The sequence below is a fragment of the Loxodonta africana genome, chromosome 20, assembly GCF_030014295.1.
Source record: "Loxodonta africana isolate mLoxAfr1 chromosome 20, mLoxAfr1.hap2, whole genome shotgun sequence".
NCBI lineage: Eukaryota > Metazoa > Chordata > Mammalia > Proboscidea > Elephantidae > Loxodonta > Loxodonta africana.
In genome coordinates this window covers 66,931,137-67,075,315 of record NC_087361.1, presented here as the reverse complement: position 1 = coordinate 67,075,315, position 144,179 = coordinate 66,931,137, and the positions used below count along the sequence as shown (strand labels likewise).

General features: G+C 42.2%; 3 protein-coding genes across 9 annotated transcripts; 1 reads left to right on the top strand and 2 right to left on the bottom strand.

Moving 5' to 3' along the window:
• Positions 1–43,253: 43,253 nt before the first annotated feature.
• Positions 43,254–49,698, bottom strand: C20H1orf116 (chromosome 20 C1orf116 homolog). Its single transcript, XM_064273275.1, has 3 exons — positions 49,493–49,698; positions 46,907–47,090; positions 43,254–46,093 (listed from the first exon to the last, which is right to left on the bottom strand). The coding sequence occupies exons 1-3, from the start codon at positions 49,595–49,597 to the stop codon at positions 44,553–44,555; spliced, it is 1,830 nt and encodes a 609-aa protein (XP_064129345.1). The 5' UTR covers positions 49,598–49,698; the 3' UTR covers positions 43,254–44,552.
• Positions 49,699–76,445: 26,747 nt separating this feature from the next.
• On the bottom strand, positions 76,446–83,766 carry YOD1 (YOD1 deubiquitinase). The gene is made up of 2 exons (XM_003410279.4): positions 83,267–83,766; positions 76,446–82,275 (listed from the first exon to the last, which is right to left on the bottom strand). Exons 1-2 carry the CDS (start codon positions 83,607–83,609, stop codon positions 81,572–81,574), a joined length of 1,047 nt encoding a protein of 348 aa, XP_003410327.1. The 5' UTR covers positions 83,610–83,766; the 3' UTR covers positions 76,446–81,571.
• Positions 83,767–84,939: 1,173 nt separating this feature from the next.
• On the top strand, positions 84,940–122,536 carry PFKFB2 (6-phosphofructo-2-kinase/fructose-2,6-biphosphatase 2). Of its 7 annotated transcripts, XM_023548375.2 has the most exons (16): positions 85,469–85,607; positions 86,920–87,027; positions 97,691–97,816; positions 98,334–98,430; positions 98,840–98,906; positions 99,042–99,116; positions 99,481–99,537; positions 100,665–100,789; positions 105,115–105,322; positions 105,755–105,901; positions 106,684–106,788; positions 110,568–110,697; positions 111,422–111,484; positions 111,758–111,822; positions 120,220–120,284; positions 120,915–122,174. In XM_023548375.2, the coding sequence occupies exons 2-15, from the start codon at positions 86,940–86,942 to the stop codon at positions 120,280–120,282; spliced, it is 1,416 nt and encodes a 471-aa protein (XP_023404143.1). In that variant the 5' UTR covers positions 85,469–85,607; positions 86,920–86,939; the 3' UTR covers positions 120,283–120,284; positions 120,915–122,174. The 7 variants fall into 7 exon arrangements, with proteins under 7 accessions (XP_064129344.1, XP_010588573.1, XP_023404143.1 ...); XM_064273274.1 differs by lacking the exons at positions 85,469–85,607; positions 120,220–120,284; positions 120,915–122,174 and adding exons at positions 84,940–85,045; positions 112,458–120,170; XM_010590271.3 differs by lacking the exons at positions 85,469–85,607; positions 120,220–120,284; positions 120,915–122,174 and adding exons at positions 84,981–85,450; positions 112,458–120,170.
• Positions 122,537–144,179: the final 21,643 nt, after the last annotated feature.

The window sequence follows — 144,179 nt, the reverse complement described above, 5'->3', positions numbered from 1 at the left end:
AACTCTAACCAAAAGCTTAATATAGTTTTCCATGGGATGCAGTATACTTACTCTAAGAGTCTATTTGGAAGAATGAAAAGAATTAAAATTTAATTTTTTTTTAAATTCTTTTCTTTTTGGAAGAATGAAGGGCCAAGAATATCCAAACCCTCCTGAAGAAGAACCAGATTGGCAGCGGGAATGGGGAAGATGCTCTCTGTGATACCAGGATTGATTGTAAAGTTCTAGTAATAAAAAAAAAAGACAGTGTCATATTAGAAGAAGGTAGACAAATAGGTCAGTACAACAGAATAAGAGAGCCAAAAACAGCCTGTGGCATTGCACGATTACATACAAAATAAATTCCAAATGGATTATGAATTTAAATGTAAAAGACAAAAATGTTGAACATTTTGAAGAAAATAAGAACTTCATGACTTCAAGGCAAAGAATAAAAAAGGCACAAGTCATAAACTGATGGATATATTAGAATGCATTAATACATTGGATACACTTGAATACATTGAATACTTTGATATTGTTTATCAAAATATACCTTAAAAAGAAAGGGAAGAAGGAGGAAACCGAAGTCTTAGAGAAGAAACTAGTCTACAGAGCTAATAGCCTACAAAAACCATGGCCTCATCTACCCTGAGGCCAAAAGAACTAGACAATGCCTGGCTACTGTTACTGACTGTCCCGATCAGGGCCACAACAGATGGACTCAGACAGAATGGGAGGAAAATGCGGAACTGAACTCAACTTCTGAAAAAGTCCAGACTTACTAGATCAGTTGAGATTAGAGGACTCTTTGAGATTATGGCCCTGAGATACTCTTTAAACCTTGACCCAAAATTATTCCCTAAAGTCACTTTTTAGCAAAATAACAGATTGGCACACACACAAAAGGATATTACCCATGAGTACAGTGCTCCATTACAAAACCATCTATACGAGACCAAAAGGCCAACGATTACTCTAAAGCAAAGGTGAGAAGATAAGGGGGCAGGGAAACTAGAGCCCTGGAAATGGAACAACCAGAACACAATTAAGAGAAAGCTGACACACTGTGAAAAATATAACTAATGTCACTGAACAATTTGTATAGACATTGTCAAATGGGAACCTAATTTGCTGTGTAAACTTTCACTGACAACACAATAAAATATTTAAAAAAAAAAAAAAAAGAAAGGGAAGAAAGGGGAAAAAAACTGGGAGAATATATTGGCAACACATAAACGACAAATGATGTATGTCTAGAATATAGAAAAAAACACCTACAAATCAATAATAAAAATAAAAATAAACCAAGAGGAAGATTGGCAAAAGACATGATCTCTTTTTTCACAGGGGAAGAACCTTAAATGGCTCAGAAACATATGAAAAGATGCTCAGTGAGATGAGTAATCAGGAAAACGCCAGTTTAAAAACCACAAGTAGAGAACACGGCACACTCATCAGATTAGCCAAGGTTTTAAAATTCTGATAATGTCAAGAGTTGGACAGGATGCAGAGAGACGGGAAATCTTAAACACTGCAGGTAGAAGTGATTACTAGAACAAGGCTTTGGAAAAAAAAACAGCATTCTAGAGTAAAACTGAGAATGTGCGTGCCTTAGCCTGTTGCCATGGAGCCAGCTTTGACTGCCAGCAACCTTATAGGACAGAGTAGAACTGCCCCGTTGGGTTTCCAAGGCTGTAATCTTTACGGAAACAGATTGCCACACCTTTCTCCCATGGAGTGGCTGTTGAGTTCAAACTGCCAACCTTTTGGTTAGTAGCCGAGCATTTAACCACTGCGCCACCAGGGCTCCTTTGTGCACACCTTATGACCCAGCAATTTCACTTCTGGGCATATACTCTGAAGAAGCTCTTGTGGACCAGAAGACCTGTGGCAGAATGTTCCTAGAAGCATCGTGCACAACAGCAAAGACCTGGAAATAACCCAAATGCCCACTGACTGTAAAAAAAGACTTAACTGTGATAAAAGAAAAAAAAAAATTTTTTTTTCTTTTATGGACATAAAATGGACTAACTGTTGTCAAGACATCGACACAAATAGATCTCAAAACATAATGTTAACTCTGCCAGCTCAGATCTGAAACCACTCCCAAAGCCCGCTTTCTCAGACAAGCCTATGAAACAAACAATAACACACAGTTCAAACAAATGTATGAGACCAAATGGGCAACTCCTGCCCAAAAGCAGGTGAGAAGGCAGGGAGGGACAGGAAAGCTGGACGAATGGACACAGGGAACCTGGGTGGAAAGGGGGAGAGAGCTGCCATAAAGTGGGCATTGCAACCAATGTTACAGAACAGTATGTGTATAAATTTTTGAATAAGAAACTAACATGAGCTGTAAACTTTCACTTAAAGCACAATAAAATTAAAATTAAAAAGAAAAAAACCCTTAATGTTAACCCGCATGCATTGTTCGTGGGAATGCAAAATGGTGCAGCTGCTTTGAAAGACAGTCTGGCAGTTTCTCAAAAAGTTAAACCTAAGAATTACCATGTGGATTAGCAATTCCACTCCTAGGTATATACCCAAAAGAATAGAAATATATGTTCATGCAAAAATACATACATGAATATTCATAGCAGCATTATTTATAATAACCAAAAAGTGGAAATAATCCAAATGTCCATAAACCGATAAATGGACAAACAAAATGTAGCATGCTCATATAATGGAATATAGAAAGAATGAACTGCTGATACATGCTATAAGAGGGATGAACCTTGAAACATTATACCAAGTGAAAGAAGCCAGACACAAAAGGCCACACGTTGTAAAATCGCATTTCTATGACAGGCCAAGATTAGGTAAATCTTTTTTTTTTTTTTTATAGAGGCAGAGAATAGATGAGTGGTTGTCCTGGGCCAGGGGGAGGGGAGAATGGGTGTGCCTGCTAATGAGTATGGGGTTCCTTTCCGGGGTGCTGAAAATGTTCTGGAATTAGATAGTGGTGCTGGCTGCACAAATATTGGTCCCTCCTGGTAACAGGTCTGTGAATACACTAAAAACTACTGAACTCAACACTTTAAAAGGGTAAGTTTTATGGTACATGAATTACCTCTCAACAAAACTGTTACCAAAAAAACAAAAATAATGTCGAGTGAAAAAAGCACGCCACAGAAGAGTGCATAAAGTATGATTTCATTTATAGAAAGACAAAAATAGGAAAAACTAAACAATGCATTGCTTGGGGATAGATACATACATGAATAACTCTAAAAAGCAAGGGATGGAACCCTGGTGGCACAGTAGTTAATCGCTCGGCTGCTAACCAAGGGATCGCGGTTCAAACCGACCCAGGGGCTGCATGTGAGAAAGGCCTAGCAGTTTTCTTCCATAAAGATTGCAGCCTAGGAAACCCTATGGGGCAGTTCTACTCTATCCTAAAAATAAATAAGTAAATTTTTAAAAAGCAAGGGAATGATAAACCCAAAATTTGGGATCTTGGTTACCTGTGGAGATAGGGGAGGGGACGATGTGATCAAGGAGGGGTGTAGGAAGGAGGCAAAGGAACTGGTGATAGTCTCTTTCTCAAGCTTGATGGTGGATATACGGGTGTTCGTTGTATTATTTTACAGTACATATTATTCTTTAAAGAGTGTTTACATGTATAGTGAGCTTCTCTCTGTCCATCTGTACACATACTCATTTATGTGTATGCTATAGTTTCTGGTTTCCTACCTTTACACTCCATGTTTAGTTTGTGCCCTGTTCTTGTTTTGTAGATGTAATAAATCTCTCAGAATATTAATTTGATTTTTTTTTAAGCCTCTTCTTTTCTCTAAATTTTTTTTTTTTTTTTTTTCTGTTTGTTTATACTTCTTTCTCTCTTATTGTGAACTCCCATCTAAGATATCTGGTGATTCCAGATACTGGGTTGTCTGTTCCTATTTTAAAACACCAGACTGGAAGCTCTGCATATATGTATATGTATGCGCTTTGCCTGAGGCTGGCAGGGTGGGGAGCCAACGGTTATACTGAGGGATTTCTGCCATTTGGGGAGTACCTTTTCTCTGAAACCATTCAGCTTCTCAAGTGAAAAAAATCCTTGATTATTTTTTGTTTGGGTTTTTACTAAAATATTTTTTTACTTTTGTTTTATTGGCCTTGGGAAGTTGGTGCATGGCTGCTTATATATTTTGACACAGGCTTTGGTGGCATTCTACATCTCTGTGTACAAGGTTTCAGTACAGGTTCTGCTGAACGTGGTGTCCCCTCCTCTGCTCTCTCTGCCCCCAGACACCTCACTCTAGGCTTTGGGTTCTGGTTCTTGGGTGTATCAGTTGTCATTCCTCCTGTTTCATTTCCTCCAACTATTGCTGACATCTTGTATCTGCTGGTAGCCAACTCTGCTGGTCTCCTCAGTGCCCTGAGTTCATACCTTTTTATTCCTTATGTAAAGAGGTCTTTGGAAGGAGAAGAGAAAATGTGTATATTAAATCAGTCATTTTTTTTTTTTATCAGAAGTTAGATTACCTTAGAAATAAAATAAGAACGATAAGAAAAAGAGCCAATGTCCACTGAACCCTTACTAAAGACCAGGCACTGGTGTAAGAGCTTCGCATGCATTATCCTGTTAATTTTCACAATATCCCTATGAGTCAAGTGCTCTTTTTTTTTCCTGTTTTACAGATGAAGAAAGACAGATGGTAAGTAACTTGCCTGTGGTCTCAGAGATAAGCAAGCATGTGGAGCCAGGATATGAATACGGGCAGTCTAACTCCTGAACCTCTATTTCTAACCATCAAGTGGCTCGTACACATATAGATATAGATAGAGATATGTTGTTGTTAGTTGTCTCCAACTCATGACGACCCCGTGTATAATAGAATGAAATGTTGCCGAGTCTTTAACCATCTTCGCTGTCTTAGGCTGGGTTCTCTAAAGAAGCAAAATCAGCAAAGCATGTAAATATACATAAAGAGATATTTATATCAAGGAAATAGCTCACGCAGTTGTAGAGGCTGTAACATCCCAAGTCCGTGAGTTAGGATCGAGGTTTCTACTGATTCAGGTAGCCACAGGGGCTGGTGAATCCAAGATCGGTAGGTCAGAGAGCAGCTCTTGCTCACAGGCTGTGAAGATCGACAAATCCGAAGATCAGCAGGCAAGACCACAGGTAAGCTGCTAGCTCAAGTCCCAAGAATCGGAGGTCAGACTAACAGGAGCCAGCTGCAGGATCCAGAACTAGAAAAAAGCCCCTAAGCCCTGCTGCCCACATTTGATGCAGTCCACACACCCAAGGAAACTCCCCTTCAACCGATTGGCTACTCACAGCAGATTCCTCCATGGGTGTGATCACATATCAAATCTCAACAGGGAAGTGACCACAACATCACATGACTGCCAAAACATGGAGAATCGTGGCCCAGCTAAGTTGACTGAAGGTGAGAAACATCAGTTTGCTTGTTGGAGCACTGTTTTCTGAGCTCCAGTTAAAGGGTTCTCAGGACATTGGAAGCCATAGGTAAGTTCCTGTGAACAAGACAATAAATAAACCAGTTGCTGGGGAACTGACTCTGACTCATAGTGATCCCGTGTGTATCAGGGCAGAATTGTGCGAAGGGTTTTCAAGGGCTGATTTCGTAGAAGCAGATCATCAAAGCCTCTCTTCTGAGGCACATCTGGGTGGACTCCAACCTTCAACATTTTGGTTAGCAGCTGAGCATATTAGCTGTTTACATGTTGTTTTTGTTCGGTGTCGTAGAGTTGGTTCCGACTCATAGCAACCCTGTGTACAACAGAACAAAACACTGCATCATTCTCACAATCATTGTTATGTTTGAGCCCATTGTTGTAGCCACTGTGTCAATCCAACTCATCAAGGATCTTCCTTTTTTTCACTGACTCTCTACCAGCCATGTTGTCCTCCTCCAGGGACTGGCCCTTCCTGAGAGCATGTACAAAGTACGTGAGATGAAGTCTTGCCAACCTTGCTTCTAAGGAGCATTCTGGCTGTACTTCCAAGACAGATCTGTTGGTTCTTCTGGCAGTCCATGGTATATTCAGTGTTCTTCACTAACACCATAATTCAAAGGCATCAATTCTTCTTTGGTCTTTCTTATTGTCCAGCTTTTGCATGCATATGAGGTGATGGAAAATACCATGGCTTGGGTCAGGCACACCTTAGTCCTCAAAGAGATGTCTCTGGTTTTCAACACTTTAAAGAGGTCATTTGCAGCAGTTTTGCCCAACACATTGCGTCATCTGATTTCTTGACTGCTACTTCCATGGGCATTGATTGTGAATCCAAGTGAAATGAAATCTTTGACAGCTTCAGTCTTTTCTCATGATGTTTACTGGTCTAGTTGTGAGAATTTTTGTTTTGTTTATGTTGAGATGCAATTCATACTGAAGGCTGTAGTTTTTGATTTCCATCAGTGAGTGCTTCAAGTCCTCTTCACTTTCAGCAAGCAAGGTTCTGTCGTCTGCATATCCCAGGTTATTAATGAATCTTCCTCCAATCTTGATGCCTCATTCTACTTCATAAAGTCCAGCTTCTCAGATTATTTGCTCAGCATACAGATTGAACAAGTATAGTGAAAGAATACAAACCTGATGCACACCTTTCTTGATTTTAAACCACACAGCACCACTTGTTCTGTTCTAACAACTGCCTCTTGAACTATGCACAGGTTCCTCATGAGCACAATTTTCTGGAATTCCCATTCTTTGCAATATTATCCATAATTTGTTATGATCCACAGAGTCAAATGCCTTTGCATAGTCAATAAAACACAGGTAAATATATTTATGGTATTCTCTGCTTTCAGCCAAGATCCATCAGACATCAGCAATGATATCGCTTGTTCCACATCCTCTCCTGAATCTGGCTTGAATTTCTGGCAGTTCTCTGTTGATGGACTGCTTCAACAGCTTTTGAATGATCTTCAGCAAAATTTTACTTGCATGTGACATTAATCGTATTGTTCGATAATGTCCACATCTCGTTGGATTACCTTTCTTTTGAATGAGCATGAAAATAGGTCTCTTCCAGTTGGTTGGCCTGATAGCTGTCTTCCAGATTTCTTGGCACAGACAAATGAGCTCCTCTAGCATTGCTTCTGTTTGCTGAAACATCTCAGTTGGTATACCATCAGTCCCTGGAGCCTTGTTTTTTGCCAATACCTTCTATGCAGCTTGGACTTCTTCCTTCATTACCATCAGTTCTTGGTTATATGCTACCTCCGGAAATAGTTGAACATTGACAATTCTTTTTGATATAGTGACTCTATGTATTCTTTTCATCTTCTTTTGATGCTTTCTGCTTCATTCAATTTTTTGCCCATAAGATTCTTTAATATTGCAACTCGAGGCTTGAATTTTTTCTTCAGTTCCTTCAGCTTGAGAAATGCTGAGCGTGTTCTTCCCTTTTGGTTTTCTAATTCCAGGGTTTTGCACATTTCATTATAATATTTTACTTTGTCTTCTTGAGCCACCCTTTGAAATCTTTTGTTCAGCTCTTTTACTTCATTATTTCTTACTTTTGCTTTATCTACTCTACGTACAAGAGCAAGTTTTAGAGTCTCTTCTAACACCCATTTTGGTCTTTTTTTTTTTTTTTTCTGTCTTTCTAATGACCTTTTGCTTTCTTTATGTATGATGTTTTTGTTATCATCTCACAGCTCATCTGGTCTTGGGTCACTAATGTTCAATGTGTCAAATCTATTCTTGAAATGGTCCACAAAATCAGGTGGGATATACTCAAGGTTGTACTTTGGCTTTTCTGGACTTGTTTTAATTTCCTTCAGCTTCATCCTGAACTTGTATATAAGCAAGTGATGATCTGTTCCATGGCTGGCCCCTGACCTTGTTTTGACTGATTATATTGAGCTTCTCCATTGTCTCTTTCTATAGATGTAGTCGATTTGATTCCTGTGCATTCTATCCAGCAAGGAACAGTGTTGCACTCATCTTTAAAAAGAACATTTCAGATGTTCACGATCATTAGCCATTAGAGAAATGCAGACCAAAACTACAATGAGATTTCATCTCACTCCAACAAGGCTGGCATTAATCCAAAAAACACAAAATAATAAATGTTGGAGAGGCTGTGGAGAGATTGGAACACTTCTACACTGCTGGTGGGAATGTCAAATGGTACAACCACTTTGGAAATTGATTTGGTGCTTTCTTAAAAAGCTAGAAATAGAACTACCATATGATCCAGCAATCCCACTCCTTGGAATATATCCTAGAGAAATAAGAGCCTTCACAGGAACAGATATATGCACATCCATGTTTATTGCAGCAGTGTTTACAATAGCAAAAAGCTGGAAGCAACCAAGGTGTCCATCAAAGGGTGAATGGATAAATAAATTATGGTATATTCACACAATGGAATACTAGGCATCGATAAAGAACAGTGATGAATCTGTGAAACATTTCATAACATGGAGGAACCTGGAAGGCATTATGCTGAGTGAAATTAGTTGCAAAAGGACAAATATTGTATAAGACCACTGTTATAAGATCTTGAGAAATAGTATAAACTGAGAAGAACACATTCTTTTGTGGTTACGAGAGGGGGGAGGGAGGGAGGGTGGGAGAGGGGAATTCACTAATTAGGTAGTAGATAAGAACTACTTTAGGTGAAGGGAAAGACAGCACACAATACAGGGGAGGTCAGCACAATTGGACTAAACCAAAAGCAAAGAAGTTTCCTGAATAAACTGAATGCTTCGAAGGCCAGCGTAGCAGGGGCAGGGTTCTGGGGACCATGGTTTCAGGGGACATCTAAGTCAATTGGCATAATAAAATCTATAAAGAAAACATTCTGTATCCCACTTTGAAGAGTGGCGTCTGGGGTCTTAAATGCTAGCAAGCAGCCATCTGACTAAGTTGCTTCAATTTGTCTCAACCCATCTGGATCAAAGGAGAATGAAGAACACCAAGGACACAAGGCGATTAAGAGTCCAAGAGACAGGGCCACATGAACCAGCGACTACATCATCCTGAGACCAGAACTAGATGGTGCCTGCTTACAACCGATGACTGCCCTGACAGGGAACACAACAGAGAACCCCTGAGGGAGCGGGAGAGCAGTGGGATGCAGACCCCAAATTCTCATAAGACCAGGCTTAATGGTCTGACTGAGACTGGAAGGACCCCGGTGGTCATGGCCCCCAGACCTTCTGTTACCCCAGGACAGGAACCATTCCCGAAGCCAAGTCTTCAGACATGGATTGGACTGGACAATGGGTTGGAGAGGGATGCTGGTGAGGAGTGAGCTTCTTGGATCAGGTGGACACTTGAGACTGTGTTGGCATCTCCTGCCTGGAGGGGGGATGAGAGAGTGGAGGGGGTTTGAAGCTGGCGAAAAGGACACGAAAAAAGAGAGTGGAGGGAGAGAGCAGGCTGTCTCTTTAGGGGAAGAGTAATTGGGAGTATGTAGCAAGGTGTATATGGGTTTTTGTGTGAGAGACTGACTTGATTTGTAAACTTTCACTTAAAGCACAATAAAAATTATTAAAAAAAAAAAGAGAGAGAACATTTCAAGATCTATCCTGAATTACAATGCTGTCAGTGGTAATATCCATATGCCTACAAGGAAGAGTAGTTAATACGACTATTATTCAAATTTACACACCAACAACTAATGCCAAAGATGAAGAAATTGAAGACATTTACCAATATCTGCAGTCTGAAATTGATCAAATGTGCAATCAGAATGCATTGATAATTACTGGTGATTGGAACGCAAAAGTTGGAAACAAAAAATTTGGCATATTAGGTTATTATTGTTATCATTATTAGCATTTATGTTGTTAGGAATACTATTTTCAATTGGTATCATATTTTTAACTCTTCTAAATACCTTCACATTTGTCTTCTTTCTCCCCTGTGAGAAAAAAACAAAAACAAAAACCCATTGCAGTCGAGTAGAGTTCCCAGGGAGCGCCTAGCAGATTTGAACTGCTGACCTGTTGGTTAGCAGCCATAGCACTTAACTACTATGCCATCAGGGTTTCCATGCCCTGTGAGGGATACACAAAAGGAGTAATTATTCCCACTTTTCACAGTTTGGGAAACTAAAGCCCTGAGAAATTGGTGGCTTGCCTACACTGGTGACAAAGCAGGGGTGGAAAACCCAAAGTCTCCTGATCCAGTCAATGCTCCTTTCAATTTCTTATACCAGAACAGAAGGCTGAACACAGAGTGTTGAGGTGTTTGAGCTATGGATAGTCCCAAAGTTTATACCCTTTGGTCTTGGTGGGTAGCTAGAGGAACCAGAAACTGGTTCTTATTTCTACGTATTCAACCTGGAACCTGCCTGTTAATCACACCTCCAGAAGACACCAAACCCCAAACAAGAGGACGGAGTAGTGCCTGGGGCTCAGGTTGTGTAAGTGGAGCTGGGCTGCTGCCAGCCATTTGGGCCCTGCCACTGCCCGGCCCTCCCCAGGGTGATTGTGGGCTCAGGAATGCAGAGAGGCCACTCTGAGCCAGGCCACGTGGGTCTTTGCCTTAGAGGCAGTTCTGAACCAACAGGTTCAAACCAGCTTGTGGCTTAGGCTCCCCTACAGAATGGGCTGGTGGTTGGAGTAGTTTTCTCCCATCTCCACCCCAAACCAGGCTGTCCCACTGAGAAAGAAGGTAGTGGGCAAGGCAGGAGGTGGCGGGGCAGGCCAAGTTTGCTTCAGGAGTGGGGGTCACTCAGGACTAGAGGCTGCTTCTGCTTTTCTGAGCACAGGCCCCTGAAGGCAGCTTTCAAGCCAGCAGGCATTTTGGCGTCCTTGTAGGGAGTATTCCAGGCATCAGTGTTTCTTTAACTCAAGTCTGTTCTCCTGAATCCACCCTTGTCATTTAGTCCATTCTTCACACAGCAGCCAGAGTGAGCTTCCAAAAACACAGATCTGGGCATGTTGCTCCCCTGGCTTAAAACCCTCAGTGGCTTCCCATTATGCATCAAGTCCAAACTCCTTAGCAGACCAGCAAGGCCCTGCTTTTACTGGAGCAGCCCACCTTTAGCCTCACCTTGCCCCACTCTCCCCACTGCTTACCAGTCTAAGCTCCAGTTTCTGTACTTTTCTGCCTCACAACCTTTGCATCTGCTGTTTCTTCTGCTTAGAATGTCACTGTACTCACTTTCAAGCCTTTTCTTCTCCCTGTTGCTGTTGTGTGCCATCGAGTCAATTCCGACTCATTGCAACCCTGTAGGACAGAGTAGAACTACCCTATAGGGTTTCTTAGGCTGTAATCGTTATGGGAGCATATCACCAGGTCTTTTTTCCCACAGAGCAGCTGATGGGTTCAAACTACCAACCTTTCGGTTAGCAGTCCAGTGCTTAATCATTGTACCACCAGGACTCTTTTTCTTCTCTCTACTTCCATTTACATTCTTCAGATCTGTTAAATCTGAGCTCAAAGTCTCTTCTTCCAGAAGCTGATCTCTGCACTGTCCCTGCCCCCCCATATGCTTTCATAATGCTCCATGCTTTCCCTTTGTTGTAATGACCCTGAGCGAAATTTAAAGCAATTGCAGTTATTTATTAATGTCCGTGAGGACAGGGAACCCACCTGTTTTGCTCACAACAATTTCTTCAGTGCTTTATGTGATTGAGCCCATTAAATTCAGTACTGTATGTATTTACGGAGGAACTAGTACTCAGATTCAGCATACTTTCTGAGCAACTATTATGTGGCAAGCACAGTGCACCTTGGTATATACCCTTAATAAATTTATGGAATCTTCATGAACTTTATGGTAGGGTTTGGGGTTCCAGAGCTCAGATTACCATATTGAGATTCTGAGGGTTAGATGACGTTATATGCACAGGAAAGTATAGGCGTGGTGCACAGTAGATCCTCAATAATGTTTAGTCAAAGGAAAAATACATTTTTTTAAACCCTTCTGATGAAGATGTTAGCTTATTCATTTTACGGCTGAGGAAAAACAAGATTCTCCAGATCATATAGCTAATAAATGCTAGAACTGGGCTTAGGACCCCAGTCTGGAAATGTGAGTCCAGATCTCATCCATATTCCCACTCAGCTCTGCTAGGCCATTGGGGCAACTAAGATGTAAAAGAACTCAGTCTGTCCTTGAGGATCACTCAGTATAATTAAGAATACACAGACACACAAGAAACAACCTGAAGACAGAGGTGGACTCTGATTTTGTGCCAACGAAAGTGATAGGGACAGAAGTGAAATTGGACATCAGAAAAGGAAGAGATCCATGGAGTAGTGGGCGAAGCTCCCAGGGATGAAGATGCAGAAGTGCACTGCAGGACGGTAAGACACAGAAGCAGGGGCAGAGAGGAGTGACTCAGCATGAATGGGAATACCACAACCTGACCATGCTTGCTTGAGTTCTGAAAATGAAGATTAGAGAGGGAAGATGGTGCTTGTAGTGAGAATCCTGCATGGCAGACAGAGAAATGATTGCACTTGGCAATGGGATTTATAATCTAAGGAGTGGCCTGATGCAGTTGGGGTCAAGAGAAGGTCAGCCTGGGAGTGTTGTGCTGGATAAACTGTAGGAAAGTGGAAAGAAGAAAGGAAGACAGGCGAGGAGAGAGAGAGGAAGGAAGAATAAAAAGATGGGGGAGGGAGAGAGAGGTAGCATTTGTTGAACACCTGTTGTTGTAGTCAAGTCAGCTCTGGCTTACTGCGATACCATATATAACAAAACAAAATGTTGCCTGGTCCTGCACCATCCTCACAATCTTTGGTGTGTTTGAGCCCATTGCTGCAGCTGTTGTGTGAATTCATCTCTTTGAGGGTTTCCCTCATTTTTGCTGACCCTCTACTTTGCCAAACATGAAGTCCTTTTCTAGTGATCTGTCTTTCCTGATAACATGTCCAAAGTAAGCAAGATAAAGTCTCAACATCTTTGCTTCTAAGGAGCATTCTGGCTGTCCTTCCTCCTAGACTGATTTGTTCATTGTTCTGACGGTCCACAGTATATTCAGTATTCTTCACCAACACAATTCGAATTCTTCTTTTGTCTTCCTTTTTCATTGTCCAGTTTTTGTATGCATATGAGGTGATTGAAATGCCATGGTTTGGGTCACAGGCACCTTAGACATCAAAGTGACATCATTGTTAATAGGCCCTTTATAAAATATATATCTTTGAATCATTTCAATAACACTGAACTGTGTCTATTAGTACCCCCATTTTTCAGATAAAGAAGTTGGAGTTTAAACTAAATACCATCATCATTCTAAAGAGAGAGAAACTGGAAGTTTTCTCCTTGAGAATGGGGACCAGACGAGGATGCTTTTTATCACACATCTTATTCAACATCTTGCTAAAAGTCCTAGCTAGAGCAATAAGGCAAGAAAAAGAAATAAAGGGCGTCCAGATTGGTAAGGAAGAAGTAAAACTATCCCTATTCACAGCTGATATGATCTTATATACAAAGAATCCACAGGAAAGCTACTGGAACTGATAGAAAATTTCAGCAAAGTAGCAGAATACACGATTAACAAAAAAAACTGTTGGATTCCTATATACCAACAAAGAAAGCTTCAAAAAGCAAATCAGAAAATCAATACAATTTACAATAGCCCCCAAGAAGATAAAAAACTTAGGAATAAATCTAACTAGGGACATAAAAGACCTATACAAAGAAAACTACAAAACACTACTGCAAGAAACGAAATGATACCTACATAAGTGGAAAAACATACCTTGCTCATGGGTAGGAAAATTCAACATTGTGGAAAAGTCCATACTACCCAAAGCAATCTAAGGATACAATGCAATCCCAATCCAACAGCATTCTTTAATGAGATGGAGAAACAAATCACCAACTTTATATGAAGAGGAAGAAGCCCTGGATGAGTAAAGTATTACTGATGAAAAAGAACAAAATGTGAGGCCCCATACTACCTGATCTTAGAAGGTACTATACTGCCACAGTAGTAAAAAAAAAAAAATCCTGGTCCTTGTACAAAAGACACATAGACCAATGGAACAGAATTGAGAACCCAAACATAAATCCATCCTCCTTACGAGCAGCTGATATTTGTCAAAGGGTCAAAGTCCATTAAATGGAGAAAAGACAGTCTCTTTAACAAATGGTGCTGGCAAAACTGGATGTCCATCTGTGAAAAAATGAAACGGGACCCATACCTCTAAGCGTACACAAAAACTAACAAAAAATGGATCAAAGACCTAAATATGAAATCTAAAATGATAAAGATCATGGAAGAAAAAATAGGGTCAATGCTAGGTGCCCTAACATGTGGCATAAATAGTGTACAAGCCATAACTAACCATGCACAAATACCAGAAGAGAAACTAGATAACTGGGAGCTCCTAAACATTAAACACTTACATTCATCAAAAGACTTCACCAAAAGAGTAAAAAGACAACCTACAGACTGGAAAAAAATTTTGGCTATAATATATTCTGACAAAGGTCTAATCTCTAAAATCTATAGGAAAATCCAATACCTCTACAATAAAAAGACAAATAATCCAATTAAAAAATGGGCAAAGGGTATGAACAGACATTTCACCAAAGAAGACATTCAGACAGGGATCACAACAGAGGGTCCCAGACAGAGTAGGAGAAAAATGTAGAACGAAATTCAAATTCACAAAAAAGATGAGACTTGCTGGTCTAACAGAGACTGGAGGGATCCCCAAAACTATGGCCCCTGGACACCCTGATAACTCAAAACTGAAGCCACTCCTGAAGTCCACCTTTTAGCCAAAGATTAGACAGGCCTATAAAACAAACAATAACACATGTGAGAACATGCTTCTTAGTTCAATCAAGTATAGGAGACCTAATGGGCAACACCTTCCCAAAAGCAAAGACAAGAAGGCAGGAAAGGACAGGAAACTGGACAAATGGGTGTGAAAAGGGAAAGGAGGAGACTGCTGTCACATTGTGAGGATTGCAACCAATGTCACAAAACAATATGTGTATAAATTTTTGAATGAGAAGCTAACTTGAGCCATAAACTTTCACCTAAAGCACAATAAAATTTAAAGAAGTGAAGCAACTTGCCAGGGGTTGCTTGGCCATGTAGGAGCCAGAACTGAAGCATGGGACTTTGGCTCCAAGTACAGCAACCTTTCCACTATATCACAAGCTTCACCAGACAGGTGCCCAGTCTGGAGATTGTTGCAGCAGCAAGGAGGTGCTAGGGTGATTGGGGCTATAGAAAGAAAATGAGCAGGCCTAGCTGTGGAGTCCAGCTCTAAAAGCATCATGGTGTGGGTTCTGAGATGGGTTCACCCTAACAAGCCTAGCAATGAGGTCAGGAGCAGTGAGAGGTCAGTCCTAGGGGAAAAGCCTAGCGAGGAGTCACGTGGAGAGTTGAATCCAAAACAAAATCTCAGAAGGTACAGTTAGAGCCAGGGAAGCAGCCTAGACTGGGAATCAAGAGAACTGGGTTATGGTTCTGAAAGCAAGTCCCAGGGTGGTGCAAATTGATAACACACTCAGCTGCTAACCAAAAAGATGGTTGATCGAGTTCACCCAGAGGCACCTCAGAAGAAAGGTCTGGTGATCTACTTCTGAAAATTAAGCCATTGAAAACCCTATGGAGCACAGTTCTACTCTGACACACATGAAGTCTCCATGAGTCGGAGTCGACTCAATGGCAACTGCTAGTCCTGGATAAACCACTGCAGGATCTAGGTCAGTTGCATAACTTCTTTGATCCTCAGCTTTCTCATCTGTAAAATAAAACTGAAAGTCTCCATTTCCTCATCTTCTGGGTTTTGAGATCCAAATGAGAATGTGACTGTGGACATATTTTGTTCACGGAGAATCCTGGGCTGGTGAAAGAGATGGTTGCTGGTTTCGGAAAGCAGGATGGTGGTGAGTCAGGCTAGCCCAGAGCCTGAGGGAGGGCCAGGGGCCACCCAGGGCTTGATGGACCCTCCTGCTGAGCTGTTACCATGTACTAGATGTTTGTCATCAATTGCTTCTCCTTCCAACCTTATCGGTTCCAATGCATTCATGGCACCTTCATTAAGTACCCATTCTTTTTACATTGAGGAGCCCTGGTGGCACAAGGGTTAAGCGCTCAGCTGCTAACCAAAAGAAAGATCGGTGGTTTGAACTGAGATATGGCAGTCTGCTTCTGTAAAGATTACAGTCTTGGAAACCTTATGGGCATTACTACTCTGTCCTATAGGGACACTATGAGTTTGAATGGACTCAACTGCAGTGGGTTTGGTTTTTGGTTTTTGGCTATTTACATCACTATGCTGAGCAATTCTTGTCTCAGTCCTCTTAAACTCTTTCTTTCCTTTTCCTTTTCACTTTCTATTAAGAGAGGTAGTCAGATAAATTTATTGTGTTTTGGTAAAAAGTGACTTGACTACCAAAGTTCATTAAATGGAGAAATGACAGTCTTTTTAACAAAAACAAACAAAAAGCCCAAACCCATTGCCATTAAGTTGATTTCAACTCATAGCAACCTTATAGGACAGAGTAAAACTACCCCATAAGGTTTCCAAGGAGCAGCTGGTGGATTTGAACTGCTGAACTTTTAGTTAGCAGCCAAGGTCTTAACCAAATGGTGCTAGTAAAACTGGATGTCCACCTGTAAAAAAATGAAACAGGACCCATGCTTCACACCATACACAAAAACTAATTCAAAATGGATCAAAGACCTAAATGTAAAACCAAAAACTATAAATGTCATAGAAGAAAAAATAGGGTCAACAATAAACCAAAAAAACCCAGTGCCATTGAGTCGATTCTGACTCATATCGACCCTACAGGACAGAGTAGAACAGAGTAGGGTCAACAATAGGGACCCTAATATATGGCATAAACAGGATACAAACCATTTAACACACAACCACCAGAAGCCAGATAAATGGGATCTTCTAAAAATTAAACACTTATGCTCATCAAAAGACTTCACCAAAAGATTAGAAAGAGAACCCACGGACTGGGAAACAATTTTTGGCTATGAAATATTCCAAAAAAGTTCGAATCTCTGAAATCTATAGGAAAATCCAACACCTCTACAATAAAAAAGACAAATACTCCAGTTAAAAAATGGGCAAAGGATATGAACAGACACTTCACCAAAGAAGACTTTCAGGCAGCTAACAGACACATGAGGAAATGCTTGCGATCACTAGCCATTAGAGACATGCAAATCAAAACCACAATGAGATACCACCTCATCCTGACATCGTTGCCAGGAATCAAAAAAAAACCAAAATAACAAATGTTGGAAAGGCTGCAGGGAGGTGGGAACTCTTATGCGCTGTTGGTGGGAATACAAAATAATACAACCATTTTGGAAAATGATATGGCGCTTCCTTAAAAAGCTAGAAATAGAAATACCATATGATCCAGCAATCCCACTCCTAGGAATATATCCTAGAGAAATAAGAGCCATCACAAAAATAGACCTATGCACACCCACGTTCTTTGCAGCATTATTCACAATAGCAAAAAGATGGAAATAACCTAAGTGCCCATCAACAGACTAATGGATAGACAAACTATGGTACATACACAATGGAATACTATGCAATGATAAAGAACAGTGATGAATTTTCGAAACATCTCACAACATGGATGAATCTGGAGGGCATTATGTTGAGTGAAATAAGTCCATCACAAGAGAACAAATATTATATGAGATCACTATTGTAAGAACCCAAGAAAAGGTTTACATACAAAAAGAAGCAATCTTTGATGGTTATAAGAGAGGAGGAGCAGTGGGGAGGCAAAAACACCAATTAGATAATAGAGAAGTGGTAACTTTGGTGAAGAGTAAGATAATACACAATACTGTCAGCACAACTTGACCAGGGCAAAGTCATAGAAGCTTCACAGACACATCCAAACTCCCTGAGAGACCAGGCTACCTGGCTGAGGGCTGGAGTCCATGACTCTGGAGACATCTAGCTCAATCGGCATAACATAGTCTATAGAGAAAATGTTCTACATGATACTTTGGGTATCATCCAGGGTCTTAAAAGCTTGTAAGTGGCCATCTAAGATACATATACTGGTCCCATCTCTGCTGGAGCAAAGGAAAATGAAGAAGACCAAAAACACAGGGAAAGACTAGTCCAAAGTATTTGTGCACCACAGCTACCGCTTTCACCAGACTGAGGCCAGAACAAGTAGATGGTGCCTGGTTACCACCAACAACTACTCTGTTAGGGGTCACAATAGAGGATCCCGGACAGAGCAGAAGAAAAATGTAGAACAAAATTCAAATACACACAAAGACCAGGCTTGGTGGTCTGACAGAGGCTGGAGAAACTTTGAGAGTATGGGTCCCGGACACGCTTTTAACTCAGTACTGAAGTCACTTCTGAGGTTCACCCTTCAGCCAAAGATTAGAGAGGTCTATAGGGCCAACAATAACACACGTGAGAACATGCTTCATAGTTCAATTATGTGTATGAGACTAATGGATGTATCAGCCCAAAAGAGAAGACGGGAAGGCAGGAAGGGACAGGAAAACTGGACGAATGGAAACAGGGAAACTGGGATGGAGAACCGGAAAGTGTTGACACATCGCGGGGTCAGCATCCAATGTCACAAAACAATTTGCGTGTTAACTGTTTAATGAGAAACTAATTTGCTCTCTAAACTTTCATCTAAAACCCGAAAACCCATTGCTGTCGAGTCGGACTCATAGCAACCCTATAGGACAAAGTAGAACTGCCGCACAGGGTTTCCAAGGAGCAGTTGGTGGATTTGAACTGCTGACTTTTGGTTAGCAGCCAAGCTCTTAGCCACTGTGCCACTAGGGCTTCTGGGGATTTTTTTTTTTTTTTTAATTCTCTTCACCTATAGCACACACACACACACACAAAGTGAATTGTCCATAGACTAACATCAGGACATATTAAAATGCCTCTTTCACATATTCCTCAGGAGACATATTCTGTCTCCTTTTTCCATTGAACTCACAATTTGCAGCACATTTGTGTTATAAATTATGGACATAGCTCATCAGATTCAGCCGTAGAAAAAAAGGGAAAAAATTCTTGTGGATTATCAATACTCATTGGCCGGCACGAAGGCTTGTGAATTTACTTTTTCCAGAAACTGCATTAGTGGGGATAGGTACTTTCATGTATTTGTGCCAAACCCTCTAAGGAAAAAGTACAACTGCCAGAATACTGCTGAAGTGTGCAACTTTCTTAAAAACAGAACAACCATAAAAATGTCTGGATGTGCGCCACCCATTCCTGTAGCCTCAGAAAACAATGCTCAAGGCTTTCTTGGGGACACATTTCCCTACAGACAGCTCACTGGTGATGTTCATACCGCTTGGCCCTGAATATCCTGAAGGGGCTGTGACACCTCTGGAGATGACAGCCAGAGAGGGCCAGTCTGAGGAGGGTACTAGTTACAGGAACAGACCCCTGGGATAGAGAATGGAGAGGCTGGTGAGCAGCAGCGCCCACAGACAGACAGCTCTCAAGGGACATCAAGGGGCATGGCCACTCGGCCCAGAGAGGAGAGTTTTTCCTCTTTACTGAAAATGAAACTGACTTTAGGGGAGCCTTCTAAACACTCTTGGCCTTTTCCATCACTTAGCCCAGGTCTGGGTAATCAGTTGGCTTGGGTCTTCTTTGCTCCCTGAGGGAAGCAGTTTGGAAGGGTTGGGAGAAAAGCTGTGTTCTCCCAAGGGCAACCAGGCCTTTGGACAAGTGGCCTATAAGGAAAGCGACCCCTTCCTCTTGTATACTAGGAATTCATTCAACACGCATTTACCATTAAGCTCCTGTAAGATGCCAGGCACCAAGCTAGAAGCTGGGGATGCACAAACAGAAACCAGTCCTCCACTTAACAGGTTGGCAAAGCCATAGATGTGATAGCAAGGACTCCTTCCCGTCAAGTCAATGGGTAGCTGGGCTCAAATACGGAGTCAGAGCTCCGAAGAGCCTTCTGTGTCACAACTCCTGCATTTTCGTGGTTTGAGGCTTTGCCTTTCCTGTAATTTTCTATAAAATCCTTTGGAAATAATTTCAGGCTTGTCTCAACTAAACCAAGGAGAAATAGGAATAGTCTATGCCCAGCTGGGGCCCCTAGAGGGCAGAATGAGCAGAGACCCACAACAAGGGTGACCCGAGCCATCCCAGCTGACCAGTAGAGTGGTCAGGGGAGGATTTGGGACTGCTGTCCCTCTTTGACCTGGGATCTTTCTGGACCCTCCTCGGTTTTGCACCTCTGAGCTTCTGGATACTTTGTCTGGTGGCTGGCAGCAGCCCAGAGGCAGGAAGTGGGCATAATGGAATGCTGAGTGATCAGCAAGGATCCTCAGGCTCCCCCTGCCTTCACGGGCAGGACCAGGTATGCCTTCTATGTCATCTTTCATCTGGGACTGGCATGTCCATGCATGGTGCTCAGCTGATCAGCCTATCCCCCGTTCTCTTCTCTTCATCAAATTCCATCCTCCTACAAGCAACTCACCATACACCCCCCTCCTTACACACACACACACACCCCTAAGAATGTTGTTTACTTGCTGTCGAGTCAGCTCCAACTCATAATGACCCCATGTACAACAGAAGAAAATGTTGCCTGGTCCTGCTCCATCTTCATGATCATTGCTATGATATAGTCAATTGTGCAGCACCTTCCAACCTATGGGCTCGTCTTTCAGCACTATATTGGACAATATTCTGTTGTGATCCATTTCACTGGCTAATTTTTGGAAGTAGACTGCCAGCCCTTTCTTCCTAGTCTGTTTTAGTCTGGAAGCTCTGCTGAAACCTGTCTCCCAGTGTGTGACCCTGCTGATATTTGAAGTAACAGTGGCATACCTACCAGGATCATAGCAACACGCAAGCCACCACAGTACAACAAACTGGCAGAGGGTGGTGGTCCCTAGGAAGAAGGTGTCAGTAAGTAGCCTGACTTCTTTAAATCCTGCTAAAACATGGAGAGGACAAAACGGCACTCACTTCTGGCTCATGAGGGGACAATGCCCAGCCTTCTGGGGCCTCTCCTTGTCCACCCCCACAGCTCACCTCATTTACTCTCCTACGCTCTGACCTGCTCAACCACAGAAAGAATGACAAGAATCTTCCTCCTAGTTCAACCGGTTCCTCCACTTTCTTTTCTCTTCCCTGGAGCCCAAGTCTTACAGGCCGTCCAATGCCCAGCCCAAATCAGGCCCAGCTGCATCCAGATTCCTCGGTACCCACTGGAAGGCTTGGTTCAGGGCAGTGCTGGAGGAAAGGAAGGGGCTGGAGCAGATACTAAAGGAGAAAGAAAAAAACCAAACCCCTTGCCGGCGAGTAGATTCCAATTCATAGAGACCCTAAGAGCACACTTACCTGTTCGTATATGTCTTCACTTGTAATGGTGTGAAAGACATGGAAGGACTGAGCATTTTCACTGCAGCCCAAACTGTTCTTATCCCCCAGAACTGTTCTCCTGCACCCTCTCTCGGACATGACTTTATCCACTGTTGTAGGGGGAAAAAATCACGAAGTTTAGTAAAGCAAAATGAAAGTTTTATTCGGCATATATTCAAAAAAAACAAAAGTTGAGAAGTGAACAAGCATGCTGCCAGAGCTAATTTCTGCCCAAGTCCAAGGAAATATTACAGAATAAACAAGAATGGGAAAATGGACAAGCATGCTGCCACAGCCACGTCTGCCCAAGTCCAGAGAATATTACAGAATAGACACAAGTGGGAAAACGGGCACGCACGCTGCTATAGCCATGTCTGCCGGAGCCCAAGGAAGGTTACAGAGCCGTCAGTATTTATTAACGTTACAAATGGGCGAAACCATTGAAAGCTTCACCTTTTCACAAATTGGCTAGCAATTGTGATCCTACGTTTTGAATTGTCTTTCTTAACAATCATTAGTACAGGTTTCAGTAACGACAGTATGGAGGGCCTTCATTGATCCAACAAATTTTCTATTCACTAGCTGCTAATAGAAAAAGATGAGAGTGGGAAATCTTTTGTGTTCTGGCTTAAGTGAAAGGTTCCTTAAAAAATATTTTCCAAGATTATTTTAGCTATGGTCTTTATACCTCAGGGCCCAGTTGATGTGTCCTTGTGAGTCCAGCTCCAGCTGGGTCACATTCTCCATGGTCAAGGATAGGGAGTAATGACTCTAATATTATTTCCTAAATCACCCCTAAATGTCCCTCTCCACCATCCTGATAAAATCCAAATTCCCCCAACCTGATCTTCCAGCACAGTTCCTCTGTCTTCTGAGAATCACTCTTGACCAACTATTCCTGAAACCCGCTGAACTCTGGCTGACCCCTGCTGGCCCTGTTAAACATTCTGCCCTCCTTCGCCTGCCCTGCATTTCTGAATAAAGGCTTATGCTAGTGGAGGATTTTCTTCCACAATGGACTCTGCCAACACTTAGGTGTAGCAATGGTGTAAAAACTAGTTGCACCGATAAGAATCTAATAACCAAAATATATACAAAACTTCAACAATTTAACAACAAAAAGACAAATAACCCAATTATAAAATGGGCAAAGGACTTGAATAAACATTTTACCAAAGAGGACATTCAAATGGCCACCAAATACATGAAAAGATGCTCAACATCTTTAGCCATCACAGGAATGCAAATCAAAACCACAATGAGATATCATTTCATCCCACTAGGATGACTAAGATTCAAAAAACAAAATAACAAATGTTCGTGAGAATGTGAGGAAACTGGAAACTGTCTTAGGCATCAAGTGCTGCTATATAATAGAAATACCACCAGTGGATGACTAACAAACAGAAATTTATTTTCTCACAGTTCAAGAGGCTAGAAGTCTGAATTTAGAAAGCTGGCTCAAGGGGAAGTCTATCTCTCTGTTAGCTCTGGAGGAAGATCCTTGTCTCTTCAGCTTCTGCTTCCTGGTTCCTTGGCGATATTCATGTGGCTTGGCATCAGTTTTCCCCCGTCTCTGCTCTGCTCACTTGTCTAATCACTTTCACACACACAAAAAAAACAACAAAAACCCATTGCCGTCGAGTCAAGTTTGACTCATAATGACCCTATAGGACAGAGTAGAACTCCCTCATAGGGTTTCCAAGGAGCACCTGGTGGATTTGAACTGCCGACCTTTTGGTTAGCAGCCACAGCTCTTAACCACTATGCCACCAGGGTTTCCTTAATCGCTTTTATATCTCAAAAAAGATTGACTCAAGATATACCCCACACTAATCCTGCCTCATTAACATAACAAAGACAACCCATTCCCAAATGGGATATAACCACAGGCATAGAGGTTAGGATTCACGAAATATAGTTTTGGGGTACACATTTCAGTCCATAACAAAATCCTTATCCATTGATGGTGGGAATGCAAAATGGTACAACTATTGTGGAAAACAGTAGGGTAGTTCCTCAAAAAACTAAAAATAGAGCTACCGTATGACCCAGAAATTCCCCTCCTAAGTATATACTCAAAAGACTTGAGAGCAGAGACTCAGATACTTGTACGCCAGTGTTCATTGCAGCACTATTCACAATGGCTCCAAGGTGGAAACAACTTAAATGCCCATCGGTGGATGAATGGATAAACAAAATGTGGTGCATACATACAATGGAATACTACTCAGCCAGAAAGAGAAATGTAATCTTGATATATGCTACAGTATGGATGAACCTTGAAGATATTATGCTGAATGAAATAAGTCAAACACGAAAGGACAAATATTGTATAACTTTACTTTTGTAAAAGAGAAAAACAGGCAAATGTATAAAGACCAAAGTTTGTTAGTGGTTACCAGGGGCGGGGGGAAGGGAAAAGGGGGGGTTATTGCTTATGGAATACTGAGTTTCAGTTTATAGTGATGGAAAAAATAGCACAGCTTTATTATTGTAATTGTTGTCAATAAGTCGCACACCTATAAAAAGTTGAATTGGCAAAAACTATGCGATAGATATATTTACAACAAACACAAAAAACAGTAGCTGCTGAGGCTGCGTATGTATAACCAAATGCCTCATGGGATTTGGTTCCTTGGTTTGGACCTTTAGGTTCATGGTTTTATGGAACATCCCAGTTAATTGGCCTAATACTGGGTTTACTGCTTCTGTTCTACCTCCTAGTTCATTGCAGAGTGCCTGGAGTCTTAAAAGCTTGCAAGCAGCCATCCAAGGCCCAACAATTGGTCTCTACTCACCTGGAGCAACAGAGAAGAAGGAAAGTCAGGATTAGGAGAAGGAAATGGAACGTGTATCTAATTGCCTCCATGAAGAACTGCCTTCTTGGCCATGAGACCAGAACTGGATGGTGCCCAGCTACCACTACCGAACATTTTGATCAAAGATTCTATAGAAGAATCCTGATCAAAAGAGGGAAAATGAAGAATAGAATTTCAAATTCTCATGATATCCAGGCTTTCTGAAGCCATGGAGGCTGGATGAACCCCTGAAACTCTTGCCCTGAGATAATCTTTAAATCTTAAACCAAAAATATCCCCTAAATTCGTCTTAAAACCAAACAACAGTTTAGCTTAACTAGTAAAGAATGTTTGCCTTGAGCGTTGTGCTTTTTTAAGGTCTATCTATATGGGATCAAATGGACAACAGCAATTTGAGAGATCAGATAGGAAATTTAGGGGACAGTGAGTTTGTATCAATGGGGGAGGAACAACTTGGAAAAGGAGGGTGAGAATGATTGCACAACTTGAAGAATGTAATCGGTATCACTGAATTGTACATATAGAAACTGTTGAGTTGGTATATATTCTGCTGTGTGTATTCTCAACAACAAAAATAAATCACGTATGTCCAAAAGCTGACTGAAAAACCAGTTGCAGTCTAGTTTACTCTGACTCATGGCAGCCCATGTGTGTCACGGTAGAACTGTTCTCCACAGAGTTATCAATGGCTGATTTTTTGGAAGTAGATCTCCAGGCTTTTCCTCTGAGGCACCTTTGGGTGGACTTCAACCAGCGAAGCACATTACCTGTTTGCAGCACCCAGGGCCTCCAGCAGCGATATGTTGTTGTTAGCTGCTTTCGAGTCACCCCCTACTCTTGGCCACCCCATGCACAACATTGCTGTCATCTGCAGGTTTTCATTGGCTGATTTTCAAAAGGAGATCTCCAGGCCCTTCTTCCTAGTCCACCTTAGCCTGGAAGCGCTGCTGAAATCTGTTCAGCATCACAGCAACACACAAGCCTCTGCACACAGATGGGTGGTGGCTGTGCTTGAGGTGCATTGACCGGGAGTTGAACCTGGGTCTCTCACATGGAAGGTAAGGATTCTACCACTAAACCACCACTGTCCCTCCTAGCAGCTATATACGGGCTTAGACTTGGTTCTGCTGGCTTCCTCATGATGAAATAGCCCAACCAGGGAGAGAGTGTTCTATCTATTCTAAGAAAACTGTCCTCAGGAAATGGGGAACAAAGGGAGAGAGGAAGGAAAGATCATTCTGAAGCATGTGGACAACTTGCGACAGCATGTCGGGAGGATGATTCTAGAAGATTATGAGGTGGATGTGGCAGGCACCCCAGGGCTGAGCCTGGAGCCCTCTCTCAGCTTCCCTCATTGCCATGTTCTCCTCCCAAGCCCCTAAGCCCCCTGGATGGATGTCTCCTTCCCTCATGCCAGCACACCATGCTGGCCTCTCAAGCTGCTTCCTTGCAGAGCTGCAAAACCATCTGTTTAGCCTTCTCTTCTACCTCCTGTCTTGGAAAAAGGATTAGTTTAGATAGCTGAGAGTCACCCAGGAACTGGGGATTCACAGAGGCAGCTGGGCCTCTGGAACCTTAAACCAGGGGAAGTCCTGTTCCAGGCAGCCTTGCTTTGGGATCTGCAATGTCAAGGCATGTTCTTATTCTCATGGTTGCCAGAACTCCTGGGTGTGAAGAGGACCTTATCAGAGGGGATTCACAGAAGCCTGATAGCCAGACCAGGGTTCAAACTACTCTTATTCTACAGCCACATGCGTCCGAAAGGACAAGGGGTCCCTATCTAACCCTGCTTCCTGCTCCTGCTTCCCCTGAGGGGGATCCAACCTTATTTGCAGAGAGGAAGTCTGCCAAGCCAGGATCCTATCAAAGGGCCTCTGTCTCCTGAGCTAAACACTGGCCCATTGTTACTCCCTGCCTGGGCCCCTCCGGAGGGAGGAAGCCTCCTGGAGCCTCTGGTTTTGGTTTCTGGCCTCTGAAAGCAATGGGGCAGGAAGGAGAGAAAGGCCCAGCTTAAGGAGGAGGAAACCCTAGGACAGGCCGAGGTGACACATTTGCTCAGGGCTTCCTGTCTGGGGAAGACTGGGGTTCAACTGGACAACTGGTTATACAGGTGTCTTACTTCTGGAAGAGGGATTTCTATATATTTTCCTTCCTCTCTTCTAACTCAAGCCTGTTAAAGAATGTTTTTCCACTTGCTTAAAAAAAAAAAAAAAATTTTTTTTTTTTTTTACTCTCAGGTTAAGGCCTCATCCTTCAAAGCAGACTCAACACCCTTGGCTTTCAGTCAGCTTCCATCAGCACTCTGCCCCACGCCCCTCAGTGGTTTGTACGCCGACCGTGTTACATTCATCTGCCTCATGGTCCTGTGCTCTTGTCCTCTCTGTGCCCCATCTCCCATGTCAGAATGCTTCCTGCGGGCAGGTCCTCCATTACACCAAGAGCTCCCTTTCTTTCCAAAGCAAAGCCTGAATACAACACATCCTGTTGTTTACATGTCTGTTAAATATTGATCCTAGCCATTCCTCTCCTAAGGACAATGTTTGATAGGTCTGTGTGGTTGTCTGTGTGGTTGTTGTTGGGTGCTGTTGAGTTGATTCCAATTCACAGTGACTCCATGTGACAAAGTAGAACTGCCCTATAGGGTATTCTAGGCTGTAATCTTTACAGGAGCAGATTGTCCGGTCTTCCTCCCACGCAGCTGCTGGGTGGATTCTAATCTTTTGGTTAGCAGCTAAGCACTTAACCGTTGTGCCACCAGGACTTGGAGGAGATATTAAATCTGGAAAAGGAAGAAAAGTTTGAAGACAAGGTGGAGAGAGGCAGCTCCCAGTGTCTGGGAAACTGTCTCCCCTCCCTTCCCCCTTCTGTCTCAGGAATGGACATAAGCAGTATGTTATTTCACATAGATCTACCAAAATTTACTGCTTTGTCAATAGTTGTTAGGTGCCATAGAGTCAATTCAGGCTCATGATGACTCCATGCAACAGAGCAGAACTGCCTCACAGGGTTTTCTAGGCTGTAATCTTTACAGGAGCAGATCTCCAGGTCTTTCTCCTGTGGAGCCCATGTATGAGTTCTAACTGCCAACCTTTCCATTAGCAGCCAAGCACTGAACTGCTTGCACTATCCGTGCTCCATCAGGGGTCTTTTTTCACGAGAGTAAATGATACAAAATGAGTTTAGCTGGATTTCTGCAGGCCTTGAAGGCTATTTCAGCAAGTAAGCACTGACGGTCTTTGAACCTAATTCATCACCTTCTCTCCCCTCTGATCCCCTCCCCCACCTCCCATGACATGGAAGTGAAAACTCTGGAGGGTACAATTTATTCCCTATCTGTGTACTGCTGTCTAGGCACCAGGCTTGTCTAACACTGGCTCCACCTAGGGAGGGCCTCAGCTTTGCCCAAGTGGAGGCCTCTACACAAGCATTCTGTCCAACTCATTCTCCATGTTCCACGCTCCTGTCAACCCCATCAAGGCTTCAGATGCTGGTTTCTCTGGTTATTCCACTGCTCTGGCTCCAAGTGCGTTTCCTCAGCTCAGCCTCTCACTGTTGACTTCCCTCAGCACCCTTTCCATTATGCCCTCAGAAGCCTGTTTTCTACAAGATACTAAACCCTAACACCTTCTTAGTATTTCACAGAACCCCCCTTCTATCTCATGCCCAAATTAAAACATGCTTCTCCAGCCCCCAGGAGTCACTGGAAGGTAGGGTCAGCATTCTCTTCATACCCCAGACCATTTCCGGAGCATGCCTTTTCTGCTGTCATACCTGCAGCACCACTCTTCAGTGCCTTGGGAGTGTATGCTCAGTTTCTTTTGACCAGCCTTTAGTCCTGGTAATCTCAGGATGCTGGGTGTCTTTCAGAGGTTCTGGGAATTAGAAAGAATGGCAGCAAGATTCATGTACGAGATTTGGCTTAATCAAGTAAAAAACAGGGGCGATTACTGAGAACAATCATATTCTCCTTGGGATGATTCATATATGGTAGCTGTGTAATGGTGAATGAGCGGGTGTGTCACAGGCAAAGGACCAGGGATGGATATGACCCTGCACTCCCTCAAACCTGAATTGACTTGGCCACCATCTTCCTTTCTCTGTACTTACACTTTCTGAAGATTGGGGCTACAACACCAAGGTGGTCTGTCCTGATTTAGACCTCTAGTGTCACCACGCCTTCTTTTCTGTCACTGTTACAAATTATCTTTATTTCTCATCCCCACCCCCAAAGTCTATGCTATACCTTCTCTCTTACCAAGTACCTTACCCTACCATACCTCCCTCACTCTCAGCAGTTTCCATTGCCTCCAAATGGAGAGGGAAAATACAGTCCATTAAGTGGGAACTCCCTGTTTTTCAAGATCCACCCACAAAGGTTATTTATTTTTGCATCTTTGCATCCTTTCTCTGCGTCCTTTCCTTTTTCTCTCCTGACCTGGGGGAGAAAGTGCCCACCTTCTTTCCCTCTTCCCTAGATCCTGTCTTCTCCACTTTAAGAATCTACACTATAATATCACCTTTCCTATATAATTGGGAGTCCCTCAGTGGTACAAACAGTTAACTTGCTTGGCTGCTAACCAAAAGATTGGAGGTTTGAGGCCCCCCTGAGGCACATGGAAAGAAAAGCCTGATGATCTACTTCTGAAAACCCAGCCATTGAAAACCCTATGGAGCACAATTCTACTCTGACACACATGGGGCCGCCATGAGTTGGAATCAACTTGAAGGCCACTGGTTTTTTCCTATGTATTTAATTTTTACCTCAGTTTACTCTTTCCCCCTAGGAGATAATATGCTTAAATCTATTCCATCTCAAAGCAAGAAGAAGAAGAAAAGAAAAAGAAAACCCTCCTTGACCCACGACTACCTTCTGGCAATTTTCCTAGCTTTCTTCCTCCATTTATATCCAAGCTTGAACGTATACTCACTTTTTCCACTCTATTCATGTCACACCCTGCTGAAGTCAGGCTTGCACAACCATTTCTTTCTCAAAATTGCTTTTGCTGAGATAGTGGTCTTGTAATTTTCACATCCAGTAGAAATGTTTTAGTTTTTGTCATAGTTGATGTGCTTGGGGTATTTGATACTGTTGATCATGTCTCCTTCTAGAAGCATTTTTTCTGGACTTCTCAAAACATCTCTCTCTCACCCCTCTGTTTCAGAGTATTCCTTTCATCTATTCATTAAACAAATACTTGTTGAGTGTTTACTATGTGCCAAGAATTCTTCTGCAAGATGAAAAAGGTCTTCGCTTTCATGGGATTTACATTTTGGTTGAGGGAAAGAAAAAATAAACAAAATCGGCAAACAAATAAACAAGAATATGTTAAAAAAGATAGTGGTAAATACTCTGCAGAGAATTAAAGTGGGATATTATGAAAAAGAAGATCAGGTGTCCTGTTTGGATTGAGCATTCAGGAAAGGCCCCTCTGAGCATCTGAAATTTATTCTGAGCCTGGAAGGATGAGAAGGAACCAGTTATATAAAGACAAGGGAAAGAGAATTTCAGCAAAAGGAATATTCAGGGCAGAGCCGTGGAGTTGGTACAAACTTGGTGTGTTTAACAGAAAACCTGTAGATGGATCTAAGAAGGCGGTCCAGAAGGACAAGCTGGCAAAGAAGACTGAGAAGAAAACAGCATCTGGAAGACAAGAATAGGAAGTGTTACAAAAAGAAGAAGAAAGTTGTTAATTGTGTCAGACATTGCTTAGAGATAAAATAAAAGGAGAGCAAAAGGTACAATTGGATCTGCCAACATCGGCGTCGTTGGTGACCTTGACAAGCACCATCTCAGGGGCATAGAGAGGACGGATGCTTGTGTGAAGGGGGTGGAGGAGTGACTGTGATGTGAGAAAGGAGAGGCAGTGACATTTCAAGGAGTATTTCTGGCAGGGGAACAGAGAAATGGAGCTAGAACTCTAGAATTGTGTTGTCCAATATGGTAGCCACTAGTCACATGTGGCTATTTAAATTTAAATTAATTCGAATTAAATAACATTGAAAATTCAATTCCTCAGTCACACTAGCCAGATTTTAAGTACTCAATAGCCACAATAGGACAGAGCAGATACAGAACATTTTCATCATTGCAGAATATGAAGTTAAGGAATGCTATAAAATCTTTCATTTTGTTGGTTTTTTGTTAAATTTTTAATATGAAAGATACTACAGCATAGCAATGTTCAAGTAGAAATTGGAGGGGTAGCTTTCTTTACTTCCCTTCAGACATCAATGTGCCTCTGAGACCCATCCATGATACCTTCTGTTCTTAGTTTTCCCATCCTCCCTTGGCTATCTCATCCATACTGTTGATTAACTGTCTTACCATGTCTCCCTCATGAGCTTCAGTCCCACAAATCTACCTACCCAGGGGCCATGCCAGCTTACAGTTCCCCCAGCAACTTCAAACTCAGCATGTTCAAAATGGAATTTCCTCTTCCTCTTGGTTCTACTCCATGAATTCCACTCAATTTTTCAGGTCAGTAATGTGGGAGTCATTCTGAACTCCTCTTACTCCTTCACTCTCTATATGTGGTCAGTCACTAAGATGCTGGTTAGACTTGTGAATATATTTAGCATCGATTTCCCCTCTCTATCTTCACTGACTTATTTTAACTCTCACTTGGACAATTGTGTAAATTGTGGATTCGCTAACAGGATACTCATATCCACCCCTTCTCCAAGGCTGGCTTTTATCAGCAAGGACAAGGAAGCCTCCTTTACACCTAGAGATTGGTGAGCGGCACAGTTCTGGCCAAAGATACATTAAAAAAAAAAAAAAAGTCTGCTGAGCAGTCTGTAGAAAATATTTTGCTTTCCTGAATAAAAAATAAAGGACAGATATAGCTGCTTCCACTGTTTGCATCCCTTCTTTCTTCTTTGAAAGCTGACAAGATGGAGTAACTATCTTGCAATCACTGAAAAAAAGATTAATAAAATCACAATGCCTCTAGCCCTGACCAATGTCAATAACCACCTTCCTCAAGATTTCTCATTATAGGAGGGGATCCCCTCTTATTTAAGCCATAGAGAGTGTGTTACTTGCAGCCAAAAGCATGCTTTACTGATGGAATGTCCTAACTGATTTCCTTGCTGTAGACTCACTGCAATGTGTTCCATTCTCCACAGCCTTTGCCAGAGTCACCTTTATAAAATGCAGATTTTATCTTGCTATTTCCCTGTTGAGATCCTATGCTGGCACTCCACTGCCTACAGTTCAGACTCCTTTACATGGCACACACACCCTCTACAATCTCCCCTGCCTGCTTCTCCAGGGTTGCTATTTAGCACTGGAAATCAACACAGTGCTCCAAATACACCATGTTCTTTTATGTTATCTTTGCATACACTGTTATCCATGTCTGGGATGCCTTCTTCTATGTAAGTCGCTCTGCACCCTCCCACTTTAGGCAGGGTTCCATCCTCTATGGTTATATATCTTTATTGTCTTTATCATAACCACATTTTGTTATCTCTTCCTTTCACTAGATTATGAGCTCCTCAAGGATTTGGACTTGTCTTATTCGTCTTTATTTCCCCAATATTGGGTAGAGGACTAGGGCTCTGGAAATTATTGTGAAATGAATGAATGCATGAATGAGTGCCCTGAACCAGGGACCTGGATTCTATCCCTAGTTTTATTTCATATAATTCCATGAGCTCTCTGAAACTCATTTTCATCATAGGCAAATTAAGGGTAATAGTTTTACCTTTGTCTAGATCAGGAGGGTGTTTGATGTTCAAATGAAATCATTTGTGTGTGGCAGCTTTGTAATAGCAGAAACAGCACTGGGCTTGGTCTCAGGTCAATCCAGGTTCAAATTCATAGTTCTATTAATTCCTAGACAATGAAAAGGGAAGTCAGAAGAATTGATGTGTTCAAATTGTGGAGTTGGCAAAATATATTGAATATACATGGACTGCCAGAATCACAAACAAATAAGCCTTAGAAGAAATACAGTGTGCTTAAGGACAGCTGATCTTCGACAAAGGGTTGAAGTCCATTCAATGGGTAAGAGACAGTCTCTTTAAGAAATGGTGCTGGCAAAACTGGATATCCATTTGCAAAAAAATGAAACAGGATCCATACCTCACACCATACACAAAAACGAACTCAAAATGGATCAAAGATATAAATGTTAAATCTAAAACTATAAAGTTCCTGGAAGATAGCATATGGACAAAGCTAGGGGTCCTAATTTATGGCATAAATACACTATCAAACATAACTAAAAAGGCAGAAACAACAGAAGAGAAACTAGATAACTGGGACCTCCTAAAAAGTAAATACTTATGCTCATCAAAATCTTTACCAAAAGGGTAAAAAGAGAACATACAGACTGGGAAAAAAAAAAATTGGCAATGACATATCTGACAAAAGTCTAATTTCTACAATACATAGAAAATTTCAACATCTCAACAACGAAAGGACAAACGATCCAATCAAAAAATGGGCAAAGGACATGAACAGACACTCCACCAAAGAAGATATTCAGGTGGCTAACAAACACATGAAGTGATGCCCACAATCATTAGCTGCTAAAAAGAGATGGAAATCAAAACTGCAATGAGATAGCAACTCACCCTGCAAAAATGACACCGATCAAAAAAAAAAAAAAACAGAAAACAAATGCTGCTAAGGTTGTAGGGAGATTGGAACTCTTATACACTGCTAGTGGGATTGTAAAATGGTGCAACCACTATGGAAACCACATGACACTTCCTCAAAAAGCTAGAAATACCGTATGATCCAACAATCCCACTCCGAGGTATATATCCTAGAGAAATAAGAGCAGTGACACAAATAGACATGTACACTCATGTTCATTGCAGCATTATTTACAATGGCAAAAAGATGGAAACAACCTAAGTGTCCATCAATGGATAAATGGATAAATAAAATGTGGTACATACATATGATAGAATACTATACATCAATAAAGAACAGTAATTAGTTCATGAAACATCTTATAACATGGATAAACCTGGATGACATGTTGAGTGAAATAATTCAGTCCCAAAAGGACAAATATTGTATGACACCAGTTTTATAAAAAGTCAGGAATAGTTTTACACACAGAAAGCAATGTTCCTTGATGGTTACCAGGGATGGGAGCGGAAGGGAGAATCACTTACTTAATAGTAGACACTGTGTTAATTTGGGTGAAGGGAAAGTCAATACATGATATGGAGGAAGTCAGCAAAATGTGACCAAGGTAGACGAAGACACTGCGATGTACATAGGAAAAAAGAACAGTACAATACTATAACATGTACAATTCTGCAACAACAGTAATAATAAAAAATTGTGAGTGGTTACATACCCAGTGCTGTCGAGTACATAGATAGATCTATATGCTGCATAGGCGTGGTAGGGCATATGGGAGTACCTGTGTGCGCATATATAGGTAGTTGTGGGCATTTGTATACACATATTTGTATGTGCTGCATATATATTCACACATATAATAGAGCACATAGAGGGCACAGTTATGAAAACTTCTTAGACATATCCAACTGAGTTACTGGGCTTGAAGGCTAAGGACCATAGTCTCAGTGGACATCGAGGTCAATTGGCATAACATAGTTCATAAAGATAACGTTTTACATCCTAGTTTGGTGAGTGGCATCTGGGGCCTTAAAAGCTTGCACGCAGCTATCTAAGACACAACTATTGGTCGCCTCCCATCTGGAGCAAAGAAAAGTGAAGGAAACTAAAGATTCAAGGAAGCAATTAGTCCACAGGACTAATGGCCCACATAAACCACAACCAAAAGAACTACGTGGTGCCTGGCTACCACTATCTACCGCTCTGACCGGGGCCACTATAGAAGGTCCTGGTTAGAATGGGAAGAAAATGTATAACAAAACTTAAATTCATGAAAAAAAGACCAGACTTACTGGACTGATGGAAACTGGAGGAGCCCCTGAGACAATCATTTTAAGGCCCTCTTTTAATCTGGAACCAAAGCCACTCCCCAAAGTCGCCTTTCAGCCAAATAATAGATTAGCCTATAAAATTAACAATAACACCTGTGAAGAACATGATCCTTAGAACAATCAACTGTACGAGACCAAACAGGCAACATTTGCCCAAAAGCAAAGATGAGAAGGCAAGGAGGGGCAGTGAAACTGGAAGGATGGAAACAGGGAAGGCAGGGTGGAAATGGGGAGAGTGCTGACATATTGCAGGGATAGCAAGCAGTGTTGTGAAACAATTTGTGTATGAATTGTTGAATGAGAAACTAATTTGCTGTGTAAACTTTCACCTAAAACACAATAAAATGTTCAAAAAGAAACACAATCAGAATGCTCATTAGAACGTAGAATGGCAAGACTTTGGCTCACTTATTTTGGACGTGTCATCAGGAAAGACCAATAGCTAGAAAAAAAAAAAATCATGGATGGCGAAGTAGAGGGTCAGCGAAAATAGAGGAAACCCTCAATAAGATGGATTGATGCTATAGCCACAAGAGTAGATTCATGCCATAGCCACAACAATGGACTCAAACGTACCAATGATCATGAAGATATCACAGGACCTGGCAACATTTCATTCTGTTATACATAAGGTTACCATGAGTCACAACTGACTCAACTGCACTAATAACAACAACAGCACAGCTAATTACTATCTTATTAACTTGGGCAAGTTAAGTAAACTCTCTGAGCCTGAGTTTTCTATTTGACAGGAGGTTGTATATAAATTTGTGAGGTTGTTGGAAACCCTGGTGGTGTAGAGGTTAAGTGCTATGGCTGCTAATCAAAAGGTCTGCAGTTCAAATCCACCAGGCACTCCTTGGAAACTCTATGGGGCAGTTCTACTCTGTCCTATAGGGTCACTATGAGTTGGAATCAACGGCAACGGGTTTGGTTTTTGGTTTTGGTTTGAGTTTTAAATAAGATATTGTATGCAAGATCTTTTAGCTCATAACAGAGACTGCATAAATGTTCATTGAAGTGGAGATGGAGGAGAGGTCTTCAGTCTCTGGTGGAATCACACCTGGGATGGCCAGTTCCTGGAGAAGTGTTGTGGTTCAAATCTACTAGGCACCCAAAACCAAAGATTTCCACCTGCCTCCTTTGACTGTGGGGACAGAGGCAACCACACCACCAAGCCAGTGACAGTGGGTCCATGCAGAGCTGCTCGGGGTCTCTGCCCCTAGGCTGGGGGGAGTAAGAAGAGTTACCAATATCTGCACAATGCCGAAAAGGTCTCCCAGAGCTTCTGCAAATGTTAGCTCACTTGAGTGTTAAAAAAAAAGAAAAGCAAGAAAAGCACTGGAGATGTCAAGTGACTTGCCCAAGGGCACACAGCTGTCACAAGGTAGAAGAAGAACAAAGTCTTCAATTCCGAGCCCCATAATCTTTCCTTGATTCGCCTCTGCCAGGACATGAGGGGGATGTAGAGGCTGAAGAAGGAGGATTGGAAGGTTCAAGCTCCTGAGAAGTGAGGAGGCCCCGCCCAAAGTGGAGCCTACCTCAGCTTTCTATTTTGGGGGGAAAAAAAAAAAAGCTTCTGAAAATTTTTTATTTTGAAATACTTGCAAATTTACAAAAAAATTTGCAAAAATAGTACCAAGGGTTCCTACATACCCTTTACCTAGCTCTCCCCATATCTCACATAGTACATGTATCAAAACCCAATTGGAATGCCCTTTTCCTGGTACAAGGTCCAACCCAGGATCCCACATTGCATTTGTTGGTCTGTCACCTGCAATGTGTGATGGTTCCCCAGTTCTCTTTATCTTCCAAGACTGTATGCTTTTGAAGAGTACTGGCCATTTATTTTGTAGAATGTCTCTTGATTTGCATTTTTCTCATGTTTCCTCGGGTTGTGCATTTTTGGCAAGAACACCACAGAAGGGGTGTTGTGTCCTTCTAAGTACATTGCAGTAGGAGATAGCTGATGTTAATGTGTGTCACCACTGGTTAATGTTAACTTTAATCACTTGATTAAAGTTGTGTCTGCCAGGTTTTTTCACTGCAAAATTACTATTTCTTCCTTTGTAATGAATAAGGATTTTGTAATTTTTTTTTTTTTTTTAGGTAGGTACTTTGAGGCCATGCAAATATGCTATTTCTTCTCCTGCTTTCTTCAATTAATTTTAGCATTCATTATGGATACTTGCCTGCAACAAGATTACTGTGGTCCTTGCCAAATCATGATTTTTTTTTATTTCCTTCATTCCTTCTACATTTATCAATTGGAACTAATTACTGTAAGAAAGAACTGTTCCTTCTCCCCCATTTTAATTATTTATTCAATTGCTTATATCGGTATGGGCTTATGGATATTTATTTTATTCTGTGGGTTATAATCCATGACTATCATTTACTTTGTTGTGCAGTTTATTCCGTGTTTGACTACTGAGAGCCCTTTACATTGGCCTTTATGTCCTTTTGACACACCCCATCATTTTCTAAGTATCTCTTTACTTTCTGACATCCAAAGATATTTCACGCCCATCTTATCCTTTCTCTGCCCTTGCCCTGGAATTACCTGAGGAGTGCTGGTTCTTTTTTTTTTTTTTTTTGGAAATGGCACTAGAAACCAAGATGTTGGTACTAGATGTGCTCATTGCTATAGGGTGTTGTTTCTTGTGAGCCCCCTTGTAGCAGACAGAGCTAGAAAATACATGTATGTACACAACACCTGTATCTATCTTTTTCTTTATACATCTATCTGGTATATATATTAAAAACCACAAGTTCATACTATACCTCCAATTCCAATCCAACATCACAGGGTTCATTCTTGTCTTCCCCGTCTTATTTATAACTCCCTTCTCAAAAAGTAAGAAACTTGGGTCTCTTCATCTATAATATAGTTACTTGTTTGTTTAATCTTATAATACGTAAAGCAGTTTCAGAATAGCTGACCATACATGTGAAAAACACATTTACCCTTCATTTTTTACTGTTTGTATTCCATTTTGAACCCCACTGCCACTACCACCACACACACCGTGGTTGTCATGTATGTATGTATGTAGGTATGTCCCTCGGTGGTGTAAATGACTAATGCTCTCAGTAGTACATTAATGGTGAACTGAAAGGTTGGAGGTTTGAGTCCATCCAGAGGCACCTTAGAAGAAAGGCCTGTCAGTCTACTTCTGAAAAATCAGCCACTAAAAGCTTTACAGAGCACAGTTCTACTCTGACACAATGGGGTCTCTATGAGTTAGAATTGGCTTGATGGCAACTGGTGTATACACATATGTACGTACATATTTTCTGGGTATGTGAAACATTGCCATGGCCCTAGAATCTGTCGTTCTCCCCTGCCTCTTCTACTCTTTTCCCATCCCCATTTCTTTCCACTTTCTCACCCACCCTCTGTAGGATCAATCACATTGGTTTTTGGCTTATCCCTCCTGTGTTTCTGTTTGCACATGTGTATTTTCTATGTCCTCTTGTTTCTTACATGAAAAATCATGCTCTACAGATGATCTTGTCCTGGTTGCCGGGTGGAGAGGGGGCTGGGGAGATGCTGGAGCAGATATGAAGAGAACAATTGAAAACCTACTGCTGTCGTTCAGAGGAGAAAGGAGGGGGCACTGGTCTATCTGTCATGGAAGCAGAAAAGAAGAAAGAAGGACAAGCTTGAAAGATGCTTGAGGTGACATTGACATGATTTGGTGAATTGATTATTGAGGGAAAGAGGGAGGGCAGTTTTGGTGACGTTTTGGCTTCTGGCTTTTGAGAGCGGATGGATGCTAGTGCTGCTCACTGAGGTACGAAAAACTGTAAGAGATCGTATTTGTGAAGTGTTCCCCCCACATGGGTCCTTTTTTGGACACACTGAGTTTGAGAGATGTGGTAGGCAGTGGAACATAGAGCTCAGAGAAGGCTGAAGAGAAATTTCTCAAGAGGAATATCCTGCCCTGGTCTTCTGGTCCCCTGGGTCTAGAAATGACAACTCACCTAGCTTGGGAAGATATTCTATCTCCTGAGGAAAAATGAAAACAAAATCAAACCTTGGTAGTCATCCCAACCTCTTCTTGCGGGTGGCCGGGAGCCTGAAGAGAGTGGCTTTTCAGGGCAAGGTGCCCACCAGATGATGCTCCTTCCCAGTGGGTAGGGTTGGAGGTTGAGGGTGGTCCTTGACTCTCAAGGTGGAGGAGGGATGACAGAGATTGGGGCTAGAATTGTGCCTGTTTTCAAGTTACCCTAAAATCCTAATGGTGCCAAATTTGAACTAACTGCAACTAAGTGGTACCTTCCCACACACAGCTCACCAAGGCCTGCCAGAGATCTTTGCTGATGCAGGGGAGCCCCTGTCTGATGGACTGAGGTAGGGGAGTCACTCCGAGAGAGGAGATGACAAAACCTCTCCCCATATCAATCAAAGAAAGCAGGGAATCAATCCAAAGAAGGCCCTGTAGAGTCCTGCTAAGCCCTGGAAGAGAGCAGTAGGGATCAGGGTGAGTGGGAGGAGGTGCAGATGACACAAGTGATCTTGTTTTGTACCCCCTCCCCATTTCAGGTATGGCTGTGAGAAGGTAGAGAACACCAGATTCTCCAGAGCTCATTTCAAAGAGATAAAAGTCCCTTAGGGTAGACACTCATTAGGGGCCCTAAGGGTGGGTGGAGATGAAACTGTCATAGTTGTGCTGTAAGTTGGGAGGGGAAAAGTGAAGAAAGCCAGGTGGCATGGGAGGTGGGGGCAGACAGTGTGTGTTGTGAGAGGCCCCTTAGCATCTCCCTGTCCCACAGCCTTCAATAAAACCTGAAAAAGCAACAATATGGTTAAAGTAACTTGAGTTCTCATAGGAACAAATTAGAGAAGTGGGCTTTGGGTCTGGATTGATAGTGAGTGGGGGCAGTGCGGGGGAGTGCCAGGGCAGTGTGGGGGCTGTTAGGGCTGAGGACAGATATGTGGGTGGGGAGGGTGGAGGACAGATATGTGGGTGGGGAGGATGTGGTGGGGACAGCAGTAGCGTGAGGATGCTGGGAGGCAGCACACAGATGTAGAACCCAGGAGAATTGTGAGGAGGCTGGCTGTAGGAAATTGTGGAAATTGGAGGATGATTTTTGACTATCTCAGGCTGAGGAATTTAGGTGCAGGCTAAAACAAATCCTGTTCTCAAGGGAGATGAGATGGCATCTGAATTACATAAGTACATGATAATATTCACAGCTAATATTTATAGAGCAAAGTGCTAAGGGTTTTTTTTTTTTAATATGTATTACCTCAGTTGAGCCTATTTTCATAACAACTGTGAGAAGTGTTATTAATGCCCCTACTTTACAGGGTTCCCTTCTATTATAATCTAAGTTCATTTTCCCCTCCATTTTAAAAGTAAACAATAACTGTAGGATAGTAGATAGTTTCCTGAACCACACAGCAAAGAAAGTTAAAGGAACAACAAGAAGTAAAATGATAAGGAAACTGAGGCACAGGGAGTCTGGAAGCCTGATAGTGACAGTGCTCTTGACCATTACATGTTCTCAATCTCTCCCCTGCCCTCCTTTCCCCTTTTCTACCTTCCTCTCCTTCCTCTCTTCTTTTCATCCATCCATCCATCCATCCATCCATCCATCCATCCATCCATCCATCCATCCATCCACCCACCCACCCACCCATCCATCCATCCACCCATCCACCCATCTACCCACCCACCCATCCATCCATCCATAGAATTCTCTATTTGATAAGTGACAGAGGTTGAATTTGAACTCAGATCTATATAGCTCCATTGTCACATTCATGAGGAAAAATCATGTGGGCATTGTGTCTATATCCTCCCTTAAATTCTGATTGAAATGGACAGGATTCCTCCTGTCTGTCCTTTTATCCACCCAACCATCTTTCTGACTATATCGATATCCACTTGTAGACAAAATTCCTCTTTTGGTGGTTGGATTAGATAACCTAAAATTTCCTTTCAACTCATAGGTTCTATGAGTTATATTTTACCTTAAAATATATTTAGATTATTTTTGACAGGGTGTTGATTTTCCCAATTAAATGGACTTGAACTTATTGAAACTTGCATTTCAGGACTGGTGTGGATTTCTGAGACAGTCTAGTCCAAGCACCTCATTTTATGAATGAGATGAAGTAACCCCCTAAAGCTCACCTGACCCAGAACTTTTCCAGGGTAACATCTTGCTTCAGTGTTATTTTGAACTCTGTGTACATGGCAAGGGGTAATAAGGACAATGATTCAGCTAGGTAATGAATAAGCAAGAGGAAATGATGGCCTGGAATTAGAAGGTCATCTGTTTTTACCTCACTTATATATGCTAAGGGTTGATGATGATGATGCTAATGACGGTGACGATGATGATTGGTGATGACTCCTGCAATTCATAGGGTCTTCTATATCAAGGCGCTCCTTGGAAACTCTATGGGGCAGTTCTAGGGACTTGGAGAGGTCATCCAATATACTTTCTTGCCTTCTGATAGCTCATGCCTGGTTCTTTCTGGCTAGATTCCTACTCTATGTTTTAAAAAATGTCTGATAAATCTTGAGATCTATTCTCAATATCTTCCTGATTTTAGCTAGAATTCCCTCATTTTATAATCTAAGCTCATTTTTCCTCTGTTTAAAAAATAAATTAAATAATAATATAGGACAGCATATACTTCCCTGAACCACACGGCAAAAGAAAGTTAAAGAGAGCAAAAAGAAGTAAATTATATGGTCATTGGCAGCTAGAGATTGATAATAAAAAGGAAGCTGGGTTTGGAAATGCAGAAGGTGGAAACAGCTGGTTCAGCCTTCACCAAGACACAAACACCATATTCCCATTGATCTTTCTTTTCAAATTCCAGGAAACATGGTGTGGGTGAAGCTGAGTCACCTAGAGGGTGTGCCAAAGCCTAGGTGTTACTTTGGACTTTTATTTGCAGCAAGAATCTCATTTCCTCCCAGAGCTGATTTGGGTAAACACTTGGCTTGCAACCCTTTCTACATTCTCCCTCGAGAAAAGACAATACTATCATTTATTCAGTATCTACGTTGTGTCAAGCGCTGAGCTTCATATAGTTTATATCACTTATTCATCCCAACAATCTTGAAAGGGTGGTATTATTATTCCTGTTTTACAAATAATAAAACTGAAGTCCAGGAAGTGGCATTCCCAGGGTTTCCTGGTTGGTAAGTGATGGAGATTGAATTTGAACCCAGGTCTATATGGCTCTGTAGTCACTCACATTTGTGAGGAAAAATCATGGGGGCATTACATCTGAATCCCCTGAGATTCTGACTGAAATGGATATGGTTTTCCCTGCCCATCCCATTGGTCCCCACCTCCTCTAGTCTAGCAGCCTACAGCTTCATGTTCTGACAGTATGATCCTTCTCTGCCTTCACGTATGGTTATGGATCAGTGGATGGGATTGTTCATATCGCACACTTACCTATACTGTAGACTCTTAAATCTTCACTTCCAACTCTAACCACAACATCACATATGGTCTGCTCACCAGTCCTTCATTTGTCCTTCCTTCCATGAAACAACCACCAACTTCTGCATACTTGCCCACCTGCCAGATTACATGGTAGCCCCTGCCACACCATATTTCCCACTGTTGAAGAAGGCACCTAAGAGAGGGTTGGGCCTGTGCCAGCCTCTGTGTAGGAAAGCACATAGGCCTATCTGAATGCAGAACTGCCAGGGGAGTACATGAGTAGCGATTCAGAGGAGCAGCTGGCAACACATCCGAGGGCAGAGGCCCCACTGGGCCAGGCTGGGGAGAGGCCAGCTCCTGAATTTGGCAGATGGTTTGCGCCCAGTGGCAGCAAGACTAAGGCAGGATATCACAGAGACCTGAGGATAAGTGGAAGTAGAGTTGTTTCTTTGGTTTTTAAAATTAAATGAGTGCCCTTCACATACTTCCACCCAAAGTCCTTCCAGAAGGGATAATATCAGCCCTGACACCACTCTCTCCTCCCACCAATTAGTTCAAGCTGAATGAACAGCACTCCTATGTGGATTCCAGAGGATAGATAAAATTACCTCAGGTGAGTCTAGCCTCACCTTCAGTTAGTTGGATGTCCTCCTGGGTCTCCCTTGCCCCTCTTCCAAATGAGGACAAATAGATTTGGTTTTATTATTCTATTCTTGAATTTCAAAGAGCATCCTTAGGGAAGAACATGCTCTTTGTCTGAAAGATGAAGACAGGAGAAACACGGTGTCTTTAAATAACAAGGAAAGAGAGTCCCTGAGTTCAGGAGAACTGGGGAAACGGGCACTTCACAGTGATGAGGATGCAGAGTAGAAAGCTGCAGGCTGGGTGTAGCTGTGTTTTGTCTGGGAAAGAAACTATCTTTACCAGGGGGTGAGGATTTAACTGGAGGTACTCCTGGCCAAGAGTCCTTGAGTGGTGCAAATGGCTAACACTTGACTGCTAACCAAAAGTTTCAAGGTTCAAGTCCACCCAGAGGCACCTCAGAAGAAAGCCCTAGTGATCTACTTCTGAAAAATCAGCCACTGAAAGCCCTGTGGAGTTCTACTCTGACACACCTTGGGTCACTGGGCTGGTTAGTCCTGAGCGGCTGGGCCTTGTGCATCGCCAGGGCCCCAGATTCCTCCCAAGTCTTACTTCATACTAGTCTTAGGTTTCCCTATTAGTTAGGAAATTAATGAGTAAGGAATAAAGCGATTGCACCTCAGGTAGTGTCATGAAATACAAACATGAAACAACTCAACCAAATACAGCGTGTTGAATCAGTCGTCCAGAAGGGTGCCTTCTCTCTTTGGGGAGTCTAAAAAGATGTATTTTGGTCATTTGTGGAGATCCCTGTCAGCTGTGACAGACCAGGCCCTTCCCCAAGGGCCAGGAATAAGGCACTAGGCTTTTGGGTGTGGGTGTGTGTGAAAGAGTGTACATAGAAACTGTCACACCATACCATAACAAGGTGGAGCCATGTATTGTCTTTCTCTTAACCTCCTCATCATTTCCAGAAGTATACAGCTTTGACGGTGCTGGGTCCCTAAGGCCATGGCAAGGGAATTCTCAGCAGACCTAAAGGGCATCTTTCCAACAACTGTTCCCTTTATCTGACCCTCGTATCTGGAAATCCTGAACTCCAACCAGGTCACAACCATACATAAGAGTTATTTCCTCAGGGGAAGCCGGGGTCGTGCTTAACCATGTGGATCCCCAGGCCAGCTTTCACAAGGCATATTACCCGTTTGTGCCATTTTCTCAAGTTGCACATCTTACAGAATTGCAGGGGAGGGGTGTTCTGGTTAATGATATTACTATATTGTTGTTTTCCAAAGATTGAACAGAAAAACATAACACTAAATATTATCCTGAACAACATTTAATTTCTGATTCTTCACAAAACACGTTAGGACTCTGGTGGGGCCTTAGGATTGAGTCTTTGATAACGACTGAAGATTCTTAGGGCTGTCTGCGGACCTACAAAAGCACTGATTGAGAGGAGGCAGCAGGTGAAGCATGCCATGGGCATCAGGAGCCCAGGTTCCAGCCTCAGCTCTGTCACTAAACCACTGAGTCACTTGGGATGAGTCACTTCCCTTCTCTAACACGGTTGGAGAGGAGCATCTCTAAGGTCCCTCCCAGCTCCAAGAGTCAATGAACAACCAGCAGAGAATGTGTTGTGTTGATTTTCCACCAGAGGGTGTGGGGACGTTTAAAAAAACCACCTGCAATAGGGTGAGCAAGGTCTGAGACAGTGTTTTAGTGTTTATAAAGCCTCTGGGTTGGGGCTCCCATCTCACTGTTGGCTCAGCCCAGGGGTCAGTCACGTGCAGGCTGAGACAGAGAATAAGAGAGCAGGCACGCCACAGTATATTTTATTAGTGAATTTCTCCAGCCAATGGACAAAGAGTGTCTGAGTGGAGGCGGAGACATGCGTATGGGGTCACTTTCCTACCTTCTCAGACCAACAAGCGTTCCTGTGCTATCAGTCAGCCAAGAGGTTTAGTTACATGGACATGGCTTGTCCTTGGTACTAGAGACGGTGAGAGGGTCCCAGGCCCCTGTCCAGAAGGTGAGAAGCCCATTGCAGGGATTCTGGGAGACCCTCATTTCATTGCTTAACTACTTTTTTTTGCATCACTGACACATCGATTGCCTCATTTTGATTTTTCTTCTCAGGCTTAGCTATCCCTCCCTACTCAATTCTGGCTAGAACGAAGTCCAACCAATGTAAGAAAATCTCCAATAAGAGCAGAATTCTGAGCAAGAACTCCCTGTGTTACAAAAATAGGTTCAGGAAAATATATAGCTGCAGTATACACACACATCCACACGCGCACGCACACACACACACACACACACCTCTCTTGTGGAAATCATCTTCAGGATGAGTTAAAGAGGGCACTCACTGGGACTACCTCTCTGAATATAAACACATGCCTGACTTGAATCTCTGTCCTTCACCTCACAGAGAAGAGAGTTGGGAGTTGGGAGAGGCTAAGTGGAGCCCGGAGTCTCTTCCTGTGCAGTGGTAGGGGTGCCTGGAGTGCTGGTGGCCAGGGCCTACTCCTTCAGCAGTCCCAGCTTCTTCAGAGCCTCCCTTCTGTGTTCATCAGGGATGCCCTTTGGGGAGATCTTGACACTGACACAGGGGGGTCGAGGCAGCTTGTCACGGCTCTGTCCTGAGTAGAAGAGGTGTTTAGAGTTCTGTTCCTGCTCCAGGTCAGCCAGCTTGCCCACCTGGATACCTGCAAAATCCTTCCCTGTGCCCAGTGAGGCAGGGCGTGGCCGGGAATTACGCAAGACACTAGGCGAGATCTTGTCCATGAAGGAGCCCTTTTCCAGAGATGAGCTGGTTTGGGGGCTAGAGTCTTTCTCAGCTGAGAGGTAGCTGCTCAGCCCTATACCTGAACGTTCCAGAGTTTTGGACTTGAAGTTCATCTGTCTCAGGCCAGGAATGTTGCTTTCTTGGAGGGTCAGCCCTGAGTCAGGCTTTGCCCTCGTGGCCTTAGGGATAGGAATTGGCATGGATTTGGCAGCTGGAGCCTTCCCTGGAGAGGGGTCCTGGGCAGGAATTGAAACCTTCCCTAGGGAGGGCCCTTGAGCTGCAGCCAGAGCTGGAGCTGGAGCTGGAGCTGGAGCTTTCACTGGAGAAGGTCCCTGAGCTGGAGCTGGAGCCGGAGTTGGAGCTGGAGCTGGAGCTGGAGCCGGAGCTGGAGCTGGAGCCAGGGCAGTGGCCAGGGCAGGAGGATCTTTGAGTCTAAGGGAGCTGGTGGGCTTACTTAACTGGAAGCTTGGTTCGTCTTGGTCCTGGGGTAGCCCCAGCTTCTCCAGTGCTTCTTTACGTGCTTTCTTCTGCTCCTGTAGCAAAGAGGAGACCAGACCAGAATCTCCAGGGGCCACCTCAGAGTGACGGGACCTCCAGTTCTGGGGATGATTGTGGAAACTGCTTCGGCTGCTCTTCAGAACAATATTGGGGGGCAGCTTCCGGGGCTTAGGGGCTGTGAGGGGTGCCAGATGGGCATGTGGATCCCCCCCAGATGGGAAGGGAGCATCTTCAGCTCTAGCATTCTGAGATGACAATGCAGGAGGAGGCCGGGTTTGCCCTGGGTCACCCACTGAGCCTTTCTCATTGACTTTTTGGGACATGGCCTCTGAGGAAGCCTCCTCTTTCTTCTGGGGACTAAAGGACTTGTGGAGCTGGGGTGTGCTGCTCAGCTCCCCTGGCCTCTTGGGCAAGCTGTCTTCTCCACACCGCTCTGGCTGGGAGTCCCGGAAGGCCTCTGGTGGGGGGATGAGCACCACGTCCAACTCGAGGGCAGCCTTCTGGGGGCTGGTGGGTGCCAGAATGGGCTCACTGCTCTGGCTGTCCCTCTTGCTCTGAGGTTCTGGTACAAACTCCTCAGATTCTCCAGGGATATGGTTGTTAGCCTGGGTGGTGCTTTTCCTGGGCTTCTGGTTTCTGCCAATGTGGATATTTCTGGGGAGGCTTTGGGAGCCAGACCTGAAGTCCAGGACTTGGGGCTCAGAGGTGTGGGATGAGCTGAACTGAGTCTCTCTCCTTGGCTCTGATGCTTGCCAAATGATTGTCTCCTCCGGATGTGCTATGAGAATCGGGAGGACAAAGAATAGCAAAGGTGAGAGCCCTTCTGCCAAGGGAAAAGCAAATACCCCCTGAGCTCTGGTCTCCAACTAGCAAAGGATGGTTTTTTCTTTGCTCTTAAAGGGGTAGCACTGTCTCAAGCCCACTGGGCCAGTGAATCAGCCTCAAGGGGCAGAAAAGCCCCAAGTCCCACTCACTGCTCTATCTCCAGGGAGGTTCTGACACATTGTCAATACATACCTGCTGAATGAAGGACTAAATATTGTAGCCCTGATACCAGAGGGACTGCCCTCAGGGGTAAAGTGGCCCATCCCTGGGATGCAGGGTCTTGTGATCACTTGCATGTTCTTGAACCCTACTGGGTTTACACTCTCACAAGGGCCTCAAGGCACCGCCCACTGCAGTTAAGGGAGCCCTTCTCGCTTTATCTCCTGCAGCCTCCTCCTCTGGATCTCTCAGATTAGCTCCCCAGACTGACTCAGTCTCTCCAGAGCCAAACACCCACCCTCTTTGCTTCCCTCCCTGATCTCTGTGGTCATCTCTCTTTAGAGAGAAGATGGGAGCTGGTCAAACCCCTTCCCCACTCGTGCCTCTAATACTTCATGGAAAGACATAGGAAGCTGGTGTGTCAGCAGCCCCTCCATGCCTCCCAGAACAAGGCTTCACTCTAGCTAGAAGAGTGGTGGGGAGTGAGTTGTTTCTTACTCTGCCCATGACCCCTGGAGTGGAGGGCAGGCAAGGTACAGAGCGGCAGGAAGTGTGCACGAATTTTCTGGGTTTGACCAGAGGTGCTAGCCCAGACAGTCTCTCTTACCCTGCGGAGCAGGCTGGGTTAGATGCAGTGCCCACGAAGCTTGGGGAGTTGGGGCTGGCTCAGACTGGTCAGGGGCAGTGGACAGTCCACTGTCAGCCTCAGTGTCCAATGAGCCAATGGTCTCTTCCAGGAAAAGCAGACACTCCTTCTCTTCAGCAGACAGGAAGTCGTAGCTGCTGTCACTCTGCAACCAATGGGGAGGAGAGGAAGGGCGAGAGAGAGAGAGAGAGAGAGAGAGAGAGAGAGAGAGAGAGAGAGAGAGAGAGAGAGAGAGAGAGAGAGCTGTGAGAGGGAGCTGTGACAGGGAGCCTGTGGCTCTGCAGAAACTGGTGGGGCCTGAGAACCACCCTGCTGTGGGGAAGGAATGCTGAAGAGCTGGAAACCTCTCCACGGTGCTACTCTGCAAACCTGCTAGAGTTGCTTCCTGAAACCGCAGGCACCTGGGGAGGGTAGTAGAGACTGCTGGGCTGCCCCACTAGCACCCAGCTCTGGTAGCTGGGCAGGAAGACGGCAAACAACCTTTCTTTTGTCCCATTCTGGGTGAAGGGATGGGGGTATAGATCAGAAGCAGTCCCAAATTCTAGTCCCAATTTTTCCATATAACCATTGTCAAGTATTTCACTTTGCGTGTCTCCATTTTAGCTCCAAAATATACGGGCAACACACATGGAGTTGATATGAGTAGGAAATCAACTTGATGACAATGGGCTTATAATGATTTGAGCTTAAACTTGAATGGTGTTGCTTTTAATTTTTCAAAGTACTTTTGCATACTTGATCTGGTGTGTCAAGGACAGTATTAGGACAAACAAGAAATGTGGTCAAGGACTGGCTACCAGGCCAAAGGGAACAGATAAATTTACTAAATAATTTATACTTAACTTTGAAATGCATTCCATACTGGATTTTTTGTTCCCTTTGAATATTTACTTTCTTGATGGCATTTGACTCTGGCTAACATTCAAATAAGTGCAAATTTCTTAAGCAAATATTAACTTAAAGAGGTAGATGGAGAAACCAGATGGACATAGGAGAAGGAGAAAATGGCCATCTCAGATGGTTACTGCCTGTACTCCACCAGTCCAGGAAAAACCAGGGGATAGCTGCTCTCCAAAGGAGGAGGGTGAAGAGAACTCAAAAAGGAAAATGGCGATGAAAGAAATTTGGCCTGTGTCCCTTGCTGCCATCTCCATCCCTCTTCTTAACATTTGGGACACCTCAGAGTTATATATCTCCAGACCCACTTAGATGGCCAGGAAAGATTTTGAGACAGCTCTAAAAAACATCCCGGGAGTTGGGGAGGTAGATGTGGGAATAGTATCTTCGGAGCCCTTAGAGAGATATCTGTCAGTTGACTGACTGAAGCCTATACCTCAAACACAAATCTAGGAAGCTCCAAGGCAATTCCAGGAGCTCCCTGAACAAAGGTAGTCTTTGGACTGCCCTCTTTTCCCTCAAATATCCATGCCATAGATAAGCCAACTCCAAATTTCTCCTTTGTAATGGTTCATTTTGAAAACCTTTAATCCCTGCCACATTCTGTGTCAATGGTATGTGACCATTCAGGTTGACTTTAGCCTAATAGAAACAGGAAGATGTCTCTGTGCCCCATCATATAGGATCAAGAGAAATGATCTACAGATTGTCTGCTCTTTGAATTTTTTCGTGATGCTTTTCCCACTCCATTTTTACAGATTACAACCCATTGACCATATTAAACATCCTTGACATTCAGCAGAGACCTTCATAATCCTTAAATCTTCAGATACCTCTATAGAATATAAAGCAACGAAGTGGAAATTCTTAAAGGCTACTACGTACGAACAGCAAAAGAAAGTTTAGATGTGGGTTTGGGTAGATTCGCTCTTTTATAGTCTTACAACATCTGAAATTCAAATTCATGTCCAGGAAAAGTACAACTTATTCAATATCGCTCACAAATAGAGAAACACAGGGACTTGGGGAGAATCTAAATTTGTGTACATGGATTATTTCTTTTCTACATAGAGGTATGTGCCAAGTACTTTACTTAAGGACTCCTCCAAGAGCCCCAGGCATGAGGCATTAATATTATCCCTATTTTAACGCTAAAGAGACTGAAGCTTAGAGACATTAAGTAATGTACCCCAAGTCATATAGCATATGTAGACAGCCCAGATCTGTTTGACTCTTGAACCCAGGCTCTTAATTACTTTACTCTTTTTGATCTTTGTATAAGACTGAAGTAATGTTGCTCACAGCAGAAAACTTAAGGAATCCCCTTGCTACAAGGACCTACATCCAGTTTCCACCAAGACCTCAGATCTCTGCCCTGCCCTCTCACCTCCACTCAACTTCCCCCAACCTAAGGAAAATTGGGGAAGCAAAGCCTCATTTGTGCCATTGCTCTCTGAGGTGGTGCCACTGACTTTATTCTCTATAGAACAAGGGGTGACTCAGGGGAAGAAAGCCCCAGTTGAGGTTGTGATTCACTCTCTGACAAGGAAGACGAAAGAGAAGGTGTAGTGAGCAAGATGGGGTGGTAGAGCAGGGCGGGGCCGGGCAGGCATGCAGAGATCAGGCGAGGCTGGAGGAAGGAGTACGTACAGATCCCGAGTGGGTGGAGGTGCTGCTCGTCATGCTGTCACAGCTGCCAATTCGGGTCACGGGTTCCAAGCCAGGCCCCGCTGGCCACAGCTCTCTCTCGGGCATCGCCTGAAGCAAGGTGCAGGAAGGGGCTCCCAGAGGGGAAGCGAAGAGAAGTGAAGAATGTCCCAGGCCGGGCCTGAAAAGAGAAGAATCAAAGCCACGTATGAGCCGAGGCTCTGGCAAGGCTCTGCCCAGGCCCTGGAGCAGCATGGCAGCAGGGACACCAAGCAAGCAGAGAGCTGGAAGGGGGTGGTGAACAGCCATTGCCTGAGCCCGGGCCTGCATGCAAGGACACGTGAGCTGGCTCAGACACATGCGGAAAGAAAGACTCAGGTATGGAGAGGAGTCTAGTGCGAAAGGAGATCCCATCACTTCTCTTAAGTCACTTTTTTCTCTGAACCAGGGAGCTTAACCTACATTTTCATTACTATAAACAATAAATATGATAGGAGTTAATAGCTTGGGTTCTGGAGGTCGTTGGATTTGGGTTCAAATCCCAATTCAGTCATTTAGAGTTATGCAACTTGAGGCAAATTACTAAGTCTGTCTTTCTTCCCTCATTAAATAGGGTTATTGTAAGGATTGAATAAGAGAACACTTAGCCCAGTTTAGTTGGTAGTAAATACTCAAATATTTAACAAATAAATGAATAACTACTACTGTTCTTGTAATAAGAAAGAGACAAGATCCACCAAGGATCCCACTAAATTGAAGCAAAGGAAACAACAGTGTAGAAAGGGATGTTTCTGGTTAAATGGGAAGCTATAGGCTTGAAAGAAGGAACAGGGCCTTAACAGTACCCACCTCATGTGGCTGTCACGTGAGTATAAGGAAATACTCCATGCAAACCTTTGCACGGTACACAGGCCAGTGGTTGTTAGTTGCTATCAGAGTCAACATCATCAACACCATCACAACAAACCACCACCACAACCACCATCACCTCCCTAGCCTGGGAGACATGTTCGTGGCACCTGGAATGGTTAACATAAACTCAATCTCCTTCTTGCGTATCACCCCCTCTGTTATTGCACTTACTCCCAGTGAGGTTCCCCAGCCTGTTTCAAACAAGAGAAACACGCTATGTAGCTTCCCCTCCCCCCCCAACTCCAACTCCAAAGGGAAAAAACTTTCAAGTTGACTGTGACAGAAGTAGTAGCAGCTGATAAGGCAGTGCTATCTTTCCTCTGAAAGTCCCAAGCATTTTCATATGCCTGTTTGTGGGAAACACTCCACTAGAGTTGGGCAGGCCAGGGATGATTCTCTTAGGCACAGCTGGTATTTGAACATAGTTTGCCTGATTGTGAATCCATATTCTCCCCATACCAAAAAAAAAACCAAACCTGTTGCCGTCGAGTTGATTCCAACTCATAGCGACCCTGTAGGACAGAGTAGTACTGCCCCATAGAGTTTCTAAGGAGTGCCTGGTGGATTCAAATTGCTGACCTTTTGGTTAGCAGTCGTAGCTCTAACCACTACACAACCAGGGTTTCCATCTTCCCCGTAACACCATGTTATATTTTCCGACACCTCTCCCCCATCTCCATACTGGGTAAAATGTCCTAGAAAATGTGCTCTATTTGAGATCTGGGTGCTTGGATACATGGGCAGGTATCTCTTTGGATTCTGCAAGAATTTCTTCTAGTGCCACAGTCAGGTTTGGGCCAGGTTGGGTGAGTCAGCCTGCCAATCATACAGAGCTGGCAAGCACAAGTCCACATGGCGCTCCTCTCGTGCTTGGGAGGAGTCCCTCAAGAGGGGCAGGTAGGGAGGGGCAGGGTACCGGGGAAGGAAGAGGGAAGATTCCTGGTGAACCAGACATCTGTGGGAGGGGCCAGAGGAGGCAGAGACATCAAAAAAATCCAACGATAAATCAACTTTGGGTGAGATATCTCTTAGGGCTCCTTCGTGAAGTTAGTCCCCCTTCACCCTCCACCCCACAAAAAAACCAAACCTACTAATTTGGGTCTGGGACTACCGTCAAGTTAATTTTGACTCATAGCGGCCCCATAGGGTTTCCAAGGCTGTAAATCTCTACAGAAGCAGACTGCCACATCTTTCTCCCACGGAGGTGCTGGGGGTTTAGAACTGCCAACCTTTTGGTTAGCAGTCAATTGCTTTAACCACTGTGCATATCCAAACATTGAGAGGAATTTGAGAGGTCACGTGGATAAAGGTCAGTCATTCCAGCTATTCACTTCATTTACAACTGCCCATTCTAAACATTTTATAGGGCTGAGGCCACGACAGCAAAGAAGATCCATCTCATAGGCCAGACGTACAGAAGGCCTTCACACAATGCTGGGTGATTAACTTCTCATCCATTTTAGTGCCTATTGGGTTGAGCTGTTGGAAGGCTTTTTCTTGGCTTCTAACTTACCACTGCAATTCTTCCTTAAATGTTTTATTTCTCAGATAATATGTGACTCAAGAAACTTGGGCAATGTTTTCAGTTAGACTAACATTTATGAACACGTAAGAGACACTGAGGGTGAAAAACTGTACGAGACAAACGCCTTGTTTTCAAGAAGCCAGTGTAGATCCAAGGGTCTAGTTTTCAGACCTAGTTTTCTTATCTATAAAATTGGGGCAGTAGGTATTTAAAGTGACTCACTGTAACTAATGTAATACTCTCTCTGCATGGGTGAGAAGATGCTGCCTCTTCTTTTCACAGAAAATCACTACCCTTGCTCTTCTGAGTACGCTTCAGACTTCATAGTGCTTTGCTAGCCTCTCCTTCCTTCCAGGGAAGCCTGTCTTACTCTCACTTCAGGAAACCCTCTAGCAGAGCCCAAAACAGCAAGAAGAGATAAAAACAACAGGAATAGCACTGCTTCCAAAGAGCATAGCATGCTATGGCTCACAGATACGCTAATCAGGTCTTCGTAATAACCTGCAGCATAGGCAGGATGTGACATTTCCTTCATTTTACAGTTGAGAAAGCTGGGGGTCTTTCCACTACCTCTTCCTAAAGGAAGTAGGAATGACCTTTAACAGCATGCAAAAGGCAACCTGTGGATCCGGGACCTCCAGAGGGCATCTCAAGGACTGTCCAGATGCAAGAGTGGCATGTACCCAAAGAAGTGTCATTGGCTACCCCGATGAAATTCTGAAAGCCCTGAGATCATCCTCTCCTTCCCCTTCATACCTTAACTTCTGTGAGTTATCCAGCTTAGTCGTATGCTTCCAGGCCAATTTATTGCCCAGTAACAGACAGATATTTCCAAAGACTAAAGAAATGACACCCAATGCCACTGAAGATCATGTCACCAGGCACTACATAATCACCGCAGAGATGAATCTGAATCTGAAATCAAAGACGAGTGAGCCCTGGGGCGCTCGCACTTCATCTCCACACCAAATTTTCTGACCCAAAGAGTTTGGAATATTAAAGAGAAAAAAAAAAATTCTCTTCTTCCCACCCTTCTACCCAGCTTGGCTTCATTTCTTTCCAACAACTTTACAACTTTGAAACTTGGGAGCTTTTTCAGGGTAGTCATTGAAACCTGAGATATTTCTATCTGATAAGAAGCCCGAGAAACAAGCAAAACACTCAAGGTGAGAGCTTGGTATCTTTTAACCCTCGACCTCTTTTGGAGGCTTGAAGGGTGGAGGGAATTGGTTAAGAAACATGCACAGCCTATCATCAGGACCACCCGTTCAAAGCTGCGTTAAATATTAACTACTCCACTGAAACCAGCCAAGCCTTGGAGGTGAGTAAATAATGTGGAGTTCTGGCATCTAGAGGGGGCGGGGTGAGGAGTGGACTCCAGTCCCATTCCAGTTCAGCTTCTTGGTACCTTCTAAACAGACCCGGAGCCCACTGTCACTCTCCTCCCAGTAGCCCACACCTAAGTCCCCCAAGAACACAGTCTCTCTCCCAGTAGTCAAAGAGGTTTCCTGATTCTCTCTGACCAGGATCTGCTTTCTGCTGACTACCCAGAAATGCACCTAGGCTAGGGCTGGAGAGCATTCTAAGAAAAACACCAGGGGACGGCTGCCTATGTGTCCCTTGCCACGTGCACACGGACAAGTTTCTGTGTGTGTTTAGACAACATTATAATCTCCTGTTTTACCAGTGAGTTTGAGGGAAGGGGTGAGTAGAAATACCCTCTGCACAGAAAAGCTTTGGTAGGCACTACAGATGATCTTCATTGTGACAAGGTCACCATCTACCACAGGTCTCACAGTGAGTGAGAGGGCTGGCCCTGTGGTGGGGGGGGTGGGTAGGCTAAAGCCTAGATCTCCAGTGTTGGCATGTGCCAGGCTCTGGGAGCCTGGCACTGGGTCCTCCCTCTTCTCTCTGCCCTGTGGCAGGAGGAAAAGTGGCGAAGTTAGGGACCAGAGTGTTAATTCCAAGGTAGATAACAGGGAAAGCTGACTTGCTGCTCTGACTTTTACATCCAGCTTCCTTGTGCAGATAAACCTGCCAATACATATTGCCAATTGGGACAACTGAGGGGAAACCAAATAAAACCCTTACATTGGTCTGTTCTCCTCTCTGTGGACTGTGCCACCCACTTTGGACTGAGCCCCACTCAGAACTCTGACCAGACTCGACATGCTACCGCGAAACATTAATGTGGGTGAGGCTCCAGCCAGCCAGCTAACTTTCTGTTTGCCAGTCTCTGTATCTATTAACAGGCAAAGTTGGAAAATTGAGTTGAACCCAAATAAACTTGATTTTACAACTAGATTACCCATGGTGTTTCCAGTAGGAGCTGGTGGCCTGAGTGGGGGTTCTCCTAATGTGCCTAAAACTCACATCCCTCACAAACAATCTAGCCCAGGGCACACCTTACACACTTGCCCACAAAGCTCCATTATCAAGCTACCATGATTGAACATACACACACTGCACCCTTTATTTAAATAAAGATAGACATCTAGTTGATAAAGCCATGGAAGAATTTCCTGTTATAAATGCAATGGAGGACCAAGGAGGGAACATTCTACTTATTTGGACCATCTCCCACTTTGACTCCCTCCACTCCAACTATTTTCTTTCAAAGTCACAGCCCCACTTCAGTTGCTCAGAGAGGGACATTTCCCAAACACACTTTTATTTCCTGTCCATGTTGTCCGCACAGTATGCATATCCAATGTAAAGAGGCAAATGAAAAAGATGTGTCTTGGCCCTAGTCTCCAGAAAAATACTGCAACCTCATGAAGCTACCAGCCTACCCCAATCCCACACTAAACACAAAGAGTTGAGGAACAGAGAGGAAAGCCCCCTTGCTGGGATAAAGAGTAGGGGGACCCTCGCAATCCTGGAGCTCTGACTTTCCACAGACCCCTCCTCTTGCTGCAGAATAAGCAATAGTTAGTGACTGACTCACCTGTACTTGGTGGGCAGCTGACGAGAGGAAAGGAATAGCCCTTTATTTCAAAGGGCAGAGACCGGACAGAGCCTGCTTCCCCTGCCTCCTACTGTTTTCTTCCTTTGACCTCCTCCTGACTTACCTAGACAGGTAAATGCTTCATTTGGACTGCCTCACTCCACCCTGCCACTGCCTCTCATCCAATCCCAGCCTCCCCTCCCTACTTCTCATTCCAGCTGTTTCTCCAGGTAGGGCGTGGGAGGGGAATGGGCAAGGCAGTACTGCTCTCACCTAACCAATCCTCTCTTGCCCTACCCTTCTTCTTCCTTAGAGCCAATAATGAGCCCGTAAAAAAAGGAGGGCTGGAGCACTGAGGGACAGGTTTGAACTGGTACTGGAAGACGGCAGAGTTGGCAGGAAGGGGCTAGGCAAAAACATAGTTATTTGTTGTTACTTAAAGGAGCACATCCATTGGGCAGCATGCGTTTCTGTGGGCCTGTTCCACTAGGAACTAAGTAACCCAAACCGAACTCTCTTTCGTCAAGTTGATTCCGACTCATGGTGACCCTATAGAATAGAGTAGAACTGCCCCATATGGCTTCCAAGGAGCGGCTGGTGGATTCAAACTGCCGACCTTTTGGTTAGCAGCTAAATGCTTAACAACTGTGCCACCAGGGCTCCAGGAATTAAGCATTCTCCTGAATTCCCCAAGTTAAAATCCTTTGTGGCCAGTTTCTGCTTTTCTAGCTAAGCAGAATCACTTTCATCTCCAAGGCTTCTGCTGTCTTGAGGAGGGTGTCTTACAGCTAGGAATGTGTTAGCTGAGATACTCGCACCCCACTGCTGGCCAACGACCTTCTTGGTCTCATTTACTTCTGGGGAAAATGAAACTATTTTTCCCCCAAGTGGTCCCTGCCCTGATAATAAAGTGACCAGCAGCCGCAAGGGAGGGAACATATACCCTGTCATTTGGGTCTCCCGTCTCTTTTAGCTGTTCTAGGAAGGGGCAATGAGCATTAAGAAATAAAAACAAAATAGCAACCAACTAGTTGAGCAACTCTTGTCTCCTTCCATGGGCAGATTTTTGGCAGCTGTAGTTAAAACAACCTGAAGAGAGCAGGGCGAATCTCAGTCAGCTTGAGGTAGAATAACTCAGTGCTTTCAGGAAACAATCTCCCGCCAGATATTGGCTACTCTTCCTAGATATGATTTTTGCCTGGAAGTTGGTTTCTCCTCAAGGTAGGCTATACTTGATACCTACCAACTTTTTTTTTTTTTTTATTGTTTTTTAGGTGAAAGTTTACATCACAATTAGTTTTTCATTAAAAAGGTACACACGAATTGTTTTATGACATTGGTTGCAATCCCCGCAGTGTGTCAGCACTCTCCCCCTTTCCCTTTCCACCCTGGGTTCTCCATGTCCATTCATCCAGTTTTCCTGTCCCTTTCTGCCTTCTCATCTTTACTTTTGGGCAGGTATTGCACATTTACTCTCGTATACTTGATTGAACTAAGAAGAACATCCCTAGCGTGTGTTATTGTTTGTTTTATAGACTTGTCTAATCTTTGGTTGAAAGGTGGACCTCAGGAGGGGCTTCAGTTCTGAGTTAGCAGGGTGCCCAGGGGCCATAATCTTAGGGGTTCCTCCAGTCTCTGTCAGACCAGGTCGTCTGGTCTTTTTTGTGAATTTGAATTTTGTTCTACATTTTTCTACCTCTCTGTCCAGGACCTTCTACTGCAATCCCTGTCAGAGAGGTTGGTGGTCATAGCCAGGATACCACCTGGTTCATCTGGACTCAGGTTGGTGGGGGCTGTGGTTATATAGTCCATTAGTCCTTTGGACTAATATTTTCCTTCTGTCTTTTGTTTTCTTCGTTCTCCTTTGCTCTGAATGTGATGGGACCAATAGATGTATCTTAGATGGCCACTCACATTCTTTTAAGACCCCAGACACTACTCACCAAATAGGATGTAGAACATTTTCTTTATGAACTATATTTTGCCTGTTGACCTAGATGTTCCCTGGGACCATGTCGTCTAGCCCTCAGTCCCAGTAACTTGGTCCCTCAAGGTGTTTGGGTATGTTTAGGTGGCCTCTATGACTTTGCCTTGTTCAAGTAGTACTGACTTCCCCTATATTGTGTGTTGTCTTCCCCTTCATCAAAGCTAACACTTGTCTACTATCTAGTTAGTGATGTCCCCTCCAACCCTCCCCTCCCTCATAATTGCCAAAATTCTTTTTTCGTTTATAAGCTTTTTCTTGAGTTTTTATAATAGTGGTCTCATACCATAGTTGTCCTTTTGTAATTGACTTATTTCATTCAGCATAACGGCCTCCAGATTCATCCATGTTGTAAGATGTTTCATGGATTCATCATTGTCCTTCATTGTTGTGTAGTATTGCATTGTGTGTATGCACCATAATTTGTTTATCCATTCATCTGTTGATGAGCACTTAGGTTGTTTCCATCTTTTTGCTACTGTGTATGGTGCTGCAATGAACATGGCTGGTGTGCATATGTCTCTTCGTGAGATGACTCTTATTTCTCTAGGATATATTCCTAAGAGTGAGATTGCTGGATCATATGGTGTTTCTATTTCTAGCTTTTTAAGGAGGCACCATATCGTTTTCCATAGTGGTTATACCATTTTACATTACCACCAGCAGTGATTAAGAGTCCCAATCTCCCCACAACCTCTCCAACGTTTGTTATTTTCTGTTTTTTTAATTAGTGCCAGTAATGTTGGGGTGCCATGGCATCTGATTATTGTTTTAATTTGCATTTCTCTAATAGCTTTTTTTAATAGCTAGTGATCACGAGCATTTCCTCAGGTGTCTGTTACCTGCTGCCTGAATGTCTTATTTGGTGAAGTTGTCTGATCATATCTTTTGCCCATTTTTTAATTGGATCATTTGCCTTTTTGTTATTGATGTGTTGAAGTATTCTGCAGATTTTAGAGATTAGACCTTTGTCAGATGTACCATAGCCCCCAATTTTTCCCAGCCTGTGGGTTCTTTTTTTACTCCTTTGCTGAAGTCTTTTGATAAGCATAAGTGTTTAATTTTTAGATGATGCTAGTTATCTAGCTTATCTGTTTGTGTATTGTTAGTTATGTTTTATATTTATGTCACGTATTAGGGCCCCAGCATTGTCCCCAAGTTTTTTTTTCCATGATCTTTTTTTTTTTTTATCATTTTAGGTTTTATATTTAGGTCTTTGATCCATTTTGTGTTAGTTTCTGTGTATGGTGTGAGGTATGGGTCCTATTTAATTTTTTTTTACAGATGGACATCCAGCTATGCCAGCACCATTTGTTAAAAAGGCTGTCTTTTCTCCATTTAATGGGCTTTGGTCCTTTGTCAAAAATCAGCTCATTATAAGTGGGTGGATTTACATCTGGGTTCTTGATTCTGTTCCATTGGTCTACGTGTCTGTCATTGTCCCAGTACCAGGTAGTTTTGACTACTGTGGTGGTATAGTAGATTCTGAGATCGGTAGTGTGAGGCCTCCTACTTTGCCGTTCTTCTTCAGTGATTCTTTGCTTATCCCGGGCCTCTTTCCTTTCCATATAAAGTTGGTGATTAGTTTTTCCATCTCATTAAAGAATGCTGTTGGTATTTGGATTGGGATTGCATTATATCTGTAGATCACTTTGGGTAGAATTGACATTTTCACAATGTTGAGTCCACCTATCCATGAGCATGGTATGTTTTTCCATTTAAGTAGATTACTTTTGGTTTCTTCCAGTAGTGTGTTGTTGTTTTCTTTGTATAGGTCTTTTGTGTCCCTGGTTAGATTTATTCCTAAGCATTTTATCTTTTCAGGGGCTATTATAAGTGGTATTATTTTCCTGATTTCCTTTTCAAAGTTCTTTTTGCTGGTGTATAGGAATCCAACTGATCTTTGCATGTTGATCTTGTATCCTGCTTCTCTGCTGAATTTTCTATTAGCTCCAGTAGTTTTCTTGTGGAATGTTTGGGGTTCTGTATGTATAGGATCATATTATCTGTGAATAGGGATAGTTTTATTTCTTCCTTTCCAATTTGGATGCTCTTTATTTATTTTTATTGCCTTATCGCTCTAGCTAGGACTTTCAGCATAATGTTAAATAGGAGTGGTGATAAAGGGCATCCTTGTCTTGTTCCCACTCTCAGGGGAAATACTTTCAGCCTCTCTCCATTGAGAATGAAGTTGGCTGTTGGTTTTGTATATTAAAGAAAAAAAAATTGTCATCAAGCCTATTCTGACTCATAGTGACCCTATGGGACAGAGTAGAACCAACTCATAGGATTTCCAAGGAGCGGCTGGTAGATTCAAACTGCTCACCTTTTGGTTAGCAGCTGAGCTCTTAACCTTCTATTTTATTAAGACTTTTTTTTTTTTTTTTAAATCAGGAATGGGTGTTGGACTTTATCAAATGCTTTACTGTACCCATTGAGATGTTCATGTGATTCTTTTCTTTTGTTCTGTTTATGTGGTCGATTGCATTGATTTTCTAATGTTGAACTATCCTGGTGTATATGGTATGATACCTATCAACTTTTAAGGTACTCTACTTACTCACATTAAAGGGGCAGGAAGAAGATTTAAAGTTAATAATAAATGCAATAATTTCCAAATTTTATTATGTTTTTACTTTTTTGCTAGGTATTTTGCTAGGCACTTGCATGTATCATTTCATTGAATCTTGAACTTTTAATATAAACTTAATATTAACATTTAATATCAACTTTGAAAAGTAGGCACTATTACTACCTAAATTTTATAGGTGAGGAAATGGGGGCACAGAAAGGTTAAATAACTTGCCCAAGAACAAGTAGCCAGGAAGTGACAGGGCAGTAATTTCAATTCAGGCAGCCTGACATCAGAATGATGCCAATCTGCCTGTTTTGGAGAAAATGGAACATGACATGCACAGATAATTTGTAGGTCTAATTCTAACCATTAAGGGGCCTTGGTGGTGCAGTAGTTAAGCATTCAGTTGCTAACCAAAAGTTGGCAGTTTAAACCCACCTAGCACCTCTGTGGGAGAAAGACCTAGTGATCTGCTGCCATAAAGATTCAAAACCAAACACTTTGCCATCAAGTCAATTCTGACTCATAGTGACAGTATAGGACAGAGTAGAACTACCCCATAGGATTTCCAAGGCTATAAACTTTACAGAGGATTTTTGTTCTCTTTATGTCAAGGTATACTTCATACTGAAAACTATGGTCTTTGATCTTCATCAGTAAGTGTTTCAAGTCCTCTTCACTTTCAGTATGCAAAGTTGTATCATCTACATATTGCAGGTTGTTAATGAGTCTCCCTCCAATCCTGATACTGCGTTCTTCTTCATATGGTCCAGATTCTAGGATTATTTGCTCAGTCTACAGGTCGAATACTTATAGTGAAAAGATTCAACCCTGGCATATACCTTTCCTGATTTTAAACCATATGGTATCCCCTTGTTCTGTTCAAACAACTGCCTCTTACAGGTTCCGCAAGAGCACAATTAAGTGTTCTGGAATTTCTATTCTTCACGATATTCTCCATAATTTGTTATGATTCACACAGTCGAATGCCTTTGCGTAGTCAATAAAACACAGGTAAACAAAAATACTCACAAATGGACCAATAAGCAACATCATGATAAACGGAGAAAAAATTGAAGTTGTCAAGGCTTTTGTTTTACTTGGATCCACAATCAACACTCATGGAAGCAGCAGTCAGGAGATCAAATGAGACATTGCATTGGGCAATTCTGCCGCAAAAGACCTCTTTAAAGTGTTAAAAAGTAAAGATGTCACTTTGAGGACTAAGGTGCGCCTGACCCAAGCCACAGCATTTACAATTGCCTCATATTCATACAAAAGCTGAACAATGAATAAGGAAGACCAAAGAAGAATTGACGCCTTTGAATTATGGTGTTGGTGAAGAATATCGAATATACCATGGACTGTCAAAAAAAAAAAGAATAAATCTGCCATGGAAGAAGTACAATCAGAGTGCTCCTTAGAAATGAGAATGCCGAGACTTCATCTCACGTAATTTGTACCTGTTATCAGGAGGGACCAGTCCCTGGAGAGGGACATCATGCTTGATAAAGTAGAAGGTCAGCGAAAAAGAAGAAGACTCTCAACAAGATGGATTGACACAGTGGCTGCAACAATGGGCTCAAACAGCAGTGATTGCGAGTATGGTGCAGGATCGGGCAGTATTTTGTTCTGTTATACATAGGGTTGCTGTGAGTTGGAATTGATGTGATGGCACCTAACAACAACAACAACAATCTTTACAGAAGCAGACTGCCACATTTTTCTCCCTCAGAGCAGCTGGTGTGCTTGAACTGCCAACCTTCCAGTTACTAGCTGAGTGCTTTAACCACCACACCAACAGAGCTCCTTCCATAAAGATTATAGCCTAGAAAACTCTATAGGGCAGTTTTAGTCTCTAACATAGTGACACCATGAGTCAAAAACCAACTGGACAGCACACAACAACAATTCTAACCATTAGATTCATCCTTCCCCGTCTCACTTCTTATAGCTATTAATATGTTTTATAACAAGATGACACACAACTTTCATTGTCTCTCTGTGATCCTAGTTGAGTAGGAAATAAGAATTGCAATGACACTGAGGCCAAGGTAAAGAAGAGGTGGGGCAGGACTAGTGAGGAGGAAGGAGAGAGGCCTGGGATGACCCAGTGTATGGCTGACAAGAGTTGACTGTGCATTTCAGGGCAATGATCTCTCTTCCTGATATGCCATTCAACCGCGTGATATCATAACACTGACAAAACAGGAAAGGCATGTCCAAAGCAGGAGTTCAATGTAACAAGGGTTGCTCCCATGGATGGAATTACTGAAGGTGATCCAGCACCATAGGTGTGTGATTTGAACATTTGCTAAAAAAAAAAAAAAAGGATTTACTTCTGAGCGTTAACCTTATGGATGATAGTAGACACAGCCTTGTTTGGGAACAGATACAGTTTCAGTTTACAATAAAATTTGGATAATGTATCATCTTTTTTAGGAAACCCTGGTGGCATCGTGGTTAAGTACTATGGCTGCTAACCAAGAAGCTGGCAGTTCGAATCCACCAGACACTCCTTGGAAACTCTATGGGGCAGTTCTACTCAGTCCTATAGGGTTGCTATGAGTTGGAATCAACTCGATGGCAGTGGGTTTTTTTGGTTTATCATCTTTTTATAAGACATATTAATAGCAACGTGATTTTGGGCAAATTATTTAACCTCTCTTTGCCTCCCTTTCCTTGCCTGTAAAATTTAGATAGCAATAAACTAAAAAGAAAAAAAAAATCCGTTGCCATCAAGTTGATTCTGACTCATAGCGACCGTATAGGGCTGAGTTCAGCTGTCCCTATAAGGTTTCCAAGGTTGTAAATTTTTACGGAAGCAGAATGCTATGTCTTTCTGCCACAAATCAGCTGGTGGGTTTGAACCATCGACCTTTTGGTTAGCAGCCAAGCTCTTAAACACTGCACTACCAGGGCTCCATTAGATAGTAATAGTGCCTACTTTTTCTCAGGTGGAAGCAAGGAAATAGACAAAAAATCTGTTTCTTTTTTCCTTTCAGACGTCTTTCTTTTGCAAATTGTGAAATATTTCAGATATACCAGCATAACAAGCATCGCTATACCTAACATCCAGCTCAGGAAACTAAACATTAACATTATAGTTGAGTTTACAAGCTCCTCCACTCCCACTCCTCAGAAAACACATATACACCAGCCGAAATAAATCACTATTCTGAATTTGGTACTTTTCATTCTCTATGTCTTTAAACATTGTCCCTGGAATCTTTCTTGGTTTTGATTTGTGCTTGGACAAATACCAAGTCTCTAAGGTTCCAGGAGAATTGGGAAGAAGGCCTGGCCTACAGAAAGAAGAGGACTTCTGAAATCAGAAATACCTGAAAGAATGAGGCTCCATGGTTGATGCAGGCCATCACTTGAGGCAGAGGGTGTGTCTTTGCTTTTTGCAGATGAGTTCCTGTTTGATGACTGACTGTGAAATCTAACTACAGCCCAGCTTACCTGACTTGCCTGTTTCCTCACTCCTTCTCTGGTCATACCTTGACTGTCAGAAGTGAGTTTATTATCTCCTTCCTCAGTAAAAACTCCCCACTGAAGCACCTCCTTTCCCCAACCTGAGCAAGCAGGCACGCACACACACATCACTCCAAAACCACAATATGTCACAGTCATTGGTCAATCTGTTCTCTTTGGGTCCCTTATAAAGTTGGACTCTCTGCAAAATAGTTGTGGACCCCTGTTCCAATTATTCAAGATACATATTCCCTCACATTACCATCAAAGCTTTTCAGTGTCTGTCTTCTCTAAAAGAGAAATCGAGTTACTTTGAACGCATGTTATCACTATGCCTAGCAAACCCTGAGTGCCCACTATGTTCACACTATATGCTGGGGCTCTGTGTGTGACTGCTAAGGTACCAGAGGACAGAAAGTTTTGTTCTTCAAGTTCGGGCTAGGGAACTAAGAGCTTGCTTTGAAAAGAATGCAGCTAGGGAAGGATTCAGATGAGGGGAGTTATAATTTGGCTATAAACCATGGAATTGACAGGCCAGATTAAGACATCAAATAGACTGCAAAATTCTCACCAATGACATTAGTGTTAAGCCTAAAATAATTAGATGGGAACTAAAGAGTGTAATTAAGTAGTTCTGAAATTGTTTAATCATTAAGTAGTTCCTGGGAGCAGTTTTTTTCTTTCTCTCTTTTTTGGGAACAGTGTTTTTTTGGCCCGCCTACCACAGAAATTTGGAGGAGTCAGCAGTTGTCTTCTTCCCAGTGCTAATGAAACTTTGAGGACTGGAGTCATCTGTTAGCACCAGAGAGCTTTGGTTAAGGGATATCAAACCTGAACATGTTCAAAATGGAGCTTGTCTTAAGCCAGTCGTCTCCTGTCTCCCCATCCCAACTAATTTCATCGCCAAGCCTCCTCCCACCCAGGCCCAATGTTTCACAGCAATCCTCCCATGTCCCCTGTGAGATAGCTCTCAGATCTGTTTCCAACGCTTCCTCCTCACTAGTCTGGTTCAGGACTTCACTATTTGTAGGATCATGGGCTATTAGAGATGGAAGAGATAACAGGAACTACTTGTTATACACCTTCCGTTTTATAGATGTACATCTGAGTTGTCATCCCTCTCCTTAAAATATTTTGATGGGCTTTCATAGCATTCAGGATGAAAATTTAAAGCCCCATCTATGAGTTTAAATAGACTCGATGGCAAACACAACAGCAAAGTATGGCATGAAGGTTCCTAGGTGGCACAAACGGTTAGCGCTCAGCTACTAACCAAAGATTCGTGGTTTGAACCCACCTAGCGGCACCACAGAAGAAAGGCCTAGTGATTGGCTTCTGTAAAGATTACAGCAAAGAAAACCCTATGGGGCAGTTCTACTCTTAACACATGAGTCAAAGTCAGCAAAATGGCAACAAGGTTTTATTTTTGGTTTCTGTATGGCCTAGTTTGGTTTTCTCCAAGTTACTTTTTTCTGTCTGTTTTGGCCTCTGTGTTTTTTATTTAAGGGTTTCTTAAACTATCTAATGATTCTTGGCTGTCCGCTCAAATTTAAGACTGTGGCAACTAAAAGCTGACTGAAGTTTCTGTGGCATGGGTGGGGCTGGTAGACTGTGGACTTCACTGTAGAGTTCAGGGTCATTCGGTTGGGGAACCTTTGATGTCACTATTTTTAGTCTTTTTTGTTGGCCTAGTTGGAATCCTCCAAGAAGGTTCCTCAGGAAAGGGTCTTCCAAAACCCTGCCTGAAGGAAAATAATTCTGGCAGCTAGCATTCTAAGAGATTAGTGGTGGAAGAATGGTGGAGATCTCAACATTCAGTACATAAAATTTCACTTAATACCCTTATTTTTTTTTTTTTGCCATATTTTGAAACTTTTATTATGAAAAAAGTTCAAATTTACACAAAAGAAAAATAATATACCCATTATTCAGCTTTAGTAATATTTATCAACAGTTTGTCATTCTTATTTCATTTATTTCCCTCCTACCACGAGACACACTTATCTTTTTTTTTTTTTTTTTTTTGGAGTTTCTCTTTCTTCATTTTTCTCACTCTTTTTTTTTTTTATTGTACTTTAGATGAAGGTTCACAGACAGAGCATACTAGTTTCTCATTAAACAGTTAGTATACATATTGTTTTATGACATTGGTTAACAACCCCACAACATGTCCACACTCTCCCTTCTCAACCTTGAGCTCCCTATTACCAGCTTTCCTGTCCCCACCTGCCTTCTAGTCCTTTCCTCAGGGCTGCTGTGTCCCTTTAGTCTTGTTTTGTTTTATGGACCTGTCTAATCCTTGGCTGAAGGATGAACCTTGGGAGTGACTTTATTACTGAGCTAAAAGGGTGTCCGGGGGCTATACTCTCAGGGTTTCTTCAGTCTCTATCAGGCCAGCAAGTCTGGCCTTTTTTTGGGAGTTAGAATTTTGTTCTACATTTTTTTCTACCTCTGTCTGGGACCCTCTATTGTGATCTCTGTCAGAACAGTCAGTGGTGGTAGCTGGGCACCATCTACTTTTACCAGACTTAGTCTGGTGGAGGCTGTGGTAGATGTGGTCCATTAGTCCTTTGGATTAATCTTGGCCTTGTATCTTTAGTTTTCTTCATTCTTCTTTGATCCCGAAGGGGCGAGACCAGTGGAGTATCCTAGATAGCCGCTCACAGGCTTTTAAGACCACAGACGCTACTCACCATAAGTAGAATGTAGAACATTATCTTTATAAACTATGTTACACCAGTTAAGCTAGATGTTCCCTGAGACCATGGTCCCCACTGCCCTCAGCCCAGCAATTCAGTCCCTCAGGGAGTTTGGATGTGTCTATGGAGCTTCCATGACCTTGCCTTGTACATGTTGTGCTGCCTTTCCTAGTATTGTGTACTCTCTTACCCTTCACCAAAGGTACCACTTATCTATTGTCTATTTAGTGTTTTTCCATCCCCACCCCCTCCTCCCTCATTACCATCAGAGGTTGTTTCTTTTTTTTTTTAATAATTTTTTTTGTGCTTTAAGTGACAGTTTACAAATCAAGTCAGTCTGTCACATATAAGCTTACATACACCTTACTCCATACTCCCACTTACTCTCCCCCTAATGAGTCAGCCCGCTCCTTCCTTCCAGACTCTCCTTTCGTGACGATTTTGCCAGTTTCTAACCCTCTCTACCCTCCTATCTCCCCTCCAAACAGGAGACGCCAACACAGTCTCAAGTGTCCACCTGATACAAGCAGCTCACTCTTCATCAGCATCTCTCTCCAACCCATTGTCTTCAGGAATGGTTCCTGTCCTGGGCCAACAGAAGGTTTGGGGACCATGACTGCCGGGATTCTTCTAGTCCAGTCAGACCATTAAGTCTGGTCTTTTTATGAGAATTTGGGGTCTGCATCCCACTGTTCTCCTGCTCCCTCAGGGGTTCTCTGTTGTGCTCCCTGTCAGGGCAGTCATCGGTTGTGGCCGGGCACCATCTGGTTCTTCTGGTCTCAGGATGATCTAAGTCTCTGGTTCACGTGGCCCTTTCTGTCTCTTGGGCTCATACCTGTCATGTGACCTTGGTGTTCTTCATTCTCCTTTGATCCAGGTGGGTTGAGACCAATTGATGCATCTTAGATGGCCGCTTGTTAGCATTTAAGACCCCAGATGCCACACTTCAAAGTGGGATGCAGATGTTTTCATAATAGAATTATTTTGCCAATTGACTTACAAGTCCCCTTCAGCCATAGTCCCCAAACCCCCGCCCTCGCTCCGCTGGCCTTCGAAGCATTCAGTTTATCCCAGAAACTTCTTTGCTTTTGGTCCAGTCCAGTTGAGCTGACCTTCCCTGTATTGAGTATTGTCCTTCCCTTCACCTAAAGTAGTTCTTATCTACTAACTAATCAGTAAATAACCCTCTCCCACCCTCCCTCCCTCCCCACCTTGTAACCACAAAAGTATGTGTTCTTCTCAGTTTATACTATTTCTCAAGATCTTATAATAGTGGTCTTATACAATATTTGTCCTTTTGCCTCTGACTAATTTCACTCAGCATAATGCCTTCCAGGTTCCTCCATGTTATGAAATGTTTCACAGATTCGTCACCGTTCTTTATCGATGCGTAGTATTCCATTGTGTGAATATACCATAATTTATTTAACCATTCATCCGTTGATGGACACCTTGGTTGCTTCCAGCTTTTTGCTATCGTAAACAGAGCTGCAATAAACATGGCCGTGCATATATCTGTTCGTGTAAAGGCTCTTATTTCTCTAGGGTATATTCCGAGGAGTGGGATTTCTGGGTTGTATGGTAGTTCTATTTCTAACTTTTTAAGAAAACGCCAGATAGATTTCCAAAGTGGTTGTACCATTTTACATTCCCACCAGCAGTGTATAAGAGTTCCAATCTCTCCGCAGCCTCTCCAACATTTATTATTTCGTCTTTTTTGGATTAATGCCAGCCTTGTTGGAGTGAGATGGAATCTCATTGTAGTTTTAATTCGCATTTCTCTAATGGCTAATGATGGAGAGAGCATTTTCTCATGTATCTGTTAGCTGCCTGAATATCTTCTTTAGTGAAGTGCATGTTCATATCCTTTGCCCACTTTTTTTTTTAATAAACTTTTATTAAGCTTCAAGTGAACATTTACAAATCCAATCAGTCTGTCACATGTAAGTTTACATACATCTTACTCCCTTCTCCCACTTGCTCTCCCCCTATTGAGTCAGCCCTTTCAGTCTCTCATTTCGTGCCAATTTTGCCATCTTCCCTCTCTATCTTCCCATCCCCCCTCCAGTCAAGAGTTGCCAACATACTCTCCAGTGTCCACCTGATTTAATTAACTCACTCTTCATCAGCATCTCTCTCCCCCCTGCTGACCAGTCCCTTTCATGTCTGATGAGTTGTCTTCGGGGATGGTTCCTGTCCTGTGCCAACAGAAGGTCTGGGGAGCATGGCCGCCGGGATTCCTCTAGTCACAGTCAGACCACTAAGTATGGTCTTTTTATGAGAATTTGGGGTCTGCATCCCACTGATCTCCTGCTCCCTCAGGAGTTCTCTGTTGTGCTCCCTGACAGGGCAGTCATTGATTGTGGCCGGGCACCAACTAGTTCTTCTGGTCTCAGGATGATGTAGGTCTCTGGTTCATGTGGCGCTTTCTGTCTCTTGGGTTCTTAGTTGTCGTGTGACCTTGGTGTTCTTCATTTTCCTTTGCTCCAGGTGGGTTGAGACCAATTGATGCATCTTAGATGGCCGCTTGTTAGCATTTAAGACCCCAGACGCCACATTTCAAAGTGGGATGCAGAATGTTTTCATAATAGAATTATTTTGCCAATTGACTTAGAAGTCCCCTCAAACCATGTTCCCCAGACCTCCGCCCCTGCTCCGCTGACCTTTGAAGCATTCATTTTATCCCGGAAACCTCTTTGCTTTTAGTCCAGTCCAATTGGGCTGACCTTCCTTGTATTGAGTGTTGTCTTTCCCTTTACCCAAAGCAGTTCTTATCTATTGATTGATCAATAAAAAACCCTCTCCCTCCCTCCCTCCCTCCCCCCTTCGTAACCACAAAAGTATGTGCTCTTCTCAGTTTTTTCTATTTCTCAAGATCTTATAATAGTGGTCTTATACAATATTTGTCCTTTTGCCTCTGACTAATTTCGCTCAGCATAATGCCTTCCAGATTCCTCCATGTTATGAAATGTTTCAGAGATTCGTCACTGTTCTTTATCGATGGGTAGTATTCCATTGTGTGAATATAACACAATTTATTTACCCATTCATCCGTTGACGGACACCTTGGTAGCTTCCAGCTTTTTGCTATTGTAAACAGAGCTGCAATAAATATGGGTGTGCATATATCTGTTTGTGTGAAGGCTCTTGTGTCTCTAGGGTATATTCCGAGGAGTGGGATTTCTGGGTTGTATGGTAGTTCTATTTCTAACTGTTTAAGATAACGCCAGATGGATTTCCAAAGTGGTTGTACCATTTTACATTCCCACCAGCAGTGTATGAGAGTTCCAATCTCTCCGCAGCCTCTCCAACATTTATTCTTTTGTGTTTTTTGGATTAATGCCAGTCTAGTTGGTGTGAGATGAAATCTCATTGTAGTTTTAATTTGCATTTCTCTAATGGCTAATGATCGGGAGCATTTTCTCATGTATCTGTTGGCTGCCTGAATATCTTCCTTAGTGAAATGTGTGTTCATATCCTTTGCCCACTTCTTGATTGGGTTGTTTGTCTTTTTGTGGTTGAGTTTTGACAGAATCATGTAGATTTTAGAGATCAGGCGCTGGTTGGAGATGTCATAGCTGAAAATTCTTTCCCAGTCTGTGGGTGGTCTTTTTACTCTTTTGGTGAAGTCTTTAGATGAGCATAGGTGTTTGATTTTTAGGAGCTCCCAGTTATCTGGTTTCTCTTCGTCATTTTTGGTAATGTTTTGTATTCTGTTTATGCCTTGTATTAGGGCTCCTAAGGTTGTCCCTATTTTTTCTTCCATGATCTTTATCGTTTTAGTCTTTATGTTTAGGTCTTTGATCCACTTGGAGTTAGTTTTTGTGCATGGTGTGAGGTATGGGTCCTGTTTCATTTTTTTGCAAATGGATATCCAGGTATGCCAGCACCATTTGTTAAAAAGACTATCTTTTCCCCAATTAACTGACACTGGGCCTTTGTGAAACATCAGCTGCTCATATGTGGATGGATTTATATCTGGGTTCTCAATGTTGTTCCATTGGTCTATGTGCCTGTTGTTGTACCAGTACCAGGCTGTTTTGACTGCTGTGGCTATATAATAGGTTCTAAAATCAGGTAGAGTGAGGCCTCCCACTTTCTTCTTCTTTTTCAGTAATGCTTTACTTATCTGGGGCTTCTTTCCCTTCCATATGAAGTTGGTGATTTGTTTCTCCATCACATTAAAAAATGTCATTGGAATTTGGATCGGAAGTGCATTGTATGTGTAGATGGAATACCCTTATTTTTAATACAGAGACCATACATTTTACCCTCTTTGGAGAGGGGATGAAGCCCTGAGTTGCTGAATGGAGAGGAGACCTGAGGGGTCTAATTGCTTCCTAACTGGACTTTCCACCAATCTTCCTGGTTTTTTTCTACCTCTGTTTATGAAAGTACTAACACCACCAATTCTTGAGCTCTTGGAGGGCCTCAGCCTTTTTGAGCCTCCTAAGTCAGTTACTTAACTCATCCAACGGCTTGCTGGCTATTTTTATTCTACCATTCTTTCTGTCCTTGAGGGCTTATGCCTTTTAAAATTCTATTACTATTATTTTATTATACTTTTGGGAGAGTGGAGGCTAATAAGTATGTTTAACTAGCTATTTTTAACCAGACAGCCCTATTTACTCTTCAGCCCACCTCCATATGGCTTCTTTTTCCACCAGTCTCCTGGAACAGCTCTTGTTAAGGTCATCAATAATCTCCATGTTGCTAAATAATATGGACGCTTTCCAGTCCTTCACTGACTCCATCTTTCTCTAATTGCCAACACAGTCTGCCCCTTTTTGCTTCTTAAAAAACTATTTTTTCTTGGATTTCGTAATATGAAATTCTCTTGCATCTCTGATTGCCTTTGAACTCTCAGTTACCTTTATTGGCTCCTCCTTTACCTCATTTCTAAAGGCTGTCTCTTCCTCCTTTGTCTGACTTCTAAATACTGGAGTTCCTTGGGGTTTGGTGCTGATACTTCCTGTCTTTATATTTGCTCTGTAGTTGATCTCTTCCATCCACATAACTTTTCATTATCTATAGGTTAACACATTTAAAATTTAGAACTTTATCTTAGATAAATCTTTTGAACTTCAGACCTGTAAATGCAATTTCTTACACGACATCTCCTTTTAGGTAATTCATAGACATTTCAAATTTAACAGGTCTGAACTCTTATTTTCTCTTTTTCTGCCAAATCTGCTCCTTCTCCATCTTCCATGGGTCAGTAAAGGGTACTTCCATCCACCAGTTGCTGGAGTAAGAAACCTGAGAGAAATCCTAGACTATTCCCTTTCAGTTATTCCCCACTTTATCAAGTCCTGGGGATCCTATCTCCAACACCTATCTCAAACCTATCCTCTTCTCTTTACATTACCTAGTACAAGCCATCAACCACTTACTAGCTGTGTGTCCTTGAGGAAGTTACCTATACCCATTATACCATATACCGAGTTGACTCTGATACTCAATACCTACATCTACAGAAGAGACAATAATAATACCTGCCTCATAGAAGAATGAAGATTACATGAGATAATACATACAAAATGCCCATTGCATTATAATCACTCAGTATATGCTAACCTTATAATTACCACCATCATCACCTACATAGGTTACCACAATACTCTTGTTAGGACCCCCACATCCACTCTTGCCCCCTTCAATCCATTCTCCAAAGAGCAGTTAAACTTTGGGAAACATAAATCAGATGCCTTCCTTAAAATGCACTGCAATCCTAAAGATGATTTTATTCCCTCACGCATTGATTTCATTCATTCACGTGTTGATTCACTCATATATATAATGAATGTCTACTATGTGTCCAGTACTCTGTTAGGTACTGGGGATACAAAGATAGTAAAAGACAGAAGTGGTCCCTGCTTTCATGGAGTTTATAAACTAGTTGGGAACACAAATATGAAAGAAACAAGCAAATAGAGTGTGGCAAATATGAACTCGGGTAAGTGCTTAATAATAGCTTCTAGATGCTACAAATCTGGATCCTTGCCTGTTTCTAAAAAATCATCTCATGCCCTCTTACCCTGTTCACCACTCTCTGGCCAGATTTGCCTGGAAAATATTTCATTTCCTCCTGTAACATTATGTTCCCAAATGCTATACACCCTCCCACCCCTCTTGGAAGGCCCTTCGGTCTTACTCTTCAACTAATTCTTATTCATGTCTCAGGTTTCAACTTAAATGTCACTTTCTCAAAAAGGTTTCCCCAGATTCACCTAACCTAATTAGGTTCTTTTACCGCACTATTCTCTTTGTGGCAACTGTATTTTTATTCTTTTATAGCACTGTTTTTTTTTTCCTCCCCCAGTGTTTACCCAGCATCCAGGGCAGTTCCTGGTACAATGTTACCATTCAAACATGCTTACTGAATGAATTAATACCTTTGTAATCCTTGAGGTATCCTATGCCATGTCTTGCAAGAAGTAGAAGCTCAATAATGATTTGTTAAATTACAAAAACTGCTTAACAATTTATCTGAGATAAACTATTACCTTAATAATTTATCTGAGATAAATTACGACTTTGGCTTCTCCTAGTCAAAACCAAGATAATTTTCTCAGTTCTCATTGTTATGAGAAAAGCAAAGCTGGCTGTTAAAGGATGGATTTAATGGGAAGGACCACTCCGGCTGAAGATCAGCATAGTTCAAAGTCTCTTCCTGAATTTTGTAGGTTTAAGAACTCGATTTGATCAGTTTACTCCATGATATTCAAACTCTGGGAAGAGTAATTCAATCTAATAAAATTTATGAGAAGGACTTATCAACCCAAATATCAAGTAGTTAGGTCATACCAGAAGGAGGTTTGGCATTCTAATAGCTGTAAAGTGCTGTCCGTAATTAGCATGGATAGTTTTATAAAACATCCCATAAAATAGACCCTAAAAACTAATGGTTCCTATTCCATGATAGGAAACCCTGGTGGTGCAGTGGTTAAGAACTACAGCTGCTAACCAAAAGGTGGGCAGTTCGAGTCCACCAGGTGCTCCTTGGAAACCCTATGGGGCAGTTCTACTCTGTCCTATAGAGTCGCTGTGAGTCGGAATCGACTTGACAGCAAGGGTTTGGTTTGGGTTTATCCCATGGTAACGTACACGTTTTTATTTAACTCAATACAAATATTCCTAAAGGACTAAAATAATCTGTGCTAGAAATATTCATGGTTACTTGATAAAAGCGTCTTTTCCTTTTGGACAGTTCTAAATAAAAAAAAACTCACAAATTCCTAACTGCTTCTCCCTTCCTCCAATGTTGGAACCAAAAATGTGTTACTTGCTTCATACCTGATGTTTTCATTTCCAAGATTATATATATGAAGCAAATATATATGTATATATATATAACTAATTTTGTAAATCAAGTTGTTTCTTGATTAGCATAAAAAAGCTAAGAACTTCCATTTCCAGTAATGTTGGAGTAGGTAACTCAAACAAACCCTCCTGCTGAAGGTCTGGAGAGCTTAAAAGATAGTGAAAACTTTACAGGTCTTAATCAGGACAAGGACGGAGGCTGGTGTGGTAAGCCCAACATTTGGGGCCATTTTTCCTCTGGAGACATTTGTGTATACCAGAAGAGGTGACTAAGAGGTTGAGTTGTGCTTCTGATAGATTTACAAACCTAGGGGAACAAGGATTGGAATCCAGGGCCCACCAATGATAGGGACTAGCTGTGTTGGACTTACTAAGTGATGGTTACGTCTATATACTATACTTTATGAGCCAGTTAATGGGTTATCAGGAATGAGTTTGACTGAATTTTATAGTTAATTTCAGCACCGATTTTGAACCTGGCTCCTGTATAAGCTGTAGCTTTATGAGCCAGTTAATGAGTTATCAGGAATAAGTTTGACTATGTTTTATAGATAATTTCAGCACTGATTTTGAACCTGACTCCTGAATAAGCTGTAACTCCAAAATAGTATCTTTCAGTCTAGCAGATGTATTCAAGAGAGCCATCCTTACGGTTTTAAAACATGGCCAAGTCACTGTGACACCTGCTGTAATATCTCAAGATTCACTAATGAAGCTCTTGCAGTAAATACAGAGAAACGCAAATGGATTAAGATCAGAGAACTTCTCAGTGTACAGAAGGAATTTTAGAAGAACGGAAAGGCAGAGGAGCAGAAGAGAGGTAGCTACCAAAACAAAGAGAAAGGACTACTCATCCTCTGAGACCTTGTTCCACATGAATTTTTAAAAAAAAAATTTTAACACACATTGGGAAATTATAAATGTTTGAGTGGGCTTAGGGAAATACCCGTGCTACCCTGGCACTTGATTTCATTAAATAAATAACCATAAAATCTATAAACACAATAGAGACAGACAACCCAAGTAAGAACAAATTCTTAGAACAGAAAAATATTTGAGATGCCTGCTTCTCTGTTCTCGAATCTCTCCATTCAGGTAGGCCAAGGGATATATGCACCTTCCTTTATCTACCCAACAAGTATATACCTCTGCCAAACATGTAAGTCCTACTTTGCAAGCTCCACTGTATAACTAAACAGGAACACAAACCACTTCTTTCCAAACATGGAGACAGTAAAGAAGAGAAAACAAAACAAAAAGATCAAATGCTTTATTTTTAGCGAAGAGGTGCTTTTTGTAATTATCCAGTGATTTCTTAACTAGCGTTTGAAACATTTCCAAGATGCTAGGGGGCTACCTTAGTCTCCTAGTGCTGCTATAACAGAAACACCACAAGTGGGCAGCTTTAAAGGATAGAGATTTATTTTCTCACAGCTCAGAAGGCTCGAAGTCCGATTTCAGGGGGTGGCTCTAGGGGAAGTCCTTCTTTGTGTATTTCAGCTTCTAGTAGCCGGCAATCCTCGGTTCCTTGGCAATCTTCATGTGGCATCTATCTTCACATCTGTGCTTTTTGTCTCTCTAGGCTCTTATATCACTCAGAAGTGATTAAGGTCAGGATCTACCCTACACTGATATGGCCTTATTAACATAACAAAGAAAACCCTACTCCAAATAGAATTATTTCCACAGGTATAGGGGTCAGGACTCCAAAACATATTTTAGGCGGGCACAGTTCAACCCATAACAGTGCTTAATGACTTCTAGCCCCGTTTCTCACAACGCAGGACATGTACATCAATCACAGCACACACTCTGGCTTTTTGATATTATCAAAGCACCCCTTTCCATTTTTGTTAGGCTGTTAAATTTTATTTATCAATGTTCATTCACCTATTAGTCTGAACTCTTTCCTTTAGAGCTTCAGAGAATAAATCTTACTCCTGTTTCATGTATTTTCAAAAATTTGAACTTAGCCATTATGCCAACCTGAGATCCCTTCTCCAGCTCAATATTTTTTGTTCGCTGTCACATGACAGGTGTCAGACCTTAGTTTTTCATTGTTTTACACGTAAAATTATCACTTTTACATGTAAAACCCGCATTCAAACCCGTGATGCAATGTGACTGAAGTAGGGCACATCAACATTACTGCCTTTTTTCCTGGACCATTGAACTATTAACGATGTCTGCAGCCCAAGTCATACTGCTCCGAGGGAAACAAAATTCTAATTGAGTACTATTGCTACATCTTTGCAAGTGAACCATATACAAAGTGGAGCTTCTCCCATGCGGGACTCACAGTGGATCACTTTAGAAGGGCAGGACTTAACACTTATGAGTATTCAATCTTAGGATCTTTTTTTTCCCCAGCCTGTTGAGATATTGGAACTGTCTTCTCTAGATTTACATTATCTGTAAATTTATTAACTGTATTTAAGTTGTTAGGTACCGTCTAGCTGGTTTTCGACTCAGAGCAACTCCATGTGACAGAGTAGAACTGCCTCATAGGGTTCTCTTGGCTGTAATCTTTACTGAAGCAGATCACCAGGTCTCTCTCCTGTGGAGCCTGAGTTGGTTCGAACTGTCAACCTTTTGGTTAGCAGCTGAGGACTTCACCATTGTACCACCAGGACTAGCCGTGAGTGAAAATGAATTGCATGCAGTCAAGGACATAGAACTGATATAAGCCATCAGAGGCCTCTCCAAGTCGATACTGATTTATTTAAACAACTTTATAGCAGGGGTTCTCAAAGAGCATCAGAATCACCTAGAGGGCTTATTAAAACATTGTTGGACCACATCAATTTCTGATTTTTCTGAGAATTTGCATTTCTAACAAGTACCCAGGCAATATGGAGACCACATAAAGCACTGCTTTATGGGTAAATTGTTCGACAGCTACCATGACACAGCCCATGAGACGTCTCACAATCCTCCTGTAATACGTGGTTTGGCTTGATTTATGGTAGACTTGTGCTGACTTCATGAGACATGGTCATGTTGCATAAATTGATTACATTATTACTGCTCCATTTCCACAATTTTTAGTTGAAACTGAATTCCTCTGAAATTTATTTTTCAATGAGAAGGATATGTAGTTCAATTTGGGGAGCCTAAACTATGGCCAAGTGTAAGAATCATGTTGCTTCGAATGTTTAAATGTTGACATTGTCAAAATTGAAATCATCTCCCGGAGATGTTAGTTTTCAAACAAACCTAAGTCTACTACAAATGAAAGGAATACAACGGACACCAAATTACAACTTTCAGGGGCTGACTGCATGCCAGAAAATTTAGTCGACGTAGAGAAATTTCACATGCCCTTTGGTGCTGAGGAGGAGAAACACTTCAGCTTCTCCTGGCAAAGCAATGAAGACTCCACCTACAGTGAGATTTGCAGGCTAGTAGGCAAGTCAAAGCTGTGGTCTATTAGTTGTTGATAATAAATATGTAACTTAAGTGCAGCAGCTGTTCACTGGCCCTCTGCCCTCATCCCAAAATATGCTCAAATGACAATGTTTTCACTTCATTTATTCTTTCAAAACAAGTCACTTCATACAGCATTTAGACATTTAAAATCATACACCTCATAAATAAAATTAATGCATCTTAATGACAATGGCAAAATCATATGAGTTGCACATAATGAAATTAGACATCTTCCAAGTAGCAGCAGAGTATTAACTTAGAAAAAAATGCTGGCAAATACATAAAAGGACATTTTCAAAACAAGAAAACACTTTTCATCTTCATTATGAAAATCCATTTTCTATGCCAAAAAAACAGAACTTTGTTCTGTTTTGCCCTTCCCTACTGCTTTTTCATGTTCCTAGGCTCTAAATTTGACAGTCTTTACTTGTGATTCTCCTCTTGCTTCAGGAACCTTTCTCTACTGCATTAATACAGGAATTATAGGACTATGTCATTCCCTATCCCCTTTGACAAACTATATTTATTCTGTATTTCAAGCAGAATTCACATTTTTAAAGGGAAAAAAAATTTATTCTTTGTATGTATATATTTCCCGTTAACAGCTTGAACCCTGTATGGCACCAAGGTGAACTGGAAAACTGACAAGAATTTAGGTCCCCTAGAGTATCCTTTAAGTATGGAAACCCTGGTGCCTTTGTTAAGAGTTCAGCTGCTAACCAAAAGGTCGGCAGTTTGAATCCACCAGGTGCTCCTTGGAAACCCTATGGGGCAGTTCTACGCTATCCTATAGGGTGGCTATGAGTCAGAATTGACTGGACAGCAGTGGGGTTACGGGTGGTCGTTCAAGTAACTATAGGCTACACCTACCTACCTAAAAAAACAGTTATAAAGTCCAGCTCATGTAATCTTAGAAATTTCTAAACCTTTCTTAAGTTAGCCTTGTCTACTTACCCTACAACTTAACCAAATCGTATCTTCACTAACTCTAAAAAGACACCATAGCAAAATGCTTATATTCCTGGTTTTATTCTTTAGTAACAAGCCTTTTCACTTACAGCCCTGCTACATTCTATGCCAAGAAATTGGGGAGAAGGGCATTGCTTGAAAAATTTTCTGAAAAACCGAATTCATCACCAGGATTGCATCCATCTGAGAGTCTCTTGTTTTTTAGTGGTACTTTACCCTCCTGCCCTTCCCTCCCTTTGCCCCCCAAAAGTCAGGGGAGGGTTATCAATCTTCTCTAAATCTTTATGAGTCAAGACGCAAATTGGAACTCTAAATATTCAATATCAGTGTAATTTTTTTTTTTCCTAAATCAAATTTGTTCAGAACACTGTAAACAAAATGTCAGCTAATTTTTGGAGAAGGAAAAATAAAACACTTTGGCACAAACTGAGAAGTTTTACGTTCTTTTTAAGTTAGATGAAATATGCTGCAATATTATAACTCTAATAATAAAGCATTAGTTAATAAACTAGCTTATTCAAATTAGTGTTTCACTTTAGTCTTTAAAATGTCACTTTCCAGGCCTCTGACTAAAAACTGGCCCCCTTAAAATAAGTTTGCTTAGAAGTAAATGAAGTTTTAAGAATCTAATCTTCTAGAAGTTGTTATAGTCGTCTTTGTGCTACAAGGACACATTTGAATACTGCACTGTACACTAAATGACGGATGGCAATCACATTACAATAAGAAGTAGCATTTTGAATGCTGGGCATAGAGCGTGCTCCTTTTACTGAAACAGAGTTCGACCATTACCAATGCCAGAAAGCTGTGCCGCCGCCGGATATGCTGGTGGCAGCAGGCGATTAAGAGCTGGTGGTCAGGAGCTCAAGAGTTTTATTCTCATGTCCTTCACAAGACCCCTAGACAGGGCAAACATGTCAACTTTTATTTCATATTTTTTAAAGTGCTGCAAATAATAACAAATGTGTGTCTCAATATATGAAAAACATGATTACTAATTATATATGAAAGTTTAGGAAGGCCACGTGATTTGTAAAGAAAAAGTATCACTCTGTTACTTAATCTTGCATACTCTTCAAATTTTTTTTCAAAAAGACATAAAAAACTATGTTTAGCTGCTAGGGCAACTTGCTATACCCGTGTTTTAATCTCTAGACGGGACAGAAGGAATAAGCTAGATAAGCAAGTTAGGCATGGGCACTTAGTGGCATGTATAGAGAGATAATATAAAGGTGCTCATTTCTGATTATGATTCTGCTGGGACTTGAACTTCATGGAATAATCAAGTGGCAGGACTACATTAGTTCTTACCAACAAGGTCAAGCTGACCAGCAGCCAAGCTTTCAAGGTTACCACCACCTGGCTATACCCATTTCTCACTCACTGGAACAATTAAGAAACCCACTTACAGCCATTCAGATGTTACACACTGATGACGCAGCACAAATACGGCTATCTTTACAGCACTACACCTCATCTTTAGGTCCACAGAAGAGCAAGGGAGAGGAGGAGGGGGTTGGAAAGCATAGACTGTCTTCATTTTAATTAAAAGAAAATTCTTGTACAGCAGTCAAAAACCAAATGAAAAAGGAAGGGTTTCATTTTATTCAAGTGCAAATTCAGGACGGTTCTTTTGATCCTGCTGCAAGTATTAAAGCCACAGATTTTCAAAGTTCTCAGGATTAGCATTTACTCACAAATAATTAATTTCAAGAAAGTTTAATAAGCACGGTAAAAAAAAATCTTTTAACTATATGAGGCACACAAGCTTGAGTTTAGAATAAGCATAAATTCTGGTTTTTAATTCTCAATAATTAAATCAACTGGTCTTCAAATAGTGCTTCATTTTGAATACTCCACGATCAGAACACTGAAGTACTAGTGCTGAATTTCAGCAGATGGCTAATAAATAAAGGGATCAGTGACAGCCATTTGACTGAGTATCAGTGTCCAATTTGTGAACAGACGAGCTAAACAACAGGTAAAACACAATAAAATAAGATCCCTGGAATAAATAATTTGACGCTTGCAATAAAAATATTAAGCTTAAATATGTAAACAAAAACACATAAAATGAAGGGTTTAATTATGTAAAACATCAGAATTCTATCTCCATTTGTTAAATTAAGCCACTGTAGATAAAATACAGACTCAATTTTAAAGTGACAGAAATGTCTGTTAGGATACATGACTGGCACATTATAAATTACTCAATAGATATTTGTTGTGTGAATAAATTTCTAAATCTAAAATTTCAGTAAGAAAAGTCAACTTTGGCTCTTGAAGTACTAAGAGAGGAAGGCAAATTTTATGAATGATGATGCATAAAGCTCAATTTGATGGATGTTACCCAGTGGTATATACTTAATTTACAGTTTTAAATTTAGTATTTTGTAGAAATAAAAGATACACAAACTATCTAGACCAGGTGATAGACAGGTGTGAAGAGATTTTCAATCATATTCATTTGTACATACATGATTGCCAAACATTCAGTATCGTAAGCTCACAATGCTGTTTTTAAGGCTCAGTAAATTGAAAATTCAACACTGCTTAGTTATACTGACCAGAGTAACTTACAATGCCTAAAGCAGCCATACACACATAGGTGCTCAAGAAACGTCACCTGATGATTTTAAGCATACTTTGTGAACTGTTCCTTAAAGGTGTTTTTTCCCTAAATTGTTTACATGTTTCTTAACTTTACATGGCCACCTTCACCAAGTGAGAGTGCTAAATCTTAATTCTGAAACATCTGCCAAGAAGGTCTGCTGAAAGAGGTAAGTGCTTTGAAGTATACCATCAGTTTTCTAAGAGATACTTCATAAGAAATGAGAGCACGCTAACAAAATTTCACAACACTAACCCTCTTCACATCATGTTGAGAAATACATAAATTTTAAATTTAGCATCCCTGATATTACAAAGAATTAGGAAAAGAGGTAGAACACTTCATCTGGCAGAGCTCACAGTCAAGCTATGTTGGAGAGGGTGCCTTGCAGATGAGCCCACCAAGCAAATGGCTACACATCTAGAATCAGGAAGCAGCAGAACTCTGAGAAAGCTCAATAAGGCAAGGATTTAAAATCCTTTGTTCTGGAAGCAAAACTAATTCAATCAACATTACCATCCCAATTACTCTAAATTCTTCAAAAGGCAAAGTAAAAGATCACTGATAAGCAAAGTTCTAATTTGCAGAAGTGTAAAATTATTTGAAAGAGCATTCATTAGTGGAGGGATAAGACTAACATCAAAACAAACACTGCTTAGGTAAGCAAAACATTAAAAAAAAAAAAAAAAAAGCACAGCATTATTACTTTAGATAAACATTCCCCCCGCCCCAACCAGGAGTCAGAGGAAATATTCTTAAAAAGCCAAGGAAATCAAATCCCTCCAGATGAATTTTTATGCATAAAAATGCAAAAATGGAGCACTCAGATTTCAAGGAGCTTCAATTAAAAAAATACCTTGCTTAATTAAAAAATTTTATCCAATATAACAAAGGCCAATAAATAAATTGCATTAAAACACAAGGCCAACAGTCCTTTAAAGCTTCAGTCGGCAACTTCAGGCCCCTGCTCCCTCAAACATTCCACTTTTATACATTAGAAATCCTAACCAGAGCACTATCTGTTCCTGTTTTTAGGTAACAGCCTCAAGGAACAGACCCATCCCTATAAAAATTGGTTGGTATGTACTCATAATAGGTAAAGCACACATTTATAAGGTCTACCAAATTGCAATATAAAATCAGTTTCGACAATTCTGAATATCTTCATTTGAGGAATCAATGCATAATTTAGAAACTATTAACTCACTCAGAGTTATTATCAAAAGGACTCAATTACTAGAGACACTGTGGTATATGTCCAGTGGCCTTACGTGAGGCCTTCTGCATCACCCAACCTGTGATGTTGTTTTCTTCTACAAGTTAATGCTGCTGGATGCTAGCTTATAATACTAAAACTCAATCTTCAGGTTAGTGTCAGCAGGTGGCAAGCACCATCTATTCTGTCACCCCAGCAGAAAGAGGGTATCACCACTATAGACACTTGCACACTGTAAACTTGCACACTAATTTTAATCTTAACAAGGAATTTCAGTGTCTTAGTGGTTTTAAGTTAAAAGGGTGGCTCAAGCATGTGTCCTTTTGTTCTTTAGGGTTATGCAAATAGCTTATTGGAATACCCAGAGCCTTCTGGATCTGTGAGGTAGTAGGCTGCAACCCTCATCATGCATAGATCACACTTCTCCAAAACTGGTATGGCCTGTTTCCTTGGCATGGTCCCTTGCTTCTGCTTGTCCAGTTAACCCCTTCTGACACACCATGCATCTTAGGGTGAAGCGGTTTACATCAGTAAACTGTCTCTTTCTTCTAGCTTCATCTGCTAATTCCAGTGCTTGTACAAGAACAATATCATCATTAGAAGAGAAAATGGTCAGAGGAGGGGTGTCTGGGTCAGGGAAGTTACGCTGAAGTGGATCATAGTGGATGCCATCATAAATAAGCAGAACCCTTTTGGTATATCCTGCATCTTCCCCAAAACGATCAATTCTTACTGTCTGTGTATCCACTACACAGATTTCACATTGATAAAACTTGGACAAAATTGATATCTCAATCGCTCCTCCCCAAGTATCATCCCTTTTGATCCAGTCACAGTACTCCTGGTTTGTTTTCCCCAGTATTGCCTCACTATAGAACTCTGGATCACTCGCTACAATTTGTGCTATGAGGCGTCTCATCTCAGGGGCACAAGCTGGATTCAAGACTCCCCCTTCAACGACATAGTACACACTGGTAAAGAGGCAAGAGTTGTCTGCTGGGACTGCGGCTCTGGTAAGCACAGGCAAAGACTCCCTGTAGTAACTAGGAGCACCGTGTTTTGCAGATGCAGGTGAAGTTCTGTGCCTGGTTTGGTCTTCTTCAACGATCAGCATGTCACCTGTTAAAAATAAAAGAAATCCAGAACTGCAGAGAGAATATAGATGAAATTGAGTGTTCACTAGGCAAGTCTGTAAATTATAAACAGAAAGAATCAAAGGATAAACTGGGTTACACAGCTTTACAAGTCATCAGTTAACACTTTTTGTTCACTGAAACTTCATAAACGTGAAAACAAAGCAAAGAGCAAAACACTTCATGTTGCCGCCCAATTTAGTGAAGGGACCTGAGTTATACATCTTCATACATACTTAAAAAGATACACTTCAAAACCAAAATTTCTTTGTATTTGCTCTCTGAATTTAAAAAGCACAAACCTTCTAGAAAGTGTTCATCATAGACTAGTCCACCAGGGGGATCTCCTCCTCCTGCAAGTAAACATATCTACTCTGGTGTTTGCAGAATCCCTGATGTAACAGCTGAAAGCTTTTAATCACCAAAGCTGCTGTTCAAGTTTGAATACTTGTTTCGACTTGAGAGGTATTGCCGCGGATATCTGGAAGTTAACTCTAATATGAACATACCTAACTATGAAATCAAGTATATTATAAAAATGATTGCAAAAATGGACCAGGAAAGCACAGCACCGCGCACTCTTCAGATCTGCTGATACAAGGGAAATGAGCCACTGAGTGGTCCGGACGGGGAAAATAAGTCCTGCCCTTTTTTATATTTTTGTAAATGTTGAGGCGAAAAAAATGAGACATTTTCAAGGTAGACCTGAACAGAGAATTGGGAAGGGGGACTCCAAGGCCTTGGGCTTCCCGCAGGGTTGGGTCCTCTTTGTCTTTTCCAACCATTTGTAAAAACAAGGAGCTGCCAGACTTGCCCCGGCCTCCGCTGGAGTTCTCAGTTCACTAATACAGCCTCACTCTTGCCCTCAACGCCACCGGTTGACCCACAGTCGCCTGCCGTGACTAGTCCTTTCTCCATCCTCATGTCCCTCTCCGCCTTCCCAGGTTTCTCCCTGGCCCTGGTCCCGATCCCCTTACCTGACTGGATGGGCAAGTCCTCCAGAATAGTATCCCCGTTGCTGAGATCTAGGCATTCTGGCGGGTATCCGACGAGGATTCGCTGACCGACGGGGGCTATCCCGGTGATAGCGGCAATTTGGCCCTGGAGTTCCCGCACCCGGGTCCGGCTGGACAACCCCTGCAACACATGGGTGCCATCCTTGGCCTTGCAGCGGAGCCGCCACATAGTGTCGGTCCGGCTGCTCGAAGGCCCGGCACCCGCGGGGCCGGCTTTGGTCCCGGCAGCAAATTGGCAGACGCCGCCGGGGCAACCAGCCGCCGGGGGGACTCCAAAATGGCCACCCTTCGTCGGGCCAAACATCGCGAGAAGTTGTTGCTGATGACAATTCTCGCGACACTTAAGTACGGCTTCTGCTTTAGCACTTCAACAGGATTGAATTCTCTTAAAGTAACAACTAACTTCCCCCACTGCCCCACTCTAAAGAGCTAAAGGGTGAAGATATGACCGTATCTCTAAAGCACAACTGGTCTTATTACCTGTAGTGCCACAGAGGTGCCCTCCGCGTCGGGATCATATATGCTCAAGGGAAGAGGGCGGAGGAGTTCCTGAATCAAATAAATTGGAATGTGACCTTGCACTTTGGCCGGAAATGATTAAATTGGGGCTTCCAAACTACACCGAGAGAAACAGAGTCATAGTTTAGAACGCAAAGGCACGCCAAGAATGATCAGTGAGTCAAAGGACCTGTTGAAAACAATCAGATACTCGTGACTAGACTCGTGGCTGCACCAAACATTGACTCATTGAGGTTGAGGGCCTGACAACTGGCCTTTGTACCTCGGTGGGACTTGAAAACGTTGATTTGCCACGTCAGCACAGTATGAGACCACCATCTGGGTGTAGGGCAATTGCTACATTCAGGTGGTGAAGGATGAATGAAGTATGAAGAGGAGGAATGAAGAGGGATGGGGACTAACCCTTGTCATCAGGACTTCAGTTTAGGCCCTGGGCATACCAGTAATGAAGAAGACCCTATTCCTGCTTTCAGTAAAACAAGTACTCTGAAGTCGGTGAAGGGGGTGGGGTGGCAGGAACACATAGCCACTGAATTTCAGAGCAACCTGATAATGCTCGATTATGGGATCTTTTTTTCAACTCTGTATTCCTAGGACTAGGACTGTGCCTAGCAAATAAAAAGTGTTCTATAAGTATTTGCTGAATGGATAAAGACAGAGTTGTACAGGCACAGAGCAAGCAACTACGACGCACTCGGAGTTGTAACAAGCTTCAAAGAGGAGATAGTATCTGAGCTGTTTTGAAGAATGATTTAATTTCCAGGTGAAGGAGAAATAAAAACATCCCCGAATTATCTCTCTTTTCCAAGAAATCAGCACTCACGGTTCTTTTACCCCCGATCCAGAGCTGCCAGTCTCACCCTGCCTAGGGTGTGTTTATCAATAAAATCAAGCATCACACGTACCTGGGCAAAAATGAACAGTGTCGTTCTACTGGAATTTGCAAACTCACCCCTTCTGTAAAAACCTCCACAGCTGAATAAGTTATATGAAACGTTTGTATCTTTCACACTTTTCACGACCCAATTTTCTGCTGAAGCACTTTTCCTCCTTGGTCCTTCAAGCTAACCGTAACAGATGATCTACTGTGTGTGGGAGACGGTGCCGGAGAAGACATTTGGACTACGTGGATAGATCCAGGGAAACTCCTGATTCAGCAGCGGGGCTATTTTCTTCAGTTACGGTGTCTGACCTATGGAACAGACATGAAAACACCCTAAGGTATATCAGCTCCAGTACCGTGGTCGCTTACCCAGTAAAGCGCCTTCTAAACTTACGTTCCAATGTATCGGTCCAACAAGGTCCCGCTGGGATTCAGAGATGAAAGCGTTAATCTTTGCACCATTCTCCCCCCACCTAAAAGGTCACATCCCCTGTAGACAGCTACGTTATAGTCCACTCTCGCGAGAGTTTGAAAAAAAGGTAATGCTTTTATTAACTCCGCCCCCAGCCATGTTAGTTGCCAGGCAACGATGCAACCAACCTGTACAGTGGTAGGAAACTTGGGGACTTGTGATCTTTCCCTTTCACGGTTCCATCCTCCTTCAAGAGCCTGGGTCAGGGATTCAGATTTGAGCCCCGCCCCCTGGAGCTGCAGGTTCACGATTGGTCGATGATTCGCTTCAGGTGAGGACCTACGCGAGAGTGGGCGGAGCCAGGCAGGGACACGTGATTTGCCCGGATTCGTGGCCGGACCCCGGCCAGTCTGTGGGCTCGGGTCGGCCGCGTTACCCCGGGAAGCGCCGGGGCCACTGCCGCCAGGAATCTTAGGAGGGATCGTAGGGTGAGCGGCAGCTGCGCAGCGCCTGGAAGGGACCGTACGGGCGGGATGAGGTGCAGGGCAGTGGTGCCTCGCCGTTTCTGGAAGTCCCGGCCCCGGGCCATTGCCGGGAGTGCGGACGTTCAGGGACCGGGCGCCGCAGCTGGTGTTTGGCGTGAGGATTTTTGTGGTCAGTGGAGGAACAGTTCAAGGTTCTTGAAGCAATAGGACCTTCCGCCCTGACGAGCCTCTTTGTTGTCGGGGTTTGGGGAGTGAGCTCGGGACTCGGATGGACCGGGGCGTCTCTCGCCTCAGTTCGAGCCAGGATTTGCCCCTTATCTGCAGGTGACCTTGGGGAAGTCATTTACTTCCTCCTTGCAACCTCAAACCCGTTGCCGTCAGATCGATTCCGTAGGATTCCCCGTAGGTTTTCCAAGGAGCGGCTGGTGGATTCGAACTGCTGGCCTTTTGGTTAGCAGTCGACCTCTTAACCACTGCCCCTCCAGGGCCCCAGTGGCCTTTTTACAGAGTGCGTCTCAGGGGATAGATGAGGAGGAGAGGGTGCAGAGCAGGGCTTCCGAAGAACACCGAGGGGAGATGGGGATGCGCTAGGGCTGTCTCAGCATCCGCTTACAGTTTTTCCTGCAGAGAACAGGTTTGAGATTTTTTCCCCTCTAATTTTTTTTCAAGGCTGAGTCCTACCATTGAGCTGGAATTACTTTCTTAATAATGAACTTGATCTGTTCCTCTCCAGCCCCCACTACTCTCCCAGATTATTAAAACTTTGAAATCTGGGTCATGGAAGAAAGAACATGGATAAGCCACTTAATGTCAGTTAACTCAGTGTTTCAATATGTAAAATGAGCAGATGTAATGGAAGCAAAATCGACCTGGAAGGATTGATGGAAATACTTTATGTAAAAGTAAATGCCTCAGTCAGCATATAAATGCAAGGGTCTAGAGAAACTCTTTATAGCTGAGGAAGCACAAGGTTGGGGAGGTTCACTTCAAAGCCAAGGACAAGTAAGAAGACTGACTTGACTCTCCACAGGGTTCTTTCACTTATACAGTAAAACTTGCAAGAGCCAGAACCAGTGTAAGGTGGAAACCTGTCAGAGAAGGAAAACTCAAATATTTTCCACTATGATGAGTGATAGAAAAGTGGTAAGACTGCACCCTGTCAAAGATGGAAAACTTTTGAGACTCTGAAAAACAAGGTGGTGCTGCTGAGTTCTGGCCCTCCCAGGCTTCACTGCACTGCCCTGCTCCTCCTCATTGAGTGTTTTGAGGAATGTCTCCTTCCTTCCCTGCCTCACATTCCTTTTCCCCTTTCCAGACATCTCCTGAAGAGCTGCCATGTCTGTGGATTTTGCATCTTCCTCAGAACAGAACAACACCCATGAAACCAAAACCCCAAATCTCCGAACAGCCGAGAAGAAGTGTTGTGAGTTCTGGGAAAAAGGAGGGGCTGCCTTCTCCCAGGGTTTTGTTTTGGGAATTCTATATGGTTGTAATCCTAGACTCTGCTGATTGGTTGGAGTAAGACATAATTCTTTGACATAAGAATTAAAGCAGTCTCCAGGGGAAAATTTCCTGTCTGAAATAAATAGACTCAGTGATATGTCGGTCCTGGGAGCTGTACTGCTGGTGTAGCTCAGCAGTTTCTTACTGCTTTCCTTAACTGAATCTCTGTTTCCAGGGAGATTCAGTTCTGCACACTCACTTGCCATTGGAAGTTAGGGCAAGCATTATTGTACACACAATGAGTAAGGCAGAGTGGCAGGGTGCAGGAGTTACTTGGGGCTGGTTCCGTTATGAGGCACATCCCTGGGTGGTGCAAATGGTTTGCTGTCGGCTACTAACCTAAAGGAAAACAGTTTCTAACCCACCCAGCAGCACTGTGGAAGAAAGGCCTGGTGATCTCAGCCAAGAAAACTGTTTGGAGCAGTTCTACTCTGTAACATGAGGTTGCCATGAGTTGGAATTGACTCATGGCAATGGGTTTTTGTTTTTGGTACTGTTATCAGTTTCCCTTCATCCTGTTGTTTGTTACTGTTATCAGCACCCTCCCAAAATTAGGCTGCATTTTGGGAGGGTGCTGCTCACTGTAGAAATCCCAGTTAGGAGCCAGTGCTTCCTGGCTGCTCTCGTTCCTACAGGTCCCAGGGGAATCAGCTCTGACATTTGATTTCTCCAGGCACCTTTCTTTCTCAACCGGTTTAGCCTTTGCTCTTTGCAAACTATTATTCCTGCAAGCACTTTCCCCTGGGGACAGGTTTTGGGTGAACATTTTCATGCTGATCTTTTAGCTAGAGACAGCACAGGGGTTTGTGGGGAGATGAAGCAGCGTCTCCTATGCTGTGTGCATCTGCATATCCTAACCGTCATTATAGTCTGCACAGCCCAATCCAAAAGGCCCGGGGCACCTGGCCCCCATGTGTTGCTTCTGGGAACCTCAAGGAATGCTAACTCTTGGCCCTGCTTCCAGAGTGCACCTCTTTCTTTTTGGAACCCTGTCAGTCAGTTCTCACTTCAATGGTTATATATATCAGCAGGTGGAAACAGCCGACCAGCATGAGACTGGGAAGTGTCTCATGTTCAGAAGCCTTCCCCAGAACCTCAGCCTTGATGTCATACCCTTGTCAGTCTCATGATTAACGATGATAATCTCCTTTCACCTAACACCGATGTGGCATGCTGGAGTTTGGACTGCAGCAAAGGCAGCTGGCTTGGATGTGATACCGGGGTTGGTATACCTCTATGATTAGTGTCTCCTTTCTCTGCCAGGGCAGGATGCCAGGTACCAAGGGCAAAACAACCCATGGAAGACAGCTAATATAGCATGATATCTGAGTGCTCCTTCTGGAGTCTGCCTGCCTGGGTTTGAACCCTGGCTTTCCTAAGTCGTCATCGTTGTGTACCCTTGAGCAAGTTGATTACCCTCTCCATGCCTCAGCTTGCTTCTTTATAAAACAGGAATGCTAACAGTATCTACCCCCAAAGTGATGTGAGGATTAAATGGGTGAATAGAGTGAGCCACTTAGAAGAGGCGGGACACATAGCTTACATACATTATTTTTCACAGGTGTCTCTAGCTGCATGTAGTGTTTACTCCTGAAACATTGTGTATAAGTTGAATTATACTCTAATGCTGTGGTGGGAGCTCACTATTTCAAAGAGCCCCGTGAAGAACTTTTCTCCGTAAAGAAAGCCTCTCATTTGACAATATTGTAACGCCAGATTTTAGGGTATCGGGTGCATCTCTTAAAGGGAGGTGAGCTGGTGTTACTAGGTCAGCTAATCCAAGAGAGAGAACTGGGGAGGGGGAACATGCTGATGGTTGTGGGGGTCCCTGATCCTGCATAATGTCCACTGTCCTTCTTGCTTCATTTTATTCTCCACACTAGGAATCGCCCCTACCTGCCTTCCTATCTTTTCTACAGTTTTTCTGCCTTGAAGACTTGAGTCACCTTCTGATAAGGAAGAGCAGTCCCAGGTCTGTTTTCTGTTCTCTAGCCTCTTAATTCAGGAGCCCTGGTGGCACAGTGGTTAAAGTGATCAGCTGGTAACTGAAAGGCTGGTACTTCGAACCTGTCAGCCACTCTGGGGAAGAAAGATGTGGCAGTCTGCATCCGTAAAGATTTCAGCCTTGGAAACCCTATGGGACAGTTCTACCCTGTCCTGTAGGGTCATTATGAGTCAGAATCTACTGGACAGCAGTGGGTATGAGTGGCCTCTTAATTCCTGCCCTGGGCTCTAATTTCTCCTCTGTAAGCTCCACCCTTTTCTCCCAAGGCTTTTTATCCTCCACTGGAAGCATCTGGGTTGTTCTAAAGCAGCCGTCATTCATTTAGCTCCTCTCTAATTACCCTGGAGGCGTGGTGGTTAAATGATGCAGCTGCTAACCTTTTGGTTGGCAGTTCAAATCTATCAGCTGCTTCTCAGAAACTGTATGGGGCAGTTCTGCTCTGTCCTATATGGTCGCTAGGAGTCGGCATCAACTTGAAGGAGACAGGTTTGGGCTTTTTTTTTTTGTCTATTTGCCTCAAGGAGTAGACTGTGAGACTATTACAACCATAGTCAAGGGAGAAAATATAGGTAGGAGAGTGTGTTAGGTTTTGTTTTGTTTTGTTTTGTTTTGTTTTGCTGTTTACCTGCCCTTTGGTAAATGCTATGGCTCCTTAGCATTCACCCAGCTGTGGCTTTGTTAATAGGTCTGCCATTATCCCCTTGCTGCCAATTTCCCCTGGGCTGACTGACTTCTAGTCTGACAAGTGACTGGGCTTCAGGGCCGAAGAGTGACTTCAGGGAAGCCAAACCTCCAGCCTCCAAGGAGCATAACTGGAACCTGAGCTCTTCCAGGGAGGAGGGGAGAGGGGATGAGTGGTTTCAGGGTTCTGTGAAAGCAGGATTTGGGGGAGGTCTATGTGATTTACTTTCTTTCTTCTCTCCTGTTCTTTATTTTTTTCATATTTTGAGTTAAGTCTGAAGCAGACAGGTTCCTATGTGTACCTTACCCATGTTCCAAAAGCAATCCATGTCTCTTAGTCTCCTAGTGCTGCTGTAATAAAAATACCTTCAGTGAGTGGGTTTAAAGAACAGGAATTTATTTGCTGGAGGTTAAAAGTCCAAATCAGGGTGCCAGCTATTTTGATTCCTTCCTTACTTGCAGACTTGTGGGTGTTCCTTGGTGATCCTCATGGGGCATCTGTCTCCCACTCCTGATGTGTGCATATCTCTATTTAATCTGCTGTTTTATAAGTCAGAAGTGGTTAGATTTACAACCCACCCTATGTGGATAAAGTTTAATTAACATAACAAAACCCTGTTTCCAAACAGACTTGCATTGACAGGTATAGGGGTAAGGATCTCAACAAAGATTTTGGGGGGAAACAATTTAAAACATAACATTATACTCTTTGTTGTTGTTGTTAGGTGCACTGGAGTCAGTTCCAACTCATAGTGACCCTATGCACGAGAGAACGAAATGCTACCAGGTCCTATGCCATCCTCACAATTATTGTTATGTTTGAGCCTATTGTTGCAGCCACTGTTTCAGTTCATGTCCTTCCCACGTGCGAAACACCTTTACCCTAGTTCATCATCTCAAAAGTCATAACCCATTCCAGCATCAACTCTAAGTCCAAAATCTCATTTTCTGAATCATCTAAATTAAGTATGGGTATGACTTTGGGTGTCTTCCATCTTTGGGCAAAATTCCTCTCCACGTGTAGACCTGTGAAGCCTAGAATACAAGTTATCTGCATCCAAAGGGCAATGGCGGAACAGACACAGCATAGACATTTCCATTCCAAATGGAAGAAATTGAAGAGAAAGAATGGGTAATGGGTACCCAAAACCCAGCAGGGCATATTTTATTAGCTCTCAAGTCTTGAAAATAATTATTTTCCTGTCACATCTGGGCAATGACTCCACCTTGGCCACACTCTTTGGATTCTGGGTGGAGAGCCCTGGCCCTAGGTGTCAGCCCCACCCTCCAGGCCCACTGGGATGGCAATGTCACCCCCTTATCTTTGGGCAGCCCCATTCTCCTGGCCCACCTGAATGGCAGCTCCACCCTCCGGAACTGTGGTGGAGACCCCATTCCTTGAAACCTAGAAGGCTGTGGCTCCACCCTTAGAAGCTGAGAAAGTAGCAGCCCCGGCTTCCCATGCTCCTTCTGACAGTCTTACTGATTTCTGAAGTGCTTCTGGGATGGTGCTTTCCATTTCTTGGAGGACAACAAATGTTCCCAGCCAAATAGCTCCACTGGCCCATTTCCTATCTGTAGAATTCCAGGAGGCGAACAGCTTTCCTTCATTTTGTCCTGTCTCAGTCCTTTCCAGTCTGAGCTGACAGGATTTCTGCTTCAGTGATTAATTGGAATCATTGGTCACAGGCCTAATCTCTTTAGCAAATGACTGTGAGCCATGCCCTAGCTGAAAGTTCCAGGATATACTTTCTTAGTTTGTACAACAGAATTTTCCAGATCTTTAAATTCTGGTTTAATTTTGCACAGTTTACTCTAAATGTGTTTCTTTCCTTTCACATGTTACAACGCACAACAAGGAGAAAGCACATTGCATGTTTGCTCAAGATTTTGCTTAGAAATCTCCTTAGCCAAATATCCAAAGTAATCACTTATAAGTTCTACCTTCCACAAAACATTGGAACATAATTCAGACAAGTTTTTTGCCACCTTATAAAAAGGATTCCTCCAGTGCCAATAACATGTTCATCATTTCCTTTTGAAACCTCACCAGAAACACATTTAACTTCCACATTTCTAACAACATTCTGTTTGTGGCAGTAGAAGCTTTCTCCACAGCTGTCAGTTCTTTCTGAGCCCTTATCAGAATCAAGCTTACATTCCATGATTCTGTTGAGTCTCTTCAAGGCAATCTTATTATCAAGCACATCAAAATTTCTCCACCCTCTACTCATTACCCAGATTCACAAGAGGACATAGAACCAGGGATATCATTGCTGACGTCAGATGGATCTTGGCTGAAAGCACAGAACACCAGAAAGATGTTTACCTGTGTTTTATTGATTATGCAAAGGCATTCAACTGTGTAGATCATAAAAAAATTATGGATGACATTGTGAAGAATGGGAATTCCAGAATGCTTAATCATGCTCATGAGGAACGTGTACATAGATCAAGAGGCAGTTGTTCAGATAGAATAAAGGGATACTGCTTGGTTTAAAGTCTGGAAAGATGTGGGTCAGGGTTGTATCCTTTCACCATACCTATTCAGTCTTTATGCTGAGCAAGTAATCCAAGAAGCTGAACTCTACAAAAAGAACTGGGCATCAGGATTGGTGGAAGACTCATTAACAACGTGTATTATACAGATAACATAAACTTGCTTGCTGAAAGTGAAGAGGACTTGGAGCACTTACTGTTGACAATCAAAGACCACAGCCTTCAGTATGGATTATACCTCAACAGAAAGAAAAAAATCCTTACAACTGGACCAATAAACAACATCATAATAATTGGAGAAAAGATTGAAGTTGTCAAGGATTTCATTTTACTTGGATCCACAGTCAAAACCCATGGAAGCAACAGTCAAGAAATCAAAAGACACATTGCATTGGGCAAATCTGCAAAAGACCTCTTTAAAGTGTTGAAAAGCAAAGATGTCACCTTGAAGACTAAGGTGTGCCTGACACAAGCCATGGTATTTTCAATCGCATCATATGCTTGTGAAAGCTGGACAGGGAATAAGGAAGACAGAAGAAGAATTGACGCCTTTGAATTGTGGTGTTGGTGGAGAATATACCATGGACTGCCAAAAGAACAAATAAATCTGTCTTGGAAAAAGTATAACCAGAATGCTCCTTAGACGCAAGGATGGCGAGACTATGTCTTACGTACTTTGGACAAGTTCTCAGGAGAGATCAGTCCCTGGAGAAGGACATCATGCTTGGTAAAGTACAGGGTCAACAAAAAAGAGGAAGACCCACGACAAGATGGCTGCAACAATGGGCTCAAGCATAATGATTGTGGGCATGGCGCAGGACGGGGCAGTGTTTCATTCTATTGTACATAGGGTTGCTATGAGTCAGAGCCAACTCATTGGCACCTAAAAACAACAATGACAACTACCTATTACCCAAATCCAAAGACCACTTCCACATTTTAGGTGTTTGTTAGAGCAGCACCCTCACTTACCAACCTGCTACCATTGAGTTGATTCCGACTCCTAGCAACACTATAGGACAGAGCAGAACTGCCCCATAGAGTTTTCAAGGAGCATCTGGTGGATTAGAACTGCCTACCCTTTGGTTAGGAGCCATAGCACTTAACCACTACGCCACCAGGGTTTCCGCACCCTCACTTACTGGTACTGAATTCTGTCTTAGTTTCCTAGTGCTCTGTAACAGAAATACCACAAGTGAATGGCTTTGAAGAACAGAAGTTTATTTTCTCACAGTTCTGGTGCGTAAAAGTCCAAATGAGGGTTTGGCTGTGTTGATTCCTTGTTGGTAACACTAGGCATTCCTTGTTCCTTGGTTTGTAGACAGCCCTCCCATGTCACCTGTCCTCCTTGTGTGTGTGTATGTGTGTGTATGTGTGTATCTGCATATACCTGCATCTAATCTCCTTATAACTCGGGAATGATTAGATTTAGAACCCACCCTACTCAGGTGTGATCTAATTAACAGCAAAGAAAACTATTTCCAAACAAGTTTGTATTAACAGATACAGGGGTTAGAATTACAACACATATGGTGGGGGCAGGGAACACATTTTAATCCATAACAGTGTTCATAAAAAAATTCAAACAATAAAGAAAGAAAATAAAAAATATCTCACAACCTCTCCTGACTCTGTAAAGTTTGATTCTTTCAGACATTTTATTCGGCCTCTCCTGACTCTGTAAAGTTTGATTCTTTCAGACATTTTATTCGGTGTACCCTGTTAATGAAAACACATTCATGTTGTACATATTCTGTTCTATGCCATTTCCATTTTTTTTCCACTTACTACATTTTTGAAATCTTTTGCATGTCAATTAATGCAGATTTACCTTATTCTGCGTAGTATAGAAAATATGGCTAGAGCAGCCTCCCACTGATGGACATTTAAATGGTTTCCAGTTTTTCAGCATCCAAATCAGTGCTGCAGCGAGCACGCCTGCACATACACCTTTGCACGTCATGTTGGCGACTTCTGCAGAAATAGTAGGAGAAAAGGTAGACATATTTGAAATGTTGATCAGTGTTACTAATTTGCTCTCTCAAAAAGTTCTACATTAGAGGCTGTTTTTAATATTTGAAAATGCGTGATGAAAATTGGGCATTATCAGCTATAACTGTGCTGCTTAGCTGAAGTGTCGGTTTTCTTAGTGTTTGTTTGCAGCCATATGAACTCGGTTATTTCATGCCTGTCAACCAAGCAACAGGAGATAATTATGACTTCTGAGGAATAAAGAGAAGGTAATTACTAATGAAATATAGTTTAATGGGCAGCATATTTCAAAATATGAGGCCTCTTTAGAAAAAACAATGGAAGAAGACTATGGTCATGGAAAGGCTGGGGACCACCACCCTCCTCACCATCCTTCAGGATGAGATTAGGATGCAGTTGTGTTTACCCCGGGCAGTCGTGTTTACCCCGGGGGTCCGTTCAAGTGCTGACAGGAGGCATGAGAACGGGTGGCTGGGACTGAATGGGCAGTCATGAGGACAGGAGCATAGTGAGAGCCTTGATCTTGATTTTCCACTGTGGTATAGTGGACAAAGGTGTTGACTTCTCTGGGCTTCAGTTTTCCTGTCTGTACGAGGGAAGTTATCAAACCCTCATTTCCTCCAAGCGAGGTTATAAAGGGAAACTGAGTTTAAAATTGAGAAGCGAGCTAAACCTTGCATAAAGAAAGTAGAAGAGAATTTCAGGATTGAAACAGCTTTCTGTTGTATGTTGGGAATAGGGTGGGGTGTTACATTGTCTCTGAAATTTATCAGTGTAAGGTATTATTCACAATAAGGTAGCGGTCGTGGTTTTGTTTTAACACGCAAGACAGAATGTTCCTAGTTTTGCTGATGTGGCAATTTGAGATAGGAAGATGTGGTTTAGCTTTGTGCTCCGGAAGTCTCGAATGAGAAGTACTGGTTGTGGCAGGTGTGTGTGGGGATGGTGGGCTCAGGTGGGGGCAGGTGTGTGTGGGGGTGATGGGTGCAGGTGGAGGCAGGTGTGTGTGGGGATGATGGGCTCAGGTGGGGGCAGGTGTGTATGGGGTGATGGGTGCAGGTGGAGGCAGGTGTGTGTGGGGGTGATGGGTGCAGGGGGGCAGCTGTGTGGGGGGTGATGGGTGCAGGTGGGGGCAGTCGGGGTGATGGGCACAGGTGGGGGCAGGTGTGTGTGTGGTGGTGATGGGCACAGGTGGGGGCAGGTGTGTGTGGGGGTGATGGATGCAGGTGGGGGCAGCTGTATGGGGTGATGGGTGCAGGTGGGGGGTGTGTGATGAGCACAGGGGGCAGGTGTATGTGGGGATGATGAGCACAGGTGGGGCAGGTATGTGTGTGGGGTGATAGGTGCAGGTGGGGGCAGTTGTATGTGGCAGTGATGGGTACAGATGGGGGCAGGTGTGTCGGGGGTGATGGGCACAGGTGGGGGCAGGTGTGTGTGGGAGTGATGGGTACAGTGGGAGGTGTGGTGTTGGAGGGCACCATGGGGAGTCCTAGTGGCAGGTGTTTTCTTTTGTTCTTAGCACTTTCTGTCCAGTTGGGTAAACATGGAGCAGATGGCCCCCTGGATGGCTGTAGAGCAGCTCCCAAGATGAGTTGATTTTCAGTTTTGAGGAGGGTAAAGGGCCTTTGGGGCAAGTGCCTAATGGGCTGGAAGGTAAGGGCAAAGCAGGCCTCTGAGAGGTACAGGTAATGAGCCCATCCATCATAGGGGAAGGAGAAGAATGCTGAGCTGGAGAAAGTGAAGACTCAGGGGGTTTTACTGCTTAAGCCTGAGGCAGCTTATCCCGTGCAGTGTGTACCTGCCGTTAGGGTCAGAGACCAGGATTAATGCCAGCCAAGGCTGCAGATGGTGTTTGCTGTGCCCTGTATGCCCTATTTGGACTAGGCTGAAAATTACCTGTGTTTGTTGTTATCCAGGTACCCACCTTGCAGGGAGCTCCAACCCAGGGTCAAGATTTTCCTCATGCAGAGTGGGTAAAGGACTAAAAGCCAAGTCCTTTGACTCTCAGTCTAGGCACGCACTCCTCCCTTACCACCAGGGGCACTCCCTTCGCCTTCTGAGTACTTCTTGCAAACACCCTGAGAAAGCATTCTTCCATTCTGGCCCTTCTTCCCACTTCTCCATTGAGATCTCTTGACGTTTCTTCCTCAAAGATGAAAGGTGAATTTTGCACCCCTGAAGCCCAATTTTACTGATTTATTATGCCTAGAATTATAGGGTCACTTGTCCCAGGGCAGAAAAGCAGCCGCAGTTTGCAGGGCAGCCTCTGGAAAGCAGTGCTGGAGCAGGGAGTTGGAAGGCAAAGCCATCTTTCCTTTCTTGTCCCTGTGCAGGGCCTTCTTTGTATTTGCCAGGCTTTTGTGAGCCTCTCAGATTACGGCAGTTTGGGTGCGGGCCCCAGGAAAGCAGCTGGCAGCAGTGTGGGCTCCTCACCCACCACTCTTCTGGAGCCGGAGGGGCAGGAAGGAGCCAGCCCCTGTAGCAAACTGACGAGGAGTCACAGCCTATTTCTTTGGAGAGAAACAACTGAGGCAGCACAAGATCTGGATCCCAGTGATAGTAGCTTTACCTTGACTCATTACGTGTCCGTAGGCAAGCCCGGTGAGCTCAGAACATCTCTTTTGCTCCCACCTGTCCACTGAGACATATCTCTGTAAATGAGCGTTCCTGCAATGAATCCTCAAAGCAAGGACAGAACAGTGACATTCCAGCTTTTAAGTTGTCTTGCCTTTACGTGGGCCATTGAGACTGCTAGCCCATGTCTGAGACGCATTTTTGGCTGTGATGCCCTGTGGGCTAGCTCTACCATGACACTTCCTGCGGTCTGTTAGAGGTATGGGAAATATTCACTATAGTTTAGAAATCCTGGCTTAAGGAGGAGCTCATGGTCTTCCTGTAAAGGCCAAAGCAGCTTGAGGCAAGGCCGTTTTTGTGATGGGCAAGCTAATTCTTGCCAGCGGCTATGAAAGGATGGCGGAGACCCTCGGGTTGGAAACTGCTGGACCTGTTACAGAAGTCAGCTCAGTTCTGCGCTGGTGGAATCTCCAGGCATAAGAGCTTCCTTGACAGCTATATCATTCTCCTATTGTTGATGGTTACTTTCTTTCTAACCTTTATCACTTATTTCTTCCATCTTGCCACCTGGGATACTTCTGTGAAGACCTCGGGCACATGGGGAAGAGATGTCCTGGTTTGGGAACTTTCAGAAAGTCTGTATGACCCTTTGCCTTTGTTTCAGGAAAATCCACCTGATACCTCTTTAGTTTGCCTTCTCAGTCTTCCTGGACCCATGCCCCCACAGGTTCATGAGGAATAAAGGATATAGTGGCTGAAGTTCCTAGCCCAGTGTGTAAGCCTTTCTAGTTGCCTAATCAATTCGTTTTATTCTGTTTTCATTTCCCTCTAGCATGGGCCTCCTATATGACCAACTCCCCGACTCTCATCGTCATGATTGGCTTGCCAGCCCGGGGCAAAACTTATGTGTCCAAGAAACTCACACGCTACCTCAACTGGATTGGGGTGCCCACCAAAGGTAGGTGCAAGTCGCTCTTGGGAAGGGAAATGATCAGTTTCTGGGCCTTACAGATCTCTGGGAGATGTGTTTTCTCTGGCGCCAAGGTTACATGGTGTTCCTAGAAGAAATAGTGGTTGTTTCCTGTGTTTGCTGGATTGACTTCCTGTCCCCAGACTTGTTTCCTCCTGGCCTGGGCAGATTGGACTAGTTTTGAGGGAATGCCTTTGATAGAAATATTAAGAACAAAGTGAGTCTAGGGCTTCACATTTTCAAAGTACTTGCATATGCGTCATCTTGTCTGTTCCTAATCGTACCTCTGTGAAATAGAGTGGCTGAGGGAATTGAAACTCAGACAGCTTAAGGTCTAGTGAATTAGGACTGGAACCCAACTGTTTTGACTCTTAATCTTGTATTTTTCCCAACATAACAAGATGTTTTTTCACCCTCTTGGCTACCCAGACATTAGGCCAAGGAGTCCCCTCTGATGGAGTCATTGTATTGTTTCACTGCTAAAGGGTTTGGGTGTCTCCTGCAGTGTTTAATCTTGGGGTGTATCGGCGTGAAGCGGTCAAGTCCTATAAGTCCTATGACTTCTTCCGGCATGACAACGAGGAGGCCATGAAGATCCGCAAGTAAGTCTTTTTTAAGGTCAACTCTCTCTCAGCCATCATGGGATTGGATGTGGCAGGGATTTGTTTTCTTTTCAGTAAAGATCTAGTGGGGATTTTAAGTGGAAGTTATGTGATGGGCAGGCTTGGGCTTGTGTGGGTAGAAGAACAGATTCAGAAAGGTGCTTGAATGGTTGTAGGCTAAGCCTAAAGAGGGAGAAGATGTATGCATTGGGGCAAGGGGAGGATGTAGGATAGTACAAAAACCTCAAGGAAAGAGTTGAAAGGTCTAGTTAAGGAAAAATTTTGACCAATAGGAAAAGTAAGTGGGAAGGGGTGTGACTCATAGCAATCCAGCTGTTTGTATCTCTGGCTATTATTGAGCTTGACCTTGCCCCACTTGCCTTGCCGATGTCTTTTGCTCTCCTGGCAGACAGTGCGCTCTGGTGGCACTGGAGGATGTGAAGGCGTATCTCACTGAGGAGAGTGGGCAGATTGCGGTGAGCATTATCTGCATGCTCCCCTTCTTGGTCTTCACCTTTCAGCAGCCTGGCTGCTCACACTCACTTTGAGTTCGCCTTGGTGGGATCCCATCTTTCTGTTCCCTGGATCTACCTTGTGTCCTCTCTTCCCAGGTGTTTGATGCCACCAATACCACCCGGGAGAGAAGGGACATGATTTTGAACTTTGCAAAGGAAAATTCCTTCAAGGTAGGATCTGACTCCCATGCTGGGGAGAAGGGATGAGTGGAGGTGAGGAGCAGGGATGGGAGAGGGGTGGCTCTTGTGGGTAAGGACAGGATTGGATATCTGATTCTCCTTTCTTGGACGTACCCCCCAATCCTTGAGTGTTTTCTTTCAGGTCCTTTCTCAGGCCCTTAGTCTATATGTGTGAGGCCCTGGGCATGTGGTAAGAGCTATTTTTCCAATGCATAGACCTTCAAGGCCACTTTCATGAAGAAAATCATGGGAGATGTGGTGGCTGGGATAGGGTGGTGTAAACAGGTGGTTTTAATTAACAGCCTGACCTGTTAATTTGTGACTTGTTTATCACTGCCTTCTTTCTCCTGGCCAGGTATTCTTTGTGGAATCTGTCTGTGATGACCCTGATGTCATTGCTGCCAACATCCTGGTGAGTGACACCCCCGCGTACCACCTCCTCTTCATCCTTTGTTCCCTGTGTGTGTTTGGTGGGTGACAGGGAGGGCAAGTGGGTAATGTCAGAAAGAAATGGACATGTCTCACATTACAGAGTGATCCTTTCTATCTGCCAGAGCACCATTCTGCACTTCCGCATCTTCCCTTGAGAGAGGCAACAGGCTTTGGAGGGTGAATTAACTGTGGAATGGAGACCAAGACTCAGACTGTAGGAGTCCTGGCCCTGGGCTCTGGGTGTTAGGGTGGAGACGCATGTGCTTAGAAAAGATCACACTCTGCTTTATCTGTCAGGGCTGCCTTATGGGACGGCCATCTGCTCAGCTGTCTAAGGTTCCAGCCAGCGCTCTCTGCATTTCAGCTTCTAGTGTCCTGTGGGGTCATAGGATAAGACAGTTCCCATTTGATGGGCTGGGCTGTGCTGAGGAGACATCGGTGCATGGTATCACGGTGGTAGTTTCCCAGCAGCTCAGGAACTCAGGATCATCTAGGGAAGAGGCATCCATGTATCAGGTTAAGCACCCTATTCTGATTGGTAATGGGGAAAAATTGAATCGCATTCTGTTCCCAGGAAGGTACATAAAGGGATCGGGGCCCAGGAGCAGCCTCAGCCCTGACTGTCTCTGCCCTCCAGCCAAGGGCAGGCGCATGACTCCCCAGTTGTCTGTCTTGTGTTGTTTGCCAGGGTCACAGGATGGGGGAGGGGTGCTCAATGAATGGGAATTGCCAGCACTCCAGTGAAAGGCCACTTTTTTTTCCCCAATTTTTTATTATTGTACTTTAGATGAGGGTTTAAATAGGGCAAACTAGCTTCTCATTAAACCGTTAGTACAAATATTGTTTTATGACATTGGTTACCAGTCCCACAAAATGTCAACACTCTTCTTTCTTGATCTTGGGTTCGCTATTACCAGCTTTCCTGTCCCCTCTTGCCTTCCCGTCCTTGCCCCTGGGCTGGTGTGCCCATTGAGTCTCCTTTTGTTTCATGGGCCTGTCTAATCTGAAAGGCCACTTTTATGAACTTTTTTTTAAGCAGTGGCTATTTGCAAGAGGGCTGTTAAGGTCAGACCTGTGACTAGGCCCTTGCCATTCTCATGATTTCAGGAGGTAAAGGTGTCGAGCCCTGACTATCCTGAAAGGAACAGAGAGAACGTGATGGAGGACTTCTTGAAGAGAATCGAGTGCTACAAAGTCACCTATCAGCCCCTGGACCCAGACAACTATGACAAGTAAGGTTTGAGGCCACGGTTTGAAGGGGTCTCATCTGGGAAAAGAGCCTTTCTCCCTCTGTCTCCAAACTTCCTCTGACAATCAGGACCAATAATATGTAAAACATTCAAGTGAAAAAAGGTGTGGGTCTTGTGGCTTTTATGTGGGTTGCATATTATACTTAACATTGAAGTTTTTTTTTTTTTTAATCATTTTTTATCCTGTTTTCACCACAGTGTTATCGACATTTTGAACAAGGATAATTCCTTGTTGTGAGGGGCTGCCTGTCCCATGCATTACAGTAGAATGTTTAGCAGCAGCTCTGACTTCTGCCCACTAGATGCCAGTAATACCCCCTAGTTGTGATAACCAAAAATGCCAAATGTGCCTTTGGGGTGCAAAATTACTACCCACTGAGAACCACTACCCTAGATTAGTAGCTCTGAACTAAGGTGTTGCAGGATACACCTCAGGAGATACATCACTACTTTTTGGTTACTTTTTAGTTGATATTTAAAGTTTATGTATACACACAAGCACACATAAAATACATAGGTATGTATGTAATATATATTATACCGTGTAGTATATAACCCATTATATATATATATATTTTTTTTTTATGTGTTACACATAACGTATATATATTGCATGTAAAGTCCTTAAATACATGCCTGGCTCAGAGACATGTCTAACAGTTGCTAGCCATCAATACTATGGCAGTGTCTCTCAGCAGTGTGGTATAGAATACAGGCATACCCTCGTTTTATTGCACTTCACTTTATTGTGCTTCATAGATACTGTGTTTTTTACGAATTGGAGGTTCGTGGTAACCCGGTGTTGGGCAAGTCTATCGGCGCCATTTTTCTAATAGCATGTGTTCACTTCATGTCTCAGTGTCACATTTTGGTAATTCTCACAGTATTTTAAGCTTTTTCATTATTATTGTCTGTTATGGTGATGTGTGATCAGTGATCTTTGGTGTTAGTATTATAATCGTTTTGGGGTGCCACAGTGAACTTAATTGATAAACATGTGTGTTCCGACTGCTCTACCAGCCGGCCGTGCCCCCGTCTCTCTCCCTCTCCTTGGGCCTCCCTGTTCCCTGAGACACAACAGTATTGAAATTAGGCCAGTTAATAACCTTACAATGGTCTGTAAGTGTTCAAGGGAAATGAACAGCCACACATATGTCACTTTAAATCAAAAGTTAGAAATGATTAAGCTTACCAAGGAATACATGTCGAAAGCTGAGATAGGCTAAAAGCTAGGCCTCTTGCAGCAAACAGCTGAGTTATGAATGCAAAGGAAAAGGTCCGGTGAACGCCAGTGAACATACGAATGATAAGAAAGCAAAACAGCTTTATTGCTGATATGGAAAAAGTTTTAGTGGTCTGAATAGAAGACCAAACCAGCCACAACATACCCTTAAGCCAAAGCCTAATCCATAGTAAGGCCCTAACTCTCTTCAATTCTATGAAGGCTAAGAGGTGAGGAAGCTTGAGAAGGAAAGTTTGAAGCTAGCAGAGGTTGGTTGGTTCCTGAGGTTTAAGGAAAGAAGCCATCTCCATAACATAAACGCAAGATGAAGCAGCACGTGCTGATGTAGAAGCTGCGGCAAATTATCCAGAAGATCTAGCTGAGATAATTGGTGAAGGTGGCTACACTAAACAACAGATTTTTCAGTGCAGAAGATGCCATCTAGGACTTTCATAGCTAGAAAGGAGAAGTCGATGCCTGGCTTCACAGCTTCAATGGACAGGCTGACTCTCTTGTTAGGGGCCAATGCAGCTGGTGACTTTAAGTTGAAGCCAATACTCATTTACCATTCCAAAAATCCCAGGGCCCTTGCTAGCTATGCTAAATCTGCTCTGCCTGTGCTCTATAAATGGAAAAACAAAGCCTGAATGATAGCACATCTGTTTACAACATGGTTTACTGAGTATTTTAAGCCCAATATTGAGACCCACTGCTCAGAAAAAAAGATTCCTATCAAAATATTACTGCTCATTGACAATACACTTGGTCACCCAAGAGCACTAATGGAGATACACAAGAGATTAATATTGTTTTCGTGTCTGCTAACACAGCATCCATTCTGCAGCCCATGGATCAAGGAGTCATTTTGCCTTTGAAGTCTTATCATTTAAAAAATATTTTTCATAAGGCTATAGCTGCCATAGATAGTGATTCCTCTGATGGATCTGGGCAAAGAAAATAGAAAACCTTCTGGAGAGGATTCACTATTCTAGATGTCATTAAGAACATTTGTGATTCATGGGAGAAGGTCAGAATATCAACATCAGCCTGAGTTTGGAAGAAATTGATTGCAACCCTCATGAATGACTGAGTGGTTCAAGACTTCAGTGGAGGAAGTAACTGCAGATGTGGTGGAAATAGCAAGAGAACTAGAATTAAAAGTGGAGTCTGAAGATGTGACTGAATTGCTGCAATCTCATAATAAAATTTTAATGAATGTTCATAGTAAAATTTTAATGAATGAGGAGCTGCATCTTATGGATGAGCAAAGAAAGTGGTCTCTTGAGGTGGAATCTACTTCTGGTGAAGGTGCTGTGAGCATTGTTGAAATGACATGGAAGGATTTAGAATATTACATCAACTTGGTTGATCAAGCAGTGGCAGAGTTTGAGAGGATTTACTTGACTCTAATTTTGAAAGAGATTCTACTGTGTGTAGAATGCTATCAAACAGCATCACCTGCTACAGAGAAATCTTCCATGAAAGGAAGAGTCAATTGATGTGGCAAACTTTATTGTTATTTTAAGAAATTGCCACAGCCATCCTAGTCTTCAGCAGCCATCAGTGTCAAGGCAAGACCCTCCACCATCAAAAAGATTACAGCTTGGTGAGGGCTCAGATGATGGTTAGCATTTTTTAGCAATAAAGTATTTTTTAATTAAGGTATATACATTTTTTTTGACATAGTACTGTTGCACACGAATAGATTACATACAGTATAGTGTAAACATAGCTTTCATATGCACTGGGAAACCCAGAAAAATTCGTGTGACTCGCTTTATTGTGATATTCACTTCATTGCGATGGTCAGGGAACCGAACCCGCAACATCTCCGAGGTATGCCTGTGTGAGGTGTAAGAGCCGTGGTAAAACATCAAGCCCATGCCAGAGAAAGATGATATGCACCTGGAGACGTGTGAGAATGTGGCTTTGTGAAAGAAAGCACAGGGCAGTTAATAGCTCTATTCAAGGGGTACAGCCCTGCAGGACAAGCAAATGGCAAGACAGGTGGGCATGATACTCTGTTAAACAACTGCTATCGTTTGAGACTGAATTCCTTCAGTTGTATTGCCCGGTAGTTTAGCATTTGGAAGTGCTCTCTTAATATAGAGGTTGAAAACCACTGCCCTAATATGGCATAATAGTATATTCTTTGGTTAGCTCAAAGTCCTACCTAGAAAAACATTAGAACAATATCTGTATGTATCAAAAGTGTTTATAGGTGCTGTCCCTGGTCATAGGGTTATTTGCATCATTCTATCTCTGTTTGTTTTGTTTTTCCTGAATCTTTTTGTTAGTAAGCACTTGCTACTTTTATGAGGGCAATTTAATGATGACCACAAAGTGTATGGTCTATGGAAGTACCTTTGAGAAAGGCTTGATTGGGTAGATGCAGGGACCACATAGAGATCTGTCAGTGGCTCTGCCACCTCCTCCCCTCACCTCACTGCTGGTGATACCATATTCTGACCAGAGCTTGACCGCCTCAGAGGGGAGTTGTGCATTTCAACAAATTTCGGGATTATCAAAATCTTCAGGCCAAATCTTGTCCAGCCCCTGGGAAGAAGGCTGCATTCTGTTTATCATATTTATCTACATTGCATGACACACTATGGCACTGGTTATATAGTACTGACTTACTAGAAGTTCAGAAAACCTGACTTAATCTTAGTCTTGAGGAGTAATCCATTTCTTACATTTTGGATCCATAAATGTGGATGGGGTATGACAAAGGAGAGGAGGCAGGACTGCTGTGAGCCTATAAGTAACTATAGAAATCCTTCCCTTCTACTGTTATCCTCACACAGTCAGGAAATAGTGGAGTAGGAACTGAGGAGTCCTTGGGTGGTGCAGTGGTGATAAGCCCTCAACTATTAGCTGAAAGGTTGAAACTTTGGACTCTATCAGAAATGCCTGGGAAGACAGGCCTGGCAATCTACTTCTGAAAGCCCACAGCCTTGAAAACTCTATGGAGAGCACATGGGGTCTCCATGACTCAGAATCGACTTGACGGCAACTAACCACAACAACAACTGTTATCCTCAGCTTTTCATACCTAGGATTTTTTCCTCCCCACTCTTCCCAGGGATCTTTCTTTCATCAAGGTGATAAATGTAGGCCAGCGATTTTTAGTGAACCGAGTCCAAGACTACATCCAGAGCAAGATAGTCTACTACCTCATGAATATCCACGTCCAGCCTCGCACCATTTACCTTTGCCGGCATGGAGAGAGCGAGTTCAATCTCTTGGGGAAGATTGGGGGTGACTCTGGCCTCTCGGTGCGGGGAAAGCAGGTAAGTAGTTATCTGGCAGGCTGGATTTCCTAGGCTGATGTGTAGAAGGTCATGCCTGAGGTCATCTCCTTTAGCTCCATACTTCTTAAATCCTGTTTGGGCTTAGGCTGTGGGTTCAGATATTCAAGCAAATGCTAAGGATGTTTCCTTGCTCTCTGACATTAGCTCTATATTGAAATCTATCTGGGTAAATTGGAACCATTTCTGCTGTGATCATTCAGCCATCGGATATTTATTGGGCACTCCTTATGTCCCTAACACAGTACAGGGTGCTCCAGTTGAAGTTCATTTCCTCTTGGGTTTATAGTAACTATGTAGCACCTCACAGATTCTGACTGTGACCATACGCATTGTCCTTTATGAGCAGAGTTAGCAGTTGTATGTGCATGTGTGTGTTTTCTTTTTTTTAGAATTTCTATTTTCAAACCCCAGTTTGCCCAGGCTCTAAGGAAGTTTCTTGAGGAACAGGAGATAGTGGACCTCAAAGTGTGGACGAGCCAGCTGAAGAGGACAATCCAGACTGCTGAATCCCTGGGGGTGACCTATGAACAGTGGAAGATTCTGAATGAGATTGATGCTGTGAGTAGGAAGCTCCAAGGGCTAAAAGCCAGTAAGAGTCTTCTATTCAGGCAAAAACTCTCAGAAGTCACAGTCTGGGCAGTTTTAGCTAGAAAGTTAGAACCACCTAGTTGAAAGTTTGAATCTAGGGTCAGTTCAGGCGTTGGGGAAAGGAAGGGGGATAATTGCACTCACGATTGGGGCTTCTTGTCTGCGTCTAGCAGCTGTGCCAGTGATGGCACCTAAACCAGCTTTCACCTAACCACTCTGGCACCTAAGTAGAGTGGGGCTACCAAGGCCTCATCTATTCCTTTGTGTATTTTCTTCCTGGGAAGAAGAAATAGCTAACAGCTCATGTCCTTAATTTCTGTACAGATCTCTTGATCAGCTGTTCTACAAAAGTCCTTTCCAAAAGTTTTCTTGGCTTTCTCTGTCCCTGAGCACACAACTGGCATTTCTTTTCTTCCTCTGTACTCTTTTATTTTCCCCTCCTACAAAAAGTCTCCAATGCCCTCAGCTCCCCTTCCTCCCCCACATTTGTTCCTGCTGATTTTTCTTGACCTGTAAGTTCCTACAGTAGTAGGAGAAGTGGCTGCTTAAGCTATAGAAGCCACCTGCTCCCTGCAGCACCCTCACCCTGTGAGTCCCAGACACTCTCCTGGCCAGTCAGTTGTGATATGTGAAAGGACCCAGCACGGTGCCTGGCACATAGTAAGAAACCAGCATTGTTCGGTGTTGTCCTTATTTGGAGTGGGGCTAGTGTTGGTCTGTCTACCTCTTCAAGCCCGTGTGGCTCCTTGCAGGGCGTGTGTGAGGAGATGACCTATGCGGAGATTGAGGAGCAGTACCCAGAAGAGTTTGCACTTCGAGATCAAGAGAAGTACCTCTACCGGTACCCCGGTGGGGAGGTGAGGCTCCCTTCACATGGCACGGTTGCCCCACCCTTTGCTGAGGAGTTAACTAATTTGGAGGAAGATTCAATGTGATTTTGGGGTCCTGGAAAGGGTGGTTTGGGGCCATTTGGTTTATCCTTCTGCCTTGGGGTCATACTGTGTTTAATTCAGCTTAGGCAGTCAAATACCTCATTAATCTGTTTAGATCTCCAGGGAAATGGGTGACAAGTTTCGATGAAGATGTTCTCTGCATTAAGATGTGGGGGAAACAACATGATATATTTTTTTTAATTATCATTTAATTTTTAATGTATTTTAATACATCTGTAGTGGTTAAGTGCTATGGCTGCTAACCAAAGGGTCGGCAGTTCAGATCTGCCAGGCGCTCCTTGGAAACTCTATGGGGCAGTTCTACTCTGTCCTATAGGGTCGCTATGAGTCGGAATCGACTCGACGACACTGGTTTTTTCTGGGTATAAACAACATAAAATTTGCCATTTTCACCATTTTACATGCACAGTCCGGTGGCATTAATCATTTCATCCACAATGCTGTGCAGGCAACACCACTTTTTGTTTCCAAAGCATTTTTGTCACCACATCCAGAAATCAACAATCTTTCTTCCTATGTTCCATCCCCTCCATCCCACCTCCACCTGACAGGTATAATCACTGAGTAAATGTATGAGATATGGATTTCTTTCCTTATCATCTCTAGTGTTTTAGGCTATTTCCTGGTCTAAGTGACTTCCTACTCTAGGGATGTGCAAGGCAGAGGTGTATGAAAGAGAATGGCCGAGGTCCAGGGAAACACCAGGAGTCTCTTACTTGCCTCACACACTGTCTGTTAATCTATGGGGAGAGAAAAACTAAAAAAGGCTGAGTTCAGACCACCTCTTCCTTTTCTTTTTTGTTTATATATGTGTGTGTGTGGAGGGGTGCATCTTATGTATGTATGTGTATATTTTAGTGAAAATATACACCACAGAAGATACACCATGTCAGCAATTTCTGCACATACAATTCAGTGGTATTGATTACATTCTTCAAGTTGTGCAGCCATTCTTGTTACCCTTTTTGAGTTGCTGTTGCCACTTTGATCCCACAGATAATTCTTTAAAAGAGCACGATGCTCAAGACAGACATATTTTACGAATTAAGTAAGCTACCATTTGGTTCAAAGATGACTTCAGGGGATAGTGTTGGATTAAGGTTTAAAGAATATCTCAGGGCAGAAACAAATTACCAACTTCATATGGACGGGCAAGAAACCCTGGATAAATAAAGCATTACTGAAAAAGAAGAACAAAGTGCGAGGCCTCAGTCTACCTGCTTTTAGAGCCTATTAATACCGCCACAGTAGTCAAAACAGCCTGGTACTAGTACAACAACAGATACATAGACCAATGGAACAGAATTGAGAATCCAGACATAAACCCATCCACATATGAGCAACTGATATTTGACAAAGGCCCAAAGTCAGTTAACTGGGGGAAAAGACAGTCTTTTTAATAAATGGTGCTAGCATAACTGGATATCCATCTGCAAAAAAATGAAACAAGGCCCATACCTCACACCATGCACAAAAACTAACTCAAAATGGATCGAAGACCTAAACATAAAATCTAAAATGATAAAGATCATGGAAGAAAAAATAGAGACAATGTTAGGAGCCCTAATACACGGCATAAACAGTATATAAAACATTACTAAAAATGCAGAAGAGAAACCAGATAAGTGGGAGCTCCTAAAAAGCAAACACCTGTGCTCATCCAAGGACTTCACCAAAAGTGTAAAAAGACTACCTACAGACTGGGAAGAAGTTTTTAGCTATAACATTTCCGATCAGCGCCTGATCTCCAAAATCTACATGTTTCTGCTAAAACTCAACCACAAAAATATAACCCAATTAAAAAATGGGCAAAGGATGTGAACAGGCACTTCACTAAAGAAGACATTCAGCCTGCTAACAGATACATGAGGAAATGCTCACGCTCATTAGCCATTAGAGGAATGCAAATCAAAACTACAATGAGATTCCATCTCACTCCAACAAGGCTGGCATTAATCCAAAACACAGAAAATAATAAATGTTGGAGAGGTTGTGGAGAGACCAGAACACTTATACACTGCTGGTGGGAATGTAAAATGGTACAACCACTTTGGAAATTGATTTGATGCTTCCTTAAAAAACTAGAAGTAGAACTACCATATGATCCAGCAATCCCACTCCTTGGAATATATCCTAGAGAAATAAGAGCCTTTACACGAACAGATATACGCACACCCATGTTCATTGCAGCACTGTTTACAATAGCAAAAAGTTGGAAGCAACCAAGGTGCCCATCAATGGATGAATGGATAAATTATGGTATATTCACACAATGGAATGCTATGCATTAATAAAGAACAATGATGAATCTATGAAACATAACATGGAGAAATCTGGAAGGCATTATGCTGAGTGAAATTAGTCCGTTGCAAAAGGACAAATATTTAAGACCACTATTATAAGAACTGGAGAAATAGTTGAAACAGAGAAGAAAATATTCTTTGATGGTTACGAGCAGGGAGGGAGAGGGGTATTCACTAATTAGATAGTAGATAAGTTTTATTTTAGGTGAAGGGAAAGACAATACACAGTACAGGAGAGGTCAACACAACTGGACTAAACCAAAAGCAAAGAATTTTCCTGGATAAACTGAACACTTCAAAGGTCAGTGTAGCAGGGACGGGCGTTTGAGGACCATGGTTTCAGGGGACATCTAAGTCAGTTGGCATAATAAAATCTATTAAGGAAATATTCTGAATCCCTCTTTGGAGAGTGGCATCTGGGGTCTTAAATGCTAGCAAGCAGCCATCTAAGATGCATCAATTGGTCTCAAACCACCTGGAGCAAGGAAGAATGAAGAACACCAAAGACTCAAGGTAATTATGAGTCCAAGAGACAGAAAAGACCACATAAACCAGAGACTGCATCACACTGAGACCAGAACTAGATGGTGCCCACCACAACTGATGACTGCCCTGACAGGGAACACAACAGAGAACCCCTGAGGGAGCAGGAGAGCAGTGGGATGCAGACCCCAAATTCTCATAAAAAGACCAGGCTTAATGGTCAGACTGGGACCAGAAGGACCCCGGAGGCCATGGTCCCCAGACCTTCTGTTAGCCCAAGATAGGAACCATTCCCAAAGCCAACTCTTCAGACAGGGATTGGACTGGAATATGGGATGGAAAATGATACTGGTGAAGAACGAGCTTCTTGGATCAAGTAGACACATGAGACTATGTTGGCATCTCCTGTCTGGAGGGGAGATGAAAGGGCAGAGGGGGCCAGAAGCTACCTGAATGGACACGAGGAGAGCGTGCGGAGGGAAGAACTGTGCTATCTCATTAGAAGGGAGAGCAATTAGGAGTGTATAACTAGGTGTATGTAAATTTTTGTATGAGAGACTGACCTGATTTGTAAACTTTCACTTAAGTGCAATAAAAATTAATTAAAAAAAGAAACAATCTTGGGGCAATAGTTTCAGGGGGTTCTGCCAGCCTCAATGGCTCTGGAAAGTCTGACCTATAGTTTTCTTAGTTGAAATCTTGCTTTGGAAGGGTCTGAGTATTCTCAAGAGCTGTCAGGCTCTGGGGGAGTGAGCAGGTGACACAAAGTTGCTGAGCCTCTAGAAAGAAGGCCAGCTGGGGAGAAGGAGAAGTGACCTCTCCACTCTGGGACCCAGCCACCGACTTGCTGCCAGCTTGCACCTGGCCTCCTCCCAGCCTTTGCACTTGCCCCCACAGTCATACCAGGACCTGGTGCAGCGGCTAGAGCCTGTCATCATGGAGCTGGAGCGTCAGGGCAATGTCCTCGTCATCTCCCACCAGGCTGTCATGCGCTGCCTCCTGGCCTACTTCTTGGATAAGAGTGCAGGTGCCATTTGAGGGAAGGGCCCGGGGACACATGCATGGGGAGAGGGCAGGACTTGGGGTACCAGGATCCCTGGCAACCAGACCTTCCCCTCCTCTGCTCACGCTGGAGTACATTCTTCAGGCAGCGGTGTGGGACTCCCAGCAGCCACTGTGTCAGCCCCTTGCTGAATGTACTCTGCTGGCACAAAAGCCAGCAGTGGAGCAGGGCTGCTGCTGGAGCTCCTGCTTAGCTAAAGGGCTGGCATTGAGCTGGCACTCCTGGCAGCTTTGGCCATGAGGAAGGGGTAATTTAGAAGCACCTTCATTCTTTGGATTCAGTGTAGGGCAGTTGTTTCTGGGTGGAGAAGTAGTTCTCATACTTCCTGCCCTCCTGATCTACCTGAGCTGTTGGGAAGCTGGCAGATTGACCCATTGTACTCAGGTGGACCACAGTCTTCCCTTCCATGGGACCCTGGCTGCAGTACTTCTAGTTTTCTTGCACTGAAGGCTGTAAAATAAAATTAACTTATTTCCTTCCTTAACCACACCGTAGCTTGGGTGGCTTCTTTGGTGGCCTTCCTGATAATTGTCTGGGGTTTGGAGGGAAGGGGGTGAGTTGTACAACTCCGGATGGTGGTCAGGGTAAAGAAAGCTCATTCTGAGCTCCTTAGATGCTGTTTCTCACTAACTTGACCTTACTCCATAATGCTAAGAGACTTCCCTCATCTGGTCCTTTCTGCTTTCAGATGAGCTACCATACTTGAGGTGCCCTCTCCATACCATCTTCAAACTTACTCCAGTGGCCTATGGTAACTATGAGGGCCTGGGCAGGAGGTGGGAACTGAGGAAGGGCAGGATATTTGAGCTTTTTCTGAAGTTTGGCTAAAAGTTCAAATTTATCACCTCTGTATGCCAGGAAAGTTTTGTTAGTTGTGTTCCATTTTTAAAGGGATGTATGTACGAGTGTATGTATGTACTTGGGAATACGTATTTACCTTTAGGTATGTTTTCCCATACTGAAACTAAGGAGTATTGATTCACACTTTTTTCCGTAAGGACTCTTCTCTTCTCTGTTTCCTCAGGATGCAAAGTGGAAACAGTTACACTTGATGTGGAGGCTGTGAACACTCACCGCGACAAGCCGACTGTGAGTATTTCCCACAGGTGAACACACCAGGTTCCCTGCCACCTGGAGTCTTTGAACTCTTGCATCAAGAGACTAAGGGTTCTTTTATGCACAAAAGGAAGACAGATCCAGAGCAAATGTCCTGTGTAGTCTGCTTGCTTCTAAGAGGAAGAGATGTTGGAATTATTATTTTTAATTAGTCCCTCTTTCATGAGTCTTAACTTTGAAAGTTGGCTCCTGGAATTCTAGTTAAATATGGAAAGTGTTTGACTGAAGTGAAATGCAGATCCTCCCGCCCCCTCCGCCACCCGGAAGCTCTCCCGTAGAAAGCTGTGTCCAGAGGTACCTACAAGGAGGGGTCAAGAGATTTAGGTTTGCTTGTAGATCTGTCCCTGGTGATCTGTGTGATCTTAAGTAAGCCCTTCCTTACTCTGGGTCTGTTTTCTGCTTTGGAGTATGGTGCTCAACGAGCTTCTCCCTCTACAACCCTGTTAGCTTCCTGGGGCTAGGAGACATGTCCCGTGTCTTATGAGGGACCCTATTTGTAGAGGAGCAGGAGTGAAGGATGCAGCTGTGGTCACAAGCATTATTGAACCTTTCTGAGGGAGCTTTTGGCTTGGCTTTCATTTGTATGGTGTCCCTCCGTTTCCAATCAGAACAACTTTCCCAAGAACCAAACCCCTGTAAGGATGAGAAGGAACAGCTTTACGCCTCTGTCCAGTTCGGATACAGTAAGGCGCCCGAGAAATTACAGTGTTGGGAGCCGACCCCTCAAGCCCCTCAGCCCTCTCCATGCCCGGGACATGCAAGAAGGGGCCGACCAGCCGAAGACCCAAGTCAGCATTCCGGTGGTGTAACTGTGTGTTTCCCTCCAGCCCTGGCCTCCTGCCCTCCTCACTAATCACCAAGGAACCATTTAACTTCCAACTCCCCAACCCTACCCCATCATTAATCGTAACACAGAACATGAGGCTGTGTGTTTTCAGACCAGCTATAGTAGTCTTCAGTTTGAAACATCTCCCTATTCGGAGGCAAGTTGGGTCTTTTAGGACAGGTCCTCAGATGGGGTGGCGTGGCAGAGGAGGAAAAGGGATACACTCTTGTGGGGTGATTGGCACAGCTGGGGTGAGGCTAAGCATGCCCCATGCACCTGGTTCTTCTTTCATTCCCTGGTGCCTAAACTCATAATGTCATTTGTGTTGGTGAAGAGGGAGTGGGATGGAGGAGCCCCACACAAGCTCATTGTTTCTTCACTTTTGTTTGTCTCTTGAATGTGTGTTTTACTCTGTCCTTACTTGCCTGCTTTCTTCCCCCTCATTCATCTGCCCTTCGGATTGCCCAGTGTCATGCATGACATTGTGGTCTCTGTCTAGGAAGGAAGGGTGGTAGGCGAGAGAAAAGTCTAGGCTCGAGGAGTACTCTCTGCAGTGCACTGGGGGAGTATTTTCTTTCCCTTCTTTACTCTTCCTGAGCCAGATCCTGCAAGGGTCATTCCAGGCTACATCCACAGAATGCTTTAGAGTGTGCACGTGGACTTAGGGTGAGAGTTCTTGCCTCCTTTCATGAGAAACAACCCTAAGTCTTCCCTTCTGGGTGAAGCTGGCTCTGAGTATGTGGGAAGTATCTTGGCTTGTATTTTTAACTGGAAGAACCTGACATAAGGTCTTCTGGTTGCTGTGGAGTGGGGTTAGGAGAGTATGGTGGTCTCTCTCTCTCTTGCAAGGGTCTTGTAGGGCAGTTGGATCTTTTCTCCAGTGATTCCCAGGTTTTTTGCCAACCACAGCAACTTTCCTGCCAAAGCCAGTGACCTCTGGACTATTAGAAGGATAGAGTTAGATTCAGGAGTCGCCACTGATGTTTGAATTGCCTGAGGCGAAAGGCAGAGAAGAGTTCACTAAAGCTATTATTTTTGAGTTACCTTCAGCATATTCTCCTTCTTAAGTAAAATTAAAAAGAGAAAAAAGAATTGCACAAGCGATCTCTCTCACTGGGGTATTCTTTCTTTTATTCACCGGGAAAAACTACCCCATCTTGAGGTCTGGAAGAATCCTTGGGACTCTTTGGGGTCTAGCTTTTGACTGTATTTATTTCCCCCTCTCTTAGCCTAATTTATTCACTTCGATCATTTTATTTTCTTTGTGGGGTTAAACAGGAAATATATAGAGCGGAGATTCTTAACCCCCGGGTGATCTGTGCTGGCTCAGACCTTCCCCCCTCTGCTTTGTATGCAAAATATATGAATTTTTCTGGGGAGCAATATATGATTTTTCTGGGGAGCAATTCTAGAGTTCTCATGAGATTTTTTAAAAGACATGGGTGACTCCCCTACCCTGAAGTTATAAACTTATTTTTTAGAGGTAAGCAGAGAGAGCAAGTTTGCTGTTTTTCTGAAGGTCGTTTTGTTTTGGTTTTTGTTTGGTAATAGAGGACCTCCTGGAGTAGTTGTTAGAATCCCCTTTAGAACTCTGGAAACAGGCACAGTTTGGGTCCACCTGAGACTTGGCACTAACTCAGAATCTGGAGTGGTGTGGCCTGCACTGGTATGTAAGTAGCTTCCTTGGTGATTCTGACTCACACCCCAGGTTAAGACTTCCACTTTATGAGGGCGCATGCAGCAGTACTGGGCTTGTAGTTCTTGGACAAGGCATCAACTTAGGAATTCTGAATTCTTTGAGGCTCTAAAAGGACAGCTCTCTTGAATTAGATGTTTGGACAAAGCACGATATTAAATAATTCCTTAGAAGGCAGACTGCTGTGTTTTAGAAGAATATTCTAGGTTCTCATATCATGTTTAACCTTTATATTGCAGTGTGATGTGGAACAAATTGCTAAATTCAATAAATGTCCTTGATAATAGCCGGGGATTTTAAGCAGCCTGGAGAGAGGCACTAGGGTGAAGCCTGTAGGATGAGAAAGGTCCTCATCTCAGGCAGCTGGCTCCTGACCTTGAGTCCTTCACTCTTATACCCTGAGTAGAACACCACAACCACTTTCCAAAGGTTGCTCACCTAGATCCTGTTTGGTCAATTGGTCCAAGACTTAAAGTAACCTGGTGTTTCTGTTTAGCCATTATAAATGGTGTACTTAGTGTCTGTGTTTGTTGGACTTAGAGCTCGGTGAGGACGCTCGTGGGGAAGGATACAAAGGAGTGGAAGAAAAGGTTCTTTCCCTCTGGGAGGATATTTTATTGACAAGGCATGTAATTTATAAAAAATGGACATACGCAAAAGGGCAGCATGTTGAGCCTGTTAAGTGCTGTCATTAGAGTGGAGCACAGATTGCTTCTCCTGACTTTTCTCATGTCTTGTGGCTGCGAGCTGCATGAGTTGGGAGATGGGAATGGGACAGATGGGATCCTGTGCCAGAAAGAGATGTGTGGGGTCGGGGATATATGCAGCACTTTTCATTTAAGGTTACCTTGACTAGGTTCGCTTGGCTAGTGACATCTTTAGCCGAAGTGGGTATAGTGCTGTGAGATGAGAGATATTGAGTGTTAATCAAAGAGAAGAGGGAGCACCCTGATCCACAGATTTTGGATTTGGGCTGTACCTACTCTTAGTGAGGAGAATTCTCAAACTAGCATTGTGTTACCTTGTTATAAACCCTGGCATTGGAGGCAGCTCACTGGGATGTTGATGTTGGCTCTCAGCCTGATAGTTACTTCTTCACACTTCCCCTGTACTAGTTTGCATCCCCCCAAAAAGGCACCTCACATAGTTTTATTATCCTTAGATGCTGTTGTTTTTATTGTTGGGTGCCTTTGAGTCATTTCTGACCCACAGCAACCCCACGTGACAAAGTAGAACTGCCCTGTAGGGTTTTCTTGACTGTAATCTTTACAGATCACCAGGTCTGTCTCCTGTAGAGCCTCTGGGTAAATTCAAACCACCAACCTTTCAGTTAGCAGCTGAGCGCTTAACCCTTGCACCACTGGCCTTGAGAAATTGGAACCTGACGACAGCAAGAGTTTCAGCATCCTTCAGTTTTTAGAGTGAGATCCCTTCAGAGAAGGTTCAGCAGGAAGAAGCCAGGAGAATACAGAACTGAGTAGAATTTTTACTCCAAATCCTAGTTGTTGTTGTTGTTGGGTGCCATTGAGTCCGTTCTGACTCATAGCAACCCTTTGTACAACAGAATAAAACACTACCTGGTCCTGTGCCATCCTCAAAATTGTTGTTACGCTTGAGCTTGTTGTTGCAGCCACTGTGTCAATTCATCTTGTTGTGGGTCTTTTTTTCCCTGACCCTCTACTTTACCAAGAATGAGGTCCTTCTCCAGGGACTGATCCCTCCTGATAATATGTCCAGAGTATATAAGATGTAGTCTTGCCAGCCTTGCTTTTAAGAAGCATTCTGGCTGTACTTCTTCCAAGACAAATTTGTTCATTCTTTTGGCAGTCTGTGGTGTATTCCGTATTCTTCGCCAACACCACAACTCAAAGGTGTCAGTTCTTCAGTCTTCCTTATTCATTGTCCAGCTTTCACATGCATATGAGAGGATTGAAAACACCATGGCTTGGGTCAGGCGCACCTTAGTCTTCAAGGTGACATCTTTGCTTTTTAACACTTTAAAGAAGTCTTTTGCAGATTTGCCCAAAGCAAGTGTCTTTTGATTTCTTGACTGCTGCTTCCATGGGTGTTGATTGTGGATCCAAGTAAAATGAATCCTTGACAACTTCACTCTTTTCTCCATTTATCATGATGTTGTTTGTTGGTCCAGTTGTGAGGATTTTTGTTTTATGTTGAGGTGCAGTCCATACTGAAGGCTGTGGTCTTTGATCTTCATTAGTAAGTGCTTCAAGTCCTCTTCACTTGCGGCCAGGGAGATGTGTCATCTGCATAATGAATCTTCCTCCAATCCTGATGCCCTATTCTTCTTCATAGAGTCCATCTTCTCAGATTATTTGCTCAGCATACAGATTGAATAAAATGGTGAAAGAATACAACCCTGACACACACCTTTCCTGACTTTAAACCATGAAGTATCCTCTTGTTCTGTTCGAACCTTCCTCATGAGCACAATTAAGTGTTCTCAAATTCCCATTCTCCAAATCCTAGAGAAGTCCTATTTTTCATCTTTTCTTTCCTGTCCTCTTCTCTTTGTCTTCGTTGAAGTGATTGGAGCATACTCACATGATTATCATTGTGTCTGTATCACAATCCTACGAAGGAAGGATGGACTGTAGAGAACCCTTTGCTGAGGCTTTAGGTTTTTCACAGGAGAAATAGGTGAAGATTTTGGCATTTAATCCATTGGTATAAAATGGGAAAGGAAAAAATCACTTTTCCTTTCCTTGCTTCAAAGGTGAATGAGGAATTGTGTGACAGACTTGGAAGAGGAATGTAAAGACAGAGAACTCATTTCCTTTCCTATTTCCTAATGTCCCAATTGGAATTTAGCTCTTACCTGTTAACTATATAGTTTTTTGTTTTGGTAGAGGGGTAATTTTACATTAAGCTGGAAAGCAGCATATGAAAAGGTTTTTTAAAAATATGCTTTGTGCTAGGGGTCTGTCCTATATCAGTGTCTCTGGGGTTTTTCTGTGAAAAGTTAGGGGTACAATATAGTCGTACTCTTAGTCTGAATGGATGAATTTTTTACATGGACTTCTGGGTATCTCTCTTTGTAACCCACATTTGATCTTCAGAGCCCTGGCATTTCAAAGAATCGTATGATATATATAGCTGTTTAGGAATATGTCTTCTGGTTTTTCTGTGAGCGGATTTGAATTCCAGAGAAAGTCGTTGGTGCTTGGGGTAACAAAACAAGGGAAAATGTGTTTTATAATTGAGAAAACTATATTTGGGCTATGTAGTCTTATTCGATTGTCTTCTGCCAAGCCCAGAAGCCATGCTGTGTTTATTGTGAAGAAATCTGATAAATCTGCCCAGGTTGTCCAGTATGCATTTTGACTTGTTTGTGTTTGGAAAAAAAGAAAAAAAAAAAAATTTTTTTTTTTTAATATGTAACAATTAACCCGGGTTGCAACATTGGCAGGGTAGATCTTCAGCTTCTCCCAGGGATGACACAGATACCAGAAATATGTCCAGGAATTTAATTTAGACTCATAGTGTCCAAAAGACTGTCTCAAGTAGTATCTGTATGCTTACTAGTCAGTTGACTGACTGACACTCTAATAGTGTTTAGATGCTGACTGAGTGACAGACTCTAGCAAGATTATTGTGTTGACTTACTGACAGAGCGTAGAAGGGTCTGTGTGCAGACTGACAGACTCTTGTCCTGCCTGTTTCTGACAGTCTGCCTGTTTTCTGATTGTACTGCTGGGTAGTGTATGCACATTGTTGTCATTCTCTGTCTCTAGTCTGTGTGCTACAAAGAAAGGAACTAAACACTCCACATGTTTGCTTTAGAAGGAAGCAAACACTATGGATTTTTAGTAGACATTTAAAAAGCACTATGATTTTTAATAGACGTTTCTTTTCGAGCAGTGGGCAAATTCTCATCAGTTTGTAAAAGATGAAGGTTGTACTTTCCTTGTGTGGTATTTTGTGAACTCAGCTGAGGGGATACCTGTTCGAAGCCTGAAACTGTTACCTCTACTTGAAGCCATCTCACCTAGTCCCCCACTTCTAGGCAGGACTTCACGTTCACCATTTGTTTCTGAAACCTTTTATGTCCTTCAGCTTTCCCTGTTGTGGAATGGAGCATCCTATTGGATAATATGGCCATTTTTAGTCTGCCATCCATTTGGCTTTTACTTCTAATCTAATAAAACAAAATGCAAAGGAAATTTTGCATTCAAAATTCGATTTTAAGAGTTGGTAAAAGCATTCGTTCCAAGAGCCTTTTTATTGGAGGTCTGTGACCAGTATTTACCTACTCAGTGTGTTTGTATCTGAATTGCTTGTGTACATTTTTTATTGTGTGCAAATAACTAGATTAACTCATTCTGACATGGTAATGGTTTTGCTATGGCAAAAGCAGAAGACTGTTCACAAGCTGTGCCTTTTGGAGGGGTGAGGGAGTAGGGCTGAGCACCACTAGGTGAGTGGGAATGGACTGGGTTGGGAAGCCAAGAAATAGAGGTCTACTGCAAATTTCCTAGGCACAGCTCTGTTGAAAGAAGGAAAGTAAGTCTTTAACAGCATTCTGATTTAATCTGGTGACATTGATATCATGACATGCCACCCAGATCCACATAAGGTATATATAACTGTACTTGCAATGTATTTTTCTCTCTCTGTGTGTGTAGAATGGGTAAATAAAATTGCTGAGTAACTTAAACCTACAGAAGGCTTCTGGGTTTTTTGTTTTGTATTTTGGGTTGTGTTGCCCCTGTCAAACACTCCCCCACCCCCAAAATGTTGCCTTATGCTGCACAGTGGTTGAGTGGTTGAACTGCAGACATGCCAAAGCAAGTTCCCAGTGTGATTGGTGTCCTTGGTGTAGCCATGGCTCTCCACCACCCCCTTCTGGAGGAGATAGGAAGAGCATTATAGAAGAAGGCACATGAACCTCAGTAGGGGTTGTTGTATGTCCCTGTTGGTGCCTTTACAAGAATTAAGGAAAACATATTATTTAACGGTACTGTGCTATGACTCTCCTGTAAGTTATGCTATCTATTGAAATGAAAAACTTTGGAGATAATTTAGAATTCAGTGGGCTGTTTGTCCTAACAAATGGCCGCCTGTTTCTGAAAGTGATTATAGCCAGTGGTGTAAAATGGCATTTAACTTCTTCTGGGACAGGGAGTACAGGTGGAGTAGTTTTGTCATTCTCAGGCCTTATGGCTCATTACCCTAAGGTAACAAGGACCAGGAGCTGTAAAAAATGCAGACGTTCAGGCCCCATCCCAGACTTGCTAAGTCAGAATCTTTCTTTTTAATGAGATCACTGGGTGATTTGTATACACATTTAACATTTGAGAGGCACTGCTCTGAGGGGAAGAATTTACCACACAGAAAAACATTAAATCCCAGCTTCTGGGAAGAAGCTGATTTCTGCTCTGATGAATGATTTCAGAGTGGACTGGGATAACTAATGGTAGGGATGCTGCTCAGAATCCAAGTAGCTCCTGGCTGCCGTCTCACCCTCTTGACATGGTCTTGCAGCTGGCTGAGGTAGCCTATGTGTTCTCCTCTTACCACAGGGATCCCTTCAGCTTCCACCATAATCGTGGGTATGTAGCTTGTGGTCCAGGTCTGAAAGGAGCACCTAGTCCGGCATGACCACGAGGTTGGCTTCTCAGGGAAAGGAGCTCATGGCTATGCCATTAGGGTTGGTCTAACTGCCAGAGTAAAGGTACATGTGCAAGCACACAAGTGTGTCCGTGTATGTATGAGGATGTGGGGTGGGGGAAGCAGCGGGAGGGTGAAGGAGGAGCTCTGCTCTGCTCGTCTTTATTTATCGCCTGGCAGTGGTCTAATGGCTTTGTTTCTCTTCCTCTCTGGCTCCTAGGCAGAGGCTAAGCTGGCCATGCAGAGGCACTCCGCCTCGGCACCCCTCACACTGCACTGCTGATGGTATGGAGGCTGAGGCCAGACCTCTCCGGGGATCTGGGATCTACTGAAAAACTTGGGACGCCAGCTCCACGGGGGCTAGAACAGGAAGTTAATGGGGGATTGGACATTTGGGGCCACCAGAACAAGGCCTGGAAAACGCCACCACATTTCTTCCCCCAGTGTCTAATGGGAATATCAGTTACACTGAAAAACTTAACTTTCCTGTACCTCAAAACCTTTAATAGCTTGAATCAGTTAGTTTTTATTATCTCTTTGTTGGATTTGGCCCAAGTTGGCCGACCGTGTGTTGCTTAGGCATTTTTCATCCTACCTGTGACAGCCTGTGCTCCCTGGTGGCTACTTGCCTAAAGTGCAGATGCATCTCTTCAAGTTTAGTTGTTTCCAGGTGAGAGGCCCGAACTCCAGAAAGCTTTTCTGTGAAGTCAGAGCCGGTCTCTACTCTGCACCCATTCCAGGCAAACAGGCTAGCGTCCAGCCTACACACGTTAGCAGTCACCTTTGCCACATTGGAAACGAGAGACAAATTCACCGGGTGAATGGAGGGCATCTGAGACATTCTAGTCTTCTACGGTGATGGAAGAGCTGTAGCAAGAGCAACCTTTTCATTTAGAGAAGTTTTTCTTGTTCCAGGCCCCTTCACGGCAAGATGTGACGGCAAGAATCCCCAAAATGGGTACCCATCTTCAAAGTTCTCTTTGGTAGCTACTGTATTTTCTACCTGCTGTTGTATGCCTCATAGCTGAAGAAGGTAATGTGGTTCTCCCAGGTGGTGGGGAATGAGGGCTAGAGGTAAAAGTAGCACGCCATTTATATCACATGAAGAAGTAAAGAAGGGTCCTTGGGATTCAGCTCCACCAGGGATTTCTTTTAGCCTCAGAACAAGTGGAAGGTGACATGCCCTTCTGCAGGGCCTGTCATTGTGATATTATCTCTAAGAAAACTGTGGCTGTGGATTCAGAAACAGCCAGCCTGATCACTGCTTTCAGCTAGTTGTCACTGTTGTGGTCATCTAGCCTCTGGGGTAAAACTGTAGGGAATGGGGTAGAACTAAGCCCTCAGTACATTAGTCATTTGGTTTGCCTTTAAGGAAAACCAGATAGTGATTCCCTAGATCAGTGATTGTCAAATAACACTACGTCTGTGTAAATGTGATTTTAATGTGTCACTTCTCACTCCCGAAGGAGGATGTGGGAGCCCCAAAGCAAAATCATTTTTTTTTTTTCCTCCTCTTACTCAGTGAGAGGTGAGTAGCAAGAAAAGTAATGAAAAGCGGCTTTTCTCAAACGGTTCTTTTACACTGTGAACAATACAGGGCTCTGTTTCCTAAGATGTGCGGAGCTGGGCTGCAGGCGGTTCAGCATCCAGCAGCTAGGAGCTTATTTTCCACGCACAAAGCTGCCTTCAGACAGGCTCCTGCCTCTGCTCTGTAGCAGGTGATTTTCATCTGGTGCTTGTAGCATGCTGTACTGTGATGATTTTGTGCTCGTGGTGCGGGCTTCTTTCCACACCGAAGTATACTGTCTTCTGATCATCAGATGTTTTTATTTAGTTATTTATTCCATCCATGAAGGGCATTTTTAAGTTTCCATATTAGTGTTTGCTTGTATTTAATTAGAATGTTATGTAATTTATGTTGTCATTTTTTTATAGAAATTAGGTAGATGTTTTAAGTCTAATATCCATAGTATTACTTTAAATTTCCATAATATAGGAATCTGTCTTCTATTAAAAGCATAATAACTATGTTATGGCACAGTGGACTTCTTTTGAATGTTTTCTCATTGGTTTTTGTTATAAGTATAAACCAAGAGATACATTTCTCCAGAGAAAAGCCTGTCTCCTGGATATAATAAAACCATGCTCAAAAATATGATTAATATGTATTGCTTTTGTAATAAGAAAATGCAATAAATGGTATTTTTAATTTAAAAATGTAATTAACTTTTTAAGTCACACGCAAAAGAAAATAACATTTGGTACATTATACTTACACAAAATATTCATAATATTGTCCAAAATGCATTTGAAACTAGCTTCTGTAAGATGATTCTTAAATTATTAGAATGTATGCATATTTCCCACGAGTGGTTTTTAGTTTGTAGCTCCTATTCTTACCAATCACTGTTAGCATTTCAAAATGTTATCAGTGGGATCGTTAGTGCCAAACATTAGACACGCCCTGGTTTTATTCATTTAAGAAATATTTGGTGACCACCTGTTTGTTGTCAGGCAATGGATAAAGCAAAATCTCTGCCCTCTAGATAGAGTTGATTATTAGAAAAAAAAAAAAAGGATAGGGTTAATAGATCTGTAACCCATCCCTCCCTGCAAAGGATGTCTTCCTTTTCATGAATGACATTAGCCAAAACCATGATTAGATTAAAAAAAACAAACCTGTTGCCTTCCAGTCGATTCGATTCTGAATCATAGTGACCCTATAGGACAGAGTAGAACTGCCCCATAGGGTTTCCAAGGAGTGGCTGGTGGATTCAAACTGCCAACTTTTTGGTTAGCAGCCAAGTTCTTAACCACTGTACCACCAGGGCTCCATGATTAGATAATAGTTATTTAAATATGTTTGACAAAGGAATTTGGAAAACTATCTAGGGCCAGTAGCAATAGGAACAAAATGAAATATTTCTAATGACAATACCCAAAAAAAAAAACCCACTGCTGTCGAGCCGATTCCGACTCATAGCGACCCTATAGGAGAAAGTAGAGCTGCCCCGTAGAGTTTCCAAGGAGCGCCTGGCGGATTCGAACTGCTGACCTTTTGGTTAGTAGCCAGTAACACTTAGCCACTATACCACAAGGGTTTCCAGTGACAATATAAAAAAACCCAGTAAACCCAGTGCCGTTATAGCATATGTAAACTCCTAAATTCCAGGGCTCCGATGGAATGATTTATGGATTCTCCAAGTTTGACATTAAGTGAGAGAGTGGATAGTGAGAAAGATACAGAGCTTTAGTGTATCTGGAGGCGTAACAGTAATGAGGGTGTCAAGGGTATAATTTTCTTTGAAAGATCTCAAGGTACTTTTGCAAGTGTTATTCAGCCATCAAGGTTCATTTGTAGAAGGCTGGGGCTGTCTGGGATCGTTCTCATGTTTGACAGATAAATTAAGACCCTATTGACTATACTAAGAGACACACCTCAACACTGAAGGAGTTTGTCAAAGCCAATACCTCAGGACAAAGTAAATGGTAAGATTTGTGACAGTAAGGACCCAACAAACACACACCTCACTATTTAAATGCAGCTGGTCACCTAACGAAGATACAGGCATATCTTGGAGATACTGTGGGTTCGGTTCCAGACCACTGCCATGAGTGTAGCAATAAAGCAAGTTACATGAATTTTTGGATTTCCCAGTGCATATAAAAGCTGTATTTACACTATTAAGTGAGCAGTAGCATTATATCTAAAAAAAAACAATGTGTATATCTTAATTTAAGAAACCTTTACTGCTAAAAAATGCATACCACCATCTGAGCCTTCAGTGAGTCAAAATCTTTTTGCTGGTGGAGGGTCTTGCCTCTATGGCTGCTGACCGATCAGGTTGAGAGTGGCTGTGGCAATTTTTTTTAAGACAACAATGCATTTTCCACATCAATTGACTCTTCCTTTCACGAAAAATTTCTCTGTAGCAGGAAATGCTGTTTGATAGCATTTTACCCACAGTACAACTTCTTTCAAAATTAGTCAGTCCTCTCAAACTTTATCAATTAAGTTTATGTAATATTATAAATCCTTTGTTGTCATTTCATCAATGTTCACAGCATCTTCATCAGGAATAGATTCTATCTCAAGAAACCACTTTTTTGCTCATCCATAAGATGCAATGCCTCATCAGTTAAAGTTTTGTCACGAGATTGCAGCCAGTCAGTCACATCTTCAGGCTATCCTAATTCTAGTTCTTTTGCTATTTACACCACATCTGCAGCTACTTCCTCCACTGAAGTCGTGAACCTCTCAGTCATCCATGAGGTTTGCAATCAATTTCTTCCAAACCCCTGTTGGTATTTTGAACTCCTCTGATGAATCACGAATGTTCTTTGTGGCATCTAGAATGGTGAATCCTTTCCAGAAGGTTTTCAATTTACTTTGCCAAGATCCATCAGAGGAATCATTATCTATGGCAGCTATAGCCTTACGAAATGTATTTCTTAAATAATAAGGCTTGAAAGTCAGAATTACTCCTCGATCCATGGGCTGCAGAATGGATATTGAGTTAGCAGGCATGAAAATAACATTAATCTGCATGTACATCTCCATCAGAGCTCTTGGATGACCAGATGCATTGTCAATAAATAGTAATATTTTGAAAAGAATCTTTTTCTGAGCAGTAGTTCTCAACAGTGGGCTTAAAATGTCCAGTGAAGCATGTTGTAAACAGATGTGCTGTCATCCAGGCTTTGTTGTTCCATTTACAGAGCACAGGCAGAGGAGATTTAGCATAGTTCTTCAGAGCACTAGTGTTTTCAGAATGAGAAATGTACGTTGGCTTTAACTTGAAGTCACCAGCTGCTTTAGCCCCTAACAAGAGAGAGAGCCTGTCCTTTGAAGTTTTAAAGCCAGCCATTGACTTCTCCTCTCTAGTTATGAAAGTCCTAGATGACACCTTCCAATATAAGGCTGTTTCATATGCATTGAAAAATCTGTTTAGTATAGTGGCCTTCATCAGTTAGCTAGATCTTCTGGATAACTTGCTGCAGCTTCTATATCACAACTCGCTGCTTCACCTTGAACTTTTATGTTATGGAGATGATTTCTTTCCTTAAATCTCATGAACCAAGCTCTGCTTGCTTCATACTTTTCTTCTGTAGCTTCCTTACCTCTCTCAGCCCCCATAGCATTGAATACAGTTAAGGCCTTGCTCTGGATTAGGCTTCGGTTTAAGGGGATGTTGTGGCTGGGTTCGTCTTCCATCCAGACCACTAAAACTTTCTCCGTATCAGCAATGAGCCTGTTTTGCTTTCTGATCGTTCATGTGTTCACTGGAATAGCACTTTTAATTTCTTTCAAAAACTTTTCCTTTGCATTCACAATCTGGCTGTTTGGCACAAGAGGTCTAGTTTTTGGCCTGTCTCAGCTTTTGACGTGCCTTCCTTACTAAGCTTAATCATTTCTAGCTTTTGATTTTTTAAGTGAGGAACACGTGACTCTTCCTTTTACTGGAATACTTAGAGGCCATTGTAGGGTTATTAATTGGCCTAATTTCAATATTGTCATGTCTCAGGAAATAGGGAGACCTGAGGAGAGGGAGAGAGGGGGAAATGGCTGGTCAGTGGAGCAGTCAGAACACACACAACACTTACCAATTAAGGTCGCCATGGCACCCCCAATTACAATAGTAACATCAAAGGTTACTGATCACAGACCACCATAACAGATGTAATAATAATGAAAAAGATTGAAATATTGTGAGAATTACCAAAATGTGACACAGAGACACAAAGTAAGCATATGCTATTGGAAAAATGACGCCGATAGACTGACTTAATGCAGGGTTGCCACAAACCTCAATTTGTAAAAAATATAGTATTGCGAAGTGCAGTAAAGTGAAGCTCAGTAAAACAAGATATGCTTGTATCAGGATTAGAAAATGACTATTCAGAGAGCACTCCAGTGTTAGGTTATAGTCATTATTTGCTTTTCTTTTGTAGCCTTAATTATTACATCTTGTCTTAAACTTTTTGACGTCTTCATTCAGGACTCTGTAGGGAGAAACAGCCTTCAGGATCACTAGATTGCCCTCATTTGTGACAATCCTACTGGTACTTCATGTGCTTTAATGGTCTCGAGGAGTATTCTTTTGCACCATTCAACCTACAATTGTCTTAAACTCATTTAAGAATTTGACAAAAGCTAAGAACTCTCTCCCTAGAAAAAGGCACCTGTACAGCTCTAGGGGGGTCATGACCTCCTGAAGCCCATTCCTGAACCCCAGGGTAGGACCAGGAGCTACATGATCATCCTCACCACCCTTCTCCATTACTCTTCTTTGATACGCAAAGAAAAAATAAATTTCCATCCTTTGACATGTAAAAGAAAAAATAATCAAGTGACATCCATTTGATAACTTTTTTAAGCAGAAAAGAAGAATGTATGAGATACTGAAATTGTTGCTTTTTTACTGGACACTGGAATATTTAAGAATTTGAATAAATTTTAATGAGATAGCTAGCTCACTGTACTCATGGAGAATAATACTTCCTTTTTATTAAAAATTTCAAGGCACATTAAAATCTTTTATTCTCATCAAGCCAGTGTCAGCTTCTTTGTTGCTGTTGGGTGCTAATTGATTTGATTGCACTTTATGGAGACCCCATGTGACAGAGGAGTTCTACTGAATTCCCATAAAAACCATTTTTGATTGCACCCACTACCTAACTTGTGAAAACCAGGGCAGATTCTGTAGGTGAGTTTCTCCTTGCAATTAAGTGAAATAATTTCAGAAGCATAGAAGATCTTTAGAAGCAGCGTTCCAGGCCTAATAGAAGTCTCACCTGGAAAAGTTTAATGCTATTCACCCAGCATCCAACCTACTTGAAGAGGAGCTTGTTTATCCATCTGGGTGGCCTTTAGTGATCAGTTAACCTGTTTACAGTCAGTTTTCACTTTCTAGGTTCTCTCCTTGTTCATCTATTGCCTTTCTAGAATTTATGGGTGGGATGAGGAAGAGTCCCAGGACACAATTTAATAAGGCTTATTAAACATTCTTTTCCAAATTTAAATTCCTGGGTAATTTCACTCAAACTCTGATTGACTTATCTTATTGCATTTATTGGTGTCTCAGATTAGAGTTGGGTTTAGCTGAAGGTTATTCAAACCGTCAAAATGATCAAAGCACAAAGAAAGCATATGGGATTTATTTGAATAGTTAATCTGAGTGCATACAGGGAGACCTCTCTGTTTATAAAAACAGGGAGACTCATTTTAGGCCGGTTACAGTAAAGGAGAAAAGAGGAAATATAGAGTAGAAAATTAACTAAAAGGGCTGACTAATTTGAACCATGCTCCCTTCTCTTTCTGAGTGTCTTAGTGCAGCTGTTGCAGAAGCACAAGTAGGTGGCTTTACCCTTTGCCATCGAGTCGATTCCAACTCATAGTGACCCTATAGGACAGAGTAGAACTGCCCCATAGAGTTTCCAAGGAGCGCCTGGTGGATTTGAACTGCTGACCTCTTGGTTAGCAGCTGTAGCTCTTAACCACTATGCCACCAGGGTTTCCAGGTGGCTTTAGCGAACCGAAATTTATGTTCTCACAGTTTAGGAGGTTAGAAATCCAAATTCAGGGGACCAGCTCTAGGGGAAGTCTCTGTCTGCTCTGGGGGAAAATCCTTGTCTCTTTCAGCTTCTTTTCCTCAGTTTCTTGGAGTTCTCTATGTGGCATCAATCTTTCCTTGTTTTTGTTTGCATGCTTCTGTGCCTAAACTGCTCCTTTTGTATCTCAAAAGTGATTGGTTTAAGACACACCCTGCACTGATAACAGCCTCATTAATATAACAAAGAAATCTCTATTCCCAGATGTGATTACATCCACGTGAAAGGTTTAGAATTCACAACACGTATTTTGGGGGACACAATTCAGTCCTAACACTGAGGTTAGTTGATATTGGCCGCCAGCTTGTTTTTGTGGCCTGACCAGCCTCTATTTGCGCATATCCTCAAGTGTTGTCCAGAGGTTTTAAATAATAAAGCCACCTCAGCTACTCAGCAGATTCCTAGGTTTTTTTCTAAGGAAACAAGAAACAAAGACCAAATTATTTTGGGTAAAGTTAAATTCATTACACAAAACAAACTTTAAGCAAGTTTATGGTTAACAGAAAAAAAAAACCCTGGTGCTGTCCAGTCGATTCCGACTCTTAGTGACCCTGTAGGACAGAGTAGAACTGTTACCGATATCCAGTTGACACCAAGGGTCCTTGTCTTTCCCCAAGTGCGAATACACGAGGGAGACAGAGTTTATCTTAACTTTGGCAAGTTTATTTTACTCGTGACAAGTAAAAGGAGTCAGCGGGGGAATAAGCCTCCAAAAGGCTGACTCGGCAGAGCCAGAGAGGTCACAGCTCCTAGGGTAGGATAATCATGTCATCTTTATTCGTGGGTTTTCTGGGGATAGGGATGGTCTTCTAGGAAGAGGTGTAGTTTGTTATAATGAACTGCATGTGTATATTTCTTTCAAGATGGAGTCGCTCTTGTTCAGCGTAGTGCCTGCCATGTCACTTTTGCACATGCCCAGTTGAGGTCCTTTTGTTAAGATCATAGTTCAATTCCCTGTGAGGAACTTTTGCTCACTCCTGTCTCTAGTGGAGAGTCATATAGTGGTTATCTCCTTCACGGCTGATGCTCAGCACCTGGTTGCTCAAGAAAAATAGCCTCGCAGTTAAGTGAGCTAAAAGCAAGCCCTGATTAATATTGCTGATAATAGGTTCTTTTCCAGCGTGTGGTGTTCTACTGTTTGCTCGAGGCTCATGATGTTTCCCCATGAAAATCCCTGCCATTCCACCCTGATCTCAGAACTGCCCCATACAGTTTCCAAGGAGTGCCTGGTGGATTCAAACTGCCAACCTTTTGGTTAGCAGCTGTAGCCCTTAACCACTGCACCACCCGGGTTTCCATGGTTAACAGATGTCACAAAAAGGGACTTACATGATTTCATAGTCACTGTGACTATAAGGTCACTATGAGAATCAATGATAATGGGTTTGATTTTGGGGGGTTTGGTGTCACCATTGTGTTTCCTTTTTTCTGTTTATCAGCTTTTGAGCGCATTCCACACTGATCAGTGACCTTTGAGTTATCCTATGTACTCAGAGGAATCTATCAATCCCTGGTCCTCAGTTTTTCTCTTTTAACTCTCACCTACACTGACATGTGAAGGTCTAGGATGGATATAGAGGCTCTACAATCATCAGGAACCCATGTCCCTTCTGTCATATTAACTCATTATCCTCAAAACATGTTGAATTCTACCTTGTGGTACAAAGTAGCTACTCAAGCTACAAGGCTCATGCCTGTAATCCACGAGCAGGAAGGCAAGAAGGATACACAAATTTCTTTTAAGGATTATTTCCTAGAAGTTATACATGACACTTATGCTTACATCCCATTGGGCAAAACATAGTCAAATGGCCACATATAGCTTTTTCTTTTAGTTCTAGGTGGCCTTGTGCTAGCTATAATTAGGGTTTAATTACTAAAGAACGGTGGCATGGATATTGGGAAATAAATAGCAATCTGCCTCAGTAGGTAATTGGGGCTTTGTCGAAAGTCTGAAGGGATATAATAAGGCAAGGAGTAGGCTTTGTAGAAATGAAGCTGCCATAAATTAAAGAAGAGAGTACTTTTTATTCCTTAAGGCTGATCTTGCCGTAGTGTTTGTCTTTGGTCATAATCAAAGTTTTGTCAAAGAGCACAACATGAGACTCTGTAAAAATAAAGGTTTTTATTGAAGAAACTGAAGCAATTTGAATTGGGGGAATGCAAAGTTCACAAAATGAAACTAAGCACTCCACTGAGGGTGGTCCAGCAAAGGTTAAATACATGCATATGAGGAACTAACAGCAGAATTTGCTGATGGGTTACATGTTACAAGGAACTAAGAGCAAAATATTTGATTGACTGTATGCTGAGCAGTTACTGGGAGAACCACAAAAGATTTTAGAATAGATTATTCTTTACATCTGATTGGTTGATATTTAACTTGAGCAAGCAGTTGCAATTTTCAACATGAGTTTCCTGGAACAGTTAGTTTATCATGTGATTTCTGAGAACAGCCTACAATGAGCACTAAGCAATAAGATGGATGGAGTTCAGCCTGCATCTTAGGTAGAAGCCTTTCATATGCCAAGCACTTAGATTTTGGGATTCTTCCATAGCCCCCTTATAAAAAATTTCCATAAAAATTCACAATTTTTAGAAGAGTGCCTTCTTCTGCATGCACTTACTTTCCTTGCTCATTAGATGGTTGGCAATTTCGCATAGGCCTTTAAGACCCCAGACACTATCCATGCAGGGCAGCCAGGAACCATCTGGTCCATCTTCACCATACCATAGCTTGGGCCTCTACTTCCGAGATCCTTTTAGGAAGGGTATGTGAGAGCTGGGCCAAATTAACAGGAATGCTTGGCAGAGGAGGATACTGACCAAAGTAAAGAACCAAACTATCCTTCAAGGTATTGCTGTTTCTTCAAAGTACAGGATGTTTTGCCTAGCCAGTGGTGTTGCATTGTAAGTATAAACATTTGATAAACATTTTATCCAGGAGCTAATGCCAGTGGGAAACTAGCTAAAAAAAAAAAAAAAAAAGGCTGACTCAGGCATTGGAGGTACTAAATGAAGTCAAGAATCCTTTTGGGTGGACCTATCTAATATCTTGTTCTACTTCTCTAGAAGTGTTTACCCAAGTACAACAAAAAGTATTGGTAACTGTGCAGGCTCCTTCTTACTGGGCTAAAACAAAATCAAGGGCAGTTCTGTCATCTAACAAGAATTGTCATGTCCTGATTTTGGAATAGGATGACAAATCCAGTAGTTAGATTATCAATGCTAGCTACTGATTGAGTTGTTCTATTAAAGACATTTTTATTCCAAGAGTTAGTGAGAGTCACAGTAGATGGAAAGAAAATAATAAATACTTAATAAAAGCTACATAGTGAAGGATAGCTAACCAAAAAAATATAACAAGGCAAAGAGCATGAAAATATGGCTATTATAAAACAAATTCCTTCTTCAGTCATAAGTGTATCCTTATCAGGAAACAAATCTAAATTGGTAAAACAAACCTATTTCAAAGGCTATGAGTATTAAGCAGAATCCAACAATTTCAATTACTTGTGTGGAAAAAATAAAATATTAAAACAAGGAATAACACCACAAGCGAGTAATAAAGCAACTCTCATAAGAATACCAGTAACTACAAAACAAAGTCCAAAATTTTCAGCAGGCTGCATGAAGTCTTGTTCATGATCTTGGGATTAGTTGTCTACTTCAGATGTCACCTGTTTCTGGCCACAAGGGCATTTTAAATTCAGCTTAAGTCCTTCAGTAGGTTGAACAGTCCAGGGATACTTAATCTTTTTCAGTCGAGATAGGTGAATCCCAACTTTAACTCTGTAATTTAGCAGCATGTGGATTAGTGAGAAGGACTAAGTATGGAACATTCTAGTGAGCTTCTAAGGAATCTTTCATTTGATGCCTTTTCCAATACAATTCTTCTAGGGCAGTATTAGGCAATTTTTGGGATTTTAATTTTGGTCATTAAAGGCTTCTATAACCTGTGAAAAATAGTCTTTCAAAGCAGAACTAAGTATGACAGATGCAGCATTTTATAATAATATAAACAATGAGAAAGATTCTAAAAATAGAGAATAATATCAGTTGAAGCAACAGGATCATTAAAATGCAGTGTTAATAATCGGTTTTAATAATGGCATAGGTGCCTGTGCAGTAGTAAGGATGTCAAGGGCCATTTGATTTTGAAAAACTGTTTCTGTCATCATAGTCATTTCAGTATTTGCTTCTTGGAGTCCACGGCAGAATCATTTAAATCGTTCTGAATATATTTAGTCCAAACTTTGAAAGTGCCATAACATCTTCTAATCCACAGGATATTCTGTACCTAACATGTTATTAGTTACAGAAATAACTGATTCTTATATTAAAAGAGGGAAAAGAAAATAAAGATGGTTTTCTATATCTAGAAAATAGAACATCGAACATTAGTAATATTCTCATAAAAACCTTACAGTAATTCCTTTACTTAGTCCTATGTAGTTAATTTTGGCTCCATGCCATTCTGGCTCAACAGCAGTCTCAAAACTTTGTTAGTTTCTACAGAAGAGTCCTCAAAATCTTGACTTAGTGCAATAATATCCATGTTTGAAATATTATAGTTCTCTTCATAAGCCTGATACAGTCCAATTTGAAATATTTTGATCAAGCATTTTCAGCAAGCCAGTAAAGACTTATCTGCAGATGATTAAACTTAATATAGCTATGATTAACTTATAATAATAATAGTATTTCTTAAAAACAAAAGACCTAATGGGAATTAATTACAAAACCAATGCAAAGCCAAATGAAGTTAATTAAAAAAAAAAACTTTAGACAAAACTATTCCTAAACATAATGATTAACCTTATTTTTAAAGAACTTCAGATGTAACACATAGTAATCTTGAAACATAATACCATATAGTTAGGAAATACCAAGAATATATCAAGATTATCAAGTCTCTAAACATTTGAATAGTAACAAAAACTTCATGAATAAATGATATGAATTCTTCAGTTAAAATGATTGGCTTTGATGATACTGGATTCAAGGGAAACAAACTTGTAGCTAATTTAGCAATTGAAATAATAAAATTGTGACATAATGTTATGCACTGCCTAATATCAGGCAAAGATTATCGACATACAAATTTTAACATAAAAAAGGTATTTCTCCTGATTTGGCAACACATGTTTTATGTGATTCATAACACGTTAAATACCTCCCCCCCGCCCCTTTTTTAAAGCATGTTTCCTTTTATAAAGTAGGAACAAATCTTTTGTGGCTTTCATGAAGTTTCATACTTGTTGGGAGTTTATCATAGGCCACTGAGAAACAATGCTTAAGCTATTTAAGAATCTTAAAGGTAAAAGCCTTAGCTTTTCGTCTCAGGAAACTTATTCTAATGAAAGGCCAAACCCTTGCCTTTTGGGCAGATTACACAAAGAATAAATTAATTCTTTAACCCAGTAATCAAAGAAAATCTTGTTATCTTAACTGTGAGAAGCCCAGTTTTTTGCTATTTGACATTAAAAACTCTTAAAAACTCTCGTAAATTATCCCACTAAACTTTTAGTAGCAGCAAATAAGAACTTTGACCATATCAAATAAATTCCGTTTTAGTAAGTCTTTTAAACACTGTCTTTGTTGTCTATCTCTCACGGTACAACCTTTTAAGTGGCAAAAATGAACACACTCATTAACAGGCCTAAATTTATGTATTTCTTCTGTGGCATAAAATGCAAAAATATATAAATTTAAATTTTAACAAATATCTAGTAAGTGAATTTAGCATCAGTAAGTTACCTAAAGATCTTGGAAATTATTTTAAGCCTATATAAAACAAAACATATTTATTGTTGAAATAAAGTTTGTTTAAATAGCCTATATTTTCACTTGAACATTTACCATTTCATTTCTGGTTTGTTTCATTGTGATTTCCATCTTTTGGCTTAGAATTCTTCTACAATGGAGAGAACTTGTTTACAGTTCTTTTATGATAGGCATTCACCAAATTTCTGATAACAAGATAGCATTTTTCTTATTTCCTTTTGTCTTAAAAATCTTCACCTAGTTGGGTGGGGGTGGGGGGTCATTCAAAAGCTTCCCTGGAGCTACACAGCCTCAGAGGCTGGGGGCTGAAGAGGCCTGATCCTGCCCTACCCTCCCTATCTTTGGCACATGATCAAAGATAAGAACTGGTCATCCCAATTCATTTACACACGTTTACTTTGGTCTAGGTATTTTGAAACAAAAGAGATAAACAAATTCTTTCCCTTTACTATTCTCTTGGTAAGCAATTTTGCCTTCTTTTTATCACAACTTTCTATTTTACTTTCTTCTAACATTCTACAACCTTCCACACCCATCCAAATTCCTTTTCTCTTTCTCATCTTGGAACAACTATTCTCTTTTACTTTTGGACAAAATTACTATCTTTTCCCTTAACAAAACACATTCCACATACTCAGTCTAGCCTAAAAAAAAAACCTAGTGCCGTCGAGTCCTAAGTTACTTAAAAAGATCTTGGAAACTGCTCGTACGTTAACACACTACAAAACATAAAAACTTTTTCTCTGAATGAATTCATTTTCATTAATTCCTGGGGATATTAGGACTATTCAATTTGTATAAGTGCTTATTTATCATTGACAGAGTAAGTTTTTTGAAGAAATGTTGTAATCTAGTTTAATAGTACCATCTGGAGGTAGAAAATTATTATATTTTCATAATTCCATTTTTTACATGCTTTGTGAGTAAAAACCTAGCAACAGTCATTCATGGCTTCCTGAGACAAGACAGAAACCCAGACACAAAACAAGACAGGAAAACCACATAAATTCACTGATCTGTGAGGCCAGCTCAAAACCTGGGCTTACCCACCCTTCCCTCACTTATTGACATGGTTAAGTTCTGAAGACCAGGTCTTTATGTGAAATCAGTGTTACATGCAAATGGAGGATAACCACATCAGATCACAAAGTGGAGGATGACTACATCATTACATAACTGCCAATTACATCATTATATAACTGCCAAACCACTAAGAATCATGGCCAAGCCAAGTAGACACATAACCTTAACCATCAAAGCCAATGTTACTCTCGCCTCACACCTTGGCATTCGTTACTTCCAGACATATATTGCTAATGCTCCTAATAGTTGAAAGTAGATTTTTTACTATTGTCATAAATGTGAAATGTTGGATAACGAGATAGTAGATAAATGAGAAGGTTTATTCGACATTACATGAGACAAACGTGGTAAACCCAGATTCTTAAAATGTATACAGTAATTCTGGGGTAAGATCGACCCAATTTAACAGAAACACAGGTTCTAGATAAACTTATTAATTTGCCAGAGTTCCAGATTGAGGGATATCAGGCCCTCTGACAAAACCTGAGTATCGAACAGAAGTTCCCCAGAGGAAAGAAAGGACAATGCAAATGGAACTCATTTTCCAAAAGTGATCACTGAAATTCCAAATTACTTCTAGTATATGCAGCTTTTAATATTTTGAAAATGAGCCACAAACCAGCATCCCGGTGGTGAGAAAATCTAGTCTTGTTTATCAAGAATGTTGTCATGGATTGAATTGTATCCCCCCAAAATATGTATAAACTTGTCTAGGCCATGATTCACAGTATTGTCTGGTTGTCCACCATCTTATGATCTGATGTGATTTTCCTGTGTGTTGTAAATCCTACCTCTATGATGTTAATGAGGCAGGATTAGAGGCAGTTATGTTAATGAGGCAGGACTCAATCTACAAGATCAGGTTGTGTCTTAAGCCAATCTCTTTTGAGATACAAAAGAGAGAAATAAGCAAAGAGACATGGGGACCACTTACCACCAAGAAACAAGAGCCAGAAGAAAAGCATGTCCTTTGAACCCAGAGTCCTATGCTGAGAAGCTCCTTGACTGGGGAAGATTGATGGCAAGGATCTTCCTTCAGAGCCAACAGAGAGAAAGCCTTCCTCTGGAGCTCCTGCCCTAAATTTGGACTTCTAGCCTCCTAGACTGTGAGAAAATAAACTTGTTTTTTGAAGCATCCACTTGTGGTATTTCTGTTACACCAGCACTAGATAACTGTCAAGAATTGAATTGTGTTCCCCAAAAATATCTGTCAACTTGGCTGGGCCATGATTCCCAGTATTGTGTGATTGTCCACCATTTTGTCATCTGATGTGATTTTCGCATGTGTTGTAAATCCTACCTCTATGATGTTGATGAGATGGGATTAGATGCAGTTATGTTAATGAGCCAGGACTCAATCTACAAGATTGGGTTGTGTTTTAAGCCAATCTCTTTTAAGATATAAAAGAGAGAAGCAAGCAGAGAGACATGGGAACCTCATACCACCAAGAAACAAAAGCCAGGAAAATGGTGCGTTCTTTGGACCCAGGGTCCCTGTGCTGCGAAGCTCCTCGACCAGGGAAGATTGATGACAATCAATCTTCAGAGCCAACAGAAAGTCTTCCCCTGGAGCTGGTGACCTGAATTCGGACTTCTAGCCTCCTAGACGGTGAGAGAATAAAATTCTGTTTGTTAAAGCCATCCACTTGTGGTATTTCTGTTATAACAGCACTACATGACTAAGACAGAATTTAGTACCGGGAGTGGGGCTCTGCTCTAACAGATACCTAAAATGTAAAAGCGATCTTTAAAATTGTGAATGGATAGAGAACGCAGAAGGAAATGAGGAGAGCTGTTACACTGGAGATGGCACAGATTAAGAGAAGGAGTAGCAGAGAACTGGCAGCAACAAGGAACCAGCAGCAGCAGAGACATGGCAGAAACGGAGAAATGGCAGCAGCAGAACCAGGAGACCAGCTTGAGACAGCGCTGGAGCTGACCCACAGAGGGAGGGAGCTGACAGTATTTGCATAGAAGGCTTCCTGGTGGAGTGGAGTGCCTTCAGGCACTTATTGGTGGAACTAGGGTTGCCGACCCATGGAGCAAGAGAGCTAAGTGCCTTCAGGCTGAAGTTTACTGGCAGAGTGGGGTACCTCCAGACACTTACTGGCGGAGTAACAGAATTTTGGAACACTTGCCCAGCAGGGTGGACATGGGCAGAGAGGTTTGAGGGGCCGAGAGGCCAAGGAACCAGGAACCAAATGCTGAAGAGTCAGGGAACACAGGAAGAAGAGCTGCCTCCATCTCAAAGCGTGGAGCCATTGCTTCTGGAGCTTATAAGGGTGGAGTTGCCACTCAGATGGACTAGGAGAATGGTGCATCTAAAGCCAAGGGAGCTGAGTTGTCGTTCCAGTGGGCCTGGAAGGCAGAGTTGAAACCCAGGGCCTAGGGGCCTCCACTCAGAATCTGGAAAGTGTGGCCAATACCTAGAGTCTGTAGGGCAGGCCATTGTGTAAATGGTCTCAGAGAACAGAGGATTAGTTTCAAGCCTTGAGGGCTAATATGTTCTGCTGACTTGCTTGGTGCCTGTTATCTGTTTTTTCCCTCCAATTTTTCCCATTTGTAATGGAAATGTCTAGCTTGTGCCTGTTCCACCATTGTAGAATTTTGGAAGTAGATAACTTATATTCTGGATTTTACAGATGAAGAGAAATTTTGCCCCAGGATGGAATTCGAACTTGGAATTGATTTAAGACTTTTGATATGATATGATGGAGTGAATGTGTTTTACATGTGGCAAAGACATGAATTTTTGGGGGCCAAAGGGTGGAGTGTCATGGATTGAATTGTGTCCCCCCAAAATATCTGTCTTGGCTGGGCCATGATTCCTAATATCGTGTGATTGTCCACCATTTTGTCATCTGATGTGATTTTCCTATGTGCTGTAAATCCTATCTCTATGATGTTGATAAGATGGGATTAGCAGCAGCTATGTTGATGAGACAGGACTCAATCTACAAGGTTGGGTTGTGTCTTGAGCCTGTTACTGGCTAGAAACCCCAGGTTCTCGGTATGACTCGTATCGGCCAATAAACAAGAGACCTAGGTGGGAGAACAGGAAAGGCACATTTATTTATTTGTACAAAGTAAAGGAGTCAGTCAGAGCTGCTGCTAGGGCTGCTCCCCAGGGGTGAGCAGATAAGCTACTTTTAAGGGGTTTACAAGTAGGAAGTTCATACAAGTTATGTAAGCAACATTCTTAATCATACTACGCAGGTGCAAAGAGGTTTACATGTAACCTCCAAACAAAAATAAAAAATGGAAACAAAAAAGCAAAAATCCAAACCTATTGCCTTCAAGTCAATTCTGACTCACAGTAACCCTATAAGACAGAGTAGAGCTGCCCCATAGGGTTTCCAAGGAGCACTTGGTGGATTTGAACTGCCGACCTTTTGGTTAGCAGTCAGCTCTTAACCACTATGCCAAGCAGGATTCAAGTGCAAAGCTGGGAGGGAGGAAGCCCAGCAAAGGAAACAGGATTTTTAATACAACACTGCGGGGACTCTGTCTCACTCCTTCCATTTCTTTTTAGACATTGGTCATTCGGGACCAGTGTCCATTTTGAACTATATAGCCCAGCTCAGAATTGTTTGGCATATTCTCAGGGAGGGAAGAATATTGGACCTAGGCCTTTCATTGTGGCTACCAACCTTGTTGGTTTATAACTATTTACTAAATATTAAAAGAAAAAGAGTGGCTTTTATGCTCTGTTTATGTCAATATTTCCCTAAAAGTTTTGTTTTTTTTTTTTCTTTTTGAGATTGTCTTAGCTATTGTCTTCATACCTCAGGGCCCAGTTGATGTGTCTTTATGAGTCATTGTGAGTCCAGCTCCAGCCGGGTCACATTCTTTATGCTCAAGGACAGGGAATAATGGCTCCAATATTATCTCCTAAGTCATTCTTTTCTTTTGATTGAAGATTGGAGATAACACATTGATGATTAATACCTGGACTTAGTGGAACCCTTAGATGGTGGCCCTGGCAGGCTCTTTAAAATCACAGTGCTGTTTTCCGCTGTATACCAACTGGTCCTTCACAAGGATCTTAAGTAAGAGCAACGCTCCCATCGGTCGCATTGCTGAAGTGAGCAGCCTCAATGTACATCAACATTTTAGACTGAGGCTTTTTTAAGACTGTAAGACAATTGAAGATAAGTTTTATTATGCCTAGTACTATAAGGATGAAGATTAAGATTATTATTTCTTGCAATACTGATTTAGCTCATGTATTTATTCTCGATGGTAACTAACAAAATACAGTGTTTATAAGGGTGTTATAGTGTGTACCAAGTTGCTTGTTGTCTAACTCTATGTATATTCTGTTCTATTTCTCTTGAGTTATTTTTCTGAATACAACAAGAGGTATTTGCTACAGTACAGATTATACTTCCTTGGGTTTAAAAATCTAAGGCTATTTTGTTATCTCATATCACCTTGGCTAATGAAGCCAGAGATTACTGTTGTGTTTTTATCTCATTAGCAACTTTGTCTGTTATTTGACCCATAGTGACTGGTAGATTTCTTAAAGTTTTTTTTTTTTTCAATTTAACTATACCATAATAGGAATTAAAGCTACCAACCAACCCTGAGTCTTGGACCAGTGGATTTCTTTTTGACTCTCGTTTTATAATGTGTAACAATTTAACATTGCCATTTCAATATTCACTAGCATCATTACTGTGAATATCTACAGGTAGTCTTAAAATTCTCAAAGTGCATTGCCCATGCATTCACCAGGAATCTAAACAAGAGATTGCTCATGTAAACTCACTGTCAGTTGGAAAGGAATAATTTAAACCAGTAGAGTTGGATCCACCACACAAAAACATAAATCCATAAAAAGCACAAAAATTTTGTCTAGAGGAAACAGAAGGTATAGAAAAATTCACAGGTGACAACCAAATTTTCATTAGAGAATACACGATTAACAAGATAATATGGGATGGACCTCTCCTGTTGGAGGTCTTCAGTTAATCTGTTTAAAATATACTACGTGTTCTTTTCAAGGGCAAGCTGCCCCTCCTTGGTTTACCTATTAACAGTCATGGGTCACTTTCTCAGAAGCAGAAGTGTTGCAAAACTGTTTTTATGAGAGAACTAATAGGAATTTTAATGCTATTCTATTTTATAAAATCAACTTGAATGAATTTCAGACACTTCTCTGGTCATGATATTTACAACTTTGCTAGTTTTGCCAATTAGAACTTCTAATTCAAGAGTTACAATATCTAAACCCATTAGTTAAATAATTTAGAAGAAAGGAAAATTGTTTCTTATATTCACAAAGTAGGAGCTTAAAACATCAGTAATATTCCCACATGAAACCCATAGTATTCTTTTACTCAGCCTATGTAGTTAATTTCTGTTCCACATGGTTCCAGATCACCCACAGTCTGTGAACTCATCAGCTTCTACATAAGAGTTTTGGAAACCTTAGTCTAGTCACAGTTCTTTTCATAAGTCTGATACAGTCTATCTTTTTGTTCAGATATTTTGGCCAAACATTTTCACCAAATCAGCAGAGTAAAAACTTATCTGCAGATGACAAATCTTAATATGGTCATGGCTAATTTATAAATATGGTACTCTTAATTCAGAACCAAATAAAGTCAGTTTAAAAAAAACTTAAGACAAAAATATTTTAAAGTATAATGATTAACCTTATGTTTAAAGAGCTTCAGATATAATACACTATATAATAATTTTGAGACTTAATACCATATAGTCAAGATATGCCAAGATTATCAAGTCTCTAAGTACCTGAACAGTAATAAAAAGACTTCATGGGTAAACGATGTGAATGCCCCAGCCAAGCTATTGGATTGGATGCTAAAATAGAAAAAAAAATAAAGTTGCAGCCAAGTTAGCAATAAAGAAATAATAATAAATTATGGCATAATATTATGTGTTTGCTGTCTAATATTAGGCAAAAACATGAGTAAATACTAATGTATAAATTTTGACCCAAAGAGAATCAGGCATTTCTCTTGATTTTGACTACACATTCCATGTAATTTATAACATATTAAACAAGCCTTTCATGTATCTATATATATCCATATATATCAAGGCAGATTATACAAAGAATAACTCGTTAACTCAGAAATCAAAGAAAATTTTGTTATTTTAACAGTAGGAAACACAATTTTTGTTTTATATATTATTTAATATTGAAGCTCCTAAAAAACCTGATAAACCATTAAACTTTAGTCAGACAGATAAAACCTTTGACAATATTAAATAAATTTCTTTTTAATAAACCTCTTACATGTTGTCTTTGTTCTATATCTTTTATAGTGCATCCTTTTAAAATGGCAAAAATGAACACACTCATTAGCAGACCCGAATATACATACACACATACATATATATGTGTATTTTCTTGTGTGTGTGTACTATAAAAAGCAAAAGTATATAAACTTAAATTATGACAAATATCTATTTACTCAATTGAATATCTGTTGTTGTTGTTAGGTGTTGTTGAATCAGCTCCAACTCATAGCAACCCTATGTACAACAGAATGAAACACCACCTGGACCTGCACCATCCTCACAATCATTGTTATGCTTGAGCCCATTGTTGCAGCCGCTGTGTCAATCCATCTTGTTGAGGGTCTTTCTCTTTTTCACTGACCCTCTGCTTTTCCAAGCATTTTGTCCTTCTCCAGGGACTGGTCAGTCCTAATAACATGTCCAAAGTATATAAGACATAGTCTCTCCGTCCTTGCTTCTAAGGAGCATCCTGGTTGTATTTCTTCCAAGACAGATTCGTTGGTTCTTTTGGCAGTCCATGGCATACTCAATACTCTTCACCAACACCATAATTCAAAGGCATCAATTCTCCCGTCTCTCTGAATAATGAATAATTGTCCAGGTTTCACATGCCTATGAGGCAGTTGAAAACACCATGGCTTGGGTCAGGCATACCTTAGTCTTCAAGGTGACATCTTTGCTTCTCAACACTTTGAAGAGGTCATTTGTAGCAGATTTGCTCAAAGCAATGCATCTTTTGATTTCCTGACTGCTGTTTCCATGGGTGTTGATTGTGGAGCCAAGTAGAATGAAATTATTGACAACTTCAATCTTTTCCCCATTTATCATGATGTGCTTATTGGTCCAGTTGTGAGGACTTTTGCTTTCTTTATGTTGAGGTATAATCCATACTGAAGGCTGTGGTCTTTGATCTTCATCAGTAAGTGCTTCCAGTCCTCTCCACTTTCAACAAGCAAGATTGTGTCATCTGCATAATGCAGGTTATTAATGAGTCTTCCTCCCATCATGATGCCCCATTCTTCTTCATATAGTCCAGCTTCTCAAATCATTTGTTCAAACTACAGATGGAATTAAAAACAAACAAACAAACAAAAAAAACCTTTGCTGTTGAGTTAATTCTGACTCATAGTGACACTATAGGACAAAGTAGAACTGCACCAAAGGGTTTCCAAGGAGCATCTGGTGGATTTGAACTGCTGCCCTTTTGATTAGCAGCCATAGCTCTTAACCACTATGCCACCAGGGTTTCCACAGATTGAATAGGTATGGTGAAAGTATACAACCCCGATGCACAACTTCCCTGACTTTAAACCACACAGTATCCCATTGTTCTGTTCAAATGACTGCTTGATCTATGTACAGGTTCCTCATGAGCACAATTAAGTATTCTGAAATTCCCATTCTTCAAAATATTATCCATAATTTGTTATGATCCTCATAGTCGAATGCCTTTGCATAGTCAATAAAACACAAGTAAACATCTTTCTGGTATTCTCTGCTTTTAGCTAATATCCATCTGACATAAGCAATGATATCCCTGGTTCCTTGTCCTCTTCTGAATCTGGCTTGAATTTCTGGCATTTCTATCAATGTAGTGCTGTAGCCGCTTTTGAATGATCTTCAGCAAAATTTTACTTGTGTGTGATATTAATAGTATTGTTTGATAATTTCCACATTTGTTTGGATCACCATTCTTGGGAATAGGCATAAATATGGATCTCTTCCAGTTAGTTGACCAGGTAGCTGTCTTCCAAATTTCTTGGCATAGATGAGTGAGCACTTCCAGCACTGCATCCGTTCGTTGAAATATCTCAATTGGTATTCCATCAATTCCTCAAGTGTTGTTTTTTGCCAATGCTTTTGGTGCAGCTTGAACTTTTTCCTTCATTACCATTGGTTCCATCTTACATGGTACCTCCTGAAATGGTTGAAGGCTAACCAATTCTTTTTGGTATAGTGACTCTGTGTGTTCCTTCCATCTTCTTTTGATGCTTCTTGCATCACTTAATATTTTCTCTGTAGAATCCTTCAATATTACAACTTGAGGCTTGAATTTTTTCTTCAGTTCTTTCAGCTTGAGAAATGCTGAGTGTGTTCTTCCCTTTTGGTTTTCTACATCCAAGTCTTAGCACATGCCATTATAATACTTTGCTTAGCTTCCAGATTAAGACAGACTAGGAAGAAGGACCTGGTGTCTACTTCTGAAAAGAATTAAAAGAATTAGCCAGTGAAAACCTTATGAATAGCAGCAGAACATTGTCTGATATAGTGCCAGAAGATGAGCCCCTCAGGTTGGAAGGCACTCAAAAGATGACTGGGGAAGAGCTCCCTCCTCAAAGCAGAGTTGACCTTAATGACATGGACGGAGTCAAGCTTCTGGGACCTTCATTTGCTGAAGTGGGATTACTCAAAATGAGAAGAAATAGCTGTAAACATCCATTAATAATCAGAACATGGAATGTACGAAGTATGAATTTATGAAAATTGGAAATCGTCAAAAATGAAATGGAAGCATAAACACTGATATCCTAGACATTAGTGAGCTGAAATGGACTGGTACAGGCCATTTTGAATTGGACAATCATGTAGTCTGCTGTGCCTGGAATGACAAATTGAAGAGGAATGGCATCGCATTCATTGTTAAAAAGAACATTTCAAGACCTATCCTGAAATACAACGCTGTCAGTGACAGGATAATATCATTATGCCTACACAGAAGACCAGTTAATATGGCTATTATTCAAATTTATGCACCAATCTCTAAGGCCAAAGATGAAAAAATTGAAGATTTTTACCAACTTCTGCAGTCTGAAATTGATCAAACATCAATCAGGATACATTTATAATTACTGGTGATTGGAACGTGAAAGCTGGAGACAAAGAGGAAGAATTGGTAGTTGGAAAATATGGCCTTGGTGATAGAAACAATGCTGGAGATTGCATGATAGAATTTTGCAAGACCAGCGACTTCTTCATTGCAAATATCATTTTTTCACCAACATAAATGGCAACTGTACACGTGGACCTTGCCAGATGGAATCACGGGAATCAAATCGACTACATCTGTGGAAAAAGACGGTGAAAAAAGCTCAACATCATCAGTCAGAACAAGGCCAGAAGAATGCAAATTCAAGTTGAAACTGAAGAAAATTAGAAAAAGTCCAGGAGAGCCAAAGTATGACCTTGAACATATGCCACCTGAATTTAAAAACCATCTGAAGAATAGATTTGATGTGTTAAACACTAATGACCAAAGACCAGATCAGTTGTGGAATGACATTAAGGACATCATATATGAAGAAAGCAAGATGTCATTAAAAAGACAAGAAAGAAAGAAAAGACCAAAATGGATGTCAGAAGAGACTCTGAAACTTGCTCTTGAATGTTGAGTAGCTAAAGTGAAACGGAGAAATGATGAAGTAAAAG

Coding starts and splice junctions, on each gene's coding strand:
- C20H1orf116 (XM_064273275.1), bottom strand. CDS start 49,597: ATGCCCGAGAGAGAGCTGTGGCCAGCGGGGCCTGGCTTGGAACCCGTG. Junction 47,091..49,492: donor CCTCCACCCACTCGGGATCT/GTACGTACTCCT, acceptor CATTGGTTGCAG/AGTGACAGCAGCTACGACTT. Junction 46,094..46,906: donor AACCCAGCCTGCTCCGCAGG/GTAAGAGAGACT, acceptor CGATTCTCATAG/CACATCCGGAGGAGACAATC.
- YOD1 (XM_003410279.4), bottom strand. CDS start 83,609: ATGTTTGGCCCGACGAAGGGTGGCCATTTTGGAGTCCCCCCGGCGGCT. Junction 82,276..83,266: donor GGACTTGCCCATCCAGTCAG/GTAAGGGGATCG, acceptor TATTTTTAACAG/GTGACATGCTGATCGTTGAA.
- PFKFB2 (XM_064273274.1), top strand. CDS start 86,940: ATGTCTGTGGATTTTGCATCTTCCTCAGAACAGAACAACACCCATGAA. Junction 97,817..98,333: donor GATTGGGGTGCCCACCAAAG/GTAGGTGCAAGT, acceptor TGTCTCCTGCAG/TGTTTAATCTTGGGGTGTAT. Junction 111,823..112,457: donor CTCACCGCGACAAGCCGACT/GTGAGTATTTCC, acceptor GTTTCCAATCAG/AACAACTTTCCCAAGAACCA.